General features: G+C 41.8%; 3 protein-coding genes across 14 annotated transcripts; 1 reads left to right on the forward strand and 2 right to left on the reverse strand.

The window, feature by feature from the left end:
- Window positions 1-56,771: 56,771 nt before the first annotated feature.
- On the forward strand, window positions 56,772-112,435 carry rapgef1b (Rap guanine nucleotide exchange factor (GEF) 1b). Of its 12 annotated transcripts, none has more exons than XM_033646704.1 (27): window positions 56,772-57,066; window positions 83,057-83,202; window positions 83,839-84,017; window positions 87,186-87,342; window positions 87,456-87,544; window positions 87,633-87,791; window positions 90,007-90,057; window positions 90,609-90,723; window positions 91,633-91,819; window positions 92,764-93,282; window positions 94,106-94,308; window positions 97,802-97,963; window positions 100,982-101,128; window positions 101,632-101,724; window positions 102,680-102,765; window positions 103,179-103,284; window positions 104,002-104,077; window positions 104,454-104,538; window positions 106,317-106,409; window positions 107,141-107,326; window positions 107,629-107,713; window positions 107,821-107,915; window positions 108,018-108,096; window positions 108,183-108,284; window positions 110,620-110,717; window positions 110,808-110,936; window positions 111,195-112,435. In XM_033646704.1, exons 1-27 carry the CDS (start codon window positions 57,039-57,041, stop codon window positions 111,343-111,345), a joined length of 3,606 nt encoding a protein of 1,201 aa, XP_033502595.1. In that variant the 5' UTR covers window positions 56,772-57,038; the 3' UTR covers window positions 111,346-112,435. The 12 variants fall into 12 exon arrangements, with proteins under 12 accessions (XP_033502595.1, XP_078018426.1, XP_078018425.1 ...); XM_078162300.1 differs by lacking the exon at window positions 56,772-57,066 and adding an exon at window positions 62,231-62,830 and having other exon boundaries at window positions 91,636-91,819; XM_078162299.1 differs by lacking the exon at window positions 56,772-57,066 and adding an exon at window positions 62,232-62,830 and having other exon boundaries at window positions 87,636-87,791.
- Window positions 112,436-112,488: 53 nt separating this feature from the next.
- On the reverse strand, window positions 112,489-115,636 carry uck1 (uridine-cytidine kinase 1). Its single transcript, XM_033647752.2, has 7 exons — window positions 115,453-115,636; window positions 114,810-114,969; window positions 113,967-114,063; window positions 113,720-113,862; window positions 113,547-113,641; window positions 113,412-113,460; window positions 112,489-113,323 (listed from the first exon to the last, which is right to left on the reverse strand). Exons 1-7 carry the CDS (start codon window positions 115,540-115,542, stop codon window positions 113,130-113,132), a joined length of 828 nt encoding a protein of 275 aa, XP_033503643.1. The 5' UTR covers window positions 115,543-115,636; the 3' UTR covers window positions 112,489-113,129.
- An 866-nt stretch (window positions 115,637-116,502) lies between these two features.
- dnlz (DNL-type zinc finger) lies at window positions 116,503-118,937 on the reverse strand. The gene is made up of 3 exons (XM_033647753.2): window positions 118,509-118,937; window positions 118,270-118,409; window positions 116,503-116,734 (listed from the first exon to the last, which is right to left on the reverse strand). The coding sequence occupies exons 1-3, from the start codon at window positions 118,782-118,784 to the stop codon at window positions 116,581-116,583; spliced, it is 570 nt and encodes a 189-aa protein (XP_033503644.1). The 5' UTR covers window positions 118,785-118,937; the 3' UTR covers window positions 116,503-116,580.
- Between the last annotated feature and the right edge of the window lie 4,700 nt (window positions 118,938-123,637).

Below are 123,637 nucleotides of genomic sequence, written 5' to 3' on the forward strand. Positions count from 1 at the left end.
CATTTGTACTATAAATATTTCACAATGCCTTTGTGAGATCCTTTGGTTGATGTCTTCTGTAGGTGCCCTCATTTGTGGCTAAAACAGCTGTTGATTCACAGTTGCTTTGACATCGTTGTCTCATGGTGGTGTTCTCCCTGCAACACATGGTCTGATTTACTGACCAAAAATGCCCAGCAGTAATGAACTTTACATCCCCTCAAGACAGTTCATGGATTCATTTATATAAATCTGCTTACCTTAAAGGAGTTATACCACATTATGGGCAGTATGCTTGTTCTCTTTTTTTGCATTGAGTTAGATGAGAAGATCAGTGTTGGACATGTTCCCTGAAAAAAATGTAATCAATTGTTCATTAAACATTAAAGCAGCTGTGTGGAACTTCTTACCATTTATAAAACTGTCCCTAGTTCGTATCACCCCCCTTGAAGATCTGCATATTTATTTGAACCCAACAGCGACAAAAAAGCCTTTCTCTATATGGCTATATAGCGTAGCCTGGCTCAGGTTGGACACAGCGGAAGTCAGCAAACCAGAATACCCGGAGGCGGAAGTAATCCCGCAAGCCTGCAGCGGCCCGCAGTTATTAAACCACAGAAGAAGAAGGAGCCGTGTTTACAGAGAGTGTTCTCCAAGTAAACAACGCAACGGGCATTGCTGAACACATAACAGTTTTACCAGATGTATCTATAAGGACTTGGTTGTACTTTTGATGTCATGGCGGATAACTAAGGAGCACCATCTAAAAGAAAAAAGAAAAAGAACAGAAGAACAGAAGAAGGCTAAATGGGACAGTGATAGGGCTCAAGCCCAAATGCGTGTAAACCTCGGTTGGGCATTCACCAAGTGGAGAGAGCTGAGAGATTTGAAAGGTTTTAAAACTGATCCCAAGTTGGCCCTTTTCCTAATCGACTGGTATGTAATTTTTATTTTTATTTAGAGAATATACTGCAACTTGTTAGATGTTATTTCACTTCAATATATGACGACATGGAAGTTATAAGCAAGCTAAATGTAGCTGATATGAACCGCTTATGTCTAGTACAACAAACGCCACAAAATTATCTGTGACTTTGACCATGAACACAAATATACAGCAGGCAGCTGTCCTCAGTTTATAAGAAATTCAGAGCTACACCAGAACACTTATGAACAGGTCTTATTTTACTACTAACTTGTGTGTAATGTTAGGATGTTAGCATGTTTCCACTAATTACTTGGACTGACCTGACGTTAGTAACGTTAGCTTTGCAAGCGAAGGCTGCAGGTAACAGCTTTGCTGTGTTGTCTCGCTCTCCAAAACAAATGCATGCGGTAATTGCCGGTTGCAGTCGAGATTTTACGAATGAAGCCGAATGCTTCAGTCGGAATTTTACGACACCAGGCTGTGGGTGTCATACCGCTTCGACCAAAGGGGGCGCTATAATCAACAAAAATGTAAAGTTCCGCACAGCTGCTTTAATTATTGTAAAAGTAATAAGTCACATTATAAATTATTTTACTTTAATTACTAGGCCCACCTCTGTAACTTTAAGTCCACTACCAATCCAATCACCAGAACAAATGTTGGCATTGTACATTTCTGCGCATTTCTACGTTGAAACTTTACATTTCTTAATGCATCAACAATACTGTGGTCAATGTGTGATTATGTTTAGGCACAAAATACACTTGGTTTTGGTTTGGAAAGATCCTGTTTTGGTTAAAAATACCTGCTTTTGGTAGCACAATCATGGCTGGAAATGTTGCTGATGTCTCATTACAAAACACCTGGTTTAGGTAGCTCAATCACAGCTTGAAATGCCACCAATGTTTTGTTAAATTATACCCTGCTTTGGTAGCTCGATCAGGGCTGGAAATGCTGTCGATGTCTTAACAAAAACACACGGTTTTGGTGGCATGATCCTGGCTAGAAATGCTACTGATGTCCTACTAAAAAACAACCAGTTTTGGTGGCATAATTCCAGCTGGGAGTACGGCCAGAGTCTGACACCCGGCTTTCTTTGGTGCGTAACCACAGCTGAAATGCAGCCGACATCTCACTAAAAACACCCATTTTTGGTGGCACAATCATGGCTAGAAATGCTGCAGACATCACGCTGACAAACAATTGTCTCATGTAGCTCAATCACAGCTGGAAATGCCATCAATATCTCATTAAAAAAACACCCACTCTTGGTGGCATAATCATGGCTCGAAATGCTGGTGACAACCAGTTTTAGGGGCATAATCCCAACTGGAAATGCCACTGGCATCTTGCTTAAAAACACCTGGCTTTGGTGGCATCATCGCAGCTGGAAATGACGCTGACGTCTCGTTCAAAGACATCCGCTTTTGGTGGCTCAGTCGTGGCTGGAAATGCAGCTGATGTCGCACGAAAAAACACACCCAGTTTTGGCGGCATTATTTCAGCTGGAAATGCTGCCTGTGTCTCACTAGACAACATCTGGTTTTGTCGTTTGTTGGTCTCAAGCAGCTGTCTGCAGCTTGGCAGTCATCTCGCCTGGATGTCACAGTATCTACCATCTTCAACACATCCTGATGACAATCAGCTCATATGTAATCATAACTATGTCACTTTAGAACTGTTGATATATAAATGTAATGTATGTGTGGTTTGCCGAAACTTACAATGCCAACATATTTTTCTTGTGAGTGGGCTGCCTCTACACCCACACGCCTCTTGTTATATATTTAATAGGCGTAAGATACAAACATGGCGTTATGGTTTCAACTAGCAGCCTACATACAGTTCTGAGGTACCAATGAACAGTTAGCTTCACCCAGAAGTCCCATCATCAGTTAAGCTGTGGGTTTCACACACAATGTACAGGTTCGGTCTGTTTACCATGAAATAATTACAGCAAGAAAAATCACAATATGTACTTTTTACATCTCTATTTTTGTAATTTTTTTTTTTTTTTTAAAAAAAGGTGAATTTTTTAACTTTAGAGAACCAGGCTAGTGGTTTCCCTCTGCTCTCAGTATTTACGCTAAGCTAAGCTAACTGCCCCATGGCTCCAGCTCCATACACGTATCAATTTTCTCATCTAACTTTAAGTAAGAGAGTGAATAAGTATGTTTCCCAAAATGTCAAACTTTTCCTTTAATGGGCTTAAGCTTTTACAGTGGCGTCAATGTGCAGCACTGACTTAACCCAGGGTGAGGGTAACTGTTGAAAGTTTAGAGCTGTGTTAGGTCAGAAGTGCAGTTGCCTTCTAGATAACATAATTACATAACAGAGAGACACAATAGAAACATACTTGAACGTTGACATTGACAGATAAAGTATTGTATTGTACGTGATCAGTGTATTTTGGCGCAAATTAAATTATACCAGTGGTCTCAGGCACCTCTGGATCAGTCTCAGAGAATAGACAGTTGTTTTCACGAGCAATATGCTGAACAAAATTTCCCCTTTCGTTTCTCAGCTTAAACATAATGTTTTTCTCCTTGTCATCTGTTGAAAATAAAAAATCTTGGCTTTCTTTTTGTCAGCCCTAAACAAAATAACAGCCATTTAACAAGTGGGAGTTTGTTGTCAGTTTTCCTAAGCAGATGCATCCTTGCATTAGCTGTCATACTGTCTGATATAGAGAAATAACTTCTGAGTGCCTTTACATTTATTCCCCTAAGATGTACTGAGGAGAGACCAGAGTAAACAGAAATGCTCCATGACAGCTTATATCTGCACAGAGGATGCTGAAGGAAGTTGTGAGTAGACTATGGCTAAGGGAAAATTACATCATGCCCATGGACTTTCCATCTGTCATTCTTTGGGGAAAGAGGGAGCTGGCGGTGCCACAGGCCCAGAGTTTGAGTTACAGCAGCGCTAAGATCCTCATGCTGGCAGGTGGATCAAAACCAGAGCCTTGTCGTCTCTGTTCAAAAAACAACAAAAACTAAGACAACGGGTCCACCACTTTTATTTTAAATCAAATACATAAAGTCAAACAAGAAAGTTTTAAAGATTCAAGGATCCCCTTCACTTTCCTTTAACATGTCCATTTTCAGCAGGTCAGGCTTATTACTCTGACTGAATCTAAGTGTTATAGTTTGTGCATGTGTAATCTCACCATTGTGCAGATGAATGTTTGCAAGCTACATTGTGTGTGGAACGAAGGAAAAAGCAAGTGAGAGATAGAGGGAGAGAGATGCAGGGGGAGCACAAAAAACAACACTATCAAAGGAGGGCTTCAAAGACTATCAGCTGCGTCTCCTGGGTAATTTGCGATCCTGCATTCTTTCGACTTCAAAGAGCCGCTGTGTGTTGGAATACTGCAAGTGGGAGAGTGAGAGGGGGGGGAGACGGGGGGATGGAGGAGGGGGAGAATCTGATTTCTCTAATAAATGCTGACACCAGGCCTGTTTGATATTAGATTCAGGGAACAGTTTGATTTGTTATCGCCTTTGAAACTCTTCGGACGTCCTTCAGAGAGAGGCAGGCTGACTACCACCACACCCCGAGTGCATGAGAGAAGAGCAGAGAGCGCCAGGCTGATAGGACAATTGTCCAGCTATAAAGATGACCATTAAGGAGCTATTGATTAGGAGTCTCTCTGTCTGACTCTCTGTCTGTCTCTCTGTCGAGACCCATTCTGCACACACCTCACTACACTACCAACAACTCAATGCACCTAAAAACATTTCAAGCAGCCAGTAAGTCAATTTGATTAGAGTCTGACCTGTGCTGAAGCAATGTGGTTCAATACATTGTGACTCAGCAGTTCTAAATCCCTTCTATCATAGTTAAAGGGATATTTCATCCTAAAATCAAAAATAAGTAATTTTGCCTCTTACCTGTAGTGCTGTTTATCAGTAAAGATTGTTTTGGTGTGAGCTGCCGAGTTTTGGAGATATCGGCTATGGAGATGTCTGCCTTCTTTCCAATATAATGGATCTTGATAGCACTTTTGTGTGGTGCTCAAAGCTCAAAAATTAAATACTTAAAAAAAAAAAGAACTTCATCAGCAATGTGTCTTTCCAGAAATCATGACCTGGTTACTCAGGATAATCCACAGACCTTGTTGTGGGCAGTTTCACGTAGGAACTTCTTTCATAGTGCATACAATGCTAGCTTACCTAGCATCTCTGAGCTAGCTAATGTTTTAGCTCAGCTGAGTTGGGCGCCATTAATGTTTTCCAGACATTGTTTTGCATGTCACAAGTAAGTCTCAGGTCTATCCACTTAAGTCCTGAGTCAAGTCACAAGTCTTTAAAGGAATAGTGCACTCAAAAATGAAAATTCACCCATATGCCGAGGGAGGCTCAGGTGAAGTTTCAGAGTCCTCACAACACTTGCGGAGATCCAAGGGGAGAGGGGGTAGCAACACAACTCAATGGAGGCTTACGGCGCCCCAGATTCAAATGTCCAAAAACACATAATTGAAACCACAAAATATCTCCATACTGCTCGTCCGTAGTGATCCAAGTGTCCTGAAGCCCCGACATAAAAAGTTGTTTGGAAAAACGTCATTTGGAACTCTGTTTTTAGCCTCATTGTAGCCTGCAGCTCTAACTGCCTCTCTGTGCACCACGTTCAGGTGTGTGCGCTTACGCGAGACCGTGAGACATGAGCACCATGTTCATGTGTGTTCACATGCTTTCGCTGGTAGATAATGGGTGAATTTTCATTTTTGGGTGCGCTATCCCTTTAACTTTGAGTTTGAAGTCCTAAACAAGTCATAATGCACACTTCACCAAATGTAATGCTTTTTAACAATAGAGTAATAATATAGTAGTTTTACATGTTTACACCATGTTGTTTTTGTATATGAACAAAATTATCTTTGATATCATGTTTTTTTAACTGGTGCTCAGTATTGTAACACTGGTTCTTCATGCTTCTCTCCAGCAACTTTACTGGATGCTATCAGATTTGTTCAAACAAAGTGAATCTTTGGAATTAGGTGTGAACTGGCTGGGAATTAATAATGGTAATGTAAGTTGAATTAATGGTAATGTTAGTCAGCCATGAGTAGATGCATGCTTCCTTCTGCACGGTGATGGTTGGCAGGTGTAGTTTGTAGAATGAAAATAGTTCCTACATAAAACTGCTCAGAACAAGGATTGTGGATTATCTTGACTAACTGGGTCATGATTTCTGGAAAGAGACATTGCTGTTGAGTTTTTCAAATGTATTTTTTGGCACTTTGAGCACCACATATAGAGTCCCATCTAGTTCCATTATATTGTCTGATATCTCTGGCACTCAAACCAAAACAATCTAGATTAATGACTAGAACTACAGATAAGAGTAGAAATTGAGCATAGCGTTAGTTCAGGCAGGACACAACGCTCAGCTCACATCCCAGCTACATCAGCTGATTTCAAACAGCCCAATCAACTGATGGAGCAGCTGACTGATGGAAGGGAGTCAGCTGATAGATCACATGATTCCTTTCTATGCAACCAATTGGCAAGTCTCACTCAAGGGGTCGTATTTAATCTGCTCTGGCCTGCCTACTGTTGCTGCTTCCTCTGCACGCCACTTTGCAACCCGCCTCCACACCAGCTCCACCTTTTCAAGCTGTGTCTGACTTATCAATGTCATTTCTGTTGTCATTGATGCTGGCTAAGTTCTGTTCCTGGGGGTCATTGCTGCTGCTCTCCCTGCCTTAGGCTTTCTGCATAGGCCTAGGAAGGGTAGAGCGGCCCCAGAGCAGAGCCATACCACCAAATATAATACTGCAAAAGAAAATAAAGTTTTCTGTAACTAAAGTGTTCCTGACTGAAATATGTTTTTCTGATCTTGCCATGAGCTGTCCCTTTAAGGCTTGATAAACACATCAGAGAACTTATATTTAAGATACAACTTCAAGAACTGAATGAGCTTCACATTTCTGATAACATAGTTTAAAAAATAAAAAATCAAGTTAAAATAAATACTCAGTGGTCTCAGGAGGTTTTTCTGACCATGCAGAGCTGTTATTGAGCAGCAGGGAGGAACATTTTCATACCCAGCACAGACTGCAGGTAAAGAGAGGAAGAGAAAACTCTCAGGGGTTGTCAGAATAGCTCTTCTATCTAGGATAGTTCACAGCTGCTGTTTTGCATATTGGCACACTTTTAGGAGTTTTCTGGAAGATCTGTGCTTGTAGTTTGGAGGTCTTTGGTGCAGTGTAAACGCACTGTCCATCATTCAGCATTTCTTACAAAACATCTAGTCGGAGATGATGGAAAAGCTGTTTTTGTTGTTGTTTCTGAGTGAAGGTTAAGACACATGACATGACATGAGCCCTCACAGGTTTGAAAACAATGGCTGAGATGAAACTCAAAAGAAAAGACTGTAAATTATGACTTTAGTCCATTGGGAACAAAGGTGGAGGTATGATATTAGTGCAGTTAAACCTGAAGGATGGGGCGGATGGATGGGTCAGCAAATCATGTGAAGTAGGCACAAGGGTGACTTGTTTTCTATAAACAGTCTTTTTCAAGTCTTTTTTTTTTTTTTTTTTTTTTTTTTAACTCATACCATGAGCGTTTCCTAATCTTTACCAAGTATTTTTCCCACCTCGATCTAACTAAACCTTATTATTTTGTTGTTTTATTGGTGGAGTTGTTGGCTTCATAATGTATCAAGATATTGACATCTAATCCTTTTCATAGCTTATGATATGTCTTCAGAGTTTTTGATTTTAAGAGCTGCACAGTAAACCCTTAACAGCTTCCATTACATCTGCCCTCATATTTACTTACAGCAGCAATGTCAAACTACAGCCTGTGCTCTCAGGGCTCCCTGCTCGTGTCTTTACCAAGGGTACACATACAGAGCTTGGTAAAAGGGCTTTTATGTGGGCAGCTCCATCTGCTTGGACTGAACTACAAAAAAAAATATTTTAAACCCAAAGTCACAGACGTTTGAAAGAGTGATATGTGAAAGTGTAATGTTTTAATTTTTAGTTTTTAGTTCTTATCTTAACTCTTTTTCCTACTCCAAGTGTTGGTTGGTGAATCATTCAGTGTTGTATCGATGTATGTACTATGTCTGAGCCTACGAGCATACAGGAGATACACTAACTACTGTTGTAAAAGTGTTCTCTGAGACTTTGAAGGGACAGTCCACCTCCAGAATCAAAAATGCATATTTTATCTCTTACCTGTAGTGCTATTTATCAATCCAGAATGTTTTTGTGTGAGATGCTGAGTGTTGGAGATATCAACCATATCAGCCTTCTACCTCCTCTCTATTATAATGGTTTAATGGTATAATGGTTTCTATCTAACTACACCTACCAACTATATCACTGCACAGAAGGGAGTGTGCATCCACTCATGGATGAGACATTCATGCTTATGACACAGGAGATGAAACATTAATGGCGTCCTCCTCGGCTGAGCTGTAACGTTAGCTAACTTAGTGGTGCTAGGTGAACTAGCAGTAGATGCACACTTCCTTCCGCACAGTGATACGGTTGGTGGGTGTAGTTTGGTAGAAAGAAAATAATTCCCACATGAAAGGCAAATAGCTCTACGGCCAGTACCTTGAACACTCAGCAACTCACACCAAAACAATCTACACTGATAAATAGCACTACAGGTAATGGAAAAAAATCTGGGTTTTTGACTTTGTGGTGAACTGTCCCTTTCAAGTTCATCAGAGGAAAGACTATCTCACACTTGACTTTGTTTGGCAGTTTATTCCAGCACTGAAGTATGTAGTAGCAGCTCCCAGTCTTCCCCAGTTAAGAGTTGGTATGAGGAGCTTTAAAAGCCAACCTGCCCTGTGATCTGGTGTCATGGCTGCTTTGAACTCAACTGAGGATGTCAAATATCTCTGCAACTTAGATAGCAGAGCCCGATACATAAAAAGACAGGTGTGCTGATGCCTGCTAGATGTCAGTGATTGACCATCAAACCTAAAACCTCCCCCTCTAAAATGCCTTTTATCCTGGTTTTCAACAGTGCAGCTTAAAGAGGACCTATTCTTCAGGTCCATACTTGTTCTAGTGGAAACCCTAAATACATGTTTACATGGTTTAATTGTCAAAAAACACTTTATTTTTTCCTCACATGATCTGCATCACACTGCATCTGTGCACTGTCACTGCAGCCAAGGAATGACTGTAACAGAGTATAGAGGTAGTTTGTACCATGAAAAGTCACCAATAAAAAAATCATGTAGCTACATGAAGCACCATACTTGCAGCCAGGGAATGTCTGTGTATAGTGTCACTCTCTGGTTACAAATTAACAATAAATAAAAGCTTCATAACACAACTGGACATGTTCAAGCAGGAGTGTGATGAGGAATATGAAAACTGGGGAGAAATTAACAACATTGGCAACCAAGATGTTTCCTTCCTTCATGTTTCCTTGACATTAGCATGTAGCTACATGTAGCAGTGTAGGTCAAGTAATGTTATTTGCAGTAGCGTGCCTGGAGCGTATGGCCATATAAAGAAATTTGTCACAATCTGACATCATATTTTACCTAAAGAGGCTGAGGCCTGAGGTGTTTGCTCACAGGGTTTACTAAATTCAGGCATATAAACGAAATATTGGCCATGTTTAATATGAACATTCAACATTGTAACTTGCATATATATGTATATGTATGACAGCAAATGAGGACAAGAAAACTAGGTTTACTATGATAATTTTTTCATGTGGGCACTGCTCTCAAGATACTGACTGCTTTGCTAGAGACATGAGACTAAACTGTTCAAACATTTCAATTGCATAGTTATCATCCGTGACTATATAGCATAATATGGTCATCAAAGAATTCTTTATCCGAATTGAAGAAATTATTTTAATTAGCCTGCCCAAACATCTGTAACATTTCAACTCTAATTCATATTTGTTGTTTTACAACACACAGTAATACCTTTATTTCAACTTGCACATTTTCACATATCTTCAAAACGCACACACATGCACAGATGCACATCAAAGTGGATGTAAGTAGATAACACCTGCGGTGTCATCATCTTGCCCCACATCCACACTGTTCACTGACCCAGGGGACAATTTCGGTATTTGATTATTCTGCAGGGTGACTGATGTATCGCACACCACCATGGTTTGTATGCACATGAAAGCATGCATCGCCACTGATCTATCGATGCATTGGATTGTGTAATGAATATGCAAAATAGCAGTGCTCTGCTGTGCATCAGAGCAATTGGCTATCGATGAGATCCCCAAGTCGCAGGTGTTTGGTTCCTGCTGTCCAGTCAGGACACTAGAGGCTTGTAAATGAGACGTAATCGGTACATCGGTACTAACACTCCTGTATCTGTGCCAGCTGAAAAACACCCCATCATGCCACCCCCAAATCTCTCGCCCCTCCTCTTTGCCCCTGCCAGAGTCCCTCCCCTCCTTTTCTGTCTCTCTATCTGCTCATTAGTGCTGGGTTTGGAACAAAGAGCCATCTGGAAATGGCTACCTGCCAGCTCAGATGGGCCTTTACACAGAAAAGACAGCTTCTCTTCAACATCTGTCTGCCAGGATCAAAGACATTTATGTTTACCCCCTTAACTCCCCCTCTCTCCGTCTCTCCTTCTCTACCTCTCTCTTATTTCTTCCGCCAAAACTTCCCATACATTAGATAGGAAGCGGGCTAAATGCGGCACCCTCCTCCCTCTTCATGTCTCTCTCCGCCTCTTTGTCACTTCCCAGCTCTTCTCTTTGCCCTCAGGATGTCATGCATTTTCCCAGACTGCTTTGTTTTTTGTTTTGTGCTTTTTTAGATAATTGTTTCCCTGTATGTATAATGAGGGAGACATGATTTTTTGGAATGTCTCTGCACTTTCCATCTCAGCAGTCACTTGACAAATATATTAGGCTTTTTTTTTTTTTCCCTTCAATAATTATCCTCTCCCCCGAGCCCTGGTTGTTAGGTGCAAGCACGTAGAGGAGAAACAAGTTCTTCTCATAGAAACTTCTCACATTAGCAGCTTAAAGGAGTGCTGGCATTTTTATGGGTGTTTGTACAAGGTATCACAATGTCCACTAAGATCAATAAACATGCTGAGCTATATGTGCAGACAGTAAAAAAAAGGGTCAGCCAGATTTACAGCTTGTAATCAGATGCAGATGGGTCCCCAGTCCCTCGGTGAGGACAGCTTATATCATGGAAAGTATTGATGTATTTTTTTTTCCGTGCCATCCACTTTTAGAGAAATGATGCTGGCTGTTCTCGCCGTAGGTAACCCCTCTGTTGGTTATGAGATGGTGTATTCAGCTGGCCTGGCCCTGTAGATACAGAGGATCAGGGGAAGTGTTATCCTTTAAGCCAGGTGCCGCTGTTCAACACAGCCGCTTCCTGCTGACTGAAACACTTCCCTGCACGCTTCTGTCTGCTTGTCTGACTGTGCTCTCGCAGGCTCAATGTGTGTGTGTGAAGAGGTTACTCAGGCCCTCTGTCTGAGCTGTGAGTGTGTACAGTGCGAATGCGGTGAGAGTGTTTGATCGTCGGAGAGCAGAATTTCTGGAAGCCTCCTCAATATAACGCTTGCATTTCTGTTGTTTCAAGCCCTTTGCACTCAGAACTAATAAAGATTGATCAGTCTTCCGTTCAAGATCAATGGCGACGCTATTTTGGTTATGCTAGGATGCATTCTGATCAATGACAAAGCTATTTTTTGTGTCGAGGGCAGGGCCCAGTTTACTTCAGGCAGAATGAGGAAGAAAAGCTTGGCTGATGGACCGTTCAAGGCCGTGGAAGCTTCAGCAGCTCAGCTCAACTCCTCCCTTCTCTCCCCTGAATAGTCTCTTATTCCTAAGTGTTGATAATGAATTAATTTTGAGAGATTTCACATGCTCTATGTCACACACTTCACCAGCAGGGACAATTACATCACTGTCAGATTACAACGTGCCACCCACTGTTTTGCCAGCTTATAAAAACACTTCCAGGAAACCCAGCGTGTTACATGCACCCCCTCTTCTCTCTACTCTTCCTTCAACCTCTCCCTACCCCTGAACCTCCTCCGTCAGAGACTTTCTCCTGCACTGACTTGGAACTGGAGAAGGAGTGGGGGTGGGGGGTCATTGTCCATTTTTCTTCTGCATCATGTTCAGCAGGAGACAGCCAACTGGAGCGTAAAACAAGGCTGTAGTCTGCAGGTAGCCACCGGCTGAGCTCACCTGCCGCTAAATTCACTCTGACAGGTGAGATCACAGCCTCGTGGCAGGGCACGGCACCCGACAGAGAGGCGAGAGGCACGTGGGTGTAGCAGCTCAGCCTCGTAGGACCTCCCTCTGCACTGCAGCTAGTTAAGACAAGATGGGTTAATAGTAAAGCATCTGGTGGATTACAGTGGCTGAGTTTACATGCACAGTAATATTCCACTTTCATTCCAAATGTGACAATATTCTGAATCTGATATGGGTCATGTTTATGGGCATATTCCATTTTGATATTCTGCATTAGGCCTTTTTATGCCTTTATGCTGGCGATAGCTGTATGTGAACGCCTTGAGGGAATTCCTTAAAATTTGGCACAAACATCCACTAGGACTCAGCAATGAACTGATTAGATTGTAGTGGCCAAAGGTCAAGGTCACTGTGACCTTGCATCTGTCTCATTCTCATGAACACGACATCTAAAGAACACTTTGGGGGACTTTCTTCAAATTTGGCACAAATGTCCAATGGGACTCAAGAATGAGCTGGTTAGAATTTAATGGTCAAAGGTAAAGGTCCCTGTGACCTCACAAAACATATTTTAATCCATAACTCAAGAATTTATGTGCTAATTATGGCAAAATTTCAAACTAGTGTCTAATAAGATAAATTCTAGTTTCGAATGAAGCATTTTGCGATTAAGGCGTGGTGTATGCCGGTATTATTTTTGTTTTAGGAGCACTTTCTGTACATGTATACAGCACATTTGGAATACGCCTCTCAGCTGGGGTTTCTACCACAGTTTGCTACAGACAGCCTCTTGCCTGTCTACGTGAGTTCTATGTGTTGTCATCGATGCCTTGTACACAAACCAGCTAGACAAAAGTTTGCAAAGGTGTGGGGTAAAGATGCACACCAAAAACAAAAGCCTAAATTTCTGGTCAGAAGGAGAAATACACCTACTTTTAAACATTATGAATAACTTGGATATCAACCAAGCAGCAACCACCAGGGCTGAAAAATGAAACCAACACAAAGTGCCAAAAACTTAAGTTCTTTGAATGACCACTTGAGGCTGGCTCCAGAAGCCAGTCAATATACATGCCGACCTATTTAACCCTAGAACACTAATGTCGGGTGATTTTCACCCGTGCAATTGTGATCATGTGATTTTCATTGTGTTGCTTTTGTCTGAGTTACGCGGGTTCTTGGGTAGCTTCATCCTGCTCAAAGACGTCATTGAAAATAGTTGTGTTTCGCTGCTCCCATACCTGTTTTTTAACAACAGGCAGGTGTTGGGGTGATTTTCACCTGACGTTAGTGTTTGAGGGTAAAATATTTTTCAGGTGGATTGTAGCTGAAGTTAGTGTTTTTGTATCAGTTATCATGCCAACAAGTGAGTAAAACACAGCTAAGTTTCCTTAATGTTGGCAATCATTAGCTATATTTCTTCTTTGATACGAAAGCTAAGTTATCCCTAATTTTTCACTAATTTTAGAGCCTTTTTATAGGGTCCCCCCCATGATACCTTTTTTCATTTTATGATACGTTGTATAGGGGGAAATATAAGAAGAGTACTTCAATTTGCCATTTATTGTTGAACTTTAATATATTTGGATGAGAAGTACATTTTATCGGGTACATTATATCGGGTAAAATATACCCGACGTTAGTGATGGTGTTACTAATTGTAATGTTAGTGTTCTAGGGTTAAGAAGATGGTTAAAGGAATGAAAGAGGGAGGCAGTGTTTGCACGGTCCATCAAGTCAATACTTTGATACAAAGAAGCAAAATGGCACAAGTGTCTCCATCTGTTCCACTTTTCCATATTTTGATGATATATTAGGGCATGTTTATCAGAGTATGCACCACTTCATGTAAATGGGATATTAGTGGGGATATAAGTGGAATATTTATTTTCATTAAACATACCAACAGTGTAGTGGGAATATTGACTTTTTCAGGATAAGGGCAATAACCGGAATATTCTGTGCATGTATACAGAGTCAGTGACTGTGTCAGATAAAAGCACAGACTGTATATAAAGATGGACAACATGTCTCCACGTACCCTGATTTTGTATAAAAATTAAGTCAAATTATTTGCTGCCATCTTACGCTGGTGATATCATTTGGAGCCAGAGACTGCACAATAGCGATCTCTGTGGTATCAAATTCCCACCCATACACCTGTCCAACCAATCACAAGCAACGAAATTGATTGTAAGCACACTGATTGGTGCACGTAGCTGTGAATCATGACATCAGACCCCCTTTAACAGCATCAAATAATTAATTAAAACCAAACTTAGAAAAATTAAAACTCGAATGCGCGTCAGTGTGATAAGAACTACCTAAAGTCTACTGCAGCCAGCCACCAGGGGGCGATCGAGATGTTTTGGCTTCACTTTCAGGAAGCTGTCATGTCATCCATCTTTATAGAAAGCTATAGATAGAAGTGATAAGATGTGACCACTATCTTCAGCTGGCTTTAAGAGCCGGATAGTCACTGGAGTCACTTTTAAAGAGGAGCTCATTTTGTTTTAATAAAGATAATGACTTTCATTAAAGGTTTGCCCTCATAACACAAGAATGAACCATACCATAAAAGAGGTAGGAGTCATTTAATGAGTTTGAACCATCCTGGGTGGGACCGTATGTCATTTAGAGAACAGTGTACATTAAAATGACCAAATTATGCTGCTTGTTTTATAGTCAAATCTACATTCTTGTTTTACCTCATGTCCCTCTACGCGCTGTAAATTAAATACAAGCGATCACACATGAGGTACAAGCTGTTTTGAGAGTAAATATGATTTTGTCGGTTTAATTTGTACAGAAGGGGTCTTTAATCTTTCATGACCCAGGGGAAGCTGAGGCCTTCTGGTCCTAACAAGCTAGGAATTAAGGGTACACTAAAAGTAGACTGGATTTTAGGGTCATAGCTAACATGTGTTTGCCAGCAGGAGCCCTGCAGTACAGTGACCGAGTTTCAGCTCATCAGAGAAGCAGAGGAGTTGCAGCATCTCCCATCCTAGTTTTATCATCCTCGTGCTCTCTCCCCCAGTGATAGTTGAGTATTTTTCTGTTGAGTGTTTTTATGTTTTTATGGGATGGATGACTGAAATGAAACAGGAGTTAAGTTGAAAATAGCTTCCTTTTAAACTTTGCAGGGGAAAAACAATAGTGTTCAGCAAAACCCTGGTGTGTGTGTGTGTGTGTGTGTGTGTGTGTCACGTTTTTATTTGTTTCACTCAGGTACAAAACACACCACAGGGAAACCACACCCCTACAAGCACATACACACACATACCGACACACACGCGCAAACCTCCCTACTCAAACTTATCCCAGCTCCACCGCGGCAACTCAGCAAATGTGGCGGGCAGGGTTTAATTTTCTGGCCCCCCGCCTCAGCCCCAGCCTCATGCATTTTTCATCACCACCATCCTGTTCCCACCAGCCACTGCCGCTGCACAATGGTATTGATTGGCGATTAAGCCATCAAACTGTTATAAAGAGGTTAATATTTTAAAGCTGTTACGCTTTTCCACCCTCCTTACATTAATGTCTACCCTCTAGTACCGTTTCAGGGGTTTTTAAGAGTTTCCGCTCTTATGCCAGGTCAGGTTATGAATGTTTGATGTAATGCAGACGGCGGTGATTTTTTCCCCCCGCTCTTATACAATGCTCACTCCGGCGTCGAGGAGGTGTGTTCGATCAGCTGACTGTGCCAAAGGTCGAGAGGGAACAGTGTCAGTCAGCAGGGAGACTAGGTGGGGTCACACTCTGCTAACCCCACATGTGGGATATGTCTAGTTGTTGACCAATTTGCTTATGGTAATTCTAATAGATCTCTGGAGGCTGCCTGGCAATATTGAGGGTTCAGCATTAATTGTGACCACTGGGCAAAGAATCTGCAGTCTCATCCCATTCTAGCAACTGATGAGCATCTTGAGTTATTTTTAGGTGTTAATCCAGAGGAGAGACTCTTTTCCCTCTTCTTAAAGTAATGCATGTAAATATTCTTAAGACCTCTACTATACCAGCCATTATAATTTCACCATGTTTCTTGCTCTCAAGTTTCAGAAGGCAAAAAAATGGTAAAAGTTGCTAGTTTTAATGGAGGTGCTGAAAAAAATATAGTCCTATTGGGCATTTGTGAGAAAGGTTAAAAAAATTAAAGGACTGTATTTACATTTTTTTAGACCAACCTTTTATATTTCTTTTTATCAGGTGTACACCCACAGTCCTGTCAGAGCAACTTAAGTCAGTGACACCACCCGCCATGTCCCAAATGTATTCATCTTATCTTATTATATCTTACTACATAATGACGAAAACTCTGTCTGTGGGTGTGTCTGTTCCACGTTTTTCTCCTCACTGACTTGGTCAATCCATGTGAAATTTGGCACAGTGGTAGAGGGTCATGAGATATGCCCATTCAAAGTTTGCGCATATCTCATGCCCCATATGTCGTATAGACATGAAACTTTGCACAGAGATGCTTCTCCTCATGAGGAACAAATCTGCCTCAACAACCCATAACTTCCGGTTATATAGATTTTCCGCCATTTTGAATTTTTTGAAAAACACTTAAAACCGATCTCTTCCTAGGAAGTTTGACCGATCTGCATGAAACTCGGTGAACATAATCTAGGGATCAATATCTAAAGTTCCCTCTTGGCAAAAGTTGGAAAACTTACTAAAACTGAGCTTCTATAAGGCAATGAATATTGCGGAGGGCGTGGCTCATCACATAAAGGTGTATAACATCTCAGGGGTTTCACTGATCACCACGCAACTTTGTAGGCATATGACCACACATAATCTGAGGGGACCCCTCCATTATTGACCTGATCAAACAATGGGGGCGCTAGAGAGCTAATTTCTTATCTAGGCCTAACCGCCATATTGATTTTTACTAAACTTGGTAGATATGTAGAACAGGACGCCTCAAGGTGACTGGAGAAATTTAACTCTAACTGGCAACTGGGTGGCGCTATAACAACAGAAAAATGCTTAAAAATGGCTAAAATGCGACCAATCGCTGTGGCTCCCCCTGTGGCCGAATGTTGTTTTTTTTTCTTCTAATTTTTGGTATGACTAAGTCATAGTATGGTATGCTGTACATAATCATGGAAACTGTCAGTGTGTCTTTCTGTCTGTCTCATGTTTTTATACTCACTGACGTGGTCAATCTATGTGAAACAGCACATAGGCATTGAGGATTGGCATAGATAGAAGGTGACAAAGCTACCAATGGGTATGGACTAGTTTGAACTGATTTTACATTAGATTTTATTTGACACTTTAAAGAACTATTTCATCACTGGAAAAGTGGTCTTTTCATAAAACTGAGCTGTCTATGCAGTAAAAAGACACACATACTTATCATACAAATTAGTGCTGTATGAATGCACTGCACCACACTGGCCCAATAAACATTCCAGCTGGTGGGTGACGTAATGCCAGATTGTCCCTTTTGACACAGGAAACAATATGGTGGCCTGCTGGTGACAGATGATCTTGAATCAAAGAGTGAGCTAAAATATGTCTCTGAAAACATTTTAAGGTGAGAAATAGACAACACAGTAACAGAATGTTGGTTCATATTTGATCAGCACTGCTTTGTTTTACCGTTTGATCTCAGGCCTTTTATTTGCAAAACAGGAATCAGCATGGCATCAAGTTCCTGTTTACAAAGTATCTCATTAAAGCCAAAGAGTGCATGTAAATATGTGTCTTAGAACGTTTCGGTGAGATATAGGCGATACAGTAACAGAATCTTGGTTTATATTTCATCAGCACTGCCTAGTTTTACCGTTTGATCTTATTTTGGTCTGTGTTTGAGAGAGAGGCAGCTTTCTTGATTCACTTTCTGTCTGCAGTGGAGGGCATACAAAAATGTGGAAGTACACTCTGTAGTTCGAGCAGCAGCCCTAGAGCTGGCTCAAATTTGAGCTGGGAGATGAGCAGAGGAGATGGTGGGATTTTTACCACAGCTCATTTTCACATAATACCCACCTACATTGTTATGATACAAAGCTGGTGGGAAACTGGCAAATTATCCCTTTTGTGATAGTGATATTGTTAGAGTAATGTTTCATACAAATGAGCTGTCATGCTTTGGTTTGGTCAAATTTGTATTAGTGCTGCTAACCCTTGAGTAGCAGTAGCTGAAAGTCTCAACTCTTAATCCATGACTTTCATCCATTTATCAAACACCTGTAGCTAACAAGTCAAAGCATTTATTCATGACTTTTAGCTAAGTATTTGAACTGTTATGCATGAATGTTATTCAATACAGATATACTGAGGTCATGACTCCAAGTCCCCCAGTGTCAGATTTAAATATATTGTGTCTAAGATTCTGGAATCAGGCTATAAAACAGCCACCATGGGACACTGCAAAGCTGTAAAATGGAACTCCTTTGAGGATGCTAAAAACTGAAAATACTCATGAGAAGTATGGAGGACTTGACCTCAGTGTCTTCAATAGTAACTACGGCCCTGGATACATGCTTGAGGCAGGAAAATACAGCAGCAACCCAAGATGAATGCAGAGAAAGAATAATACAAATGTTGGCCGTTATATACATTTAAGTAGCTACAGTTCAACTCTGAAATCTTGGAGAGATATATCGGCGCGTCCTTGAACACACCAGCAAGAGTTTTCAAAACACGGCCTGTTGCCGTGTAACAATAACACAATCTAGTTTTTTATGATGGATTCCATTTTTTAAAGTTTCAAGTCTGCTGGATTTTCTTCAGGTAGTTAAACTGAACTGAAACTAGGCAGGAAATCAATGTAAAAATGTATTGTGCTTTGAAGTCGATGTAAAAGAGAGTGTAAAGGATTTGAAGTGAATGAGTAGGAACTTACAGAGCCACCAGCACAGCAGGGTCTTGCGGAGGGAGTGAAACAAGGGGGTCTTGAAGGGTGACATGCGAACAATGACAAGGGTTCAGAGAGGTGAGAATGGACATGGGGTGGATTTATCTAGTGAGTGTGCTTGATGGTAAGAGATGGTAGAGACACAGGAAGTGTCCTGGGTGTTAGTCCAGCAGGATTCGCACTTGCAGGTCTCAGGACTAGAGGGTAAGAATGTCAGGAAGGCAGGGACAGGATGTAGGTTAGTGTTGAGGCAAAGCAACTGTACACTATTGTGCAGATGAAATGCTTTGAGTACACACTTTGACTTTGACTTCAAGCCAAGGTCGTACACAGAAAAGCACAGATTTCACCTGTTATTTGTCCAGAGCTGACACAACTACTCACCGTCCACAAGCCCAAATCCAGCCAGTTGATTTGCTTTTTCTCTGCGTGTCAGTCATTTTCTCGCTCCGCTTGACAGTGCAGACAAGTGACTCATATAATAAGAATGGTGCTCTCCATTAGTGCCAGTCAGTTTGCGCTGTTTAAGTCCATACAGTGCTCTCCTCCAGGGCAGAACTGGATAACACGCTTGAGCAGTGTCCCAATCACTGTGATCACCTGTGACAAACCACACAGAGGCCCAATCAATACACTACTCTCCCGAGGGCCGAGGAATTAATGTAACTCTGCTGCCCTGTATGCCTCTCTGTGTGTGTGTGTGTTTATTGCAGCATACATACAGCTCCAACAGTAGGTTTTGAAACTAACAATATTAAAAAGTGAAATATGGCTGCATATATGTGCAAAGCAGTTGGCATTGGATGTTTCTGCAAGCCACAGATATGTTACATTTTTATGTTTCACACTGTAGCTCTGATTTCATGTATATTAGCTGACTTTGTCATCGGGAGATAAATGGGATTGTTGATGGTGTTACACCTTTGTGAGACGGCTGCTGTGTTTTTTAATGAGATATCAGTGGCATTTCCACCCGTAATTGTACCACCAAAAGGAGGTGTTTTTTAGCAAGACATTGGCGCCATTTCTAACAGGGATTATGCAACCAAGAGCAGGTGTTTTTTTTAATGAGACATTTGTGATATTTACAGCAACAGTTGTGCCACTAAAAATGGGTGTTTGTTTGCAAGGCATCAGCAGCATTTCAAGCAGCAATTGTGCCACCAAAAGCGGTGTGTCTTTGGCAAGACATCAGCAGCATTTCTAGCGGTGATTGTGCCAACAAAAGCAGGTGTTTTTCAGCTAAACATACTGTAAATTGCACTTTCAACAGAGATTATGCAGCCATAAGCAGGGTTTTTTTTAGTGAGACATGAGCAACATTTCTACTGGCAATTGTGCCACCAAAAGTGGGTATTTTTTAGCAAGACATGGCGGCATTTCAAGCAGCAGTTTTGCCACCAAAAGTGGCGTTTTTTTGGCAAGACATCGGCATCATTTCCAGTGGCAATAATGATATCAAAACCAGGTTTTTTTAGCATGACATCAGTGGCATTTCCAGCCGCAGTTGTGCCACCAAAAGTAGCTGTTTTAAGCAAGTCATCTGTGGCATTTCCAGCTACAATTGTGCCATCAACAGCGGGTGTTTTTTAGCAAGACATTGGAGGAATTTTAAGCGGTGAATGTGCCACCAATAGTGGCATGATGTTGGCAGCATTTCCAATTGTGTCACCAAAAGTAGGTGTTTTTCAGCGAGACATTGCTGGCATTCCAACGTGGATTATGCAAACAAGAGCAGGTGTTTTTCAGTGAGACATCGGTGACATATCCAACAGCGATTGTGCCACCAAAGCTGGGTATTTTAAGCCAAAACATGATCCTCTCCTGACCTGCACCAAGTGTGTTTTGTGCCTAAACATAATCACACGTTCACCACAGCATTGTTACATAAAGACACCTAAAGGTTTTCATATTGGCTATATAAAAATGTACAAATGTTACATATCCATGGTGCAAAAACATACAGTGCCAATAGTTACTCTGGCGATTGAGTTAATATGTGATGAGGAGAAGAGAAGACGCCGAAATCCTCGCCCCTTACCTGAAAGACTAATCAGAGAGGAAGAAAGAAAATTAAAGAATAATGAGAAACAAGGACTGAAGTATAAAAAGCAAGAAATTAGACTAGTAAAGAAAGTTACAGAGGCACAAACGGAGGCAGTGTGTGGGAGATTCGTTACAGGCAGGGGGGAAGCGCAGAACTCAGTCGGTGACTCCTAAGGGAGAGTGTTCACAGCTATATTAATATAACACAGAGGGGGTAGTTAGAGAAGCTTTGTTTGTCTTGGGCTAAATTAACACCCCCTTACCATCATAATAGTCATGTCATTATAGGAGGAGGGTAGAAGAGCCTGCAGAGTGTTTATGTCAATGTTTTTCCTCCCACTTAATGAGCCGGGTTTACTCCCTGCAAATAAATGAGCGGATAAGACTATAGAGTTGTTACAGAGTTTGAGGTTTCTTTCGCTCTGTCAATCCTTTGGTATACGAGTAAGTTAACATCACAAATACACACACACATGTACACAGTGTACCAGATGTCCAGCTGTTCAGTGTCTTCATTAATCTGTTCTGAACTGTGTTTTTCCTTTACTTGTCCTCGGCATTTTGTTGCCCGTCTTTGTTCCCTTCTTTCTCTACGTCTCTTCTTCCTCCACCTCCCTCCCGGCTCATGTTGAACCTCCTGCTGTGGTTGCCTCCAAACACCATCCACCCACCGCCACTACCCCCATGCCTGCAAGAGTTTGTCCCTCATTATCGGTCCTTACTGCACCCCAACCAACCTTCCCACCCAGCATGGTGTCATAGCTTCAGTACAGTATTGTCTCATTATCTCCACAGACACCAGAGAGGCAGGGCATTATAAGACTTCAGACACTCCCCCTCGGTTAGAGGGCTGGGGGCTACTGACAGAGCGGACAGGTGATTAAGACAGGCCAAAGGTTTTATCTGGCTGTATCAGTGCAGCCAGTCACTGATCATTCTCCTCTGTTTTTGTCTGTACATCCTGGTTCATATATGTGCCATAAGCAGCCCTCATCTGCAACGCGCATTAGTATGAAATGAGTCAGCATGCAAAAGTAAAGAACAGTTGTTGTTGTGCCTTAAACTAGCGTTTCTCAGAAAAAAATCAAACTGGAACTAAATAAATGTTTTCTTCAGTTTTTCATCTTTGGGTTCACCCGAGTCAAAACAAATTAGGTCACATTGTCTGAAAATTCTTTTGCCAAGAACACAAAGGACAAATTAAAACAACAATATAAGAGATTGAAAAAGTAGAAATAGACGCAGTGTTTGAGTAGCTGTAGTGTTTTACAAGAACTGCTGTATTTGGTCACAAGCACTTTGCCTTCTGTCATTTCTGTTTCTTTCAAAGCCCTAGCCTTGACAGAAATTGCTTTGTTTCAACACTATATTCACACTGGTAAAATATCACTGCACAAAACAAACCGCCTCCAAGGTTCCAGGTTAACTTGAGGTTATGCCGGTTTAACTTTGCTTCAATCAGACTTGTGATGTCGAAAGAAGCCCCAGGTTTTCGGCCGAGGAAGTTTAGATGCAAATTAATCATAAAGCTGTCATCATCTTGGCTTTTGCTTGCATCAAATGACACCCATGACACTGAATGAATCATCAGGTTCATTTCATATTAACAGATGGCGCTGAGGTGACACCAACAGGCAATGTAACAGTGAGGTGTGCAGGACAGAGATTTGAAATCATCTGTTGTCTCTGTGATTTGATTTTGTAATAACATAGCATTTCCACCGGCAATTGTGTCACCACAAGTGGCTGTTTTTTAGAATGACATCGGCAGCATTTCCAGTGGCAATTGTGATATCAAATCCAGGTGTTTTTAGCATGACATCAGTGGCATTTCCAGCCGCAGTTGTGCCACCAAAAGTAGCTGTTTTTAGGAAGATGTGTGGTATTTCCAGTGGCGATTGTGCTTTCCAAAGCTGGTGTTTCTTAGAGACATTGGCGGCATTTCCAGCTACAATAGTGCCACCAAAAGCGGGTGGGTTTTTTTAGCATGACACTGGCAGCATTTCCAAGTTGTGTCACCAAAAGTAGGTGTGTTTTTTAGCGAGACATCGATGGCATTCCAGCGTTGATTATGCAAACAAGAGCAGGTGTTTTTTTAGTGAGATATCGGTCACATTCCCAATTGCGATTGTGTCACCAACTATATTCACACTGGTAAAATATCACTGCACAAAACAAACCACCTCAAAGGTTCCAGGTTAACTTGAGGTTACGCCGGTTTAACTTTGCTTCAGTCAGACCTGTGATGTCAAAAGAAGCCCTGGGTTTTTGGCTGAGGAAGTTTAGATGCAAATTAATCATAAAGCTGTCATCATCTTGGCTTTTGCTTGCATCAAACGACACCCATGACACTGAATGAATTCATCAGGTTCATTTCATATTAACAGATGGCGCTGAGGTGACACCAACAGGCAGTGTAACAGTGAGGTGTGCAGGACAGAGATTTGAAATCATCTGTTGTCTCTGTGATTTGATTATTGAGCCTGAAACATGACTGTCCTGCATTATATTAAATGCGTCATTCTCCAAATGACCATTTGTAAATCAATTACTCATCCCAGGTTATGGTATTTGAAGAAAATGTTTTTCTTACATGACACTGCTTTTGGATTATTTGTTTACCAGAGAAAATTCTGAATTAATTGGAGTCATAAGAGTCCATGTTTAACAACAGCATAGCTATATCAGAACATCTCAACTCTCACACAAATCGTTTGATATAATCTCATTTAGGCCCCGATCACACAGAAAGTGTTTTAGCAGCTGGAGGCACCTTTTTGTAATTGTTTTTAATGAGAATTAAGCTTTTTGCTTGTGGTTTTTGCATTGCTATGTGCCTTGCGTGTCTGTGCTCTAGGCTTCAAAGTCCTCGAGTTGAAAAAACTTCTACTCGAGTGGAAAAAGTGCCCCATGTCATCTCTTTTTTCATCATCTTTTTCCCCATTGTCCAATCGGATGATTTGAGCTATACAGAGCTATACAGCCCGATGATAGACAGCAGGTTGTCAAACTGCCCCTGAGTCATCCTAAAATGTGCCTGGAAACAGCCATCATGGAGGCGAAGCTCCTGGACCAACTTGTGGTACTCCCTGTGATCCACCTTATTTTTTAGGGTCTCATGTACCTACATAGATCTCTGTTTCCCTGTCCCCAGCAAACTATTTGCTGACAGCCACTCACCCTCAACCAGAGCTTGAGAAAGTACCCTCTGCCTCAACATTTTAGGAACTAGATACTAACCACTGTGGGGGAAAAAACCCCCAAAAAAAACAAACAAAAAAAAAAACAGCAAACGAAAACGCAACAGTAATTTTACCTTGCTGAACATGAAAGCTGCTGGTGTACCACCATCAGTAGTTTACTTGTTTCATTGTGTGACTTTGCTGAATCTGAACTAGCCCTTTAAAACACCAAAGTCAAACAACTAACAGATCGAGGCAGTGGTAGACCAGCACCTGCCATGTTCAGCGAGGTAAAATTACTGCTTTTGTCAATGGAGTCTGGCTTTAGAGAGAGCATAACTAAGTTTTACTTCAGTGCAGTTCCCCATCGAAAAGGTCTGTCTGTTTGGGAAGTACTGAGCATACGACTGGATAAATGAGACTTGGATTATACTGCATGAGTTGTGTGAGAGTTTGTAAACAGGTGTGTAGATGTAGTTTTGCTGTTGTTAAACCTGGACCCCTATGACTTAAATTCATCAAAGGTTTTTCTGTATTTGGATTCTTCATTCACTGCAGGCATGCAAGAAAAATATAGTTTTCATCATGAATTCAATACAGCATGCTGTGAGTAACTGATATATAAATGGTTTATTGGCAGGGTGACGTATTCCTTTAACTTATTTAAATTCAGTCTTTCACCTCTTCTGTACAAACTCCTACATAGATGCTGTTAGACCAAATTATCCAAAGAAAATTGTGTGGAAACAGGTTTGTCATAAATAAATAATCACTCCGTCGTCTTGATGTATGGGTTTAAATGCTCTTGGCTCTCTATCTCCTCCTTGAGTCATCTCTCCGAATTCCTTCTGTCTTCCCAGAGCTCCAAAAAGCAACACGTAACATCCGTGTAACTGTTGGGCCTGTTTTCTTGGTTTCGGGATGGGGGTGGCGTGGCGAAGGAGCGGGGCTGGCGAGGACACAGCACTGAGAAGGAGGAGGAAGGAGGGGGGTTGTCTGTCCTAGGAGACAGATGGCGCGGGGGGTTGGTCCATGATGGGCTGGTGCTGGACGGGCTCCATGTGCTGTAGTGGGTAACTGGGGCCCAGGGTGGAACGTAGGCGGCACTCTGATCCTAAGCGCCACAGTAGTCCTCAGGCACAGGAGTCCACTTCCCCCGCCCATCTGTTCCTTCCATCGCAGCTATGGCAGACGTTCCTGTACACACAAAAATATACACAGGCGAACATACACGCACGTTTGCATACACACACATACGTCAGTGACTGCCCCCTGCTAATCTGCAGCTCTGGGTTCAGTTACAGTGCACCACCAGCTCTTCCCCCAACATTTCTACTCCCCACCTTACAAAATTAGCCTCCAGGTTTGACTGGATCCCACCAGCTTCCGCTCACATTTTGTGTCACACTGAATCTGTAACTGAACCGCTTAAGCTCTCCCGCTTGACAGATAATATTAGACTACTCCCACGCATACTTGTCGACGGCCGCAACCTTTGCTAAAATGTAATCCTTGCACCAGGGATTTAATTGCTCTGCTGTCACCTGTGGGGGGTGTAAGGGCGGGGGAGCAGGTAGATCCACAGACTGGGAGACAGAAGCCAGAAGGGGAAAAAAAGGAAAAAAATTGGCGAGGTTGTAAACAGCAGAAAAACATGCTGCCATAAGGTCTGTAATGTATGCTGCAGGATGATGCGTTCCTGTGACTGATACATATCTCCAGAGATTTTTTTTTTTTTTTTTTTTCCTCAAATCATAAATGTTTTCACAATTAGTACACGTGCAGCACCCACAGCGATAATGACTTAAATGGTGGGGTGACATCATAGTCCTGGTCAAAAGGCTGATGGTGAGTCAAGGTCAGATAGAGACATAGAACATGATTATTTTTTTTATTTGTTTTGTCTAGTTTTCAACCTGGACTGCGTGTTATTATCAGATGTTAACTTTTAAACATTTTTATGTGCGCTTTAAGATGAAAATTGCAATGATGGTAGATGTATGTGGTTAATTGTTGATACTCATGTTCCAGATTGCGCTGTGTGGACAGCAGGGAAACACCCCTGAACAGGTTGTCACACCATTAGAGGTTCAACAAAAACACAGTCTCTTCCGTTCATGTTCATACATATAGTCCAGGCAACATGGAGTCCATGTGGCGCAAATATCTTGAACTGTGGAAGGAAACCAGAGCAGCTGGTGGACATCCAAACACAACCGTCCTCAGGTGACTTAAGCGGGAACAATTGGAATGAGACAGTGTGTTTACTTCTTGTTTGACTTTTGTGACGAATCTATTTAAATCATGGGTGGATTATGAGACAGTGGTCCCCTGGGCACAGATATGTAAAAGGCCCCACCACCTCTCCTGCACAGGAGCAAGAAACACAAACATGTTGGTGGTTTTGTGTCTCTTTTTAAGAGTTGTTTTGTGTCTGTTTGCGGTTGTTTTACCTCTTTTTGTAGTTATTTAGTGTTTCTTTGCCGGTCCTTTGCATGTTTTTGTGGTCACTGATTGAGTCTCCTCCTGTTTGGTACGTGCCTCCCTTAGTGACATCGTGCAGATGAAGGCTCGTGGGCTCCTCACATTAATATTAGGAGTTGAGTGCATTGAGATAAACAGCTGGTGGTGCTAATTCACCAGTCGGGTACCATTAATCAACTGCAAAATAAGAGTGCCAGTCTAACCTCTAACACTGGAAAACAATGTAGAAAACATGATTGAAATATAGCACTATGTTTACATCCCACATTAACTCCAGGACCGTTACAGTCTACTTATCGCTCCATACAAATCTGATGTTTTAGTCTGCCACCTTTTTCCATCTCTTCAGTGAAGTGCAAGCTTGACCACTATTAAAGTAACATGCTTCATGTAGGTTATGATTTAATCAGGTGACAGGTGAATGGAAACACACTTTATGACATGCTAAAACACAATGTAACAGTAGCACAACTAGAAAACAGTCATAAAGTCTCATGAAATATTAAAGGTCCAGTGTGTAGGATTTAGGGGGATGTATTGGCAGAAATGGAAAATGATATATATTTATTTTTATATTTTTTCTTAAGTATATAATTTACCTGAAAGTAAGAATCAGTGTGTTTTTGTTACCTCAGAATGAGCAATTTATATCTACATAGGGAACAGGTCCTCCTCCACACAGATGGCCATGATGCACTGCCATGTTTCTACAGTAGCCCAGAACGATCAAACCAAACACTGGCTCTAGATAGGACCATTCATGTCTTTGTGGTTTTGCACTGGCCACCATAGGTAGCAGCCCTTTGCAATGAGAGCAGAACAAAAACCTGCTTTGTTCAGTGTTTTTAGCTGTTTTAATCACTGGGTCTGCTGGAGAGGTCTCTGTGGATGAAAATCCGGCATGCAGCATGTCATGCTAGGCTACCCACATGGCAAACAGCGTCAGAGAAACACAGATTTGTAACCTCCTGAATGTCCGGATCAGAAACAAGGTGAGCACACATTAAGTTTTCATCGGTGAGCACACATGTGTAGGGGCAGGGCAAGCAGGCTGTCCGCAACATGCTGAGCACAGTAGGAGAACACTTGTTTGTAAAGTGAAACTGGTTTATTTAGTGTCTTTTTTTACTGGTTCTACAATCTAGTTTAAATTGTTTTGGAGAGGAAGAGACCTCTGCAGACAACTTGGCTCCTGGTTAAAAGCTCCTGAACAATGAAAACTGAAGAAACTCTAACTGGGAGTTCACACTTGGCAAATGGGACCGGTTTCAACTAGTTGCAATCTGCAGTCCTCACTGCTAGATGCAGCTAAATCCTTCATATTGCATCTTTAATAAAAAATTTAAATTGCATGCCCTGAATGTCAATTTGCCTATGGTATCGAAAAAGGTATCAAATATTGATATTTTTCAAGTTTCCAGTATCTTGACATCACTGTACCAGACCAAACGAAGCTGCAGCAGCAGAAGCACAAGTATTTAATGAAACAACAGTTCAACTTTTAATTTGTTAGAGAAAGAAGAGCCATTTTGTCTTTTAAAAGTTACATACTCTCACTTTACATTGACCAGACAGCACAACATTATACCCTTGATAAATAGTTAAATTATTTAAAATAAATGAACATTTAGCAACAAAATTTAAGACAGATTAAAGTTATGTTTCATCTCTGTGGCTGTAAATATAATTTTTGACTAGCGTTCCACATGTAAGCCATGGCATGTAGAAGGAAAATACCTAAAAAAATCAATAAAAATTCCCCACATTCAAGTTATATTCCCCCTTTTTTCCTTTCATTACAAAACATTTAACACACTAACAACATATATGACATTCCGCTAAGCGCCGGGCTCGACATGCTTTTAGTTCGAGCCCTTAGCCAGCTGTCTGAATGCCAGTTAGGGAATTATACCTTAAATATTAATGCAGTAATATGGCATTGTTGGAATGCTTACTGAGCTGTGGGCTCCAGGCCTGCTGGGTTATTTGTCACACTCCAGAAAGCTCACAGCAGCCAGAAAAGAAAGAAACCTCCATGAAAGGGGCGAAAGTGTACACAGTGCAGAGCGTAGCCTCTTCAGCTGATAAGGAAAAATGCAGCACCTTTTATAACGAGAACACTGGGATCATGTTGCTATTGTGTCTTTTAGTATCATTTGTGTAGCCCGAGATAAGTCTCTAATGTTCTCTTTCTTCTGCATAAATGCTCCCGCACTTCCAGCACATTAGCAAGTTGTCCTTTGTAAATGCTAAATCCAACTAAAACCCAAATGAAATGTTGCTATTTGCTCAGAATCCAATTGAGATTTGTACAATCAAAAACAGGTGCAAAATGCATTAAGCTCAATAGTCAAAGCAGCCCTCCCCTCCTCATTCTCTCTCTGTGTGAATCTTCCAGCAACAGATGGCCGATGGAGAAATCAGCAACACATTTATTTTCTCTGTCCTTTATTTTAACAAAACTGTGTCATAATTGGACGGCTACCCGAACACACATATTTTAGTATATATTGATTCTGTTCCAGCTGAAATATTTTCATCTTACATCATCCCGGGAGCTGAGTATACGTGCCTTTGGGAGTAAGTTGCTTTTCACCAGCAACACTTTTTTAAGATTTAGTTTCTGTGTAACCACAAGAAATATGCAAACGTGCATAAAACGCTATGCATAATCACCACGCTCACAAAAGGTTCCTACACATGCAGCCTCAGTGCTCTGTGCTTTACTGCTTGTAATGTATTAAGTTAACCTTGGAGACACCCTATGGTGCTTTAGCTAGAGCTGCCAACGATCCCTTTAACTCTGCAGGGAATAAGAAGATGAGAAGACAGAGGGAAAAAACGATACGCGAACAACTCGAGTATAACTTCAGAGAAAGAGTGAGATAATTTTTTGGCACATACGTATGAGTGTGTATGAGTGTGTGACAGTATCTCTGCGTTTGTGTGTGAGGAGGTTATGTGAAGAAATGCAAATATAAATATATATAAAAATATAAAAAATATAAAATAAATATAAAAAAAAAATATATAAAAAAAAAATATATAATATAATATAAAATCGGCAGTAGGATGCACAGGCTCACAACCGAGAAAGAGTTTCTGTGGGTAGAGTGGAAAGGTCGGGGGCATGGGGGGTGGGGGTGGGTTAGGGGGCGCATACGGTTAGAGGGGGTCAATGATGTGAATTCCATCGATCGCAGGCTTCCTGACAAGTGTTCAGTGATTTCCTGTCCCTGGCAGAAATATTGTGCTTGTTAATCCATTTGAGTCAGGGCAGCAAGGGGGCTCAGTGGAAGAGGCAGAGAGTCTGTGTGTGCTGCTGTGTGTGTGCTGTGTGTGTGCTGCTTGGAAATGGTGGAGTGGTGGGGGGGTCAACGCAAACAGGATGCTAATGAGCCTGCGCTAATCAATGTGTGCTTAATCAGCTATTCAGCTCTGAGTGGCCACGGGAAGGATAGAGGAGGGAAGCGGAGGGAGCGGTGAGAGAGTGTTGGGAGGAGTTCATGAGAAAGTGCAGGCCCAACCTCTGATTCACTCCCTTTGTTGAAAACATTGGTTCTCAGGAACCCCTTGGTGAATGCAGATTTACCTTCCTTCACACAGTGGAGCAGCTAGTGTGTCGTTGGGTTTCTGAATGAGCGGTTCTGCTGCTTCACTCTTTACTTAATGATATGCAGTGTAAAAGATGGTGACTTCATGATTTGTGACTTTTAAATGCACACATGTAGAATATTATCTAATATACCTTTCAGAGATAAAGCACTTATACAGACAATAAAAGGATACATATTTTAGCTGGAATTTGGCAAGGGTTTCCTTAAAAATGACATCTTAGCGCCATGGGCTTCTCGTCTGGATGAGAAATAATTCTAATTATGCCATTACCTGTCCTCAGATTGTGTCTTGCAGGGACCTGACCTCTTCATTCTTGCATAAGATGATCTGCTATATAAACCAATTCCCATTATAATGAACTCAATTTGTCTTCCAGCCAAACTACAATATATATTCATCACTTAATTTACCGTTTGTTATGCACTACCCCCCCTAAAACTTTCCGTTTTTTCACTGCACATATGCAGTTTACAATGATTCTGTGGCATGTTTACCTCCCAAATTTTTTAAACAATCTAAAAAGTCAATTTTTCATTTCTACCCAGCAACCCTCTATTTTTAAAGCTGAAATGACTGTTGAACAGGTCTAATTTCCAAGACCCGCTCCCAGACTGGCACTGCATCTACCCCGCCACCAGCACATATGAACAATTAGTTCCACAACCTGACCCATCAACACAAGATTTGCAGCCCGAACTGGAACCACAAATCCTATAGGCTAAAAACCATGCCCTCTCCTAATAATTTGGCTCGGCAGCACATTTGAAGTGATCATTTTAGGACATTTCATACATGTAAAATTAAGACGAGATATTTTAGAACAAAGGTGATTCAGGAAATACTATCAAAATTAATATTTATGCCTCTGCACCTGTGAAAGCCGTGGACAGAGGCATTATGTTTTCTGTTGTCTGACTGACCGTCCATTCCATTCTCATGAACACGATACCTCAAGAACGCCTGGAGAGAATTTTATCCAAATTTGACACAAACATCTACTTGGACTCATGGATGAACTGATTAGAATTTGGTGGTTGAAGGTCAAGGTCACTGTGACCTTATGGCCATCTGATTTTGTAAACGCAAAATCACAAGAAGGCCTTGAGTAATTTCCTCAAATTTGGCACAAACATCCACTTGAACTCAAAAATAAACTGATTACAATTTGGTGGTCAAAGGTCAAGGTCACAGTGACCTCACAAAACATGTTTTTGGCCATAACTCAGGAATTCCTGTGCTAATTATAACATAACTTCACACAAATGTCTAAAAGGATAAAAGTGATGACATTTTATAACCAAAGGTCAACTTCAATGTGACATTATAATGTACTGCGTAATCACTTTTTTGGCCATTACTCAATGTTATAACTCAGGAGCAGAAGTGGAGACATTTGGTCAGATGCTGAATTTGTGATACTAATTTTGGGTGTCCACCTTGAAACTATGCTGATGGTATAGATCTTCTTTGCTGCCCAGTTGAAGATGTGTGTGAGGCATCCATGTTTTCACAGACATGGATGTAAACTGTAACTGCAACTTGATGGGTTTGTGAAGACATATGACCACAAGGTGGTAATTCTAGTTCCTGCTTATTCTTATAATAATGAGCAGACCAATTCTCCACAGCGAACGTGCTTGTTAGTAACACACCTGATTAAAGCGACTCTCATATTCCAGCTTGTGCAAAGCACAGAACTGACGCACATAGACAGCAGTCCAAAGGTTACAGCATTAAAACATTAAATTAAAACAATTATTATTTTTATGCAATTTTAATGTACTTGTGAAATATATATGTTGCTGGCATACACAAGTCTGACCCATGCCTTCTGTCAGAAAAACTGCAGCAATCCAATTCAGTCAACAATCTCTAATAACGTCCCACTGGAGTAAAGACAGATGTGTACATTGAATGCTGTATCCAATATTAAGAGACATCCAATTATGAAGTTGTGGTTATCTGAAGGATCATAAGCAAAATAAAACATATTCCAGTTTTTGCAATTTTTTTCTCAATAATCAGGCAAATAACCACAATAAGATCAACTTGTGTGAGAAACAGTCAGCTATATTGTGTTACAAAAAACCCTCTGCTAGAAGCAGTCAGCTACACAATACTATTTAAAACTTCGGGTGGAAACAGGCAACTGCACAATATTATAAGCAGTACCCCAAATGTTCAAAGGAGGTCTCTCTTGACCGCAACAAGGGATCTACAGCATGTGTTGAATGGCCGTCGATAGCGTCATAAAAGTATTACACAACGAGCAATGTTGCTTACGTTACTGGATGGTCCCATCACCTGTTTGTAAAAACCTACACAATTACATTCAGAACAGATAATATACAGTTAGTGCTGCTATTAAACTTAAGGTCAAACTTAGAACAACTGTAACTGTATGTGTAAGCAATTTATGAACAGCATGTAATGCACATGATCATAAATCACCTTTCCTGATAAGGTAATGTTTACAGTTAAGCGCTGAACACCCTTGGCCTCTCTGGGGAACACTGGTTGAGCTTGTGCACTGCCCATGTGGAGTTACGTAATAGTCCTTTAGGTTCATTTGATGATCATGTCGACTGCCCATGGGCGGGTCAGAACAGGGAAGTTTGTGCAGTATTTATCATCCAACATCTGCAGTCTGACCCACATATTCTCTGAAATAAAAATTGATAAATAATAAAATTGAGACAAAATACCACCACGACCACAACCACCACACCATATCCAACCCGATATAGGACTCTGTTGCTGGCAGATTTTATTCTCCGTAGCTAGCTAACTATTTGAGCTTATGTTAGGTTGAAAAGGCTGGTTGGTACTTGTTATTTTCAAACAATACTTTTTTTTTGCTTTTAATGTTACAAGATAAAAAGTTTTTACATGAGGACTAAGTATTGCATTTAGCAAAATACTAACGGGATTTGCTTAAGTGTAAACCACCCCAAATCCATTTAAGAGCAAGACAGAGATGCTAGTGTTAGCCTGTATCAGCCCACATCCAGGCAGTATTTTGTTACAAGCTAAAAAACTGAGGAAATATATGTTCCATTTTTTTTTGACAAGACGAGGTGGGTCAAAAATATTAATGCTGGACTATCGGACATTCAAAATGAGAGAAGAGGTAAACAGAAGGACCAATAACAGCTGTGCTTCCAATTATTTTTATTACCATACGAGTGCTATGAGCTCTGAATGCTGATTGGCTGTAAACTCCAGTAAATGGTCAGTGCGTGGATGTTTAGCTAGCTGGCAAAACACTCACACTGAAGCAGTGTCAGCTCAGCTGTAAACATAAGTTGTGAACTCTAATTTGGCGGTAAATAAGCAGCATTGTGTTTCTGACTGTAGCTGGGGGAGCTGTTGAATAGATTTTTTGTTTGTTAGTTGCAGCGGTGGCTGTTAGCAGCTAGCTCTGCTTGTTAGCCGCTGAATGGTAGAAGACTGAGCAGCCGTCAGCTGCCAGACTTCACATCTGCTGATCCCAGCAGGACTCCCCTCAGATCTGTCGAGAGAAGGTTAATGATTTGATTGCTGTTTGACAGGCAGGTAGGAGGCTCGGTTATCTGTGAGTGCAGCTGTGTTGTCAGTAAACAGTCTGAACTCAGTGGAGTTTTCTCTGACAAAGATGAAAGTTACCTTTTAATCACTGACTCTGAGAAAACGTTAGTTTAAACCTCCAGACTAACATGTTGCAGATTTAAAGAATTCAGGCTGAAACAAACTTATTCATCTGCTTCTTAACAGTGTGTTCAACAAGTCAGAGTTTATAATGAGCCAGGAAACAAATCCTAGATGTCTCAAATTAATATGCTGTTTATAGTAAAGTTTGAGACTTAAGTGTGTGCTCTTAAATCATCTCTTAAAACTGTCAAAAACTCTGCTAGAGAGATACTAGTTTGTAAGTGTGTAGACATTATTTGTACTTGTAGAAAAAAAAAACTGTCTATATGAAATTTACATACAACCTTTCACCTCTAAATTTCTGATACTTGTTTTAGTCTAGTTGAATTAGTATAAATGGGGAAAAATGAACCTCGACTAAGAATAACGAATCCAGGAAGTAAACAAAATGTCGAAGAGGAGTGCACTCACAGGAACACGTTCTCACCACAAACAAACCACACCAGAGTTCATTTATAACTGGACCGAGACTACCTCTTCAAGAAGGTCTCGGCCCGGTTGCGTTGGTGTGTACCCGATTGCGATTGCTGTGTTCACACCTGCCCAAATGAACCGCACCTGGGGGGCAAACAAACTTGAGTTCGATTGAACCAAACCAAACAGGGCAGGGTGAGAAAGCACCATTAAATAGTTGGAAAAATTCTGACTTCATCCAGGACCAGCTCCCAAAAAGTGAAGAGAATATAACACAGTATAACACAGTGGATTTGTGAGCGGGACTTTTTTAACACAACCCATAACCCCACAAACTAATGTAGTAACTTAGCCCGCCATGCTAAGGATTTCAGGTTACTGTACATTAGAGTAAGCAGTCGCACTGCTTAATCTGTACCTCACATTTTCGCTCGGGTTTATAAATAATATTAAGATACATCACTCTAAAAACTTTTTAAATGTAAGGTATCACTTTTACTGCAGTCCTTTGCACAGTGCTTCTGCATGTAGAGATCCAGAGCTAGAGGTCTGCTGTGTCTTGTTCCTGTTCCTAAACTATGATTGCACCAGTGCTGTTTAGGGGAGGGGTTCAGTGGATGATTTATACCAAAGGTAAGTAGTTTGGTATTGTTTTGTGCTATTAAGCACCTAGTCATGAAAAAAGAGCATTGTAATGATTATTCATTCATTTTAAAAGGTTGTTTAACACCTGCACTACTTGTCAAACACAGTTCACTCGCATTCCCATGAACAGATCACACATGTCTTTCGTAAAGAATTAATGATATGGTAAATAATGCCCTTGTTCATAAACTTTCATTATTTAACCCGCTCCCACAAGACATTCTCCCAACTGTTTTTTACCCTTGTTTCCAACGTGTTGGTTTCAAGAGTTATGCATTAATCCTGTTCTTTACCCACTCAGAAAAAGGCCACAACTCAATCAGTCTCGCGTCCTCGGGAACAGCGGCCTTTAAAAAATGACTCCATACCCTGAGTTGACAGCCCAAAGATGGGAAGAGAGGAATTAATCTCAGAGAAAGAGCCAGAATAAAAAAGAAGGTTGGGGAGGGTGAAGAAACAAGCTGTGTGTTTGGTGAACGTGGGGACAGCCAGGGTCCGCTCACAAATTGTACACAAATTCTGCAGCACAAGGTGTATGCGCGCACACACCTACGCACACCCACACATCCAGTATGTGCGAAGATGAGAGGTGGGAGGGAGGGGGAGCAGGGATCAATCCATATTACGGTCTAATCTGTATCGCCCTGGGCTGCCGCAGACGCAGGGTTTTGGGGGACCTTATGAAGTGTCAACAAGTTGTGATTTCAACTGGGGCTAGCCCAGGGAAACAGGGCTACTGCATTTGGTTGTTAATATTCTATAACAGGCCAGGTCAGTGCAGACACTGAGGTGTCTACTTCCAAACAGTTAACAAAAGGACACATTATTTGGCTACCTCAACTGGCCACCCAAATAGGATATGACCTGAGGGCAGCGAGCAGCTGTGGGGGAGAAGATACGGTAAAAAGTGAGAAGTGGGTACGCAGAGAGAGAAAGAAAGAAGTGTTGATTCCTGGCAGAGGTCTATATCAATGCTCTCATGGAGTGTGTTAGTGAGTTTGCGTTGGTGTGCGAACTGCATCGGAATTTGGAAGGAGAACAGAGGCAGATAGGGAGGCAGATTGGGGAGAAATAAAAAGGAGAGACAGATAGATCGCAAAGGACCGTGCCAGAATCTCAAGCCTTGGGAGGACGGCATCTCTCTGAGGCCGTCCATTGTGAATCACGGTTGCCAGTAAATTTATCACATCACAGCATACAACACTCCTCGTTCTATTTCATTGCTCCTCTTGATCATTCCGACCATTCATCCTGCGAGACAGCAGCATGTACATGGTGATGCCCAATTGATTTACTGTTCTGAAAAATACACATTAACATGCCTAACAGTTGTCACATACCAAGTCCGTGACTGTAATTTAAATGGCTCAAGTCTGATGTCGTGTCATTTGGCTTGTGATGGAGAATATTTTATAAGGCTACATCATTACATACCCACCCCCCCCAACCCCCCAACCCCCCATCTATCTATGTATCTATTTGGGTAAATGAGCAATGGCTCTCGTTTGAGCCGGAAAGCCGAGCTGTCATTAGTCTGTCTTCAAATACACCCACAAGCTCTAATGATGCAAAAACATGCCTGGCTATGCCTGAGCACGAGCCGTTTGAAGAGTATGAAAAAAATTAAATAAAAAGATTTGAAGAAAGATGGATGTAGCATAGCATGTCTTCAGGTGGAGGTAGTATTTCACCACTGAGAGACGGGGAGGATGATGGGATCTTTTTCGTGGGGTGGTGATGTGTGTGTGCGCGTGTGTCAGTGTGTTTTATTTTCATTTTAAAAGAGAAATGGGCTTTTAACATGCAACTCAGAATCTGTCTGTCTGTCAACCACTCTTTGATGTCCTGCTGCTTCTGCAGCCTTTGAGAGGGGCTTGGGTATCATTAAGCACTTCCAATGAGTCCCACGTAGAAAGATGACTGGATCCCAAAAGTTTTTCATCATCAATAAAACGGAGTCTGCCTCTCCTTCAACTGGGGACTTCTATCGACTTTAATTCATTTATTTGTCCATAAATAACCTGCCTGTGATTAGCCAAATGATATTCTTTTAGCATTGTTTGAAAATCGATCACTACCCTCTCTTTTTTTCCCGAGCAGCTTCATCACAGTGGCGTCTGGCGTGTGGTCTATAATGATGCGCAGGTATCCATCGTATGTGAGTGATATGAGGCTAGTGTGCAGAGAGCTAATATATGCCTGTCACCAGTAAAGGAGCGCACGAGCATTCCAGAGTGCACCGCATGCTGAATTTGAACGAGGGGGAAGACATTAAATATTCTTTTTGATTGCATATCCAGCTGCATATTCTCACAGAGGGGTTTTGCTTTTAACTGAATGTGCTGTACACAAGCACTTTGCAGTTTAACAAATATTTTTCCCCTGGCAATGTCTCAGCCCACCGGTGGTTTAGTACTTAATCCTTCCCAACAAATTCGACTACTAGATTCACCCAGGGGTGGGCGGGGAGCTGCCATCTCTACAAAGGGAATTATTGACATTATTAAGCTGTTTACAGTAGAAAAGGCATTTTGTATTATAAACAAATGTATGCTTTCAATCCCTATAAGCCCTCTGTAGGCTATAACTTAGCTCATAATGATGAAAGTGACCTTGCTCCGGAGAGTTGGGTGGGCAGGTTTTACAAATGTAGCTGGGAATACTTAAGGGAATACTAATGTTAGTTGAGGCAACATCTTAGGCCTGCTTATAGCAGTTCTTACCCCAGGTCTCCCTGAGAATCAAGGGTCCTTTTGAAAAACCCCGTCTTCTCATCTCTGGCTCAGTTCTGAAAGCTCATTAGGACCGGAGATCAAAGAGTGGGGCAGCCGGCCTGCGAACTGGACACTGTGGGCTATTTCCATCTATTTATCACTCATACGGCCATTTTGGCTCGCACTGGAGGTGATCTGCATCCAGATTGCACCACAACTTTCCTATGTTATCGTGCCATTTTGGTGACATCCATCAGCAGCCATGCAGTACGATTTCCCTGAACTGAATGGCTGTTTCCAACAAATGCTGGCCTGCACATGAAAGGCTTATTTACAAGTTTGAGCTGCAAACAGCTTTAACCTTGTCAGACTAAAACGCAGAAGCTGTGCTAATTTTAAGTATTATGAATTTAAAAGGACTTTGAAATGCTCTGTGTGATGTACACAGAAACATGTTGTTCAAGATATAATCAGACTCCTTAATTTATGAATTATTGTGCATCCACATTGTGGTTATCAGTTTGCCCCTTATTTATCTTTTCTTCCCCTGTGTATCTGCATTTCTCTGAGGTCAGTGGTTTTAAAGTTCATTAGATTAGTGCTCTCCCCGCTCGATTGTGAAACTACATTATGCATCATTTGTGCTGTTAGGACAGCAACAGTGGAGGAAAGCCACACACACAGAAAACACAGGAATATTAAATGTGCCACTGATAAGATTCATTTGAGGATGTATGTTAAACATGTGTGGCATTTTGTAGGGACAATACCAGGGAGACCGGGGCATCATTGAGAGATGACTGCCTGGCTAAATTTTGGAAAATTGCTTTTTGACAATCAGCATTTTCAGTCAGAGCAGCAGATAAAGGAAACTCACTTCCCATCCATATCAGACAATGCACGAGTTTCAGTTTTTTAAAACAACACTTAAAACATGACAAACTATTCTTGTGATCATAGATCAAAACCTTTGTATGGAATCAACTGTCCACAGTGACAGATCTTCCTATAGACCACATAGGCGGCCGCTCAGGGCACCACACAGAAGGGAGGGGGCACAACCCCCACCACCCACCCCACATTCTGCATGTACGAGAATGGGATGACATCCGTCTGTCTTTCCTCATTTCCTCAATTACAGTTTGAATCTGTGTTTTTGTTTTTTTATTCTGTGTCCTCAAGAGTTTACTTTGTCTTAATTTTTACTGTATGTCTCTGTCTTACTTTATATAATCTCTTTTTTCTGTTTATATGTCCCCGCACATGTCTTCACTTGTTATGTTATCACCCTACTACACAATAAAGGTGGGAAAAAAGGATGACATTCGTCTGTCACATGATATGTGGTATGTCAAGGCCACCTTTGAGAAATTTCTTCAAATTTGGCACAAACATTCACTTGGACTTAACAATGAACTGATTAGATTTTTCTGGGCAAAGGTCAAGGTCACTGTGACATCATCTGTCTCATTCTTGTGGACGCGATACCTCAAGAAAACCTTGAGGGTTTTTTCTTTTTCAAATTTGGTACCATCTCACTTGGGCTCAACGATGAACTGATTGGAATTTGGTGGTCAAAGGTCAAGGTCACTGTGACCTTGCATCTGTCTCATTTTGTGTACTCGATATCTCAAGAACACCTAGAGGGATTTTCTTCAAATTTGGCACTAATATCCACTTGGACTTCACAATGTACTGATTAGAATTTAGTGATCGAGAGTCAAAGGTCAAGGTCATACTGATCTTACAAAACCTGTTTTTGGACATCTTAGCTAATTATGACAAAATTTCACACAAATGTGTAATAGGATAACATGATGATGTGCTGACATTATATATCCAAAAGGTCAAAGGTTAGCTTCACTGTGACAACATAATGTTCTGCAAAAACACTTTTCTGGGCAATACACTGATACTGATCGGTGACATTAGGAGAAGCATGCCAAGGGCGCTAAATCTAAAGGTCCAGCACTGATTTTCCAAGACTATCAAATATAATAATTTTGTATGGCATTTTAAATGCAATGAAGTGTTTGTAAACTTGAATACTGTTTTGCTTTTAATTGTTTGTGTCGTACTGTCTGTACCGTTACTTTATTGTCTTTAAATAATTTCCTGCCAAGGGACCACAGATGCAAATTAGCTATAAAACTAACGCTGGATCAACAGTTGTGTGTAGCTGTGCTCCTGTTAGATAAACTAATACGCTAAGATAAACATAATGTAACATAAGAAAAGATTTTTATTCATCCCAAAGGAAATGTTGCCAGTTGCCTGTTTCTTAGTTAGGAGTTTTTTTTTGGTGCTGTTATACTGTATTATGTTGTACAAAAAGGTATTCCTGTTATTAAGCCCACCTTACTGACATAAATGGTATGGACAAAATAATAGAAACACCAGTCAGTGTGGTATAGAATTCAACAGCAACACAAATTGCAGATAGATAGATAGATAGATAGATAGATAGATAGAACACTAACATTACCAATAACCATGCATTTAATCCACATCAGCTTGATTCTTTGAGCACACGCAGTAGATCTGGATGCGACAGCCTCTGTAATGGTGATTTGTCTTATCTGTTGTCCAGGCCTTTCAGCCACTCTCAGGGTGCGTGTTGGAGGAGAAGAGTGTTTGTCAATAAATTACTTTTCTTTGTCTTCCATCACCACCAACATTGCACGCAGTTAGACCTGCTTTCGTGCAGAACATCAGGGAATTGCCTTGCACGATCTTTAGCAGTAACTTTTGTTGGCAAATGTGAGACATTCCTGTCGCACATGTCTGCATCTTCACAACCAGAAACAAGGAAGTGAGTTTAGTGACGTGCGGGTGTTATGACTGTGGTCATTTACTTGGTTTTTTATGTTGTCTGTACTGACAGCTCTCTCTCTCTTCCCCTATTCTGCAGTAGCAGTCAGCCTGTCTGTGTGTGTGCGATGAGCTGCAGGAGGTGTGATTCCCCAATCAACCACGTGATCGGGTTGCTGCCGCTGATTGGCTGACTGCTCAGTTTTAAACTCTACCTGACGCCGGCCTTCGGCCTCTCACTCTCCCCATTCCCAACATGACAGCAGCCAGTAGTATTCTGTGTATGATCTTGTGTGTGCTGCAGTAGCATTTTTGATTTAGAGCATCTGCCTGCAGAAGCTGTTACCTTGAACTTTAGTTGTGTGTTAAAGCTACCTGTGACTGTGATTAGAACAGCTTATTGTAAGCACTGTAATATTGTAAATAATCTTGTTCAATTCAGTAGCAACCCTAAAGTAGGAGGGAGAAGCCATTTTTGTTGATCCCTTTTTCTCCTGTTTATTTCAGTTGGGAGGTAGGTTAGTTTGATTGTCTTTTGTTTCCACATTTATTTTCTGACAGGTAAGGTAGGGATCTGGACTTAGTTGTTTTGTTTGTTATTTTTGGCATTGCTCCTCTCTGAAGTTATAAAAATAAAACTGTTACTTTGAACTTTTTACATGGAAGTTGGCTGACCTTCTTGGGAGTGGGAAGAGTGGGGGCACTTTTTCATGTGTGGCCCAGGTGCCCCTAGGCCTGGGTCATAACACCGGGGATGCACATTTGTGTTTCCTAGGATAGAGAAGGCATGACCCGCCCTACTCTGTCTTACTCTGCTTTACATTGGCTTACCCTGACATAACACTAACCGGAAATAATGTTACTAGTCTTACCTCCTAAGAGGGAGAATAAGACAGGTCATGCATATGCTATCCTAGGAAACGCAAATCTGCATTGCGGGCTGCTGTGAATAGTGAAACTTTAGGGAAACTAGGATGATTGGTCAAATTTGTGGAAAAGTTGCGGTGATTGGACAAAATTGCAGGGTCGCACAGAATTCACAGGGATTGATTGAAATTGTGTTAACCGTTGTGATGAAAACATCGCAACATCCTAGAGGGCTGGTTTAATGCATACTGCGTAGCTGTGCTTCCCAACTGCGTTTTCGCCCGGAGTAGCTTTGTGGATGCTAAATCTCTCGGCCTCAGACTATATGCTCAGGTGGGAACTTGATCAGGGGAGGATGCAGGACAAACAATACAGTTCCTGTCTCAACCTTGTTCCCTGCTTTTATGGTCTGCAGACAAACACACCTGCAAGATTACATTAGTTTAAACATGCATGTTCATTCACTGACATACAATGAATGACCTCAGACAGCCCAGAGCAGGTGATGAGCCGGTGATCCGTCTGTTCGCATTCATCGTTGTTTAACGATGACATTGCACAGCCAAGTCAAACAACAGTGAAGACAGGTGAGCTGTGGATCTCATTCTATTGGTGCCACTCTGTTCTCCCTCAGTGCACGGACTGGCCAACACATGCAGTATTTATGACCTTTAAAACCTTTCTAGTCCTTGGGATTATAGTGTCCATAACACACACGACAGGAGTAGCAGACAAGTGTGAGAAAATACACAAAGAAGAAATCTAAAGGGAGCTAGTGTATGATGGATGAGCCGTAAGGGACATTGTGTGACAGACAGCATCACACTGTAGTGACCTCTCTACACATATGATACATTATACATGATGCACCTGCACTCAACATGCATATAAAGCCTTTTCACTCATGCATGTCCCCTCATTTGTGTCATAAACATACCAGAAGAGCGCAGTGACCCGTTCCCTGGAGCAAGCATTTTTGCTCTCACAAGCTGTCCAAACATTTCTGCCTTTGAAGACCTGTCTCAGTCTTTTCTACCTTCGCGTGGTACCTGGCTTCTTTTAAAAGCAACACTCTAACCACTGATTTATACTTCAGAGAGACTGAGACTGAGTGGGAGAGAGCAGGTAGAGGAAAAAAGAGTGAGTGTGTCTCATTTCAGTGTGCTCTTGTGTGTGCAACAGCCCGCTTGTGCGCTCTGCTGCAGGAGAGCGGGATGTTTCATTGCAGAATTTGTTTTTTGCCAATTAAACAGACACTAATATTCATCACAGTGCCTGAGCTGAGGGGCTGCAAGGTTCCAGGTAAGGTATCTTCGCAGGGCGCAGAGCAAACTAGGTTACTCCGTCTACATAAAAAAGTTGATTGCAGCACATCAGAGCTACAGCAGCCCGAACACCCCAATAGCTGTCGTTGGAGCTCAACAGATGTAGCTTCCTTCGCTAAATCAGCTCCTGGAAAGTTGTCAACACAGCTCTGCCAGAACTGCTGCTTCTCTTCTTCCTGCCTGTTATAGTTGCCTTTTTTCTCTTCACTTCGGTGTTTAGTGTTTGCTGACTGACTGTGGGGGAGATAATGAGGAGGGTGTTCTTTCTTTTTGTCCCCACATTCATGTCCTCCTTTTGCACTGCCTCGCACCTTTATACTTCATAGAGGAACTATACAGTATGTTTGTGTAGTGCATGGGTGTTTGTGTGGGTGTGTGGGGTAGGGGTGTGTAATAAACATGTAAGAGTCTTTTGATGCACACTAGTATCATGATAGCATTCACAATTTTGCATGAAGAGATTCTTTTTCATCTGCTTTTAAGGACCCCATTGAGACTGTTTATTTCAAGAGGTTTATCCATGAAATTTGAATTTAAAAGATGCACTAATCTTAATGCTGTGTTTGAAGTTTAAATACTCTCTTAAAGCAATATTAATAGTTTTTTTTGGTGGCAGCAGAACCAGCTGTAAACACAGCGCTGACACATTCATATCACTTTTTAAAGCTGATTCGGTTAGCAAACCGTTGCTTGTTTTTGAATTCATCAGAGGCGGAGTAACATTATTTAGGCCTATTTGAAGTCATGTTTCTGTCCACTCCAATATATGTAAGGTCAGTATCCAGCATGGCCTCCACTGCCTCCTAAGTTAAATATATCCCTGTATCAGGGAAATGCTTCACTTTGTTCACAAGCTAGCTGCTAACTTTCTCTGTCTGCCATTTGGTGCTGGGCAGGTAGCATACAGTGGGTTTATCAGTGCTTTTTCACTGAAAACTGCTGCTTGTTTCTAAATGACAGCCATAAGAGTGAAGCAAAATTTTAAAAAGTTGCATGCTATAACCAAAACAATGTGTTTAAAGATTCTAAAAAAGCTAAATAGAGTTGCAGGAAACTACAGAGTTAGTGAATCTCTGTGGGTTTATCAATACAAGCAACACCTTTCACATTAAACATACCGGTAGTCAATTTACTAACTGTTAATATAAAAATATTGATTAATGCAGCTTTAAGTAGATAAGGTAAAGTAAGATAGAACTTTATTCATTCTGAAGTGAAAAATTGTGCCCAAGATGCTCAATAAACACAATAAAATAAATACATACATCATGTGAATATACCATGCAGCACAAACATAATATACACATGAATGACACAAATACATTTAAAGTTTTAAAATATTGATGATAATAGTACAAATCATGGTGCAACACGTGGATAAAATTGGTGAATACTGGTGCAATCAGAGTAAATCAAGCACAGAAATATGAAGTAGCTATTCACGGGAAATGAAAACACTGCTTTTTTGAGACATTAGGTTCTTCATTTGGAATGATGTTGTAAACATTGTGGTGTTATGTCAAAACTAGTCACCCAACTTTCCTGATAATGAAATATCTGGATGTCAACATGTCCTTAAAGCTACAGTTGTTAACGTTTATAATAATGAGTTTTTGTCATATTTGCTGGCTTTTAATGACAGGACAGTTAGAAATGTGAAGGGGGAAAGAGAGGGGATGACATGCAACAAGGGGCCACAGGCCAGAGCCAAGCCCACGGCTGTTGTGGCAAGGACATTGCTTTTGTACAGTACATGGGGCGTCTGATCTACCCACTAAGTTACTGGGCGCCTGTCTTTACCTCCTCCTAGTGCTTACAGTACCATTTGCTAGAATCCAACCCCACCTTTATGAAAACAACCAATCAGAGCTGAGGAGTCTCCAAAGCAGCTGTCAATCACTGCTTGTTAACTGCGGTAAAACTGTCAGACAAGGCAACTCTTAATAAACTCTATTATAAAAAAGAAAAATCAAGATTCTGTTAGCGCATTATCTATTTTTGGGCTCAAGTGTTTTCAGAAACTTTAGTGTACTGTTTAGCTGTAGTAGTTAGAAGTTTGTGGCCTGGCCGCCATGATGAAAACAAAAGTAAGCATTGTCCGCAGAGCAAACCTCATTTTACAGCTAAACAGTTCACCAAAATATGTTTCTGAAAACATTTGAGCCCAGAAACGCAACGCAGTAACAAAATCTTGATTTAAATTTGATCAGCCCTGCCTTGTTTGACAGTTTGACAGTAGTTCACGGCTTTAATTAGTTGTTTTCCTTCAGACGCAGTAGATTATAGCAAATGCCATTAAGTACTACAAGGAGAAGGAGGAGGAACATAATTTTCTTTTACACACTGTGCTCTGTCTCATGTACTACTGTGTGGATATAGTGACAGGTTTAGCAAATATGACAAACATTTATTTTTAAAAAAGGTACCAACTGTAGCTTTATTTGGTGTACATAAAAATAGGCATACTAATTATATAGTTAAAGTCAGATTGACAAGGGGGAGCTAGATTTTAAAGGAAGTGAAAAGGTGATTTAACCTTTGGGAATCAATGACAGCGTGACATTTTTACCTCACAGCTACAAGGTTTGATCCACAGTGCATTCTGTTTGTTCTCCCTCTGTACATTTGGGTTTCTCCTAGATACCCTGGCTTCCTCCCACAGCCCACAGACATACAATCAGGTGGATTAGAGATTCTAAATTTCCCACAGGAACAAATGCGAGTGTGTGTGTGTTTATCTGTCAATCTGTGTTAGCTTTGTGATAGACCGGCAACATGTCCAGGGCTTTCCTTGCCTTCTGCAGAGTGTGTGCTGGTTTAGGATCCACCCCTTCTCCATTATTATTAGCCTGGAAAGAGATACGTGAGAGAAGACAGAACTCCTTTTTTCCTGTTGAACAAAATTTGTGTCAAAGTAATTTGGTGAAATGTTAATGCCTATGATTGTTTCACTGCAAGCAATAGGTGCATGCACGACGTGTGTGTGTTTGCATGTGTGTGTAGGTAAGTAGGGCAGTTCTACATTAATAATGACCTGTCACAATGTATTTTTTTGAGGCAGTGCAAGCGATTAGACCTGACTTAAACTGTGTCCCACTTCCACACTGTATACTAATACAATTTTCACATTGTACTAAACTTCATATTGTATCATTCTGGCAGTTAATGCTCAAGAAATTCATGCACTTTGCTGTTTTGTACTGACAATGATACAAAACCCATGCCAAGAAGCATCAATCAAACACTGATATTGGAATGTTGCTGCCAATTACAATTTTGGAAACTTAACAAAGAGAAAGCAAAATGTTTTCCCAAACATTTAATACTTATTTAATATTCTTGGAGCCGTCTCACCACCATCCAGAATTTATGTTTTTCCAGCTGTGAGCAGATACTCAATAATAAAGCAAATTTAGCATGCATATTGACATCTTTGAGAATAATTTTGTCACTTATCCAGCGTCAATGCACCTCATACTAAAATCCAGGTTAGATATAATATGCAGTATGGAAGTGGGACGCAGCTCTGCTCTCAGCATGCGACAGGCTGGGCTACATGTGAAAAAACCCCCCGCAAAGAACAAGTCCTGCTTTCATTTTCTATTGTTACACCTCATGTATTTATGAATGAGCACACTCTCTGGACCATCACACTGTACATATACACAGAGAAATCCAAGCTGCTATGTATGTCAAAGAAGTATAAATGTGACTTTCAGTGCATAAATGCTTTAGGGGAGACTGGGTATGGTTTTAACAGTGGAATGATTAGAACAGCTCACTTTCACCAAGAAGGGATGACTTATGAGTCATGTAATATTTACTGTCACTTTAGAAAAAGTGTAATAACAATCCCCAGTGACAGCTATACACATTTTATCTACATCCTTTTTATGCCCCCATGTCGGCAGTAGCCGTGGCTGGAGGCATTATATTTTTGGGTTGTGTGTCCATCCCATTCTCGTGAGCGCAACATTTCAAGTACACCTTGAGGACATTCCTCGAATTTGGCTCAAACGTCCACTAGGACTCAACAATGAATTGATTGCATTTTGGTAGACAAAGGTCAAGGTCACTGTGACCTTGTGTCTGTCTCTTTCTCATAAGTGTGGTATCTCAAGTAAGTCTTGACAGAATTTCCTCAAATTTGGCACAAACTTCCACTTGGACTCAAGAATGAACTGATTAGATTTTGGTGGTCACTGTGACCTTACAAAACATGTTTTTAGCTGTAAGAAGCCACAAGATTTCATAGCTAATAATGACAAAGTTTCATACAAATGTCCAGTAGGATAAAATGAAGTGATGACATTTTATATCCAAGGCCAACTTCACTGTGACATCATAATGTTCTGCTAAAACACTTTCTGGACATTACCCAATGTCATATCTCAGAAACAGAAGAGGTAACATTTGGGCAGATACTGAATTGGTGGCACTAATCTTGGGTGTCCACCTTGAAACTGTGCTGATTGTATAGATCTTCTGTGCTGCTGGTTTGAAGATGTGTGTGAAGCATCCATGTTTTAGATGCATGGCTTCATCAATGTTTTAAGCATTGTCTACTGTCATGGCTACATATGAGTCTGGACAGACATGTAAACTGCAACTTGACTGGTTGGCGGAGCCATACAAACGCAAGGCCGTAGCTCTAGTTTTAGTTTCAGTTGCCAGGAGAGTTGGTGGAAAAAAACTTAGAGGTTGCACACATACTAAAGTTTGCATCAGACGAGGTGAGGCAAGAGAAGACACTAAGGTCTGTCCCAAGCTGCAATGTCCTGGGCTGAAAAATGAAGCCAACACTGAAGTGCCACAAACTGCAATTCTTTGAATGGCATCTTGAAGCTGGCTCTAGTTGCCAGTCATCCCCATAGGCACCCATGTTAAACATGTTTACGACCTGGTGCACAGAGAAAAAAAAAACAGTTTTGATGTCTATGGCTAATTTTCCCCTTCATGATAACTACAGAAGGTGCATTTTTATATAACCCACCAGTTTACATTTTAATAATTAAGGGTTGGCCACATTGAGCGACATGCTGTTTGCCGATAGTGTCCCCGGCTTCTCAGTCAGATCCACCCCTCACTTCTCTGCAATTCCACCCTCTCACCCACATGTGGTCACTTCTGGCCCCAAAAAACAAGATGTTGGCAGCCAAATTGCCAAACTTGAGGCTTCATGGGAGTCCACAAACCAATGAGTGATGTTTTACACTCTGTGGTATGTCCCCAAAGAATACTGTACCTGCCATGTGACACTGATCAGATGATGCAAGAATTTAAAAAAAAAATCTACAGAGAAAGAGGATCAACAAATCTGCCCTGCATGGGCAATCACATCAGTCAAAAAGTCTTCAGTGTGCAGCAAGAGGATGTTTTGACTGGTTACTTGATTGAAGCAGCAGACGTGTATTTTGGACCCACTCTATGTGAGGTAAGCATCAAAAGGTACAGGTGAGGGAGTTAGACTTCAGTGGGAATTGGTTATTAGTGTCTGTCTTAGTTTTCTGCTATGTCTTTTTTTTATTGTGTTATTTTTGATTTGTCACTCTTAACTGTTACAACAAGGTTGTGTTACAGTTTGCCCTGGTACTGGGGTAAGTTGTCAGATTGGAAGTCCTTGCATTTGATGCCAATTAATTAATTATGTGATACTGTTAGAGAAGTTGGAAACATTGCTTTTTGTTGCAGATAAATAAGGGTACTTTGTGCCAAAATCTGAGAGCTTTAATACTGAAATTCAACAAGTTACAGTTGCTGAGACAAAAAGTGTTATAACCATACCCTGTGTGGTCTATCAAAAGTTTCTATCACTTTATGATGACTCTTTGATGAATCTGTGATCATTAGTTACGGGTTAAATAATGTGTGGGCTTCACTCGCCTCTTTCACTTTAACCACAAACTTTCTCATCTTATTCCCATCCAAGTCTCTGTTAGGCAGCTTTAGCTTTGCACAATCCTAATTCAATTACTCACAGCCTTAATCACTGATCCTGTTAAATGGCCCTTGTGTGGATTGTATGTTGGATAGTCAGGCAGCTGAGCCATGCTGCAGGACTTGTCAGGCCAGCAGTACAGTAACCCCCTCACCCAGGAGCTGGCATGAACTTAAGCGTGACACCCACGAACCAGACTGTCTCGCTCTGCACCTAGTTCATAATAACATGCTCCTGTCAAAACTGGGCTGGACTAGTGTGAATAGACAGTGACGCATTCTGGTCAGCTGCCATATCCACTGATAACACCTACCAGTACAACTGACCAGTATTACACACTGAGATGAGTTGTGTGAAGAGGCAGTCACCCAGAGGGCAGATTTTACAGAGTGGGATTTAAAACACACAAAAAAATGAGTGCGTGATAAAAATTTGAATGTTACTGAAACTAAATCCGAACCATGAAGCACGGAGAGGTAAGGAAGGATAAACACAAGAGTGATATGAGACAAGATGTGTGCAAGAGAAAAAAATATTTAGTGTCACTGAAGCCTCAAACTCACATTAAATGCCTCAGACCTGCTGAGCAGCATAAAGGAGATGATGCACATTGACATTTAGTCGCCGAAAGTGGAAAGTGGAAAGAAAGCTGAGGCTTACTGCTAAGATGATAATCTAAAGAAGTGTAATTGTGCTCTGTGTCACTACATCACAAGGTTGGCCTATACACTCCCGTGCTCTTTGTGCTTTTACATCCAGAGCCGTGAGCTCACCTCTCTGGCTGAGGGCGCCTGCACACCCCAGGGACTCTGGCCGCTAATGGAGGTGGAGGTGCGAGATGGGGAGTGGTCAGGTCTCACTGTGCACCCCTATGGCCATTCTCATTTCATGCTCTTTGGCCCTCTTTAGCCAGGCCTTGGAGTTAAATGTCAATCAGGAGTGCTGGAAGGACTGGCACAGTGGAGTGGAGGGTCCCGCCACGAAGAGCGGCTGACCCTGCCGTTTGAAAGCGCCGTGAGAGATAGAGAGGAGGGAGAAGGCAATAGAGAGAGAGGGAGAGTTTTGGGAGTGAGACCTTCACTGTCATGTTGATAGGACGGAGCGTTCTTGAAAGGCAAGCAGCTGTGCTTTCCAAAAGCCAGGGCCGCCGCCCTGTAGCGCTCCAAAGAGCAGCGCAACAATGCCTGTCTCAGCACATAAATAATTCCTACTGTATGTGTTAGAGTGTGTATGCATCCACAAATGTGTGTAGTTACAGTATGTGTGTGCCCTGTCCTACATAAGACCCACTGTATACCTTTGAAACTGTGGGAAAACCTGTGATTGGTTTATATGATGAGATTTGTGTTAATACACACTTTTCATTTCATGCGTATACTGGGAAGAGTGTGCAGCTCTGTTTGTTTTTCCAGCTCCTGTCAACGACCTCCGTGTCTAATTTCCCCGACCTTGTCAACACGTGTCTCCATGTGTTTGTTTGCAGCAGTGACAGAGTGCTCTATTCTCATGCAGTATTGAGTAGGTTATGACCTAGACATCTTGTCCTCTTCGTCCGACGCCTCTCCATCTTCTATCTCCACCGACTTGTGTCTGACCACCTTATTGATACCTCTGGCCGTTCCATCTTAATTCCACCATGAAAAGCTCACTTGAAAAATCACTCTATTGTATGTTAACAAAGGGGCCAAAGACAGAGGACCCCGATTGTTGTGGAGGTACTTTTCCCTCCTTCTCCGATAAACGTATTCAGTCATTTAAGCCTCACTGATCCCCTCCCTTTTTCCCCAACTCTCAGATGTGAGACAGACGGAGGGGCCTGACCGCTGGCCAAGGTTAACAGAGCCTTAAACTGTGTTTGAGCTCTGCATCACACGCCCACCACCGCAGAGATCAAACACTGTTCTTCTCCCAGCTCCCACTGACAACTCTCGCCTAACAAAACTGTCTCGCTTCTCCTTTCTTTGCCCTGTCTGCCGTGAACCATACCCAGCCTGCAGCCGACCTGAACAGACTCTAAGCCCAGTGTGAAACTTCCCAGTATAAACCAGTATGAACCTTCCCACGTGAATCAAACATTTCAATCCTGAATATTTGAACGTGGTGATTGATTGATGCTTGCTTTGGTAATCCGTTTCAATTTAGAAAAGTTAGGCAGCAGTGAGAAGGTGTTATAAAGTGAAAACGTACTAATCATATAATGTACTTCATGTGTTTGGTCCTTGTACGCCTTGTCATAGTCTAATCTAAATTCCTGCTATCAGCTCAGCTTTATTGTTTCAGTGAGTCTCATCAAGAAAACAGCAATTTCATCCTTGTAATGCCAGATTCGGTTACACTGAGCTAATCCCTCTCAAATTACATTTCATCAGCACTCCCTCCACCTGCTTATACATTGCTACAAAGTAACCACTACAGGGTGCATAAAGCTCCAGGATACAAAAACGATCAGCAGTTCATGAGCACCACTTTGTGGCGCAAAGTATAATGGCAGTGTTTGGTTTGTACTGTGCTTTGTATAGATATAAGTTAGCTGCAAAGAGCTACAAAGCCCTGACAGTGATACCTTTGTGACCTTAATGACAACAGTAAAATTGACATGGAAATTGATGGATGTCAATCGTCCTTCACAGACATCTGCTAGTACAAAACTACTAGTCCTAGGTATGAACAGAATCTGCACACACTTACACACATTTGAGTGCTGACATGTTTGGGGAAAAATCATTGTTTGCTTAAGTTCTACAGTTTATAAAAATATAGCATTTAAATCACAACAGTAGCTATATCATTTATATTTTTGCTATTTAATTTTATCATTTTACAAAGCATTATGGTTTTTCAAAATAGATAACTGCTACACTAACACTTCAGTTCATACCAGTTATGTTAATTGGGAACCACGCCATCCAGTAATTAGTCATTTATCAGGCTATTTATAGGCCCAAAGTAGCCCTATTTCTGCACCCTGGGTCCACCTGCACAGTGGCATATTTACTGCTGCTGCAAGATGCTGCAGAGTGTGCCCTTAGGACAGAATGCATCTTCCAGGGTGATGAGGACAAGTCTCCCATGGTCAGCCTCTCTCATCTGTGTTTTGTGATTATTGGGGGATCTCAGGTTTGAGATCAAACAATTTTATAAAACTTCATCAGTTGTGTTCTTTGATGGAGTAATAGCATCACATGCATCATTTGTGTGTGCCTGTGTGTTATTTTTTTTTTCCATTACTGGCGCTACTACTGTAAATATAACAGCTCATTTGGCTGCACTTCCTGCAGAAGTACCTCGAATTCATAACTATTGTGTTTTTACGTTTGGAGTCCGGTGTTCCACCCTCTTTAGACTTCTGTTTGGGCAGTCTTGACTTTATTCTCTCAACTTTTTTCAGTTTCTTTGTGCAAACGGCCAATGCTAGTTAGCAGAGGTGTGGACTCGAGTTGTACAACTTGGTTTTGAGTCAGATGGAGTCACAAATCTGATGACTTTAGACTGAACTTGATAAAATCAAAAAAGACTTGCGACTCATCTTGGACTTTAACACCAATGACTCGTGACCTTGCCTGGACTTGAGCCTTTTGATACCCAATACCTTCACCCAAGCTCAACGATTATAAAGTATATTACTTCAAAAGTGTGCCATAAATCATTTGATTTTTTTAACTCAACGTTACTGAGAGCCAGTTGGGGAAAAAACTGATATGAAATTTATTGGTGGCCTACAAAAAACAAATTGCAGTATTCAAAATATGCAGGTTGAAAATTACAGATAGAGATGCAACATCTCTCAACAATTTTTTTTAACAAATAAAAACATTTTTACAATTAAAATTCATGATTTTTGTAAATTTAATATATTACTCTGTTCTTAAGATGGCATTAGATTTGGTGAAGAGTGCATTATAACTTGTTTGGGACTTGAAACTCAAGGTTTAGAACTTGAGATTTACTTGTGACTTGCAAATCAATGACTTGGTCCCAGCTCTGCTAATTAGGATCAGCTGCCACAGGCTTTAAATTTACGAGCACAAGTTCATCATTCTAAGAGGTGCAAACAATTCTGCGGTTTAAGAACACGTCATGAACCTGACGTAGACTTTTCTTTTGACCTTTCTCAATAACAAATTTAAGAAGGAGCCTATTAACATATTAGTAAATGAGGCCCAGTGTCTTTATTGACAGTGAGGTTCGTACTGCTTTGTGAAGCCAATATTATAAAACCAAATTGTGTAAATGACCTTTTGAGTTCGTCACCTGCTGGGCTGATTCAAGTTGCAGCACTGACAAACTGAATGTAGCCTGTCAAGCAAAACTAAAACAGTGCAGCTGTGATTGTGCTGGAGGCCTATCCTGTCCTGACAAGTCTGCCACTGCTTAGGAGTTCATTGTCTTCCCTGTGTGACTTTATCATAGCCTCAAGGAAGGTATTCCACTCCTTCCCCTCCACCATTCACGCCCACACATTCTCACTAGTGCACACACACACACACACATACAGAAAGCACTTCGCACTTGTTATATGGGTGTGGTTTCTGCTGTGCAAGCAACAGCACAAGGGAGCAGGCATAATGACAGCCAGTGTAAATATGAACCCTTGACTCCCGAGGCCTCAGCTTGATAACTGATTAAATAGGGTTGATGATGAGGTAAGCTGCACGAAGCTTGAAAGAAGCCTCTAACATTATGCGATGAACTCCTTATTTCGGTGTTTTAGTACATGCCTCTGCTTTCATGAGTGCATTGCAAGCGTACAGGCTGACCCAGATCACTCAGAGAATGTAGATCATTTCAGTCAGATCAATTATTCATAAAAAGATGACAGGGCATGCTTGCTTCGTCTTGATATGCCAGAGACATACCGGTAATCCAAATGGTTGCTCCTTAAAGGCCCAGGATAATGTGCAGCACTAAATAGGCAAAAGCCATAGTCAGCAGTTTACTGAAATCAGGGTTAAATCAGAAGTCATCTTCCCCTCACCCTCTGCTTCACTCATTTAAACTGTCCTGTAAGAACAAGTTGAAGTCAGGGAATGGGAGGAAAACAAAAAATAGCTGCAGCCAAGGTTTCATTATGCCCAACAGGGGGCTCTGTGCTTCCATTTAAGCTGCATATGACCTAAGTCAAGCACAACTTCAAATGTAACCATTTTATTTCCAAAGATTATTTTTCATTATAATATCGATATTTGCGCCTAAACTTTTCAATCACTGTTTATAAGGTATCCATAAGTTACAAAATGTGAAGGTTTCACACCCCATTGTACAGTTCAGTCTGTGACAGATTGTACAATTTTTATTATTTACGATTGAAATTATTTATTGCAGACCTTTTTGAGTGGATTTGTCAAAGGGACAGTTCATTGCCAAATAAGAAAACATATTTTTCCTCTTACCTGTAGTGCTATTAATCAACAGAGGCGTGGACTTAAATTGCATGACTTGGACATGAGTCAGATTTGAGTCACAGATTATATGACTTAAGACTTGACTTGACAAAATCGACAAAACTGGACTTGGAGTTTAACACCAATAACTTGTAACTTCTCTTTGACTTGAGCTTTTTGACATGCAAATATTTGAGAACTTCAACCAAGCCAAAAAATTACAAATTTAAATTTAACATATTATAGTTGTTCTACTGCTGATTATTTCTATTGTTAAAATTGCATCACATTTGGTGAAGAGTGCATTATGACTTGTTTAGGACTCAGACTCAAAGTTAAGGATTTGGGACTTGCCTATCTGTGACTTCCTAAACAATGACTTGGTCCAACCTGTGATTATAAATCTAGATTATTTTGGTGTGAGTTGCCAAATGTTGGTGAAATCAGCCATAGAGATATCTGCCTGCTCTCCCATGTAATGGAACTAGATGGCACTCAGCTTGTGGTGCTCAAAGTGCCAAAATAATACATTTGAAAAACTCAACAGCAATGTCTCCCTCCAAAAATCATGACCTGGTTACTCAGGATAATCCACGGACCTTGTTGTGAGCAGTTTGATGTAGGAACTATTTTCTGTCTACCGAAATACACCCACTAACTGTATCACTGTGCAGAGGGAGGCATGCAGATAACTCTAACACACCAAAACAATCTAGACTGATAAATAGCACTACATGTAAGAGGGAAAATATGTAATTTTGATTTTGGGTTGAACTGTCTCTTTAGGACTGGGTGAAGAAAAATGACTATTATATACACTGAGTTCTGTTTTTAATCATAGCAGTTAGAGCTGATGCTCCAGTTAACATGGCCAGTGATGATGCATAAAAACACACCAGGGTTTCCTGCAGGGTTTTATAGCAGAAAAGGGCCATCTCACCTGAAACAAAGCACACCTCCACTAACATCATTAAAATTATTATTATGAAAAAACCCCCCAACCCATTAATGTTTATGAGGAAAGAGCATATATCTAAGTTTGTCTGTTGTTCAGGCATCCACTCACTAAACTGATCACTTACCACCTTGGCTAAACAATATCCTGAGGGAAACCCTGCACATAATGAAAATTAAAATAGTACACAAAATGATAAGCCTCCATGTTAAGGAAATGGCTGAAAGTCTCATGCTGTCTTATCAGTGTAAGCACTGAATCAGGAAACACCCTAACCTGACCTAGCAGAGAACACATGAGCACACAATAGAACAGCCTTGATGCTAACCTGTGGAAGGCACTGGAGAGCTATGACGGAAAAGAAAAACTGTATGGACCACAACAATATTCTTATAAAGAAGATGGAGTAGAGTACTAACACTCCCAGGAGGAAGCTGTACAGTGTGCCAAGGCATTTTTCTGGGGAAGAGTCTAACTTCTAATGTGCAGAGCAAGAGGAATATTGACACCAATAATACCTTCAGTAGAATGATTAAAGATACAGTTTGATGACAAGCAAAAATCTTGTCCAGGTTAGATCAAAATCAGTTTTTTTTTTTGTTCAAGAAAGAAAAAAGGCGTGCATAAAAAAAGTTTCAGTCACATATTCCAAAATCGTGAATAACAGATATCAGCTACCCTGTGAATTACGGCAAACGTCAGTGACTAAAGCTTTAAAACCAGACCACACTGATAAAATGGTAGGAATATGCTATTTTGTTAAAGTCTGCCATATATTAATGTAATCAATGTAAATGAGGCTCTTAAGCCATTACAGAATAACCTAGAAAATGTGATCTGTTGAGTTTACTGTGAAATGAATCGTTGATATTTACATGCTAATTTCTAATCACTGAATGTACCATTTCAAAACAACACTGCTGATCATCCTTTTAATCTGTATTTTTAGGGTCAGTTGTCGCTTTTGGCCAGTGATGGTTGGTTTAGTTTTTGAACTTCTTTTTTCTAGCCAACAGGCTTTGTCATTTCATTAGCCCCGTGCTGCTGAGATCAATGATGAGGTCAGGAATGACTGTGTAATGGCATGGACTACAGCTTTTAACTGGGTCATATAACACCCATTCAAGCTGTCCAGCAGTTGTTTCTTCTCTTCCATCTGTGTATGTACTGAAAATACTAAAATTTGATTTTGCCTAGCAGTGCCTTTTTTGCTCAAGTGGATGAATTTAATTGTGTTTTTTTTTGCAGGTGGGAACTGCATTCTGCACAACTTCTCAATTTTGATGTTTTGGGAACTCCATGTTATTGTATGCATGCAAAACACAGCGGATGTAGTTTGTGAGTCCACGCAGAATCTATGATATTTTTGAATCACTTTTTTAACACATGCCTTTTCCTCGGTAATTTATTCAGTTTTCTTTTTGTATTATTTTAACTGCACTTCTGAAATGTTCCAACCCTGATTCTACCATGTAAAGTATTTTGTAACTTTGTTTTGAAGAGTGCTGCATGTTCATTATTGTTATTATTATGTGCAATGCTTGCCATCTCTATGTTATTATTCTATGGTGCCCACAAATGCACCGCACTTTATATCTAACCCTGGAAACAAACAACTGATGTGAGCTCCAACTCTTTGAATTGAAATTGAAACACGCCCATCCTCTTGTTGACAGATTGACATGACTAATTCCTCCCGCAGGGGGGCGCTGCTCTACTGGATGAGGCGCTCTCTGCCCGAGTCTAGGTTCAAGACATTACCGAGTGTGTGTGTTGTGTGTATCCAGTGAAAATTACCCGGAGACGGACTGAGACAGTTTTTGACCGTACCAATGTGTGTGGCCTATAAATATATAACGTTAAACCCGGCGGAATCATCTCATGGACACAACGGCGTATCGAAAATGAGGGAATAATCGGAGGAGACACACGGCGAGGCTCGTCTGTAGCTAACGTTTTGTTGAACTGCGAGTGGGATCACAGCTGCTGGCTACGAAAATGTCGGGAAAAATAGAGAGCAAGCAAGGTAAGTGCTGCCCGGCTAGACTCAAGCACACTGCTCCACCTCACCGGATAACGGTATTCCTCACACGGGGCACGGATGAATCAAATGTGGGGTCTATGGACTCGGTACATACGTTAAACGGTGCTCCAGATACCGCAGGACGGATATGTGGAGTGTAAATGGTGGTTTAATTGGGCCTTATGGATTGTTCTTTTCTCGGCTATCCAGTTAAAATAAAGCGTCACCGTATCAGCTAACGTTAGCTATTAGCTACTGAGCAAACGGCTTTTCTGTAACGTTAACGTTACCATTTCAGCCTCATACTAGTTAGTAGTAACTAGCTGGTTTAGTGACCAGTGAATGATTTACGTTGGTACTATCCCAGCAATTTAGCGAGAGAGATGTCGTGGGCTAGCTAGCATAGAAAATACCATTTAAATGTGCTATTCTACTTCACCGGCATTTCACCATTGACTCTCTCAGCTCAGCGGTCGTAAATATACCCAGCTTTGATTGTTTGGGAGCATCTCCAACATTCAGGAACAAATCTCAGTTTTTCATCCGTGAAGGAACATTTTAACACAATTAAATACTTGAGCGTTATGTGTTTAAAATTATTCTTCTGCTTCATAGTTTGCTTCATAGTAAGCTAACATTTAAGATGGGTTTGTAACGGGGGCTAGCAGCAGCTAAGTGTTAGCTTTTCACGAGCTAACGCTAGCTACGTTGTTACCTAGTACACTGGAGTTGAAATGCGTTCACGCCCAAGACTGTCGTGTGTATTTGTGTTGTGTTGGTTTCCACATTGTGTGCACGTGGCATTTTTTCCTCCTGCTTTGACCCCTTGTTGTGTATGTCTACCAGCGCCGTTCATTTTGTATGCAGCTTTAAGGACAAATAAAGCCGTGCAAAGCGCACTCAGTATGAGGGGACACAGGGTGGTCTCGGGTATGCTTTGGAAAGGAAACTTTATACCCGCCAGCTCCACTTGCATCCCGCTCCACCAGCTGTCTCCCTGCTTCGCTCCACATAACAGTCCTGTTCGGTGATGCCTGCAGTAAATGGACACACACACCAGCACAGTCACACAGTTCCCAGTAACAGGGGAGGGAGTGTCATCCACCACTAGCTCAGTCATTCTTCATAGGCGTAAAAGTTTCCGATTCCTTTCGTGTCTTGCAGACAGATGACTACATATGGTCACAGCTAAATGAAAACTCTGAGGCAGTGTAGTTTCTGCAGAGTGTGGTTCAATGACAAGTTAAAAGAAAAAATAAAGGTTAAGTATAATAGAGCCCAATCCATCACTTCTCCCATGGATCTGTGTCCCCAGACTTCTGGTCACATGTGTCCATCGATCCCAAATATGTACCCAGAGGACACACTATGCTGGATGAAGTGGAAACAGGGGGCAAGGCTGCGGACTCATGGTGGCACTGAAAAATTGTGCAGCAGGCATAGTGTCAGCTTGTTAAGCCTTTTCCTCAGAGAGAGACAGTGTGTGTGTGTGTGTGTAAGGATTGGAGTAAAAAGATGGTGTTAAAAGGAGACTCTTGTCTATGTGAGCTTAGGCTGCGGAGACTCCACAGAAAAGGGACCAGTTTTAGACCTCGACAGAAGGAGATTAATTCACTGGTGCCTCGAGGAGCAAATTAAAACGGAAAAGATTTGGATAAAGTGAAGTAAAGTTCCCGTCTGTAAGTAGGGATGCCTGCACATGGATATAGTCATCACAGGTTAAGGTTTAAATGGTGATATAATGCAGATGGTTACCAGGACACAGACCGAGCAGAACTATCAATGCACACATGGACACCGAGCTCCAGCAGGAGACTTATGGCCAGCATTTCTTCCAAAGCTGCATCAACATACTCTCTTATCACCATGGATACTGTATCCTGCTGTCACTGACTTGTCCTCTCTTGGGGGTTAAACAGTGACACACTGTTACCTGTTTGGAGCCTTCTCTCCCATTTGTGCAGAGCTTAGCTAGGCTGTCATCACCTGGAGAATCACGTGGGTGGGTCTTCTGTCTGTTTTGAGCACTAAACCCCACTCTGTGTATACGCACCCTCATGACTTCATCACTCAGGCAGCTCAAACTGTGATCCATAAACAGAGCAACAGCAGCAGACAGCTAAAGTCATCTCAAATGCTTTCCTTGGAGAAAAGGAACTGGGTGGAGCAAACTGAGGATGTGGGAGTGTGGGTTTTTATTTGGATGTTCACACTGCGTACTGTGTTGGATTTGTTAAATGGACTCAAAAAAGTGGACAGTAGTTTAATTGGATTGTTGGTACTCTGATGTTTTAAACCCACCTTTAGACATGTCCATATGATGTGTTAATAAGTGATCTAGTCTGTTACGTCCATGTCAGCATTAACTTACAGAGGTCTCTTCAATTTTTTATCCACAATGGGGAAATTTCATTTTTCTCACTGGTGCAAAACCCCAGCTAATGATGAGTGATTCAAAATGGACTGGGTGTGCCTTTATTGTGTATGTATGAAATAAAAATACTTTATGTTCATTACCTCTGAATTACCAGGCTTCAACAATAATAATTGCCCAATTGCCCGGGGCAAGTAAAACACCATATCAGGCCAGTAAATCTAGCAGCTCACTTGCCAGGTTAGGCAAGCGTTTAAACAAAAATGAAATGCATTGTTTTTTCTAGAGCTCATGATGGAAGTAGCTAAAGAGTGAGCCATCTCGCTTCCTCGTCAGCTTTGTTCAGAGTTGCACATGCGCAATACTGCTTGGGCACTCACTCACGAGAAATTTGTGGCAGGCAAAGGCAAAGTTTATGAGCTGAAGTGCAAGCGAGCATTTTGGTTATGTTGGCAACAGAAATTTATTTGGGTGGCGTTAGAGGATGTGGGTGAATCTCCAATGTATTGTGCAGTTCACTGTAAATTTGAGAGCAAGGCGGATAATACAGAATCATGACAGTTAACTTTTACCTTTGATGTATTGAGATAATCACGAATAAATAAAACAGTTGGTATAGTGTCAAGTAAAAATAGACTTTGGGCAAGTAGATTTCTGACCCACTTGTTCGACCAGGCAAGTTTAAAAAACATTAACGCTGAACCCTGAATACCATATTTTGTTGTTGAGAGTTACTGCTCTGTATGGGACTCTCCCACTGAGCCATTAAATGTGTTGGAAATTCATTTTTTTGGTCCACCTGCCACTGTGGCTGGTGGATTCCAAGATCTACTAGTCACTCAGTCGGTCGCCATTGTTGTTTTGGCAGGTGAATAAAGCAAATCTAACACCCACTTGCATATTTTACCAGCATTTGCCTGGTGGCTGGTTCCAATTTCCAACCCTGGCCGTTACCCAGGTTCAGACTCTGTGTGTTCTGTGGCACTGGCTTGTGAATGCCAACCGATATTAGTAAAATTGCTCATTGTTTACTTGTGTATTTGTCTAATGTAATGCTTGTAATGACCTAATGAAACACCCTGGAATGAGTCCAATGTTGCAGTTATAGTTGGCAGTGATAGATTTAATGCGACACCCTTAAAACAAGCTGTGACACAGGACTTTAGTACAGCAAACGCCTTTTGGCTTCATGTTGCAGAATGTAACCGGCATCCACTTTTCTGTTTATCATTCCTGTAGAAAAATACAGTGGAGATACATATCTGCTGTGACTGCATTTTTATGCTGAGATAAGGAGGTCATCCTGTGTGTGAAGACTTCATTCATGAATAATTCTAAAATTGAATGGCTTGACTACAACTTATAACAATTATAGCTGCTCCTTGTTGCCAGGATATGAGGATATGTGCACTGTGTTCATTTTACAGAGCATGAAAGTTGTTTCATTGTGAAGATAAGTAGAAGGTTTAAAACTCAAATTGCTGGTGTCTTTTTTCATGCTATGTTGAAAAAGCACTGTGATGCAACGGCATATTTATAAAACCATGTGTTAGTAGTTATGCATGGATGTTGTGCACACATTTACTACCTAGTAGGATGCTTGTGTTGCTGTTAACAGGGACATTCAAAGAAGTCAAAGAAATGTCTTCGAGTGTTGCTTTTGTATCTCTGTCTGGCAAACTTTACAGCAAGAATCGCCCTTATTAACACGCAACTTCATGACTAAATGAAACAAGCCTTAATTGAGACTATTTTTAGTATTATTGCAATTGCAAAACTTAGGCTGTGTCCTCATTTTCCCCATAGTGACAGGGATTGTGACACAACAGTTTTGGCATGGCAGTGTTGGTAACAAAGTTGTGGGAGTATGTTTTATTATTAGCCTGTCGACTGTTCTGCTACTGGACAGTGAATGGTAGTAGCCAGTCACAGCGGAACTGATCCATCAGTTCCTTATTTTAGGACACACACACACACACACACACATAGTGTTGGAGTGTGTATCTGTGTATTTGCCTTTGAAAGGTTTCAGCCGTGATGCGAAGAGTTTACTCTCAAGCATTCCTAGAGTTAACACTGAAGTGTAAGTCCTTTTGATGGCTTTTTGTTTGCTAAGTGGTTACTGCATTACCTTCAGACTGAAATATCTCCTTCCCCTGATGTACAGAAATAGCAAGCTCCACATGCCTTAGTCACCAAAACTGTGAGCAAGAGCTGAAGTAGTCGTGATTACAAAAGGCTTCCCCGGATGATTAGGTTAACGCACATTGCTGATGAGTGATCCCACTGTTGCACAGGGCAGGCTATGGGTCTTGGTTTGACATGCTGCAATTTTGAGGTCTGATGGCAAGAAGCATTTCACCCTCCCTCTCCCACAGAATGAGAGGCTTGCTGTTCCCATATAGGTTTAGCAGTGTTGTAATTAGTTTTTTTTGTGTGTGTGTGCGCTGTGTATGGGAAAGCAAAAAAAAAAAAAAAAGAAGGAGGGAATAGAGCTTAGGGAGAGAAAGAAAGGGGGTGGAGGAAGGTTGCACATTGATGGGAAGTGAGTCTCTGCACAGATGGAGAAATGGATGGATTACATGTTGGGAAATGACTGGACCGAGGCTATCAATGAGCAATGGAGGGCATCGTCTGAGAGAGGCAATCAGGTCTTTGTAACATGAAGATATGCAAGGCTGTTCTGCCTTCAACATCTTCAACATCTTTCAAGGAATTCAATACTGCTACCATTTACAGGTCATATTCATCTCTCTACTTCCACGCGCGCTCTTGAGGCTTCTTTCTTAAAGGGGTCCGTCTTAAAAGACGATGCTTCACTCGATTTCTCCGCTGTGTGTTGGCCTGCACACCAGAGTGCAGGTCATTTATTCCCACAAGTGGCCCTGCTCAGTTCCTTGTGACTCTTATGTACATCCCCGCTCCAGATAACTGTGGGTTGGACCCTCTCCAGGACCACTGATGACAGCTTAGACAGCTTCACGCAGACCTTCTGCACAGGATTATGTGATTCTAGACATATCTACAACAAGAATTAATGAATAAAAAACTGGAAAAGCACATTACTTTTTAATTCCTCTCGCCCTCTCTCTGTGCTATTTGTGGATCTTTCCTCCAAAGTGCTGTGTAGTGTGTCTGAGTCAAGCGAGGATGATCATGCGGGCCAGTTAGTTTGTGACTAACTCTCAGCTGTGCTATTGAGTGATAGCTGTGACAATGCCAGCCTGACCAGCAAGTCGTCAGTATACAGGAAGTATAGCCGCCACAATCACTCCTGGACCGGTAGCTGTGTGTGGACGCAGGTCTCTTGGATGGGCAATATAAACTGGAGGAGCCAGGCCTCCTCAGAGGACACAGACTCCTCTCTACAGGGGGATCTAGATGAGGACACAGGTAAAGACGCACAACTATACACAGTTCTTCTCAAGAGGCATGCATGGTGGACTCTGAGATCAATGCCACACTTGCTGTTTTCGCATTAATGCTGACATAGTCCATTGTTGTAAAGTAAACTAGGTCAGAGTGCTAAATAAACAGGATTTTTTTTACATTAATCTTCCCCAAAAAGTCTTTTTTTGCATTTTATGTGGGATGAAATGATTATAACAGTGAAGAAAACCGAATATAGCCTTGTGATACTCTGTGTTGTTCCACCATTAAATTAGCACAGAGTTGAAATGCGTCAAAAGAATAGGCATTATTTGAATTGTAAATGAACAGGCTAGAACACAGGCTCTATTTGCTGCTAAGAATTATTCTCAAGCACAAGTCTGGCACAGGAGTAGCTGGTTACAGAAGTTTCATTGCGTGCACACTATGCATTTATTCAACAGTTTTTTGTGAAGCAAATGCATACTTGCATTGTTTTTTCTGGGCCGCACACTCCTTTGTTTAAGGCTGCTGTCGCCAGTTTTGGAGCTTTAATGTAAAAAAGGCTCGCTGGCGGAATGAAATGCAGGGGACATTCCTCACTGTGCTTTTTGTGTCGTGTGGCTTTTTAGAAGGTGCTCATTTGCTCCGCCGAAAGTCTTGGGTGGACCCAGCCTGAGGAGGCTGCTCTGCAGGGCCACAGCCTTCCATCACGGGCTGCCTCTCTGGCTTGTCACCTCCAGAGTTTGTAGACAGAAGCCATGGCTTCTCTAAGCTTGGCTCATCAGGTGAGGATCTGTCAGCATGCTTAGATGCTGGGGTCTTAATCCAGTTACACAATACAAAAGAAACTGGCAATGGTTCCACTGTGGGGCTGTGATCTTGGCTCCTTAAATCCAACCTGCCTGCCTTGCTTCACCGTGGCAAGCTGAGCCTGCTCGTTGGGGTTAACACTGTTTGATTTGTTAATGTTCACAGTGAGTTTGTACTGCTCCTGTTAAGCTGCGTGAACAGATCCACCCTGGTGAGCCGGTAGCACATAGAGGCTCCATAATTAAGGCAATTGAGTCCATCATTGTGTAATTACACAGTGCCGAGTGCCATAATACCTTGTTTTGAAAACACACAGTCTGTGGTGCGCTCAGCCTAATAAATCTGTGCATTTCAGCCCAGCGGGCAGTAAGAGTCAGTGTTTGTGTGGGTGTGTGTATCTTCTGTCTGACCTGCCCAGTCTCTGTAGCTGTGATGGCCCTCACTGGGGATGAGTAGTGATGTGTGTTAAAACCAATGGACTGCATGGTGGTACAGACGAGGAGGTCTCACTTCAGCTACCACTGAGTTGGCCATGCTGTAGGGATGCTACACAGTGAGGATTATCAAGAGGATGATTCCACTTTTTCATCATATATAATCAGAATCAGCTGATGCCAATCTTAATGCAGTAACAACATTTTTAAACTGCAGAAAATCTCAGGATGCATCTGTGTTAACTAATAATGCCTCCTCCACTGTGTCCTAATGTATAGTGCTTGGGCGTCAAGATTGAAGAATTATCTAACCCAGAGTTTCCAGGTTGGATTCAGTCTGATACATTATGAAGTTCAGTAAATCTAAGGGACAAATTAACAACAAGTTAATTGCATCAATGCAATGCAGTGTGGTATAGGCTCAAAGTAATCCTTGATCAGACGCTGGAACTAAAACTAGCAGGGCTGAGAACCACCACTGAAACTCAGTTCTTATTTGTAGTGAGATTTCAACTAAGTTTATGTTTCAGTTTGCTGAGATTTGTGAGATTTTTCAGAACCTGTCGTGCAGAGCTACAAGTTATGGATACATGTATTTCCACTTCAAATCAGAGCGAGTATATAAAATGTTTATTTAATGCCCTTGTTGACTACCAGGCATACATTACAGATACATTAACCACAAAGAATGAAGAAAAGAAAAGCCTGCAAAAGTCTGCATGCCATTTCCTAAGCAGCCAAAGTCAAATGAGCTGCAGGGAGAGAGTCAGAAATAGTGGCCTTGGTGCGACTGTGAATGGCTGAAGGAAAATGTGGTAATCTTGAAAAAAGGGTTGTGTGTGGTTGTGTGTGTGTGTGTGTGTCAAATCATTCAGACCCCAGGGTGGCATGGCTGGGTCAGGGAGCTGGCACACAATGAAGGGGACGTCCCACAGAAGCTGCCAGTTTCCGACGCCAGTCTAAATCAGGAATGAGAGAGAGAAGTTGACATCGCTTGCAAACAAGTCGCTGTTGTTGTCAAGGCAGATGTGGGCGCGAATTTGTATGTGTGAGCGTGTGTGTGCGTGCGTGTTTGTGTGTGCCTCTCTGGGTACAGAAATGATTCTGAATTGTTGGTTTGATATCTTTTAATGATACCCAAACAGTACATGACATACTTTAATGCAGAAAATGTTTATTACATCAGTGACATTGAAGTGAGGACTTTGTGTTTGACTGTGTCTGCCATGTCTGACCCACTTCCTCCTCATACAGTCTGGATAAGAGAATATGTTTTTAGACTGGCAATAAAACACTGTAGATTTATGAGCTTCTAAGGAAATTGTAAAATACGTGACCAGAGTGAATTAAGTTGGCCTGAGGAGGTCAAACTGAAAACATACCCTAACACTTTGACTTTTTGCCTTTCATATATCATACTTCAGTTAAATAAATTAATTAAAGGAGTAAATTTTAAGTAAGGTAAATTTTAAGAAAAACCAAATTCTGGTGGCAGAATGTGTTCCTGCAGAAAATTGTGCCCACCCTCTGGTCTTCCATCAGGTCACCCTGGTGGCTTCATATTGAACCACAAAACCCTTTTTGCATTGTTAGGGTTGTTACCACTCAAAATTGAGCCGTACTCAAGGGCAAGCTGAGGCGACACTGGAGAGTGGGCACATTGTTTCCACAGCAACACTGTTGGGTCAGGACAGTGTTACTAGTGGTAATGACCAGATGAGTGGTGCCGCTAACGCAAGCTAGCTCCCACCAGACCTGCGGGGTATGCAGTGCAGTAAACTGAAGAGTAGCATAATTAACCTATGGACTGACACGTGTAGCTGGTCAAAAATATTCTCTGTGGTTAACCGTTGACATCGCTAGTTCAAATGCAGGCACGTGCCCAAGCACGCTACTTGGCCATGCAGAAGATTGTTTGTACTGACATGTTTTAAATCGTGATGTTCTGGCAAAAAAGACATCTGTTTTGGAAGTACTGAGCACACAACTAGATAAATGAGACTTGAATTACACTGAACAAGTTGTGTGCAAGTTTGTGAAGGGATGTTTTCATGATAGTTTTAATATAGTGATATAGTTGCCTTTTTTATGGAGTCTGTTCCTCTGGTTTCTCACAGATGACACATGCAAGAAAAGCAAAGGTTTATTTACATATTCAACATGCAGTTAGTCACTGGTATGCAAATGGACATTTTGCAGGGGAAATACCCCTTTAAATCTTGACGCAATGTCACAGATGTCTGGTCAAGCAAGTGCATCCTCAGACTGTTAACTCTGAAGATTTACACATAGTCAAGTAAAAACCACAGACTTTTCATTGTTTGTTATTTTAACCCAAATAGATCCTCGTGTTCTTCAGTTCTTTGAGGAGTTCTCTAGCAACATCTTTTTGGGGGGGAATTTTGGCTTCATTATTGTCCCAGTGTTTGTTATTATTATCGTTGTGAGGCAACACATATTGGACATCGTTTGCACAAGCATATTTATTATAACAAGCAGCACATGGACAAACTGAAACCAATGGAGGAAAAGTAAATACACAAAAAGAAAAGAAAGAAAGAAAAAGCCTTTGCTACCCACCAAAAATTATGCCAGAAATAATGTTTGCTGATGATCTCTTGCCAGTTAAGTAAGGAAACGATATGAAGTTTCAGCAGAGGCGTCCTGTTTGTCTTTTAAAGCTGATTATTTATTTATTTATTTATCCAGATTTAGCACATAGGTCATTTCTGCAAGCCACTGCTTTACTGTAGGTACCCCACCATGTTTCGACAGTCTAATAATGAGTTTTCTTTTAGCTGTAATTAATCCATAAGCAATAAACATTTGCTTAAACTGACCTCCAATAGCATCTAATGTTCACTCTCTGCTGGAGCAAGAGATGTGAGTAGGAGGTTGCAGCTACCCACTCATCAGAATGCTTTTCTTTATAGACCTCAGATGCATCACTATGTTAGGTCCTATGACTTCTACTTCATTGAAACATAGAAATGAGGTAACAAAAATACACCTATTGGGTCAGATCAGATGTGTTTCAAAGGGTCAGTCATACTTGTGTTTGTCTCAGGGTTTGATTGAAGTGTTTTAACATAGACAGCTTTGACAATAAATGCAAATGTGGTAGAGTCTATCTTCAGTGTGTCTGCTGCAGTGTGTCTGCATTCAGAGGTAGACCAGAGGACAAAACATCAGTTGATCAATAAATCGCTGGAAGATGATATGCAGCTATGTAGACGCAACATTTTTCATTCATTTTTTCACAGTAAGACTGCGTAATAATGTAATATGTAAAGCCTTTTAAGATGTTATTGTGACATCAAAAAATGACATCTGTATTTTCTATACATTTTGTATTACAGACTGAGGAACTGATCCCAAGTGATTCTGAACAATAGAGCTCTTGCAGTCTTTGTCCCGCCTTCTTTTAAACTCTCAAATCAAGTTCCTTCCAACTTCAAGTCCTGCCCCAACACGCTGTTTCATGTGGAAAAATGTCAAACCACAAAAGAAACGTACAATCTCAATGCTGTTTTATTAGACCTTTTTCAGAAATATATATGTGACACCACAATAGACTTGTTTAGCACGGTTACTATAAATAGAGACATTCATCGTTTTTTATGAAAGAAATTTACACAAATTAAAAAAAAACAAAACTGAAAAGGAAGTATTGTATCTTCTACAACAGCGTAGAGAGAGTGAAACACGTCAATTGTTTTGCTTGTGCGCGTCATGATTAAAAGAATTTAAAAAGAAACAATAATGTGTGTTGGATTATTCATCACTGACATAGTTTAAACAACCACTGCTTAATTATAAGTGGCTGTGCGAGGGCGAGTCTTATTCTTTGTGGCGGACACATCTGTCATCCAAGCCTATTTATAAGAGGCTGTGAAACAATCCGAAAGCAGAGAGTTTGGTTTGCCACAGTGCATTGGAGCTGCAGGATGAGTGTGTATCATTTGGCATCTGTCTGTCAGCCTTGTCCGATGCAGTGTGTGTGCTCAGTGTGTCAAGAGGATGACAAGTAGCCCACTGTACAGACAAGATCAGCTTTGTACAGACACTCTAACATGGGGAGAGTGGTACCACTCCTCGCTGCTTGAGGCCATTTACTCACAAGAACGCTGTTGCTTATGCTTCTCTGTATCTGTCTCTGTCTTGTACTATGGCAGTGAAGTGATTGGCTCTCTTGTGGCTGTTTGTCTGTGTGTAGGATCAGTCTCCTATCTCTAAGGGACCCCTAAGTGCTTTATAGTGCCTGTTTGCTTCGTGCTCTCTTGCCAAACAGCTGCCGTTCACTGAGATCTCTGAATTCATCTCAGTAGATCACAGGGTTTTTAGCTGTCGCAGTGTCTCTGTTCGGGTGCTGCTTGATGTTACAGATACTGACAAGCTGGGTATTTATAGCACTTTGTGGTTCTTTAGTCTATTGGTTTCACCCAAGGTGAACCTGCTGCCTGTCTGTCTCTGCTGAAACACTCAGTTCAGAAAGCAAGCTTTAAATGGAATTCTAGAAAATGCAGTAAACCACTGTAGGCAGAAGGTCACTTGGAAGGTTGGGACCGTTTTGAGCGCGTTTTTGTGGAATGGTTGTGTGGCACAGTGAGCGTCCTTGTCTTGTGTGAGTTTCAGTGCACTGTGTTATTAGGTCTTTGCCTGTTTAGGTGAGGTAAGTTGTTATACAGGGGAGCTGTAGCAGCAGAGGTTTTGAGTCCAGGCTTCTCTGGACTGTGAGGTTTGTCCAGAAAAGAGGGAGCGGCTCTCAGCGAGGGAGACAAGGGACAGGAAATTGTGCCAGTGGCCTCGGCGTCAGGGGGGAAGGAACAGGAGGGGTACCCAGGATGGCGTGTACGTGTGTGTGTGTGTGCTGTGTGATTTCCCGCTTTCAACACTCTACCTCACATTTGCTTACTAGGGTTGGATAGCATCCACATTTGAACCGATAGTGGTACCTGTGATACCGAACCGAAGGATACAATTTATCGGTACTTAACTCTTCTTCAGAACATTCTGTTATTTATCTAGAATATTTTATACATCACACACACATCACCCCTCCCAAACCTGTCCCTAAACCTCCAGCCTGTCAATCCGTCACCAGGGCATAGCATGTGAACCCCGTCATGTGTGTCTCAGAGGACGCACAGCAACTGCAGTAATGTTGTAAAGTAGTAGTGCTTTATTGAGAATTAATCTTGCTTTTATGCGCATAATATTGTAAGATAGACTTGAAGCGTAAATAGACACTTCAGGTCACAGTTACGCCTTTGGGATGCAGCTGAGTCGCGAGTCTGAATGGTATTACATATTAGAGATATTGCAGCGAGTGCTGTCTGTGCCATTGTTCGCCATTGCCCTGACTCTGTGACATGACTCTACTCCCTCTCACCAAGATGCAGTTGCAGGTACCAAAATTTGGCACTGCTTGATCTAACATGAATTGGTACACAGTAGTACCAATGTAAATTGGTCAGTACCCTTAATACAAAGTTTGGTGCCTTACCCAAGTGCTTACCCAGTCCTCCACTGTAATTTTCACATTGTCTGTAGCCTCATTCATCCCATACATCAGCGCAATGATGAGCTGTCACCACCTTGGTTTCCCAATATGGTTGAGAAAAAAATCAGTATCACAATTACTGCTACACGTAACGATTTAAAATGTAATTATTTTCTAAATTAATTCATTAGGGCAGTTAATTGGTCGTCAAATGTGTGGAAATAGTGAAAATGCCCAGATGATGTTGTCAAATTCCATGTTTTGTCCAACAAACAGTCCAAAATCTAAATATATGCAGTGAACTATCACATAAAAAGCAACAAATTATCACTGTGGAGAAGCTGAAAGTAGTATGTGTCTCAAAATATTAAATATTTAATTAGTTGCATTAATTTAACCAATAATTTGGGCTTAGTCATTTGATCCCTTTGCCTAAAAAAAACAATAATAAATTGAGAGTGACTATATAATGGTTCAGAAATTTGAGGTTATTTATCTCACAAACCCCTGTTCTCTGATAACACGAGGGAGATGTTTCAATATAGTGTTGCCCATAGTGAGACACCTGAACGAATCTGCTCTGGACATCTGATATTTTATTACCATCCCCATGACAAGGATACTAATTCTTTAGACAAACTAATTTAGAACCAAAATACTGTATATCAGCCCATGTAGAAGATGTGAGCTTTATCTGATGATATCAAGTGATTTCTTCCCTTCCTGTAGTGATACACAGGGACTCTCAAGTTAATTGTGTTTTTAATCTTCCTCAAGGCTACTAGATTTATAGCCTGTACCTACTGTAATAAAAGATCACCTCTGGACCTTTTCCTGTTTTCACTTTGTTGTTTACTCAACCCTTTTGTCACTGTGCCAAATAGTGTGTGCAGCTTGCTTTTCTTTTTTATTTTACAGTTCGGGCATCAAAACCCCCTGTTCATGTGCCGCGGACTGTGTTCTGTGTGTTGTCGATGCTGTCGAAAAGCAGGCCCTGTGGCATCCCCTCTGCAACCTTTCACTTTTAGTTGAATAGTTTAGAGGCACTCTTTGTGTACTCAATTGTTTCTGTCTGGGGATGTGGACGTACACTGTGTGTATGTGTGTGTCCGTTGTACATAGGACAATTGAATGACCTAGACCTCGGGGCTCCCTCCATAGCTTTCAATACAACCCCACTGAACTGCTTGTGCCAAGTGCTCCTATTAACTAGTTCCATTAACTCGTCCAGTGCCCACTTTGAGACCTCAACCCATGCTCAAACCATACAGATAAAGAGTTACAGCTACGGCAAAAGAGTGGGGATTATTTGAATAGTCAGAATAACTTAACAGTCAGTCACAGCCCACAGTCAACAACACTGCCACATGCAGCATCACTAATAAATTGCTGTTAATTTAGTTGTGATTACACACAGACATACTGATATAAAAGGTAGGGTGTGAAAGAATGGCCATCAAAAGCAGTGGAGCGGAGGAATAAATGAGTAATAATAAGAAAGTAGCTTGGGGGGAGGGGTTCATATGGTAACTGAGCCACCAGCAGCTCCAACAGTATATTTGTATTTTGTTTTTTTCTTTTTTTGCTCTAGCCCAGTGCACAGTGATGTGCAAATGTGGACAGATAATGTGGTCTTTACCGTCATCACACACTACCAAGGAAGGAGGAAATGTGTGGGCTACCCACTAGCAGTGGTACCAGTGAGAATGAACCACCAGTCTAGCTGAGGTAGGAAGGAACAGAGGAGCATAGAGAAATATAGATCAGAGAAAAGATACTGGTAACTCTGCTCTGAGAGAGCTTTGGAAGAAGGAGTTTTGTTGGGCTTCATGGTTAAACAGAGGAGGCATTGAAGCTAGAGACTTGTAAATGTTTATGCCACCACACAATACACAGACCTAATAGTCCCACCCTCTTCCAAAACACCACCTTCCATCAGAGTCAAACCAAATGCATCCATATTGGATCGTACATGTACCAATCTGATCGAGCAGTTTTTACTCTAGAGAAAATTAAAGATTTCCTTATGAAATATCTCATCAGTAATTAATTGCTTCACCAGAATGGTTCGTGAAATGACTCATTTTGGATTAATAATTTGATAATATTTCAAACATTACCTAGAGAAAAGATGAAAGCTTTTCTTTGGCCCGCTTTACACCTGGTACTAACAAGTGTCCTGGGTGATCGGATCACAAGTATGAGCTCTAAGTACAGGTGTGAATGCCCCAAATGTGTCCTCAGTGCATCTTGAGATACAATCACTCAGACCTCATCTGGAGGTGGAGTGTGTAGGCTAATGTGTCTTTGCCACATTAAAAGACTATTCAGTCGACGTCCTTGCTTATCTGACAACCCACTGGGTAAGAAGACTTTCTGTTGGTGCAGTTACACAGCCGCAGAGCTGAAGGACTGTTTCTGGAGCCACTCTTCTCCTAGTGAATGGTCAGTTCAGCATCTGCACTTTAGCATGAGCTAACACAGCAGCAGCAGCTGTTAAATGGTCCCAACAGAAATGGCTCGACTCTGTCATTAAATCTATTAATAGCCATCAGGTAACATTAGCTGTGTGATGCTTACAGTTAGCCTTGTCACTGTGGCCAGGTGGGCTCTCACCAGCTGTCCTCAGCACGGAGCTCACACTCCTGCAGCAGTAGTCCCCAAGCGACGCTTGTCTTATGATAAACAGAGAGTGAGACAGAAAGAGCGAGCAGGGCAAGGAGGGGCTGCGAATCGATGCGCTGTGTGCAATCCTACATTTAGATAATATTTACATGACAAACCTTATACTGATTAAAAACAAGAAATGAAAATGATTTACATGTTTATTTCTTACATGTTTATTGTTTAAACATTTATTTCAGTAGTTACCCTGTCCACTATTTGACAATGTGCTGGAACACACACACCCTTAATCTGCAAATAACATTTATATGTTGACACAGCTCTCTTACAATCTTATCTGGATATTAAACACAAAAATCAGTAAATAATGCCTCATAATATTAAGAACTAATTTAATATTCAAATGTATACTGTGTGGCATTTTCCTTAAAAATTTACAGATTCATACAGAAGTAATTACTCTATCTTAATACAGTTTTTCTTGAACTCAATGAATAGAAGCATGCCAGCATCTTTCTCCCTAACTAGACATTGTTCCTTCTGCTAGAAAAGTTAACATTTTTGTGAAATCCCTGTCATTTATATAGCGTCACTCTCAGGATCAGGGCTTCACATTAACCTGCCACTACCCCCAATATCTACACATCATCCACCACATGTCATCTGCAAGCTGTGTAATTATGGAACTGTGCATAGTCTGCGCTAACCTCAGCAGCCTTGGGTGCAAGCGTAGTGGTTTATTTTAAGTTATGTTATGACTGTAAGGCAATATGTTTGTTTCTCTTCACTGTTATGCCTCAAACTCTGTTTCTCTGTCATGTTGCTCCAGCAGTATAACCTTGTGACTTTGTGCGTGCAAAATATCTTAGCAAAACATTGCTTTAAGCCACCGTTTTACTGCTGTACAGTGACAGAAGATTCAGATAATAGATTGTGCATCATCAGATCGCTCTTTGTGTTTTAAAGTGCAATGGAAATACGCTCTTCATTTTAGCCGGTCTTTAAACCGAAACAAATGCGTATGTGACTTGATAAATGGTGGATTTGTCCCTTAAATTCCACTGTAGAGGATGTGATGTGTCTGACTTTGGCCATTTATCTTGAGAAATGAGAACACAACACATACAAATAAACAGACTCAAGAATGCAAGATGTGTCACCAGGAGATTAGGCGGGATTTTGTTGATATGTGCCTCTACATGTTGCTTGTTATGCCTTAATGCAACCGTGTTTTCATCCCTACAGATAATTCTAGTCTCAGTTCACTTTGAAGATGCGTCACACAGTATTGAGTTAGGACTTTTTTATGAGATTGTTTGTTCAATCGGGAATCAGAAGACATTTGCGCTCTGAATGTTATTCTTCCTTTTTTATGAGCTCTCCAGGCTAAAATAACCCCTTAAAAGTGAGAGAACAGCGAGAAAAGTGGATGAGTGTACTTTTGATATTGTGTTTATCTCAGGGTGTCATCTCATGACTCATAGAGGTAATGATGTCTTGTCCACAGAGCAGGAATTTCCCCGTATAGATGTTTTTCAGTCATCAGCCACTCAGACTACTGTGTCACCTCTGTGGTTAGATTTAAGGGCAGATGGCACTCTCAGAGATAGACACAGTTCTGTACTGTCTCTCCTTTCCTTTCTCATCTTCATGTGGCACACAGGCTGAACATGGGTGACCAAACACGATCTCACTGGGCACTTATGGATCGGGTTTGCTGCTTTGTAATATGGATATGGGTTATAGATCGCCTGTGTTGGGCGGTCGCGCTCTGTTAGCCATGGTTGACCAGGCAGGCTGTCTGTTCCCATGCAACCCAATACCCAGAGCGCCTCCGTCATCACATTGATATCTGCTGCTGATCATTGACCCATGGTTGGTAGGGCTGCTTTACTAGTCATTGACATACTGAGGGGATGTTTGTGTAAGTTATTAATAGGGCTGAGGTGTTAGAACAGCGGAGGTGCAAGCAAAAGACGTGCTGCATTATCTTCCAGGAAGGAATTAAAATAACCTGAAGTGTTGATTTTGGAAAAAAAAAAAAGATTTTAAGCTCGGGTACGCAACTTATTTTAGAAGGCAGTTTTATTATATTTGTTGAAGTCTCTTAACATCTCGACACTAATCAGTAAATGAAAAAAATCTAGTGACTGTGGCTGTCGCAGGCCTGTAAAAAGCCCGTCCATTCATTTCATTTGGATAGCTTTCCTGTCAGAGAGGACGTTCCCATTTGTGGTTTTACAGATGTAAACACACTGACACGTCCCTTCAGTCAAAGTGTGATTCAGTGGCGGAAAACCCTGCAGAGAGAGTTGCGATTCCAGCATGGGCAACAACTGCCTACTCTGCAAAGCAACCCAAAAAAGGAAGACAGACTTATCAAAAAGAGAGTCGAAAAAGTGAGTCGAAAAAATACCCAACATGTTTACATCAGTGAAGCGTTTTAGAGATGGAGAAAAAATGCTAGCTGCTGATAGCTAGAGCCTCAAAAGCAAACCCCCACTCCCAGCTGGATAAGTTAACAGGTTAGAGATGGTGTTGCTGCTGTCCATCAGCCTGCTGTGACACCCAGCGCTTGGGGATTTGTGCTGGCCAAAATCAAGCTGCTAAAGCCACTGTCCGCTTTCCTCCTGGGGAAGCAGTCCGCAGTGGCGGGGAGCAAGGCGACAGGACAGTGGGGTGGCTAATGTTAGCTTGCTAATTCTTGTCTGATTTGTTGTCTGATAAATAGAGAGAGAGGGAGGGGCAAGGGGAGGCTGAGGAAATGTACCGTGTGCAACTCTGCAATGAAATAAGATTAAATAAATCAGTGTATGGGAAACACAGGGTTACTGTGTGAAGTGCGTGCATATGTCCATGGTCGTCTGGTGGGAGGAAATTTGGGTTTTAGAAAAGTAATTGTAAATTATAGTATAAATGAGCTATTTTCTATGCCTTGGGTGAAGTATTCATTTCAGTCATCCATCCCACTTAAAATGTCTATTAGTTTATTGTAATCCGAGATGTAATGATGATGCCCATTATGTTTATTTTAGGACTTGGGAAGTTATTTGGAAGTGGGTGGCTGAAGACATCCAGTATTTGGATGTGTCTGTTTGCACTGATAATTTGATTTGCCACATGTAAACCATCCTCTGTGTCTCCTTTACTCATTTGTAAAGTGAAATACATTAGATGGTGAGTGTACTGAGCACTTAGCATCCACTGTACCTCATTTACTTACTGAGTAAGTAGACTGGATGCTCTAAGTCTTCCTGCGGCTCGCCAAACGGTATACTCAAACAGCACAGCTGTAAAGCTCTAGAACTTACAGCTGGACTATTTCTTCCATTACATCTGAAATCAAGCATTAACCAGGGCCACGTTTTATACCAGGGCTTCCTCTCTTCCCCTCCATCCTTGGGCAGTAGCTCGGCTTGCAGCACACACACATGCTCAGCCTACTGTGTCTTATAGTGCTGCTTGTTGATAACTGAGGACATAAAGAGGATTCCTATTGGAAATTGAACACAGCCAGCAGGAAGCCAACCACTACAATGGGGGAGAATAAATAATTTACTAAGCACTTAACTGTTTCCTATCGAATTTTTCTCTCATTCCTCTCCGTTTTCTCCCTGCTGTTCATCTCACATGCCTCAGGCTTGCATTCCACACTCGTGTGCCACAGCAGGTCTTGCCTGTGGAGATATGATACTTGGCAGTGCACCTCCGCGGTTTGTGTTTTACAGTGTAGCAGAGAGTAATTCACTCACTATGTTGTCGTTTTTATAGACAAATAAGGCCTTGTTGCAGGCATGGTTGCTTACAAACAATGCACAGTCTATTTACATGTATCCTAGGGTGGGGTCTCTCTCATTTTCACAAGTTATACTTAAAGGGACAGTACACCCCAAAATCAAATTATTTTTCTTTTTAGCTGTAGTGTTATTGAACAGTCTAGATTGTTTTTGGTGTGAGTTGCAGAGTGTCAAAACAACAACAACAACAAAAAACATTTGAAAAATTCAACAGCAATGTCTTTTTCTAGAAATTTTAACCTGGATAGATAATCCACAGACCTTGTTGTGAGCAGTTTTATGGAGGAACTATTTTCTGTCTACCAAACTACACCCACCAACCATATCTCCGCATAGAAGGAAGCGTGCATCTACTCATGGACGAGAGGCTCTTGCTCATGGCAGTGCGAGAAAGAAACATGAATGGCGCCCTCCTTGGCTGAGCTGTAACGCTAGCTTGCTCAGTGGTGCTAAGTGAGCTAGCAGTAGATGCACACTTCCTTCTGCACGGTTTGCGAATGTACTTCAGTACAAAGAGTATAGTTCCTACATGAAACTGCTCAAAACAAAGTCTGTGGATTATCTTGAGTAACCAGGTCCTCCTGATCATGATTTCATTCTCCACACATTAGTTCAACTGATGTTAACTGTCCAGTGTGGCTTTGATGAGAAGATAATTCTCCTTTACACACTTACACACTTGGAAGATGAGTCCCTGTTTAACAGCTGGCACAGTGTCCTCTCTGACTCTTGTTTAAATCTTCTAGCAGGTTCAACAAGTCCATATATGCAGACCTTGCACACTTTCACTGAGCAGTCCTCACTGAGGGAGTTCAACAGAAGGTGACAGCTGTGTGTGTAACCTTAAGCACAGCCTTCCCGGTGTCCCTCCACCCAGTTTGCATCCTGTTCCTAGAGTTTTCGGGGGTGGTCAGTGAGGAGCCGGCCAGCTGTCCAGTATAGATCCACCTGCACTGAACAGGAACCAGATCAATCTGTCAGTTCTTTAGTCAGATCTGGACAAGCTCATGTGTCACCAGTCATCAGTTGTGTTGAAGGGATCATTACCAGAAACTGAGATCCTGGGATTTCCCCCTGAAATATATGCTGGATATCCTCTGTCCAGACGTTTGGTCAGACAGCTACATGTGAGAGTCACTGCATTGTTGAAGTGCATTTTAAAATCAGTTGAAGCAAATCCCACATGAAAATAATAATAAGAAATCCAATGTTTTGATACTAACGTGATAATGGCAATGCATCCATCTGTCCTGGTCTGTGTCATCCATGAAATTATAACCAATTGTACACCATTTACATCAGCAGAGGTACCAACTGTCTCATGCTCAAAGATACTGTCCTATAAATAGAAAGGAGTAAACACTGTTTACACTAATGTAGTTTATTAGAAGGCAGAATTTTAAAAACCTCCAAGGATGTCTCCATTAGTGAGCCTTTTAGGTGTGCAAAAGCCCAATTTATTTATTACACTTTTGTAAAACATGATCAACTTTGCCTTTGCCAAAAGACATGATAAATATTGTCATTTTTTTTGCAGTTGCCGGATTTGGCTTTTTCATTTACTTAGCAGTCATGCTACAGAACAGGTGTTTAGAAAATAATATGAGTTTCTACTGAGGTCAAATAGGTGAATTCAGAACAAATAAATTCAATGCTATGAATTCAGTGATGTTTAATTTTTAAGTATTTAGTGGCTGTTGAAATTCAAATACTTAAAGTCTCTTATTCGCTTCCATACGTTTCGGCAAAACAGATCTAAATGTGAAGGTCTATGAGAGCCCACAGTTAACTCGCCAAATGAGAAAATATGTCAGGCACCAATAAATTTATTCCCCTGGTGTGTGTGTCCGTGTGTCTGTGTGTGTGTATATTTGTATTTACTTATTGTGTAATGATGCTTTGAGACAATCCAGCAGCTTGGGAGGCTCATGGGGACTCTACTATACCACAGAGCTGTGTGAGAACCCTCCCAGGCTTTGTTCAAGAGTCGTTCAGACTGGAGTGTTTGTTTTAAATGTCCCCAAGGCCTTTGAAAGCAGCATCGTGTTTAAGCAATTTAAATGCCTCCAAAAGATGTTTACTCGCTAAATCCTTCACTATTTGTTGGGAACAGTGAGATTTTCAGTGATTCCCCAATTTTATTTTTCCATATATCCTTCACAGCATCATGAAAAAAAATGTCACTGATTTGACAGACTTCTATGAAATTGAAAAGAATAACAAACATCAATTCTTTATCATTTGATTTATTGCTATGGGATATACAGGAGCTTTCACTGCAGACCTGTAAGCTCCCCACACTGTACTAAGTGAGGCTGCAGTGTAACATAGTGAGGCTCAGGAGAGCTGTGTGTGTCTGTGTGTGTGTTCAGGTCTCTGTGGGACCGTTACAACAAAGGAGTCCAACCTCACCCTTTATGGAAGTGTAACCGCACTTTACTGATTATCAAGTTGGTTCTGCTCTGTATACTAGATAGAATCAACAAGGAGAAAGTGTTATGGTTAATATGGCCCTTTCTGAAAATATTATGGTTTCAGTTTCCAATCTTTCTCTTAAGGCTGCCTGATTTTGGCAAAATACAAAGTCATGATTATTTTGGTCAGTACTGAGATCATGATAATTAAACATGATTTTTCATTGACTTTGAAAACATCATGTATTTGTTGAACTTAAAAAAACGCAAGTCTTTTAACAGTGGATTTTCTTGAACTTAAATTAGGGTTAAATTTTGAGTTTGGGCTTGTAGGGTTTTTTATTGTCTGTAAATTTTGTGTTACCATTCTTACATTTATAAACACTGGGTGTGCACGCACATGTGTGTGTATGTGAGAATGCCACCTGTCTGGCATGCTCAAAGAAAGATGGAGAGCATTGTTGGAGTTTGTCCCTGTCTTTGTCTTTGTCTCTTCTCCGCTATGCTTTGCTGGCTAGGCCGCTGGTGACACCAGAATGTGCAAAATCTAGCCACAGCTTCTTGTCGCCATTGTAACAGCCTGTCAACCATGACAGGTATACTGCATTCACATGTCAATGTTGCGGTTTCTCTTTGTGCTGTGTGTGCGGTGTGTCAGTGTGTGTGGCAGCGCACTCTTGAATTTTTTTTAAGGCAAGGTCTACCATCAGTCCCGTGACCATCCCAAAATGTATTATAAAATGACTACAGAGGTGCATACATGAAAGGCCCTATCTAGAGCCAGTGTTTGGTTTATCCATTCTGGGCTACTGTAGAAACACGGTGGTGCAACATGGTGATCTCTGTAGACGAGGACCAGCTCTCTATGAAGAGATTAACAACTCATTCTAAAGTAACGAAAACACAACAATTCTTATTTTCAGGTGATGATACACTAAAGAAAACATACTTATTACATTATGTCTGTCAAGATATCCCCTTTAATCCTACACATTGAACCTTTAAGGCAGTAAAAACCCAGCTATTGGCTATAAAGAATAAACTAGTGTATGAAAATGTGCTGCAGGTGAACAAGAGTACATAGAGTTTTGGAGTCGCACTCACAGAAAGGCATGTTGTGGCCTGGGCAGCTGAAAAAAATTAAGGAAAAAAATGTTTTCGCTCTGAGGTTTCTTTCAGTCTTTTATTCAGCGCATGACTAGTCAGATTGAGTGTAATAGACATTACAACCAATGACATCACCACCTCATAACTCTGGACAGCAGCAGGCAGGCAGGCAGCTGGAGAGAGCGAGGGGCATGGCTGGGCCCGTCTCTGGTGGAGGAGTGGAGGGCGGTCACTGAGAGGCGTACACGACTATAACAGAGCACTTCACTGTATTCACTGTATTCTCTTTCTCTCTCTCTCTCTCGCTCTGACTTTCTCTCTTTCACCCTCTTCATTTTTTTTTCTGTTGATGATGTCATTTCCACGCTGAGCCAGACTTCCAGTGAACTCTAGAGGAGGAGGAGGGAGTGGACTCTGTTCTCAGAAGTGAACAGAGAGAGAGGGAGTGAGGTGATAGAGAAATGAAAAAGGGAGCAGAGGAGACAGGGAACCAGCCCAGTGTGCATGATAAACAGCTGAGCCACGGGGGCTGCGATGGTGTCTGAGGGACCAGCTGTATCGATCATGGCGGTGACTCATGGCGCTGATGTCACCGCATCTCAACTCTGGGCTGGAATCTTTGGGTTGCAGCTGTAAACTCGCACATAGTCCTTCTGGGCCTGTTCAAGCTGGGATTGAGTGAGAGGGTCCAGCATATTGTGATGTCAGCCACAGGCCCGTGCACTTGTGCCAGGAATATGTTGGAAACAAGGTCAAACAGATAGGATTATGTGAGACTAAATTCATACGGAGACTGCCATGTAATCAAAAGCATATGGTCTGCTCTTCACTCTGCCATAAAGTTAAACCCTGTCAGGATAGATAGCGCCCTAGCTTGCAGCAAAGCCGGTTAACACAGGTATGTATAGCCTCAGGGTACAGAAAAAAAATCCTCATGCACTGTCAGCCCTAGCTCTGCTATCCGGGCTCTGTTTAGGTGCACTGATGCAGCACAGCATCCCCTGTGGATAAGCTACAGAGTATTGATCCAGACAGCTGTTGAGATGAGCAGGTTGTCACCTTCTGCAGGGGTCTTCACTGTATCTAGTCACTCGTCTGACTCTCTGGTAAACTCAAACACTTAGTCTTCCTCCTCTCTTCGCTCAGTCCTGCCTGGTTGAGTGACTACATGTTTCATTTGTTTACTCCGCTGATGGTGTGAATAACAAGCCCTTGAAGGCTGCTATCTTTGCTGCATTGTGGTTTTGTCTTTGTAGTGACATAACTGGGCTACTAATGAAATTCACAAAAAATCTATATTTGTCTCACACATGTCTTCTAACATTAGAGTTGTGTTGTATTTTAACAAAGCCGATGTATTTATGTAGGACAGTAAATTTGCCTGTCAAGTGTGTGTGAGTGATTTGACTTGTTTGGATGTTAGGAATGAGGTCAAATGTGGATTAAAGGTGACATAGCGGTCACAAGATACATTTCCAGTAACACAGTGTTTTATTGAATCCGGCATGCACCATTAGTAACTTACTATCGCCTGCAGAGCAGCCAGTTGTGATTTATTTTTGCACAACATTGAGATAAGATTCTTTTTTAAACGCAGTGTAAAGCAACAGCCCGAGGGGTCATGCATGCCTCATCACATGCATTTGTATCAGAAGGAAACTCCACTGGAAGCATTCTCATCATCAACATTTTTAAGGAGACACACAGTCGTCCTTGGCTGCCTCAGCAAACTTTTGGCTTTTGCTCGGAGTAAGGGATGATGAGGATTAGGGGCGGGGAGAAAGAACAGTAGGGTGGATATGTGTGCGCTGTGTGGATCGATGGTGCACATGAAAGCTCTGCCCGGCTGGAGGTCTAGTTTGTGGTGTTTTCCCGCTGCTGCCAGCTATTCAGCATTCAGTGTTTTTACGCTGATGGCCGTGGAATGTCAGATCCCGCTGTTGTCAAGAGCCGAGGGGAGATTACAGCAGATAGAGGTGTAATTTTGCCACTGATAAAACCCACCCTTCCTGCTGCTGTTATTAGTATTTATCTCCTGATTCAGTTTGGTGTGGAGATAGAGGGACGGGGCACAGAGGTGAAGGGAGACAGTGAGTGAGCAGTCAATTCTCCTGGGATTGACAGATTGAAGAACTCTTCTCTCCCCAGATACAATCAGCTCTCTCTACAGTGAACAAGAGGAATTCGGCTTTATTACTCTGCTATTATGAAGCTTCTCTCAATTATGTACCATAAAGTAATTTTCATCTCAGCACTAACTAGAGTATTTTATTAGGACCACACTCTTCTGCTCTGTCCTTGTCTCTCTTTGTGTGCACTCACATGTGTGCGCACACATCTGTGCACATAATTGACTGCTGGAAGAGGCTCTGTGACTGTGACTGTCCAGCAGATTTATTGTTGGGAACAGGAAGAGCAGATGAAATGCGCATGTTACAAATAGTTCTTTGTTTAACGGGTAACTTTGGTATTTTTCAACCTGGATCCCTCTTTTCCTATGCTTTCGTGTCTAAGTGACTAATGGAGACAACAGTTTTAAAATTTGTCCAGTATTGAGCGAGACAGAAGCGAAACAGACTGTACTGTAATGCTAATGGGTAATTGTGTACCATCAATTAACATCCACCAAAGGCCCTATTTGTTTCCACTGAAAGGCTCAGATTATTATTATCATAAGTGTCTGACAGCATTTTGGTGAAGATCCCTACAGAGGTTGATTTTTTTTTTTTTAAGAGTAAGATCCTTTTTGTTTAACCAGAAACAGCCATGAAATCGCTTTCACCAAACCCAGCAGACTCCATTTATATAAACAGTCATTTTATTATCATAATATACAGTCAGTTCAAAGAAGATAAAAAATAAAATAAAATACATAAAAGTCACAAAACCCATCTTGGTTTGTCTTTCACATGTTTCAACAATCACTGCCTCTGATTTTGTTGAAATAAAACTTTAATTCACCCAGAAAACATGCTGGCCATACACATGCTAAAATGACTGTTTATGTAAATGGAGTCTGGTTGGTTTGCAGATAGCGATATCAGGGCTGCTTCTGATTAAACATCAAGGATCTTACTCTTTAACATAAAGGTCTTTCTCTGTAGGGTTCCTTTCCATAATGTAATGTTTTCAGACACTTTTAATGATGATCTGAGCCTGTCAGTGGCAAAATCAAGCACTTTTTGTGAACATAAATTAACGGTGCACAAGTGCCCTAAGGGGTTACGTTGCAGCCCGTTTTGCCGCTGTTGGCTGCAGCATTCTTGCACATTCCCTGACCAGTTTTAAAAATTGCGTTTCCTTTTAGTCGTGTAGACACAAAAACATGGGACAGTTACTCATACTCTTTAAGTTACTCTTTAAAGATACCAGTCCTGCATTTAGCTGGTGTCCAGCTGAACTTGAGCATAATTTAAGATGTATGACACTGTGTGATAGTGATATCAACACTTTAGTGTGCTTGCGCCATCCGGCCATCTGTTTTTATCTAATTTCTATTCTCCCCCCGGACGACCTCTCCTCCTCGACTGACCACTCTGTTTTCCCTCCGTCCACAGACTCGCAGCGGTCCCATCTCACCTCTTTCACCATGAAGCTGATGGACAAGTTCCACTCTCCCAAAATCAAGAGGACTCCATCCAAGAAGGGCAAGCAACTGCAGCCCGAGCCAGCAGCCAAGAGTACAGAGAAACCTACGAACAAGGTGTGTGTGAAGCACGGTCATGTGCTAGAAAATATACAGTATGTGTGTATTGTGGGAAATGCATCTCTTTCCCACCTTTTCCCTGTGTTTGTTTGCCTATTTGTGAGACGATTGTTTTCCTGTTTAATGTTTTGCGATCCCGTACTCCATTGTGTCTGTGTGTGTGCGCGAGTTTCCCCGCTGGTTCCCACAGCTTCCCAGCCGCTGTGGCGGCTGGCTGCACTACAGCAGGTGTCTAAACCTATAAAGACATGAATGGAACTGGGCCGCTTCCTGAATGAACTCCTTCACTCCCTCTTAAGGCTTTCGGTGTAATGAGTATATTCCCCAGCAGCCCTGCTGTGACAGACTAGAGAAGCTGAAAGGGCCCGTTGCTGTAGTACCAAAATGGCTCCAAGCCACATTACTTGATAGATGGTTCTTTGAACTGCGAGCAAACCATGGGAATAATAGAACCACAGTAGGGTGCCCAGACTGTAGTGATGGTCCAATGATAAATAGGTTGTTTAGTGATGAGTATTTCACTGTGCATGGTATTTAAAAAGCTTGTAAAACATTTGCCATTATCGTGAAAATCATAAGTAGCTCTGTAGTGCAATTCTGAAGCGCTGTTCTGTTTTATTGTTTTTTTTGTAGAAGGTTAGTCGGCTGGAGGAGCATGAGAAGGAGGTGGTAAGTGCCCTGCGCTACTTCAAGACAATCGTGGACAAAATGGTCGTGGAGAAGAAGGTGCTGGAGATGCTTCCAGGTTCAGCCAGCAAGGTGCTTGAAGCCATCCTGCCTCTGGTTCAGGTAGAGGCCCGGATACAGCACAGGTGAGTCACATGTTTTTAGAAAACGACTGAAATAGTTGACACAGTGGTGTCTTTTGCGCAGACTGCAACCTTCAAAGTTTTATATTCCGAGACAGATGTTTGAAAATAGTCATTACAATAAACTGTTGGCGTCCTGCTTGCCGTCCCTTTTGTGCTGCAGATGTATTATTTCACAGTGTACCATTTCTCGGTTCATTCTCATCATTCTTGTCCCTTGACGTAACTCACATTGTAGCTGGTATGCATGCCGGGCATGTCAGAACTAGCACGATGCAAAGGCTACCACTCACTGCAGCTTGTGATGATTGATGGTATGTTGTGACAGACAATATCCGTCACCTCAGAGCTTCCTGGACTCAATGCCTGAAGCCTTTAAGATTATGTTCACGTGTAACTCGATGTTGATATGGCACGTTATCAAAAAATGTTACCTCCGAGGAAGAAAACTGAACTTCACTTTTCAGATATATGAACCAATAGATTGCTTTCCTTCCTCTCTGGGTAAGATCTATGGGAAGTAACCTTAGCTGCAGTTTGGTTTAGACTGTCAGACATGTTAGAACATATCTGTCAGTGTGCCTTCCCCCATCTGTTAGAACACATGAAAGTGTGGAGGTCAGAGGTGACAGATTTTGTATCTCACAGCCCTGTGTTTAGAAGCGATTGATGGATTGTTGCTGCAACATTGAGAAGCAGTCATCTCTGGAGGTTTGACCTCAGTCTAACGGAGTCAAACCGCAGTAGATCACAGTAGAAGTAAAGATGTTTTTCTTGACAAATAAGACACTGTATGTAAAGTAACTGTTGTGTGACGAAGAAGAAATTTACCCCCACGTTAATAACCCTGAATTAGCTTTGCAGTCTGCTGCTAAACATTCACAGTGTACTGCAGTGTTTAACTGTCTGCAGTGACTTAAATCAATATTGATCAAATAAGTGGGTCAACACTCGGTGTAACTTCTACCCGCTGTCCTGGCACCCAGTGTTAAAGGTACAGATCACCCCAAATTCAATACACAGTTTTCCTCTTTCCTGTAGTGCTATTTATCAGTTTAGATTGTTCTGGTGTGAGTTGCTGAGTGTTGGAGATGTAGATTGTACTCGGCTTGTGGTGCTCAAATTTTTTTTTTTTTTTTATAAAAATGTAAAAACTCAACAGCAATGTCTCTTTCCAGAAATCATGACCTGATTGCTCAAGATAATCCACAGACCTTGTTGTGAGCAGTTTCATGTAGGAACTGTTTTCTTTCTACTGAACTACACCCACCAACAGTATCACTTAGCAGAAGGAAGCGTGCCTCTACCCATGGACAAAAGGCTTGTGTTATGATAGCCAAGTCCCCAGGATCAGCACCTGGCTTTAAGCCAATTTTATATAGTGGCTAGACATGGAATTATAACTTCTGGGTCCATCACATGATGCTATGGGGCCCAAAAAGAATTTTTTCCATGGATTTACATTGTGAAAGAGATGTCTGTAAAACAGTGGATGAATATTTTTGGGCGTCACAACCCCCACGAAATGACTCCTTTCACTATCGTGATGTGATCCATTCAGTCTAACAACTAGAACCATTTTAGGTTAGCGGAGGGGTATATCAAAAGTTAGCTACTCGGCCATGCTCAGCCAAGTTCAGCCACTGTAAGTCTCCATTACGCTTGTTCAGTGGGCCCCACAACATTGAAGATCTGGGTATTTTCTTACCATGGAAATTGAGCTTTTTTGGCCTCATGTGCCACTGAGCAGCTTTCATAGGAATGAACAGGGGCCTGCCTCCAATGCTGTATCCATTTCAATCTACACATCCACAGTGATAGTGCGAGATGTAAACCTTAATGGCATCCTCCGCTGCTGAGCTGTAACGTTAACTAGCCCAGTGGTGCTAGGTGAGTTAGCTGTAGATGCACGCTTCCTCCCCTGCAGTAATGAGGTTGGCGGATGTAGTTTAGTTGCAAAAGAAATAGTCCTACATGAAACTGCTCACAACAAAGTCTGTGGATTATCTTGAGTAACCGGATCATGATTTCTGGAAAGAGTCATTGCTGTTGAGTTTTTCAAAAGTATATTTTCGGTGGTTTGGGCACCACAAGCTGAGTGCCATCTAGTTCCATTATATTGGAGCAAAGACAGATATCTCCAACACTCTGCAACTCATACCAGAACAATGTAGATTGATAAATAACACTACAGGTCAGAGGAAAAATATGTATTTTGAAGTTTGCAGTGAACTGTCCCTTTAAGTTGGCTGCCATACTTATTTGCTAAAAGGTTTGTGTATCAATCTCATATCTGCAAACTCTAGCAACAGAGTGTAACTGACTGGTCACTCACAGTTTCAGGCTTTATTATAATTCCACTGTTCCTACTTAGTTCCGGTGTAACATACAGCCTTCAGTCTTTCTGGGTCAAACCTCTCCACCCTTCCAACTGCTCAACCATCCCTCGCACATGGAAGAAGCTTGCCTTCAGGGCTTACTGCCGGAAAAGGCTGTTCATTTAACCCTAAACCATGATCTTTTTCCTAAACCTAACCAAGAAAGGACTTCCTGGAAGAGAGCCCTAAAGGCAAACTTTAGCCCATCCCTCAAATCCCTCTGCTAACCCTCATAGCTACAGTGGTCGCCTGCTCACTGTAGAGCGTAGCTATGTAGAGACAGTGGAGGGATATTCCAGCACCGTGAATCAGCTGCAGCATGTTGGTACAGGCCTGGGCCACACCTTAGAGCTGGGACTGAACGCACCATTCACTACAGGCAGAAACAACACCCCGCTTCCCCGTGTGGTTATACATTCTTCTATCAGCACTAGCTAGCTTATTCCAACCCCCCCAAGCCTGTAGTCAGACATACCTGCAGTTCCGCAACACATGCCCACTAAATATGTAGCCTAATAGCTGGTAGATAGATGGAAGTGTATCCAGTGTGTGATTTTTGTCACCTCCAGTCTAACATGTGCTTGTCCCATTGCTTTATTTTCACACCCCGCTGTTGTGTTGTCTTGAATCATTCTCCTTTCTGCACCTCTGGTTTCCTCCTGCACATCATCTCTCTGTCTGTTCCATATGCTGCTCTTCTTTTTCTCCTTTTTTAATTCCTTTTGCTTTTCCCCTTAATGCTTTGTTCCACTCTCACCCTCACCCAACTGTATTTCTCACACCATTTCAACAGTTCTGCGCTGTCTTCCTGCCATAACCGTGTGTATCAGAGCCTGGCCAACCTCATCCGTTGGGCAGACCAGGTGATGCTGGATGGCATCGACTTGGAGGACAAAGAGAATGTGGCGTCTGTCACCAGCGTCATCAAAGCAGTGCTGGATGGAGTAAAGGTAGGCCCCTGTGCTAATAGAGGAAATGTTGTGGATAGTGTTGGCGATGTCCTCCCTTGGTGTTGTTCTAGTAGCAGCCTCTGAAGCTTGCTGTATTGTCTTTCTACGAATAGGAATTGGTGAAGCTGACCATCGAGAAACAAGAGCAGCCGTCACCCACCACCCCTAACAAACCAGCACCACCTGCTACCACAGCAGAGAGGTGAGTACAAAGCACGCTCTGCAGAATACAAACACTCATTCAGACACTCATAGTAGTTCATTCACTCAGACAGCTTTTATGTGTGTAGCAGCGTGTCATCAGAGATGCCCTTGATAGATCGGGAGCAGGAGGTCTCGAATAAGACTGCTCCGGCAGCTACTCCCGCAGAGGCTGCCTCTGACATACCAGATGAGGACGTAGCCCCACCCAAACCCCCCCTTCCTGAAGCCAAAATGGCAGAGCTCAGGTGAGGATTAAACACACAACAAAACCACAGTTGTCATATTCTGATATTCTGCTCTTTTTTTTTTGCAATCAGTATTTCAGCATTGAAGTTTAAGGAGCAGTGTGTAGGATTTAGTGGCATCTAGTGGTGATGATTGCAGATTGCAACCAGCTGAAACTTCTCCCATGTGCAAAGTGTGAACTCTTGGTTAGGATTTCTTCATTGTTTATTGTTCAGGTTTTTTTTTTACTTTGAACCGAATTATCCGCAGAGGTCTCCTCCTCTCCAGAACAAACAGACCTGGTGATTTAAACTGGTACAAACACTTAATAAAGCAGTTTTATGTTAGGAAATTTGTGTTTTTCCTCTGCTGCTTATCGTGAAGGGACTTCTAACTATGGTGAACGATGCAAACACACACACCCTCCTGATTAAATATCAGTTACTGACTGGACACGTGCAGCACTGCAGCTGATCTGCTACATCACAACATCACTAGAGTATCAAACTGTGGGGAAGACAGATAAGAGATTAAACTCAAGTGTATCACTTCCAAGTTTATACTGCACCACAGAGAACTTTCTTAAATGATTAGGGAGTTTTTTCTCTTAATGATCTGTCATTTCATAAATTTCCCCTTTCATAATGGAACTAAATTAAGTCAGAGAGAGTCTGTTGGTCAGCGAGAAACACTTCTTAGTTGTCATCATTTCCATTCAGTCACATGAGAGGTTTTCAGTTCCCGAGCATCGGGTGTGATGAGTTACAGAATTTCAATAGTTTTCCTGAAACATTTAGCCCAATGAATAATTTACGGTCTTCAGAAGGCACAATAATGATATTCTGCTTATTAAATAATGAGTTTACAATCAGAAAATCAATAAATAGCCTACAGATTCAAATAATGAATAAATCATATGAACGCATTCTGTGCCTCTAAATGGGACACGGGATAGATTATAAATAAAGATTGCAGATTATTAATGTGCAGGTTTTTGTTAAACAGAGAAAATCACTGCTGCTTTGCCAGTGATATCTGTGTGCCTTTATGAGTATTAGCACAGTGTACAGGTGACACAATCTCCATTGGAAGTCTCTATTGCTCTTGAAGCTGACAGACAGCTGATCCAGCTGTGATCTACGGCCACCGTCATCAGAAACATGTGTCGCTTCACCTGACGCTCCAAATGAAAGGACATCTGATTTCTCTTAAAACAAATCTCCTTGATTCCTCTTTCCTCACATGGTTTCCTTGCGTCTCTCCCCGGTGAGAAGGACTAAGACGCAAGGAAAAGACACAGGTGAGGGAAACATGGATGCAGTTTAAAAGTTTTGGGATGCACCCCCAATGTAGATACTTACGGCTCACACAATGATACTTGTTTTCAGGTGATTATACACTAAAGAAAACATACTTATGATATTACATTCCATTTCTGCCACTATATCCCCCTAAATCCTACACACTGGACCTTTAAGGTGTTGGTCTGGTCAAAGTTAAGTTCATAAGGGGCTGAAATATTAATTGTGTAGGAGTTTCTCAGCATACATTTCTCGCTGCTTCCACTTCAGTCAAGCGGTGCTGCAGAAGCACTGATACCTCACGTAGCTCTATTTGTTGTTGTCGTAGAGTGTTGAAGGTTCTGATTTTATGTAATATGACATTCTTTCTCAGTTCAAGGTTTTGTTTTCTTTCTGTTTTGTCTCCATCCAATGAGAACCAAGGACAAGGGCTCAGTGGTGACAATGTGGCCACAGAAATGTTGCAGCCTTTTGCACCATTGTAACAAAAGCAGAAGTTTCCCCTCTGGCTTTATTCATTATATCTGTTTCACTTTGAGCTGAACTTATTTTTAGAACAACTTCCGAAAATGCGTCACAAATAATCAAATAAGGAATAAAGATGATTTTTAGGATGTAGGTATAGGAGGGTAAGGGGAGTTCCATAGGTTTGTTTCATTTTCACTGATTTAGACCTTTCTGTGTTTGAAAATCAAACACATTTTGGTGTATGGTGCCCTTTCGATGTAGTTTTCCCATGTGATCCAGCTGCAGCTCCATCGATCCAAATGCTTAAAACTCCAAACTCCTTAAAATCTTTCATTACTTTCACGCTTTAGGCTTTAGATATGGCACACTTTGGTTTGTTTGTTGCTCTGTCTCTTCCTTTCTTACTCTTTCTGCTGTCTCTCTCAATTTGTTTCATCTGTGGTTTCCCTTTGGATTCTGGGAACAGAGCACAGTTGAGTGCTGATGCTGGCCAAAGGAGACCCTCTCAGAAGGAGAAGTATGTTAGCCCATAGGATCATCTGTCTCCATTATAACATCCCACCCTAGACCCCCATAAAGCTTCTGAATTGGATGAAAGTGTTTTTTTGACTTGCATGGTTGCATCATCCCAAACTTTGTGTTATCCCGGACATTCCCTGAAGAATTCATCATCCAATCAGAAGACCGTCCAGTGCATGAGAGTGTGTGACTGACCCATGAAATGTCTTTCCCTGGCCTCCATGTCATGGCGCCTTGTGTTCCGCTCTTCGCCCCATTTTGACCTGGTATTAACTCACTGAATTTAGGTTTGACAAGCAGGACAGCTTCATGTCATAGCTGAGAGAGGCTAACATGAAACACTCTCACCTTCATCTCACTATTCCACAGGAGGGATGATAATGCGTGTGTTCATGTATTCATACATGGATTTGTGTGTGCATACATGCCTGAGAAAGCGTGTTTTGTGTGTTTGCCTGATTGTCTGTATTGACTTTGCCAGTGGGACAAAACATATCCAGCATTCATGTTATTTTATTCTGCTGTTTCTGTTTGCTGTTCTGTCACCAGCCCTCCACCAGCTCTTCCTCCTAAGAAGCGTCAGTCGGCCCCTTCGCCTACACGGGTCGCAGTGGTTGCACCAATGAGCCGTGGCTCCAGCCTGCCCTGCAGCGTCCACAGACAGGTGGGGGACTATGGTCCATTAATTGGTACCTTCAGTTTCAGTACACTATCCATTACAGGAATACATCACCCCACAAATGACCATTTATATTTCAATTATACCACATGTTGTGTTGAATCTGTGAAGAAAACTTCATCTTTCTCACATGCCCCCATGTTGAACGTTGAATCCATCTGGAGAAAATTCTTGACTGGTTGAAGTCATAGCGGTCCATTTACAACAGCAAAGTTATATCAAAACAGCTAGTGCAGTATAATTCAGTTCATTTATCTATTGTATGCTCAGTGCTTTCCCAAACAGACAGCCCTTTCTGACAGTGAACTTAGCTGAAAGTTAGACTTTCCTATGCTCTCTTCAAAACTGATCCCCAAGGACAAAAACAGTAATTTTACCTCGCTGAATACAGGAGCTGCTGGTCTACCTCTGCTTCGATCAACAGTTTGTACTATTGTGTGACTTTGGTGAATTCAAACTAACCCTTTAAACACCAGAGTCACACAATAATACAAACACACTATTTTTGTCAATAGAGTCTGGCTTTGAAGAAAGCAAAGATAGGTTTCGCTTCAGATTCAGTTCCTAGTTGGAAAAGCCTGTCTGCTTGGGAAAGTACTGAGCATACGACTGAATAAATGACACTTGAATGATACTGCACGAGTACTGTGAGAGTTTGTGAACAGATGTTTGATATAGTTTTGCTGTCATGAAATGTGAACCCTATCGCTTTAGTTCATCAAGAATTTTCTCTGTTTTTGGATTATTCGTTGACCAAACACGTGAGAAAAACAGGGTTTTTTTTGTTTTTTCATGAATTCAATACAGGGTGTGATATTGATGTACAAATAATCATTTCGGGGGTGAAGTATACCTTTAAGAAAAAAGTAGTGCTAAAGGTCTTTGTCTTTGCAGCAGCAGGACTATGAGCAGGAGTTCCTTCAGAGGCGCTTCTCTGGGGGCAGCCAGTCCTATGGGGGCGACTCTCCACGCCTGTCTCCGTGCAGCAGCATGGGGAAACTCAGCAAGTCCGATGAACAGCTCTCCTCCATGGAGCAGGACAGTGGTCAGTGTTCTCGCAACACCAGCTGTGAGACACTCGGTAAGGCTACAAAGGCAAACATATGAATTTGGTTCAACAGCTTTTTTTTTTTTGTTTTTTTTTTTTCCTTTGTTACAAATCTGATTCTCGCATTGAATCCGCTTATCTTATCCAAATCCCTTTTAATTGAATATATTATATTCTAATATATTCTTTATTCTATGCGTCCACAAAATCAAGCTCCCATTCATTGTCTATGGAGCAGCTCCAGACTTTATACCCTATGACATCACAAGTTTGAGACTTACTTCTCTGGTGTCTGGCTTTGAGAGGGAGTAGCTTATGTTCATAAATATTGATTGAGCTTTCCTAGGCCTGTAGGCCATGGAAATAACATAGTGGGATTTTTAATTTAGGTGGTGTTCCCCTTTTAAATGTTGATCTGATATGCATTAAAGTTAAACTCTCCTGCATTTGCCACAATAAGAAGATAATATCTCCGGAGAAGAGTCATCACTATGTTGATCTTGTTGAACGGCAACAATACACAGTCCATTTGCGGCCAAAAAGTTGCATTGTAGAGTGATGTTTCTTCTCACTCACAAACCACACACACACACACACACACTCCGGCTTACAAAGAGCACATTGACCAGACAACACCCAGAAGTTTCCACATACTGTAACCGTAACAGAATTAACGTCAGTAAGCTCCAGCCAATATCGTCTACTGCTTGTGACATTTTAAATGCCATATTCACTTCTGGTCATGAATGAGAAGCCTATTTATGTTTCCTGAATGTTTCCTACACTGCTCTTTGCTAATAAATAAAAAGGGAGGAGCTTATTGAATCTGGGTATTTTGCCTTCAGGGAACCAGACCCAAAATGGAACAAACCATTGCTAATGTGTCTTCAGTTGTTGTGAAGGTGTTGAATTTCACACTCTGGTTGAGAGTTCAGTCTAAATACATGATGACTGAAATGTGTTTTTTACTTTTTCAGACAACACAGAGACCTACGACCCAGATTATGACTTCCTCCACCAGGACTTGTCAGCTGGGGAGAACCTTCCCCCAATACCAGTAGGGGGGTGCCTGAGCCCCCTGCCTGAGTCTCACAGTGAGTCCTCTTCCCCTGTCCCGGGACAGCATCCCTCACATCCCCGCTTCAGCGCTCCTCCGACACAGCAGCAGCCAGAATACTGGACCCCGCAGCTCAATCAAACCAATCCCTTGTCCTCCCGCATCAGCGCGCCCCCCGCACTTCCCCAGAAGAAGCGACGCAGCACCCAGACATCCCCCTTCCCTGATGGAGGCAGGGTGCTGTATGAGCGCTACCCCTCCCAGTATGACAACTTGTCAGAAGAGGAGCTGCACCCGACGCCGCCGTTCCCCCTTTTCACACCCATCTCACCCATGCCCCAGACAAATGGGGGCGTGTTTGTCGCCCAATACATAGCCAGCGAGAACGCAGATGTCCCCGCCAGCCCACCGCCACTGCCAGAAAAGAAAAGCAGACACAGTAAGTGAGGGAAAAGGAGGGGATGGGAATGTAATGAGGGACCAAAGAAAGGGATGACGGGGTAGAGGGCACAGAGGCAAAGGAAGGGACAGAGAGTCTTATGTGGGGAAGAATAAAGGAAAGGATGAGGTTGATTTAGGAGGGGACAGTGGCATATATGCTGCACTTCGTCATGAGTTCATTGAAGCAGAGCTTATGTCAAGGAAATATTCTACTGCGAATAGCGGCAGGAAGTGAATACCAGGATGTGATACAATGGGTCCGGCTCGAGGGGCACAGAGGGCAACATTTGGTCATTTCCTGACACACCTGCTACATCACTTCCTCTCAAGCTACTGTATGATGTCATTCCATACAGTCAACCCTTCCTTTTGGTTGAAATGCAGTGTATGACTACATCAGTGTATGATTTCAAGAGGAAATGGGAAAGACATGGATTTTTTTACAGGGTAGAGAGGGTCTTATTATAGATGCTTTTGAGTTGCATCATGGGGAATGTATGATCAAGGGTTTTTGGAGCATGATTCATACTAGGGACAAAAATTTAAGATATCTTGGCCTTTGCAGCTTAAATTTTTACCTGTCTTTCTTAACTACGTCTTTTGTATGTCTTACAGCTTTGTGGGGGTGCAATACTAAATCATCAGAGTGCCCCTTTAATAAAAAGTGAGGAGTAATTTAATCCAAAAAGGGATATATGAATCTTTAGAGCACAGAATTGACTGTTGTTAAGTCCATTCTTGACTTGGTTGCTTTTAAAGTCAGACCTCTAAGCAAAATAAACAATAAATGTTTTAGAATCTAATCCACCTCCCTACTTCAGTCCTCCAGTACATGCAGTTTGTGGAAGACTACTCCGAGCCGCAGCCCTCCGTGTTCTACCAGATGCCACAGAGCGAAAGCATCTATGAGCAGCGCAACAAGCGCTTCCAGGAGGTCTACGGCTTCAACGACTCCTTCAGCAGCACCGACTCAGTCCATGAGCCGCTGCAACCTCCAGCATTGCCCCCAAAACAACGGCAACTGGTAAGAAACCTCTCCATGTGTGCAAGTATGATGACAGTAACCCTTCTGAAGGACTAAAACCAGTTACTTTGATAGTGCGTCATTTCTCATAAACTACCAGGGTTAAATTAAATTAATCTTTTGCAAGTGGGTAGACATAAATTGTTTGGTCACCAATCTGAACTATGTGAACAAAGCTGTAATTTAAATTCTTTTAAAGCAGCTGTATGGAACATTAAGAGCATTAATCTAGCAAGTAACTATTTGCTATGTAAAGATATGGTGTGGTATTGGCGTCCTGAGCAGAGAATGAAGTCACGCTCCCTCTGTGTGTGATTTAATCTGAGCCTCTCTGTGGGTTGTTGTGGTAGCCGCGCTGGCTGTGCATGCATGTTAGTGCATGTGAGTCTCTATGAGTGTATACCAATGGCTAGCTCATTGCCCCCACTCTGCACTGCGCTTGTACAGCAGTTACTGCTGATAACAGGACAGCAGTGGTGCGGAAGCATAGCATCCTTCAGGTTCCCCCTGGGAACAATGTTAGCTCTGTCAGCGCTGTTGCTGTTGTTGGCGCTGTTTATGCAGTTAGCACTGTTAGCTGCTTGCTGCTAGCTCAGCCACTCTGAATCACAGATATGCTCTGAATGTGGCTTAAATTGATCAGTTCATCTTCCTTAAATTGAAACCAAAACTTTGAGGCTGTGGAGCTTTTATTGATTCCGCTATCAATTTATGAGACAGAGATTGTTATGAGTGTTATGACGACAGAGTTACTGGCACATTTGAATAATACTAACAACTCTGTGTGGTAGAGCTTTATGCTGGTCCCAGTGTCTTCATGCTTAATGCTGGCTGGGAAAGAAAGAGTAGGAAAAATGCAGGGGCTAAAGTACATTCCTGTGGTAATCCTCATCAATTTTCTCTCGAGCCTCCTCCTATCTTGTTATCTCTCTCACCTAAGCAGCTCCCCCCTCCTTACCCTCACTATCTCCCCTTCCTGTAACCAAAGCAAGGGCCTGTACGTATGCAGAGGTGTTTGGTTGTTAGTGGGCGATAAGACGAGCCTTTATCAGCCCCACATCAGATTGAGTCCACATATCTTAATCTCGGTCAGCGTCTGGGTTAATTGAGACAGCCGTCTGACAGAGAGTCAGTGAGCAGACAGAGGAAGAGACACAATTGGATAGATCATAGCAGGGGAGGGCATCCTGTGATGAGCCATGTTGAGGTTGAAATAACACCTTTTAAAGGACCTGAAAAATTCTTCTTGCTGCAGTATGAGTGATGAGGTCCCACGCGAGCACACTATTTCTGCCAAAGTCAGACCAGTTTTGGTTATTGTTATTTCTCATTAGATATTTGTATTTTTTTTTCTCAATGTTCATCTAACTGGTTTGAAATGAGATAGGATCAGTTAGAAAAAGAGGATGTCACTACTTCTCTGCACCAGTCACAGTTTAGCAGTATGCTAGCTGAGTTTTTAAGTGTTCATTAGAAAAGTGCATTCAGTTGAGTGCAGATCTCCACCAGGCACCCCAGCGTCCACCCGTGCTGACCACTGCCACTTTAGACAGTTCTTGTAATTCTAGCAGAGGCGGTGCAGTGTGTTTCAGAAGCATCCCAGTAGCTAATAAAAATACACATCTCGTCTATTTTTGACAGAGCCACAGCGCGTTGCACAGAGCACATCAAGTTATGAGGATGAATGTTTTTTTTAATAACACAGCCACAAGTTTTTGATCCTTATCATTAATAACTGGACAGTATTACAATATTACATTACATTTGTCTGCAGGCTACAGCACAACAAAGAAGGAAATAACAAAAATAAACACAAATAAAACACATCAAAATAGAAACCATTTAACTACAAAGCCTGCTTGCTTACTTATGAAAGAAGCACAAATGTCAAGGAAAAATGAGCAAATCAACAAAATCTGCAAGTCTACAAATCAGGTTGACAAAGTGTTCCACTTCTGAAATGCTCCTGGCGTGGTGTGACACAGAGCGGCTGACGAAAAAACCTCATCACAGCTATGTCAGCAGGAACACTTGTCCCGCTCAAGTCCCTTACAGTCAAGATGGCAGCAAAGATAACAAAAATGGGTACCACTTAATGCCTAGCTTTAGTGGATCATAACATATCAGGTCTGGAATGATGGTCTGCTGATGGTCTGTTTCAAAATCTTTTTATGGATGTCAGTTGTTGAGCCATGACGAAGGCCAAAATATGGCCTGCATCAGACTCGGTAAGACTTGTTGTTTTTACAAATGAGGACTAGCGCAAAACAATATATATTAGGGCAAGTTGTGTGAGCCTCCTACAACTTTCCAAACTGGACAACAAAGCTGAACTGTACCAGAATTTCCCTTCTGTAATCCCCACTGTAGAGTTACTGCATGTTCAGTAGATGGTCTGTGGTTTGCCAGATTGTCACATATGATATATGGTGTTTTCACAAAGGAACACACTTGCCTATTTTCCCTCATTAATGCCCCTCATGTGTATTTAAAGGTGACAGATTGATCAGTGGTTGGCCTGAGGCTGTGCAGTAATGAAGACAGTACTGTTGTGGACAGTATACAGATGCTGCTTTTCTCCAGTGTATAGCTGGATGTACAGTGTCATAGCCCAGTAAAGAAAATAGACTTTGTGGCTGAGTGGCAGTGTACCAGGCCACCTCTGAGAGTCTCTCTTCTTTCCCTTTGTGCATTGTCCTCTCTCTGTCACCACAACTGTGTATTTGGAGCGCTGTGCCCGGCTTTTATTTTTATCATTCTTTTGTCTGAGCGTACAGTCGAACTGCACTCATCTCTGCTCCTGCTGCAAGGCCTAATCTGGCCTCATGTTTTGGACTTGATGAGCTCGTGGCCCAGTGGAATAAGCCGGTTTGCCTCCTCCATAAACCCATGTTCCAGGCTTACACGCTTTGGCGACTTTACACGGCTTTGCAAAAAAAAAAAAGTCATTTCAGCTGCTGCATGGATAAGGAAATGGGTGGAAAAAAAACCTGAGCGGATCACATTGGCCCTGTTTAGAACGTGTTGTAGTTGGCCTGATTTCTGAAAAGCCCTTAAAGCTCAGGATATTAAAAGAAGGTTTATTGGACTGTCACAGTAGACAGAAATGTGTGTAACCTGTACATGTCACATGACCCTCTAGTAATTAGGGCTTTCGAGAACTTGCACATAACCGTAAACCCGTATTCAGTGGCACTTCACCAGCAGTACTCTGTCCTTTATTTACTTCCACAGCTAGTACGCTGATGCCTCTCAGCCAAACTACCAGAATCCTCCTCAGCTTTCACCACTTCGACTTCACTACTCTGCTGCTGAACTTTGATTAAAACTGCTCTAATTCAGTCTTGCTTACTAGTGTAATCAACTGTCCCCTTTTTTTCTTCTTTCTTCCTTCCCTTAACACCCGGTTTCCCTTCTTTGCCTTCCTTAACCCCCTCTTCTCTTACTCACTTTCTTTTCTATCTTTCTTTCTTCCTCTTTGTTTCTTTCTCAGGCCTCCCACTCTTCCTCCCCCTCTTCCTCCTCCTCCTCTTCTCTCTCCTGCCACCTCCAGCCGTCTGTAGCGGCCATGGAGGAGGCGGGCTCTGGGCTGGGCCTCAGCATGTCCGTTTCTAACTCCTACCTGATTGGCCAAGCATCCTTGACCACACCCACGGTGAGTTCCCCCTCCCCACATCTTTAAACCCCATCCCTCCACCTCCATTTCTCCACTCCGGTGTGGGCGCTGTGTGGTCCTGGACTGGTCCAGGGGCGGCTTGACCTCTGTGTGCTCCATATGTCATACAGTCTGTTTATCTACCCCTTGCCCCTTTGGAGTTTCTGATGCAGCCATCCCTCAAGCGTCGGTTGTTTGGTTGCTGTGTGGTCCTTAATTTTGTCCATCCTCCCGTCTATGTGTGCTTTTGTTTTGACAGTGTGAATTTGTTGTTTTGCTGTGTTGTTTTTTCTGGCTGAGGCATTAGATATGATGTTATTAATGTGTGCTTTGCTTGAGTGTGTGCAGTTATTTGTTGCCTCTGGCTAGTCAAGTTTGTGTGTCGCACTGAAGCATTCCTCCACATGACAGGTAATTATTTGACCCTTTCCCTCTTTTCCGTTTGCCTCAGAGATACAGTCAGTGAGTTGTGTGTCTGGAGCAGCTCATCCAAATATCACAAGAGACTGTCGGGCATTGGGTTGGGGTTTATAAATAGGGATGTGTGCGATTAGTCAACTAGTTGATTAAACTTCTCTACCCTCGATAGCTGGCACCAGAAATACTAGGCGGTTAAAGTTATAAAGGTATCCAGTGGAAAACGGGAGGAGTTTGGATTGGCATGCGACACTAACTAGCAGCTCTGATCATCAACAAGTCTCCCTTTTACTTTTTTCTTTTACATACACGCCCACACACAAACACACACATGTGCCCTCAGATTTAATGGTTGGAACCGTGTGCACATACCCGCGACCGGTACAAGTCCGCAGCTGTCCGTGGAAAGTTTTTCCGAGCCACACACACTCACACTGGTTGGATGTCTTCTCCCTCGGCTGAAAAATAAGTGCTTTTGGGAGCACAAGAGATCCTGAGAAGCTTCAAAATGTGTGCTAGTTTGCATGCACACTTATGATACAGTGTGTGATTGCGTTTGTTTTTTAATGGAGTCAAATCCCCAAATAAGTTTGCTACGTTCCACAAGCTCTCCTAGTTTTTTTCAGTCTACTAAACAGATAATAAACTCACTAAATGTCAACAGAGGTAATATTCATAAACCTATTTTGCATACATCCTCTGAATTCAAGTTTCTCTCTTTTATGCAACTAAAGACTAGCTTAAATGTTCTGTTGACTCATCATAGAACACGTCATTCTAACTCGGCAGAAACAAATTAATAGTCACCCTAAACGGTCTTGTTAGTCATCTAGGTAGTTCGTCCACAGTTCTAACAATCACTGATTCTGGTTTGGTTGAAATAAACCCTTAATTTACCGTGTTAGATTTGAAAATATGCAGTTTTCCTCCAAGATTTCTTTCTGCCATTGTGGCTCTTTACAGTCCTGTAATGTTGTCCCCACCACTCCCAGTCACCTTGTCTGTCAGCTTAGCTGCCTGTTCCATCAGTAGAGACTGACCTCTGGTGGCGTGTGGTGTGCACTACATTCAATACATCCTCAACACAGCCTCTCCATATGAGTATAATGGACAGAAGACAGCCTGTATTTTTGACGGTATTGAAAATTTTACCATGGGATTTCTTAATACCCAGGTATACCGTAATATCCTGATGCCACCCAAGCTTGATATACGCAGTATTTTTCTTGCAACTTTGCTCAATTTTTACCATTTCTTGAGTGGTTTCTTAGTTTTATACTAGTCGACTAGTCTAAGTTTAAACATTTGTTAAACGTCTGGGGAACTGGCCATCAGGAACATCCCTATTCATAAATAACAAACTGCCCATTGTTGGTTTAACTGGAAAGCTTCAATTAGCAACAGGATCTTGTTAATAAATTAGCTTGTGGTTTATCAGACCTGTCTATTTGTTACAGTGGTTAGGTCAGTATTTTAGCCGGGACTGAATCATAATGACCCCATGGTGTGCGAGGCACCCTAAGGCATTGTGATCTCCCTTAGGATATCTCCAGTGGAATGCAGCACCAGATGGACCTGATGGGAAACACATTCCTCCTGTTTCTGCTCTTCTTCTTTCCTCCCCTCATCGCCTCTTCTCTTCCTCCAGCGTCAGTTGCTGTCCACACACTCTCTCTACTTTCTCCCATCTGTCTTAGTCTCCCCTTCACCGCCATGCTGTAACCTGCTCCCACCCCAAATGTGCTTCCACACCTCCCATTTGTCTGTTTCTGTGGAATGTTTGCATTCCTCAGCTCCTTGGGGCATGCTGTTTTTTTGAGGGGGAGTTGAGGCATGCCAGGAAAGCTGCTTTGCATATGTTGAGTGGAAAAAGAAAGAAATATTCAGTAGATCATTTCAGTGTAGAAGTCCCCCCCCCCCGTGTGTGTGTTGCTGATGTTAGTAGACAGGATTTTTGAAACGGCTGCTACAGAAAAGAGGAGAATGAGAGACTTTCATTTCCCACTGATCCTGCGTGTCCATGCATGAACACGTGCATGCATTTGTGTGTGTGTATATGTCAGCCTAGTGTGTGCAGTGTTTATCAGTGATCTCTGTGTGTGTTGCTCCATGCTGGTATGCTGAAACAGGGCTGATGTGCAACGTGTTAAAACAGGTTACCTCTACCTCCCTGCAGACAGGCATCTCCACGGCTGTCCGCACGCACACATACACACACACTCACGTACATTGTTAAGACATCTCTGACCACATACGCAGATGTGATGCTGCCTTATCTTGGAGTTTCCTTGTTCCTGTCTCGTCATCCTCCCTGTTATCTCACTGGAGATGTGTCTGTTGCCACTGGTCCCAGTTTAGCTTCATTTTTTGGGTGTTTGTGTGTGTGTGTGTGTGCGCATTTCATGTTCAGGCACATCACTCTCACAGTCCAGGCTTAATGGAGGTGTCGGAATATGAGGTGAACACTCCCCCCCCCACTGCTTCTTATTGTTCAGCTTCTTTTTCTATCTGCTCTGTCTTTGCCTCTCTGATCTCTTAGTCCTTTCTTTTTATTTCATTCTTTTTTATCTTTCCTGCTTTCCTTCTTTCCACCAATCACAGAGCTTGGACCAGGTTGTCTTGACCAATGCCACCATTCTGGATGGCAGCGGGGGCGGGCCCAACGGTTCCCTGGCTGGCTCAATGGGCTCTGTGGCTGTCTGTCTTCCTTCTGAGTCTTCTCTCACTGACTCTCTCCACACCTCAGCGGTGAGCTTTTAAAGGACAGATGTTGACGGAACAAGCAGGATACTTTCATGAACCGGCTCTCGAAGACAGATAATAAAATGTGCTACTGGACCCCTTCCCTTAGCAGATTGGCATCAGATTACAGCAGTTTGGTGTTCAGTATTGTTGCTCAGATGATAACACAGTGACTCATTCACTTAGTGGCATCTTGTTGTCATTATCACTGCCCACAAACTGTCTGCCGTCTGATTATCGGTCTTAAGAATCCCAGTTGAGCATGTTGCACTGCATGTTCTTTTTGCCAGTAAATACTATTACCTTTACAAATTATGCACTCTTACGCCACCTAGTGGTGATGATGATACTGAGCTGGAAAGCACACCGCTCACTGTATAAAACCAAACCCTGGCTAGCTGCTTTTCTCTCCACTATAAGCCACATATTCACTCTCCTGTTAGCAAACACTCTGTGCCCCTCTCCGCTCCCCTCACGCTTGGGTTTGTGTCCCTCCTCTTTTCCCATAGAGCGAGAGTGCAAACGACGAGGGTGGGGAGGGGGAGTACGTCAACTTGTACTCATCCAGCCAGGCCAATGGGGAGCTGCCTCTCTCCCTCAGAGTAAGTAGCTGACCGCCACGGGTGAAAGGTCAATTCCATTTACACGTCCCATCCCTTCTGGAATATGAATCAATTTGAAATGCGGCGAGGGATTTGAAGTAAAGAGGGCCCATTTGACTGGCAGATATCACTCGCGGCGCTCATCTGTTGCAGCGAGCAACTCTTATTGATTCATCTCTCGAACTGATGGCACTGAAATGGAATGTGAATGCAGCCAAACCTGACTGAGCATGACTTCAGGTCCTCGGGTTTGCCTGCGAGGGACTTCTGTGCTGTGGTTGGTGTCTGTGTGGGAAAAGACGTCCATCTGTATGTTGTTCTGACTGCCTGGCTGGTGATTGCTGTCTCTCTGGCTGTGCTTCAACTGTACCGAGCATTTAACCTTGTTCCGATCTAACACCTGACATGTCGCTGCTCCAAACGGGATTCTCAATGGTTCACCGGTTTTCAATTTTCCAATAACATTTCCCATAACAGCTTATGTGCACCTGCGTGTGTTTTACAGCGTGTGTGGTAGTGTTTGTATTCCCTTCGGCCAATGTGTGAACTCAGGGTGTGTTTAGTGATGTTTGGGATGTGTGTGTAAATGTGAGTGAGAGGAAAAGAGATGGCTGTGTGAGTGTGTGTGTAGTTTTACATTTGGTTCAGTTTCAGTGTGTATGACTTCTACCCTCTGTTGTCTTTCTGTTTTGAGTCTCATCTGTTAGGTTTTTCCTGCTCACACTGAGGAAAAGCTGAATTCTACCCATCAACATGACAGTCTATATAAACATAGTGTTACAGACATTTGTACACAGCATCCATCCTCCCTTCCACCAGAAGTGTTGCATGCACTGATGGTTCATACGATCTCATCAATAGCCAGCCTTCTGTCACTGCATGGAACCATTCATCAGTGTTGTTCCATGTGACCCACAGCACACATGTTGATTATTGCTTTCCCCTCCACGATTAGGAAACAATCACAGCTGACGATGCACTTCAAGACCCCACCCCTCAGATGCCGTCCACCAACAGCAAAGAGGCTTTGGACAAGGAAAGGTAAGGGTCGTAATGTCTACATCTGTGTCCCACCCCCAAAGTAGTGCTACAACTAAGGATTATTTTAGTGATTAATCTGCAGATTATTTTGTCATTTAACTTTTACTGTTTTTTCTGTAAAGTGCTGCTTTTAAAAAGCCCTCTATTATCTTCCAGAGCCCAATCTGATTCAAACAGTCCAAAACCCAAAGATATTCAATCTGCTATCATGTATGACAAATAAAAACATCAGATCCTCACATTTTACAAGCAGAAACCAATTAATGTTTTCTATTTTTGCCTGAAAAATGACTGAAACAATGAATCAGTTATTACAGTTTCAGCTCCTGTATGCAGCACAGCTTTGTGTCTCAGAAAGTTGTGAATGTTTCTGTGCTGATGACACACTGTATATGCTTGTCTGTTTGTTTTAGGAGGCAGAAGTCAACAGAGTCGGCTGGAAGTGATGAGGAAGACGTTGACGAGCTCTCTCTCATCGACCACAAGGAGATCATGAACAGGATAACACTAAAACAAGAGGTGAGACAGCAGCAGCCACCCCCAATGCTGTGGACTGTTTTTAGGAATCTGCTGTGACAGAAGTGCGCAGCGCCGGCATACAAAGCACATTTTATCCTGTTAGTCCAGCGCAGGCTAAAGGTCACTGTGAGTCACTCAGATGTGAAATCAGATCCTGAGATGCACCACTGACAGCCATTGCTGCCCTCTGGAGTTAAGTATCTAAAATTGCAGAGCTGGAATTGATAAACCGCCCTCCTCCTACGCCTCCTCCTCCTCCTCCTTTGTCCTGTGTGGCGCAGTCTGATAGACAGATGTGTGAAAACGCTCCACTCTGCAAGGTTAGGGCCAATGTGACAGCAATGATTTACAAAAGGAGATTGGGAGGGATCAGAAATGGGTGGAGGGAAGATTCATAGCCTGTGATGACATTTAGAGCTGGTTCAGGAGACATATTGCAGTGGTGGGGCTTTTATCATACACAAGTCTGACTTTTTCTTCGTCATCAGAGGAGCTGCTGCAGGACAGGGAGCGGTGGGGGCTGTTTAAGAGAGGGGAAAGCAAAAAAAAGGCAGGCAGAAGAAGGAAAGGTGCAAGCTACGTTTTGGGCTGGGCTGCATCACTGCACATCAACTCTAACCACTCGTTTCCTCTCCTGCTTTCATCCACCTCTCCATCTTTCTGTCGTTCATTTCCTAAAATTGTTTATGCCTCACTTGCTCTCTTTATTTCTTCCAGAATGATGATGGCCCTGACGTTCGTGCTGGATCCGGAGACATTCTCTTAGTCCACGCTACAGAAACAGACCGCAAAGGTACAGTACAGAACACATGAAGTCTCACCCTGTGTGTTTTGCTGTGAACAGTTCAGTGTGTTACTGGGCTTCTAGGTCACTGGCGCAGCTGTGTTTTGCTTGACAGACCCGCAGTCATTTTATATTCAAAGACAGGTTTATTTGTATTTGTAAAGTTTGACTGATGTGTTATTACTTTTCTGATCTTCTTATCTGAGTAGCATTTTAAATAGCCTCAGTCTCTCCCTTGTTCAGTTATTTACAATGTGTCAGTCTGGATATGTAGCCTTCACATTTGATGATGTGTTTTCAGCTTTAGTTAGTTAATTGGGAGCTCTGGCTGCACGTCAACTGAAATCCGTTGCTTTTTTTTTCTTCTCCTGTTTGTGCTCGACAGATCTTGTTTTGTACTGTGAAGCCTTTCTCACTACGTATAGGACTTTTATAACCCCCGAGGACCTCATTAAGAAGCTACACTACAGATATCCTTTTCAGATCACTCAACTTGTCACTCTAGCTTTAATCACTGTTTAGTTGACAGTAGATTTTTTTAAAAAAATCCTTATTTACTAAGAAAAAGAGTTCTTTATCTTGTTTGCTCTCATTCAGCTCTTACAAGCCTTCATAGAGGGAGACCTCCAGCATGACCGTAATCTTCTCCTGATGGACACTGCAGTCTAAATTAAATATCAGGGCTTGTTTTGATTGTGTGCCTTGGTAATGGCACCGCAAGAGAGCAAGTATCATGAACGCTTCCCTCCAAGATTTGCCCTGCTATGATGTAAAAAGCTGGCTCTCCAGTAGCTGACTTTCATGTTTAATGTTTTGTTACTGTTTGTAGCTAGCAGCCAGCTCACAGATCAGCGAGTATGGCTGTAGACTCTTGTTGCTCCGTAGAACTGACAATCAGAGGTGGATTATTACACAATGTGCCCCTGGACCCAGACATGCAAAAGCCCCCACCCCTCTGCAGGGCAGGTCCAACATGATGTCATTTCTTCCCATATTGCCTAGAGTACCCTGCCAATTTTAAGTCCTACAGGTAAACTGAGGTTATAGAAACACTCAGTTAAAAAAAATCATGATGTTTTATTTCTTGAGACATCTTTAGAATTAGAAGGACCCCCTGAGCCCCTGGGTCCCTAGGCCTTGTAGGCATGTTTGGTAATATACCCAGCAGCCCATTTTACGCTTTAGGGCTGCTATGAAGTCCCTTCTTTACACAGCCTTTGCATTTTTACAAAAATCCAAACTACGGCATTGTTCATGTTGTCCCAGTGTGGGACTTTAAACGGCCTGCCAGGACCCAGGAAGCAAAAAAGGTGTGATATGTAACACAACAGCACCATCCTCTAGTGTGACATATAACGTATGTGTCAGCGGCGCTCTATAAACCATGGCATAACATGGCAATAACTATCTTTTACCATTCCTGTTATATGGCGGCTGATCTCATCCTCTACTCGGAGAGCAAGAACCTCCCAGACCTCATTTTTTTCCAATTTGCAGACAGTTTTGGCTGCTGTTCTTCTTCTTTTCATGAGTTAGCTGCTAACTGCTATCAGCCTCTTTTTAAATTTCTTGCCATGAGTGGCACACATAACGTGTTGTCAAAATGTCACACCTGTCCGTGGTCCTGTCCTGATCCCTGAAATGTAATTTAAGATAAGTTAAGCCTCTCCTGTAATATTTCTGTTTCGATATCAGCCTGCCACTTAGTCATGTTCAGGAATGTAGCATGCACATAGGTCCATGCTTAATTACAAGCTAAACTGTGATGATAAGACAGTAAGCAGAGATAATGGTTTGAAATCTCTTCAATCACAGCTACAAATGAGAATTATTAGGAGAAGAAGTGCAGATGAGGAGGAGAATATCTCGAGCAGCCCCGCTGAAACTGTAGTTGACAACATCTGAGCCATGTGCTAATGGCTGCTTCAGCAGTGCAAGTGAATCTGCTGATGAGGGGCGGTGTTTGAGAGTTGTGAGGAAGAGTTAAGTGTCAGTTCTAGTGCTTTTGTATAGCATGGCTTTGGCTGGCAACAGTCAACAATAAACGATCTTCTGATTCCAAATAAACCTGCCACCTGTGTGATCTGACCCTCTCTACTGTATTTTATCATTGGTCATAGTGGTTGCAACTTCACAGATCTTGTCACATCACTTGATAAATGTGTAAGTACTTGTAAACTTTTAGTTGAACGTGTTCTTATATTTTCCATGTACAGTATTGTTTCCATTGTCCTTGACCACAAAGCACATACACCAGGTTCTGCCACAGTCCGGACACCTTCAAGAAGCGAGTCAGCAAAAACACGTTCTTCGTGCTGGTTCGTGTGGTGGATGAGCTGTGGTGAGTGGAACTTGCTCAGTTCCTTAATCCTTAATCTGGGGAAGACCTCTTTAGAATGTGTGGCTAAATAATGATTGTATTGATTTGCTGACCTCCATGAATGTGCTCCATAACCCCACTGCCATGGGTTCCAACTTGCTTGTCAGGATCCCCCAAAGGCTCACAAGAGCCCAGTTGTTCAGAAGTAATGTGATTGGATTTCTGCTATCGGATTGGATCAAGTCTTGAAAATGGTTTGAAGAAAAAAAAAATGCTTTTAATCTGGATCAAACCTTTGGATTGGGAGACCTTTGATCCAAAATGGGATTATCCTGACATAAGCAACCTGTGAAAAGGAGTAGATATTGCTTTGCTTTAAAGGTTCATGAGCCAAAACTTTAAAGTAATGTACTAAGAGATGCTGGTTATGGACACCTGTCGGCAAACTGCATTATGTAAACTCATGGATGATTGTTTTGATGCTGGGATAAAATGATGAAAGTAATTCCTCAGGCATATGAGCCTACTAACAGGGGATTACAGTCTTATAAAAATGTTTCTCTGAACTCAATCATCATAAGAGCTCTACTCTGTTGTTCTGCCGACAGCTATAACCAGAAAATACATCCCTATCTCTGCAAGAGCATCTGGACATCTCTCTCTCTGTTCCAAATCTCCCTTTTATTTACATTTGATGGTCATAAATGTGCATGTCAGCAGCTGATTCAATTACTTTCTTCCTTCACCTCCAGCTTGGTGGAGCTGACAGAGGACATCTTGAAACAGCTGATGGACCTGGTGTTCACACTTGTGTGCAATGGCGAGCTCAGCCTCGCCCGTGTGCTCCGCAAGAACATTCTGGATAAGGTGGAGCAGAGAAAGCTGCTGCGCTACACTAACTCCCTCAAGCCGCTCGCTGCCCGAGGGGTCTCTGCAAGGTACTGTGGGGGTCAAGGGTCTTTTTCTGTGACTGTTATGGCATGTGTGAATAGAAGTGTCATGTAGCGCCACTCTAAAGCCATACACACGAGTATTTAAAGGGACAGTTCTCCCCAAAAATCAGAAATACACATTTTTCCTCTTACCTGTAGTGCTATTTATCAGTCGAGACTGTTTTGGTGTGAGTTGTGGCATGTTAGAGATATCAGCCGTAGAGATGTCTGCCTTTTCTCCAATGTAATGGAACTACATGGCATTCAGCTTGTGGTGTGTCCATCACCTAGTCTGTTTGTCCCAACAGGCCTGGAACACTTCATGACTTCCGCAGTCATGAGATCGCTGATCAGCTCACTCTCCTCGATGCTGAGCTCTTCTATAAAATTGAGGTACAGTGTCCTCTTTGTGTTAATCCTCCCAGTACTTGCTGACATTGATTAAATTTTGAGTCCCACGCAGTTGACACCAATTTGAACTCTTTCCTGTTCTCCTTCAGATTCCCGAGGTGCTGCTTTGGGCCAAGGAGCAGAATGAGGAGAAGAGTCCAAATCTGACTCAGTTCACAGAGCACTTTAACAACATGAGTTATTGGTAAGGCCAAAAATCACAAAATTCATGCCCTCACATCTCGCCATGTGTCCTTATTACACGATTTCATTAACTCCATACTGTTTGTTTTTCTTCATCGTGTAGGGTCCGCTCTTTGATAATTCAGCAGGAGAAGGCCCAAGACAGAGAGAAGCTGCTTCTCAAGTTCATCAAGATAATGAAGGTTAGTTAGCGTACACGTTTATATCCTAATTGTTGGGTAATTCTGTTATTGAACACTGTAGCATTTATACAATTTTTTTATTGCAGCACTTAAGGAAGTTGAATAATTTCAACTCCTACCTGGCAATACTGTCCGCCCTGGACTCTGCTCCCATCAGGAGGTTGGAGTGGCAGAAACAGACCTCAGAGGTGAGAGGATTGTGAGGCTTTTGATATTACAAATCAGCATATAAAAACAAACATGTCCAAAGATGTCGTACATCTCTGAATCTACACCATAGACTCTATATTAGTCTTGCCATGATACTGGAATTTCTAACTTCGATACAATACCTTAAAGAATATCAGTATTCAATACCATTTAAGATACCACAAGGAAAATTGATGGCATACAATTAAAAAAAAGTGTTTAAAAGTAAATATAACAAAGCCATAACATGATGACGATGAGGAACAGCAGAGTGGCTGTAGCAAACATTGGCATTAAGAGAGAGTGTATCAATAATGCAGGAAATGAGTATTGAAACCTTTTAATATATTGACAACACTGCTGTGTATGAAGATGGATGACACGTCTCCATTTCCCCCCTCAAAATGAAGCCAAAATATTGTGGGCACGAGCACTGCCATCTTGCACTTTTGGAGCCAGAGGCTGCAGTGGAAGAGTCTTTTTTGCTGATATTAGAAAAGTTCCTGTCTGAGTGAAATGATCTGAAGTATCTAAGTGGCAGCCATGATAAGTGCTGTGTGAATACTCCAGATATTAATGAAAGGTGCTTCAGTGCTTCTTTTATTATCTCCTTTAGCATATAGTCCATACACTGGACCATCCTTTACTAAAGGACTGGTGATAATGTCATCCAACAATTCTTCTCAGATTTTTGCCTTTAATGTAAACAGCTAATTTTTCAAAAACATATATTTTCTATTGCTCCCTATAGCCTTTGCTTATTCTGTTTTTATATTTACTGTTTTTTTTTTTAAACAGAGCCTCTCAGCAAAAATATTATACATGATTGTACTCATATAACCTGAGGTGACAATAAACGTCTTGAATCTACAATATCATAATCAGCATTTTAAGCATGTATGACACTTAAGAATTAGAATATGTGCAGTAGTAAATTTGTATACCTCACACATTATGTCTGTCTTGCATAAATTTAACAATTATTTTCATACAATCATACAGATTGGGATTTATGTTGAGTACTAGTGGACAGGAGGGTGAGCATGAGCAGCCATTCTCAATGTGACCACCATTTTGTTTTACTTTTATGACTGGTAGTCTACATTCTTTATTTCTTTTTATTTTATTTTCAACCTAGGCAATGAAGCAAGATTTTTTTACCAGGTTGCCCATGTTTAGTATGTGCATGAAATAACATGGTAATAATGCACAGCAAAGTATCTCAGGCAATAGTAGTTGTAAATTTTATGTGTAGAGCACATTTCAAGATCCACATTACAAAGTGCTTCATGAAGGCAGCAAAATAAAACAGATGAGTCATAAAATTATCAGGTTTTAAAAGACAACAGATTAAAAAACATAAGAAAACAGTGTAAAAACCAAAACAATGAAGATGCGCTTTTAGTTGGCATTGCATAGTTACGGAGCCCAGTGTAAGTGCACTTGGATTTTGTTAGCACAGCAGTTGTCTTTTCCTAAGTCCTTATGAATTTCCTTTCACATCTTTCCTTCACCTAATGACGTTTTCCATCGAGGTCAAACAAAAAAACAAAACCAAAAAAAAAAAAAGGAAAGAATTTTTTTTGGACTATTTGACTGCAGCCAGAGTCTGCGAAGTCACGTTGAGAGGTTGAGCCACAGTATCGAGTTCCTGCCCAGACACCCATCCAACCCAGTCATGAGCAGCACCATTGATCTCAAGCCAATGATTGTCACACACTGCTGTCAATCATGATGTCACACCCCCTTTCTAAAGCATCAAATAACTAATTAAAATCAAACCTATCAGAAAAGTGAACACATGAACATACATCAGCATGATAAGACCTACCTAAAATGACCGACACTACATTTGGGCAAAAGTTATTTGACGTGTGCTTTGAATTTTTTTAGTTGGGACCGTGTCTCATTCGCTAACATGGAGTGGGGAGGGGGGGGGGGGTTGTTATGTGTACTGCAGCAAGCCACCAGGGAGTGTTCAAGAAGTTTTAGTTACACTTTTTTCCAAGGGTGGTCACCTATTCTAACTTGCTGTACTCTGCCTCTGATTGGCTTACCCTGAAATTCTTCCCCTAACCGTAACCAATCTCACTCCTGTACATCTCATCAACCCAACCAACGAAGGCAATATGTGCTAGCCAGGCAGAGGGAGAGTAGGGCAGGTCATGCCTTTGCCACCTTAGGAAAAGAAAATTTGCTTTGGGAAGCTGTAACACCGTCCATCTTAATACACAGTCATTGATCTACACATTTACTCTTTGATTATAGAGCAGTATCATAATTATGCTACTCACGTTTCTCTCACATCACACTTCCACGTCATTTTTTTCTCAGGGATTGGAGGAATATTGCACATTGATCGACAGCTCCTCCTCCTTCAGAGCATACAGAGCTGCCCTGGCTGAAGTGGAGCCTCCATGCATCCCGTACCTGTAAGTGAACAAATGTTTACGTGCACGTTTGAACTCAAACAAATTAATTAGCTGAGAGTCACAACCTGACATGGCTCTTTCTCCCTCCAGGGGTCTCATTCTGCAGGACTTGACCTTCGTTCACCTTGGGAACCCTGACCTCATTGACGGGAAGGTTAATTTCTCCAAACGCTGGCAGCAATTCAACATTCTGGACAGCATGCGGCGCTTCCAGCAAGTGTAAGTCCACCGGGATAAATTTACAGTACGATGAAAAGATGCACGTCATCTTGATAGATCATTAGAAAGCTTTGTGAACATCAATCACAATAACACGTCATCATTCGTTTGCCCCTGGCAGGAAATACAACGGCTGCCTACTTTGATTTACATTAAATTATAATATCTTAAAGCATCGCTGCCATCTCCACATGGGCTGTTTGTTTTCTCACTAATGAATCACTGCATTCATCAAACCTGCACCTCTTCCCATCTCAGGCATTACGAGCTGAAGCGCAACGAAGACATCGTCTCTTTCTTCAACGACTTCAGTGACCACCTGGCAGAGGAGGCCCTGTGGGAGCTGTCGCTGAAGATCAAGCCCAGGAACATCACCAGGCGCAAGACGGACCGCGAGGAGAAGACCTAGGGCCCTGTGGGCCTCCGAGACTGACCTCCAACTGTGCTTCATGACACTAACTCCACTTTACTACAGACTGAGAGAAAGAAGAATGGAAGCTATCCGCTGGAGCTAATGGGAGATTCATTGTGGGGGATGCAGAACAAACTACAGACAACTGAAGCGTGGCCGAGGTTTACAAAGAGCTCTGCTGCTCTGGGAGATTATATTTGGGATTACTGTGGCTCCGGCGTTTAGACGGGGAGAGATTCAGTGACTATGGTGAAACGCGAGGAAGCTTAGTGCCAAGGAGGAGTGAAGAATCACACAGAGCGGACAGGGAGACACTACGGAAATAACCAAAGTCTGCTCCCTGGGCTCTCTGTTTTAGAGTGGAGCTGTTGCGTGTATGTGAGATTGAGCTGAATGGTCCATTACTCTCTGAGTTGCTCCTTCCTCTTCCTTTATGTATGTGCCATTTGTTGGTCATCTTCTGCAACCCTCTCCTTCACTCACGAGTGCCCCCTCAAAGAGCAGAACCTCGATCGCGTGGCCTGCCCTGAACTGTAACGTCAACATGCAGGCCACAGACACGAGAATCTGCCGGCGGGGGGGAGACACGAGGGGATTTGAACTCCAAGAGGGGATGACCATTAGAGACTGGAACCTATGAGTTTGTTTTGAAACATTTTGTGTAAGAATCATGTATGGTTATGAAATGTATTATATACAGTGCTCCTTTTGTTCTTAAAAAGGATGTTTATGCTTATGAGAAGAGCTTAGCTTCTCCCAAGTGCCATACATATGTGCACTAAAAAAAGCAAAGCAAAAACACAAAAGATAAATTACTAAAGATGCTGTGATATATGTATGTCATACTGAATCATTGTGTGCCGTGTTCAAGTGTAGAGAACCATGAGGCAATCACAATCATGTCCCGGTCATGTCAGTGTGTGGAAGAGTGTTTGTGTGTGACTGAAGTCCTCGGCGACTTGTGTGTTTGTCATTCCAAAATGTGCTGTAGTAAATCATTTCAATTCCTTTTTGGGATAATGGTCAAAACCAACACATCACACTGTGCTCTCAAACTCCAATAAAACAAAACAGCTCTGTTTCTAAACACTGTGTCCGTCAGAGGTTTCATTTTCGTCGTCAAAACTCAAATAAGACTTGTTCAGAGAATTTCCATTTATTGTTGTACAGAATGGTCACTGGAAAATGAACTTTAAAAAAAATTAAGGCATGTATTTAACTGTAAATGATCAAAAGGAAGCACTAGGTGCGACAGTCCTACACCACACAGCCATCTGGCCTGATTTGATTTAAATAAGTTAAAACACACAGGGAAAGCAGCAACATAACAAGAGGTTAAGGTGAATATAACTTAAATAAAATCTAAATTAAAGCAACAAAAAAAGCAGGTATAAATATAAGGTCAAGGTGCAAAAGCATGACTGAAATTAAACATTTAAATAACACGTCCTACCCCCAAATATATTACCTTCCATCTCAGTAACCGGTCATCTGACCTCAGACAACAAGGAAAAGTCACACCGTCATGGAAGACTGTTACATCTGAAAAGCATTTTAGCATATTGGTTGTTCACCAATAATTACAGTGAAAATATGAAGAGGTTGCAGCACTAAAAGCTTGCACTGTCGGATTGTGGATACTTGGAAAAAAACACTGCAAAGGGTGAGACCAGCATCACAGTTGCTGACCCATCCCTCACAAATCAGTAGCAGCAATCTTAAAACTCAAAGCTCATATTCACAGTCCGGACACATCCGTCCACCCATGCATCCGCTCGGTCTCAGTGGGGCCGACAACTGGGTTCCAGCAGGACCCTCTTTCCAGCAGGATTAGCGGCTCCGGTCTGCAGGTCCCCCTGCTCAGAAATGGCCCGTTTGAAGCCTCGCGCATGACCATTCATGGACCCACGCTGCCATTTGCAGATGTCACCGTTGAGTATGTCTTGGATGTGCTGCACGATGAGGTTGATGGCCACTGGTGAGAGACGAAGAACTTGTCAAGCATTCATGCTGGAGAGAGTAGCAGAAAAGCATCTTAGCTAGTGGAAAAAAAAAACACTTACCCATGTTGTCAACTCCTCTCGGAATGATGACATCTACATATTTCTTTGTCTAAGAGAAGCAAATATCTTAAGGTTTGCTGATACAGTCAGACAGTAGAGAAAAGGCACACAGTTGGTGATAATTTTCATACTTACAGGCAAACAAAACTCTTCAAAAGCAGGCTTGACAAATGTTGTATACTGTGTAAGGATCTGCTCCAGGTCTCTGCCTCTGGTCATGTCTCGCAGAACTACAGGAAAGTTGAGTCAAACTTATTGATACACTGTGGCAACATCTGCAATACTGTGTGCGAGGGAGACGTCAATACCTCTGCGAGACAGTCTGACATCTGAATCTGTGTCCACAAAGAGCTTCATGTGAAACATGTCACGCACTTTCTGGGGGTAGAAGACCAGGATCCCCTCGAATAGGACCACATCTGCGGGATAAACTGTGATCCTGTCTTCCAGCCTGGAAATACACACACAGTGTTCATACAGAGGCAATGTTAATGAGAATTATTCTGTGAAAACGATTTCTGATTAGGGATGAATCCAAGAATACTTCCTTCCTACCTGGAATGGGTGACAAAGTCATACGTCGGCACTTCAACCACCTTTCCCTCCACAATGTCCTTCAAGGTCTTGTACATTAACTCGGTGTCAAACGCCTCTGCAAGATATCATACAGAAGCAAACCAGTTTTACTAAGTTGTTTATTTGTGATGATTTCTCATTAGCTAATTTTTAGGTAAAGGGGAGACCAGGGGAAGCTTGCCTTGGTCGAGCACTACCAGTAAGCCCCAGTATTAACATTCTGTCATTGTAAAGTATCTTCATTACTGCAGTCTGACAACCCAGACTGCAGATAACTTTATCTAATTCCACGTGTGACATTTACGACTACATTTGGCAAAATCAAAAAAGGCTTGCAACACAATTTGGACTTTGATACCTTTGCTCAAGCCAGTTTGGGAAGAGAAAGTTTCAGGCTTTTTTCCAATATGGGATGTGATAAGTACAACATGACGAGGCAGAAACATCCTAAATTTATTTTGAAGCACTCTTTTTTTTAATGATTAAATTCAGTCACACTTGTTTTGACAAACTCATCTAAACAAATTAAATGCAGTTTTGATAGTGTGTGTGTGTGTGTGTGTGTGTATATATATATATATATATATATATATATATATATATATATATATATATATATATATATATATATATATGTTATTGTTACTCTTGTTAAAATGGCATGATATTTTGTGAAGAGACTCATCAGTCTTGACTTGGGACTTGAGTGGAGACTTTATACATGTGGCTTGGTCCCACCTCTGCACATCAGTGCACCTGTGAAAAGGCGCGAGTCGGTGTGTGCTTGGACAGGAAGGAGACCCCTCTGCAGCCCGGGCCTACCTGGGTGATCAAAGTTGTACTGTCCCTTGAGCGCTTTGGCCTTCTGCTCTGGAGTGAGGACTCTGTAGAAGCAGTCCTGGCTAATGATCGCCACCTTCCTCTGGCGATGGTCCACCTTGTTCTGGCCCAGGAGCTCCATGATCTTGGCGCAAACCGTTGACTGTGGCAGAAAACTTCCTTTACTCATCTACAGGTATTCATGACTTCTCACAATGCTTTATTTATTACATTAAACAAGGCAAGGCTTGCGTCAGTGTCCTGAGGAAGTGAGGGGAACCAAACGGTGTGCTATCAGTGACCTTCTCAGTGTGGTGCTTATCAGCTGACCCAAAGTCTGGCATTGCGAGGGAACTGACACATTCTTACAGCGGCTAGTTAGTTAGCTCAGTGAAGCTCTTTGGTGCTAAAAGATCACAATTGAGTGTTGCTAGAGGTGGTAAATAGCACAAGAGCTGAAATGTCATGACTGTTCTAACATGTTAGTGAAGTAATGTCAAGGAAAATGTTAACTGAGTGAAGGGGGCGTGACAGCTGCTTTGACAGTTTGATAAACGCTAATGTTAGCGCTGCTAGCAAACTAAACTGAGCTTCTCGGTAACGTTATGCTAATTTCCGTAGATCCCCCGGCTGAAAAAGGACTAACCTTGCCGCTGGCGGTTCCTCCGCTGACCCCTATTAGGAAAGGCCGATGCCGTGGCCTCTCTGCCTCGTCTAAGGCTCCGAGGGCATCCATTGCAGTCCAGTAACTCAGGAAGACTGTGAGATATTCAGATAGCTTGGCTGAGTGCTAGCTATGCTATCTGTGGCAATAACAACGCGCGGTTCTCGCGAGAACTAACGCTCTCAGCATGGAGCGGAACTGCACTCAGTATTTAGGAAAATATGATAAATGTGTTGATTATTTACATATAAAATATATTATCTAAATACCTTTGCTGATAATAGATAGAAAAGTTTGGTATAGTTAAAACAGTTTAAATGAGTACCTGCCTTGTTGAACTTGCCATCAGTTAAAAATAATAAAAATAACAAACTGTATTTTCAAAACAAAGAAAGTGCTTCACAAAAAAAATAGAGAAAAAAACACTTTAAAAGTTATACAACATGAGGCATGAGCTACACATGAGAAATAGTAAAATGAAACAAAATAAAATAGATAAAACAACCAGTTTAATAAAAGTTAATTAATAAGTGATTTACAAAGAGGATTGAGATGTACTTAGGTGTGAGTCCGGAGTGGGCTGTAAGGTTAGCAATAATATCGTAAAATCACTTCTAAAATTTACTGGGAGCCAATGAAGAGAAGCTAAAGTAGGAGTAACATGCTCTCTTTTTGGTTTGGGAAAGGAGTCTGGCTGCTGAATTTTGGACAGGCTGTAGTTTGTGTAAACTCTGCTGATTCAGGCATGTGTAGAGCTAGTTACAGTACTCCAAACAAGAGTAAATAAAAGCATGTATGACGATGTCTAGTTTTCCACAGGATAAAATAGAACTGATCTTGGAGAATGTCCTGAGCCGCAGAAAACAAGACTGGACATATGGAGTTATAGTTGTAGCTCCTGCTATTAAATCTAGTCTCTTATTTCCCTATTCTTTGCTCAGAATCCATGACAACTAATAAGATAAGATAAACTTTGTGTCAAAAACCAACAGAAATTCTCCTTTGACAAGGTTTAACATCAAACAGACCATGCACATTTAAAAGATTTGTGTTTATTATGGAATGAAATATTAACATCTTTAAATATACATATACAGTACATACACAGTGTTATTGTTTTTCTGGGTCACTGTCTGATTTCTCTGTGTCGTCACCATGTTGTGACTCATCTTTGCTTGATTCGTCCATCACTATCTCCAAAGCAGCACTTCCTTCAATCCTCCTCACAGTCTCTCCTTTGGCAGCGAGGATTTCCTCGATGTTTCTAAAGTGCAAAGTGACACAGAGCATGAGTCATTCAGAAATTCATTGCACAGTAGTTACTGGTAAATCAAATGAGTCAGTTTCTCTTGTGCATTTTAAACAGTTTGTGCTCCTTAGACATGCTTAAAGGGATAGTTCAGGTATTTTGAGTTGGGGGTTGTGGAGGGTACTCATCCATCGTCAGTGTATTGCATACAACAGATGTCTGTTGACTGGCCCCCAGTTTGGAGAAGCAGGCTGAAGTCCGATGCTGAAGCTAAGCAATCTACTGCTGCGGATGGGTCAGCAATAAAATGTATTTTAGTCACCAAAGAAAAGTCCCACATAAAGAAACCAATATCAGTTACGTATATGCTATTTTTAGACTAATTTCACTGCTTCATCTTCATGTCAAACAGTGACAGGGAAAATGATGCTGTTATTTTGTTCTCTTCAAAGCCAGACTCTACTGAGAAAAACAGTGATTTAATACTGCTGAACGCAGGAGCAGCAGGTCTACCACTGCCTCAAAGAGTTATTTTGTGTGTGTTATTCTGTGACTTTGGTGTTTAAAAAGGTTAGATTGGATTCATCAAAGTCACATAATAACACAAACTAACTAACCAATCAAAGCAGCGGTAGACCAGCAGTTCCTGTGTTCACTGAGCTAAATTTACTGTTTTTGTCAATGGAGTCTGGTGGCTTTGATGTGAGCCTTGATGGGGTACTGAAGCTGTTAACGGCTTCCTGTCTGAACAGGCTGTCTGATGAAGTGATAAAGCAGTGAAAATACTCTAAATGTAGCATACACGTATACTGATATTTTTTAGGTGCGTAAAGTACCTTTTGTTGCTGACCCCTTCCCACAGTAGTACATTGCTGAGCTTCTGTGTTGGACTAAAGCCTGCTTCTCCATCCTGGGAGTGTGCCAACTGAAAACTACTGCATGTAATACACTGAGTATGGATTATCACTCCATACACCCCCACTTTAAAAATCCCAAACTATCCCTTTAAGAGTTGCAGAGTTGTTGTTTGTCCACTTAAGCAGCATTTTAGGATTTCCATTTACTTACTCCCTTTGCCCAAACCAAAATCTTGAATCAGTCTGTCCTCATACCTCTCAATGAAGTGCATGCTTCACTTTATTCTCACCTGTCTAAACTTAATAATTTCAAAAGACATGTTGCTGCTTTGTTAAACACTAGTTATGTCAGTCAGTAATAAGTAACAAGAAATTACAGACCAGAAATTACAATTTACAAAGCTGCCATTACAGAATGTGTCCACCAGAGTGTGTCTTTTTCAACTATCAAGTGTCCTGCTAAGCACATATCTTGGTCACAATTCCTCATAGGACAAATTTAAGGGATGCTCATCAACATGTATCACTCATGTGTTAAAAAGACAGTTGATACATTTTGTTTTTTTAAACTGTCAAATATTGATATCATCAAAATACTGCTCGAAGGTTGGATTAGTGGTTGTTATGAAAGGCTTTCTGTGTGATCTGGCCATATTCTGGTTTCAGTTCAGTTCAGTCCAAAGCACTACAAACCTCTTCCCCTCCAGGTCAGAGAACCACTTGAGGTTATCAGCGATGATATGGTGGTTCTTACATCCTGGACATGTCACTATCACAACACCATTGTGATAAGCCACTTTGGAAATCTGCTGCGTGGTCCTGGTAGAGCAAACCTACAAACATGATACAACCCGCATTTCAGGTATATGACTCAGACACATGTCAACATAGACCAAGACAAACTGATCTGGGGTTTAAACACGTATTGGTACCTTGCACGTGTAAACGAGATGATAATGTGTTGGCTGGATCTTTCCAACAGCGTCACTTCTGATACTCGGTGAAGTTGAAAACCCTCTACTGCTGTTCAGGCGAGCTTCACATCTGTCAGCAGGCGTTAACAACACATGGAAATTGCACCGGTGGTCCTGTGAGGAGAGGAGCCCTGACCTGGCTGCGATCGTGGGACGACAGGTGAGCGGAACACGGAGTCTAGACGGTGTTAAACGGCTGTGTAAACACCGGAACACCCGGCTGACAGTCAGCATCGTCCTCGGAGAATCAGAGTAACGTAAAATAACCACGCATGTAAGTAAAACCAAGATGACAGGGGACGTTTAAGTATCTAACGAAACATAAACATTACATGCGATTTCGTCAACGTTTGTCGCGGCCTGATGACATCGCGAATATTGATGACATCACACATAGTGGCATTTTCAAAATAAAAGCATATTAAATTGTTCCAACAACAAATCAATTATTTACATAAAGGTGACATTTCAGTGGGTGTAATTACAAATTGTTTACATAAAACTTATATCAACCTAAACAGACAAATAAAAGAAAAAAATGGAAGTGCATTCAAGTTCCTATAGAGATTCTGAGACCTGTTTAAAAGACTAATATATAAAATGAGCTTTTAGATTAAATGCCATTCTGTGAATAAAGCATTTACCCAGGCTATAGGTTTTTCAGTTGTGGAAAGTCCCTCTACATTTACTCAAGTACTGTAATTAAGCACAAAAGTAATCTTTAGTATTTCTATAGTCTGCTCTACCACATTTCAGATGAATATATTATTATTATTATAAATATATATATTATAGAATATATGTTATTCTACGCCCACGTCCCTCAGTTCAGCTGACGTGTGGCTCCTGGCTGTCCCACGCTCCAGACTTAGCTCAGGGGTGAGCATGCCTTTGTTATATCTGCCCCCAAACTGTGGAACAGCATCCCCCTCCAAATCTGATCTGCCCCCACCATTGACTCTTTTACGTCCAGACTCAAAACCTACTTTTAGTCATTAGCGTTTGAGTCCCCAGTGTGGTTTTCCCTGATGCGTGCCTGTGTGTGTTGTGTCTCTAAATGTGTGAGTGACGTTATGTTATGACAGTTATGTTTAGCATTTTATTCCTTCTGTATGGCACTTAGGTCAACGTGAGTTGTTTTTAAATGTGCTTTATAAATACATTTGAGTTAAGTTGAGTATATTGTACATTTTGCTCCACTGTATTCATGTGACAGCTGCTTGTTACTTTGCAGATTTGAAATGCAAACATTTGATCAACAAAAAAGAAAGCATGTGTGGCCAGAGTGAAGGCCATGATGGAGAGTACAAAGGGAAAAATAATGTGTAACAGCCTGAGGAGCTGAACCAGAAATTAAGCATTTTTCAGACCCACTCTGTCACAACAAAAGTCATCATAACATCCTGGTCAATTAATTAAGTTCAGCCATCTCAGAAATATATGGCTCTGTTTTTTTGTTTGCTAATCATAAATGTCTTAATCACAGTCAGAAGATTTGTGTCCAAGTGTATGGTGTGGAATACTTTAGCAATGGGCATCATAATTCCTTTCCCTTTTATAGCCATCAGTGATGGAACATTTAGTGCAGCAGATGCCATGTTGGTAGTAAATTCCAGGTCAGCCACACAGTTTATGGACTGGTTTTAATGGTGATACAAAGGCAAGAAGAGGAAACAGTGCAGCAGGTCCTCTTTCAATCCCAGCTAAGACAGTATTCATATTATGCTCAGATGAGAATAGTTATGAAGTCTTGTTCATGCTAGTTGGGAGTCTATTTTGGAGCTGTGTTCACTTTTCACTCGACTTTGATATCACTTCTCAGATTCAGATTTTCCTTCCAATTTCAAATATACATCTGACACAGCATGCTGTAATATTACTGTACTGAATCGTGTACAGATAGTTATCATCACCTCGTGGTCTGCCAATGCTTTGGAGGGGAAAGGAGAATATGTATCTATAATAAAACAAATTTCAACATTCCCCAACTGGCTAAGGTCAAGGTTGCTGCAGGAGTGCACATCTGAGTTGAATGGCAATTAGCACCAATGACAAATTTAATAAGCTGGTGGTGACTGAAGGGTGTGACGCTTAACTCGGAAAGGTTGGCTAAGCTTGTTTAGGGGGAGCTGCAGTCAGTCTGAAATTAGAGGCCTCCCATTGCTAACACGCTGCCTCTGTGGTGAGTCCATGTGCAGTAAATGTGTTGTATTCCTCTCCTACTGATTTAAAATGAATCCCTACAACCTGAACAAAGAGGGACGTCAGCATGAGGTTTGCGTGTATCACTCTAGATAAACCAGGACAGAATAAACTATTTTTCTTAAAAGAAAAACAGAAGAGAATAACAAAGAAGTGGGGTTAAGCCTTAAAACATAAAATGTCCAAATTCTGCTTGTTTAGTATCACACTGCATGCCAGTCTGATATTCCGCGCAATTCATTTTTACATGAAGCATTCATTCTTTATTTATAAGCCCTAACTTTAAGCCAACATTCATTATTTATTGGAAACAGTCCTCTCTGAAAGTTTTATGACTGGATTTTTGGAATGCAAATGTTCAGATGTTGATGTACAATGTTTGAAATGAAGCTGAGCACATTTGCCACAGATGACACTATCAATCACATTTATTATATCCCATCTGATTTTTGTACTAAGGTTCATACAGTGTGTGTCAGTTTTAGTGGAGAAGTCTCTGTAGGTGCAGATTTACACATGCTAACCAGTATTAAAGAAGGGTGGGCATCATGTTGTCATTTGATTGCTTTTTACTTCCTTGCAGATTTGTTCAGCATCACATAGTGTTAGCTTTGCAAACATTTCGTCAAGTAAATCTTGTTTAAAGTAATGACTGTCCAATTAATTTTTTTCAGGTCAGAAAGTTAGTTAAGATCATAGAAAATCTTTTGGAAGGTTTTTATTTTATTCCAGTGTCACTGCTTTTCATTTCCTTTATTTGCCAATTTCTTTTTTTTTTTTTTTATTAAGATATTTTTTTGGCCATTTTGCCTTTAATAGACAGGACAGGTAAGCTTGAAGGCAGGAGAGAGAGAGGGGGGATGACATGCAGCAAAGGGCCACAGGCTGGATTTAAACCCGGGTCGCTGCAGCAACAGCCTTGTACATGGGGCGCCTGCTCTACCACTAAGCCACCGACACCCCTTTATTTGCCAATTTCATACTGTAAACTGCAGCTCACAATGCATCTATAGGTATTAAATAACCTTCGATCCTGATTGTGTTGTGACCTCACATCTAATCAGACACATATTACACACAAAATGCAATGCAAACTGAATGAAACTGTAGCACAGTTTCACCCTGTGAATTCATGTATGTGAGTTTGAGCATGACCCAATGTGACAGTAAGAGTGACACTGCTGAATAAAGTGGTGACCTTTCTTTCCTCTATCCAGGATGCCCTGCACTTGTTCCCTCTATATGTGGCGCTGCAGCAGTACATCAGAGGAGAGCAGTGTGCAGGTACAAACATAGACACGAACACTGTGCACCAATAATGACAGCCATGACAACTGTAATCATATGTTTCTTGCTTCTGTCGCTTTTGTGCATGCTACTTCTACAGGGACTGAACGTGATGCCCATGACGTGCTGTTCAGCATGTACACGGAGCTGCAGGCCCAGGAGGTTAAACTCCTTGTTGAGATGGCCACAAATCTGATGATCCTCCACTCCTACCAACTGATCAAGGTCAGTACACACCTGCGACATGTTCCCCTAAGGTTTTCACTGTAGTCATAATGAGTGGCTTTGTTCATAGACTGTCCAGAATGTTTATTGTTATATATCTGACCAAGTTCATTAACACATCAGTGCAGGAAATGGGATTAATTTATGTTTGGAGAGAACGTTGCCCTCTAGAAAAGGACTATACACACTATTCAGTACCTCAATCTGTCTATTCCGGAAGTGATTAATTTTTAATGAGTACTGATAAAAGCCACAGGGTCACAGAGTGTAAAATTGGGATGGCTGATGTATCAGACCACAATGCGATCAGCCTGACAATAAACCTGAATAGTAGATCAATAAACACTGTATGGCTCAATGTGGGTATTTTGAATTAGAAGGCATATGTATAAGAGAAGAGATTCAAAAAAAAAAGTATGTTGAAAAGAATGATAATGGGGATGTGAGCACTGTAAGTGGGATGAAGGCAGTTATTCATGGAAAACTGATCACCCTAATAGCATCACAAAAAAGACCTGGCTAGCCACATAAAGACACGAAGTGGAAAATTTGAGACCTGGAGAAAAACCATAAAAACACACAGGACCAGTCGGTCATCATGTAACCGACCGGTGTCATATTTCTAGGTAGGCATTTGCACATCATTTCCAGTTATTGGGCCAAGTTTCAAGCTTGTAACTCATATCAGCTCAGGTCAATTTAAGCTGCGGCGTGAGACAATAAATAATAATGCTGCAAAAACTCAACATGGTTCTGCCTCTTCCGGGTTTGAGCCAGTGGCGTAAGGTAGTTACGACAGGCCCCTGTGCATGCTATCCTGCATATATCGTCTCGTCAAATGATTAAATAGACCCTTGACACTAGGCAACATCACTATACGTACATATCACCAGCAATCATCATCGCATATCTGTATATGACAAAAAATACCAAAATAAAATTATATTATTGTAACAACTGTGATCCTTTATTTGTAGTTTATTCAGGACAAGCACATAATTTTGTTAGAGATGCCGTTGACTACTCGACAAAAAACATGACAGAGATGGGTTTGTCTATTTCAGGACAAATACAGCAAATGGCACTGTTTTTAATTTAATGTGAGTTCTTTGAATACAGGCATATTTGTGAGGTGGCAATCACCCATAAGGGGCCCACTCTCCATCCAACACATTAGGAGCTTCTCAAAGTCAAGGAAGGATCCTTTAACGACTGAATTTCAATGAGGCCATGTCACTGAATCCCGCTGATATAGTCCTCCAATGTCAAGGATCCTTGGAATTCTAATTATGTGTCGTGTGTATTCTTGGCGGGCATGAGGTACCCATAATTCTTTCATTTAATTTGATATATTTTATTAATCCCCAAAGGGG

This window comes from Epinephelus lanceolatus, chromosome 19 (genome assembly GCF_041903045.1).
Source record: "Epinephelus lanceolatus isolate andai-2023 chromosome 19, ASM4190304v1, whole genome shotgun sequence".
NCBI lineage: Eukaryota > Metazoa > Chordata > Actinopteri > Perciformes > Serranidae > Epinephelus > Epinephelus lanceolatus.

What these genes read in the sequence shown, in the direction of transcription:
- rapgef1b (XM_078162298.1), top strand. Translation starts at nt 62,749, where the DNA reads ATGGGCAATATAAACTGGAGGAGCCAGGCCTCCTCAGAGGACACAGAC. An exon ending in CATCCTTGACCACACCCACG is followed by an intron (nt 97,964 to 100,981) that starts GTGAGTTCCCCC and finishes CACCAATCACAG; the next exon opens with AGCTTGGACCAGGTTGTCTT. An exon ending in GCCCGAGGGGTCTCTGCAAG is followed by an intron (nt 107,327 to 107,628) that starts GTACTGTGGGGG and finishes TTGTCCCAACAG; the next exon opens with GCCTGGAACACTTCATGACT.
- uck1 (XM_033647752.2), bottom strand. Translation starts at nt 115,542, where the DNA reads ATGGATGCCCTCGGAGCCTTAGACGAGGCAGAGAGGCCACGGCATCGG. An exon ending in GTACAACTTTGATCACCCAG is followed by an intron (nt 114,064 to 114,809) that starts GTAGGCCCGGGC and finishes GATATCTTGCAG; the next exon opens with AGGCGTTTGACACCGAGTTA. An exon ending in GACTTTGTCACCCATTCCAG is followed by an intron (nt 113,863 to 113,966) that starts GTAGGAAGGAAG and finishes GTGTATTTCCAG; the next exon opens with GCTGGAAGACAGGATCACAG.
- dnlz (XM_033647753.2), bottom strand. Translation starts at nt 118,784, where the DNA reads ATGCTGACTGTCAGCCGGGTGTTCCGGTGTTTACACAGCCGTTTAACA. An exon ending in ATCTCGTTTACACGTGCAAG is followed by an intron (nt 118,410 to 118,508) that starts GTACCAATACGT and finishes TCATGTTTGTAG; the next exon opens with GTTTGCTCTACCAGGACCAC. An exon ending in TCTGACCTGGAGGGGAAGAG is followed by an intron (nt 116,735 to 118,269) that starts GTTTGTAGTGCT and finishes TTTGCACTTTAG; the next exon opens with AAACATCGAGGAAATCCTCG.